This window comes from Melospiza melodia, chromosome 22 (genome assembly GCF_035770615.1).
Source record: "Melospiza melodia melodia isolate bMelMel2 chromosome 22, bMelMel2.pri, whole genome shotgun sequence".
Taxonomy (NCBI): Eukaryota; Metazoa; Chordata; class Aves; order Passeriformes; family Passerellidae; genus Melospiza; species Melospiza melodia.
The window spans coordinates 12,478,242-12,618,773 of record NC_086215.1 but is presented as its reverse complement, the minus strand read 5'-3'; the positions used below and the strand labels follow the sequence as shown (position 1 = coordinate 12,618,773).

At 50.8% G+C, this 140,532-nt stretch overlaps 4 protein-coding genes across 9 annotated transcripts; 2 read left to right on the top strand and 2 right to left on the bottom strand.

The window, feature by feature from the left end:
* Positions 1–1,280: 1,280 nt before the first annotated feature.
* On the top strand, positions 1,281–17,321 carry NR5A1 (nuclear receptor subfamily 5 group A member 1). Its single transcript, XM_063174676.1, has 6 exons — positions 1,281–1,382; positions 1,754–1,895; positions 5,303–5,943; positions 13,022–13,141; positions 13,644–13,791; positions 17,074–17,321. Exons 1-6 carry the CDS (start codon positions 1,281–1,283, stop codon positions 17,319–17,321), a joined length of 1,401 nt encoding a protein of 466 aa, XP_063030746.1.
* A 2,085-nt stretch (positions 17,322–19,406) lies between these two features.
* Positions 19,407–40,986, bottom strand: ADGRD2 (adhesion G protein-coupled receptor D2). 5 transcript variants are annotated; one of them, XM_063174673.1, is made up of 26 exons: positions 40,625–40,980; positions 38,876–38,953; positions 38,728–38,788; positions 37,896–38,126; positions 37,102–37,755; positions 36,869–36,967; positions 36,312–36,397; positions 35,670–35,951; positions 35,351–35,462; positions 34,836–34,970; positions 34,468–34,579; positions 33,954–34,059; positions 33,569–33,624; positions 32,587–32,713; positions 32,391–32,494; positions 31,671–31,773; positions 31,315–31,468; positions 30,414–30,547; positions 29,722–29,837; positions 28,717–28,837; positions 26,567–26,608; positions 26,350–26,403; positions 25,900–26,041; positions 25,517–25,575; positions 23,178–23,208; positions 20,301–20,439 (listed from the first exon to the last, which is right to left on the bottom strand). In XM_063174673.1, the coding sequence occupies exons 2-26, from the start codon at positions 38,921–38,923 to the stop codon at positions 20,432–20,434; spliced, it is 3,177 nt and encodes a 1,058-aa protein (XP_063030743.1). In that variant the 5' UTR covers positions 38,924–38,953; positions 40,625–40,980; the 3' UTR covers positions 20,301–20,431. The 5 variants fall into 5 exon arrangements, with proteins under 5 accessions (XP_063030742.1, XP_063030740.1, XP_063030741.1 ...); XM_063174672.1 differs by lacking the exon at positions 23,178–23,208 and having other exon boundaries at positions 19,407–20,439; positions 31,351–31,468; positions 40,625–40,986; XM_063174670.1 differs by lacking the exon at positions 23,178–23,208 and having other exon boundaries at positions 19,407–20,439; positions 40,625–40,984.
* Positions 40,987–48,625: 7,639 nt separating this feature from the next.
* Positions 48,626–67,371, top strand: PSMB7 (proteasome 20S subunit beta 7). The gene is made up of 8 exons (XM_063174341.1): positions 48,626–48,733; positions 48,943–49,036; positions 49,204–49,301; positions 49,611–49,751; positions 50,272–50,387; positions 56,205–56,263; positions 66,571–66,722; positions 67,203–67,371. Exons 1-8 carry the CDS (start codon positions 48,672–48,674, stop codon positions 67,312–67,314), a joined length of 834 nt encoding a protein of 277 aa, XP_063030411.1. The 5' UTR covers positions 48,626–48,671; the 3' UTR covers positions 67,315–67,371.
* Positions 67,372–68,844: 1,473 nt separating this feature from the next.
* Positions 68,845–111,673, bottom strand: NEK6 (NIMA related kinase 6). 2 transcript variants are annotated; one of them, XM_063174340.1, is made up of 10 exons: positions 111,610–111,673; positions 95,660–95,781; positions 89,259–89,399; positions 88,286–88,348; positions 87,090–87,200; positions 83,772–83,880; positions 82,423–82,530; positions 76,004–76,098; positions 72,494–72,607; positions 68,845–69,855 (listed from the first exon to the last, which is right to left on the bottom strand). In XM_063174340.1, the coding sequence occupies exons 2-10, from the start codon at positions 95,750–95,752 to the stop codon at positions 69,745–69,747; spliced, it is 945 nt and encodes a 314-aa protein (XP_063030410.1). In that variant the 5' UTR covers positions 95,753–95,781; positions 111,610–111,673; the 3' UTR covers positions 68,845–69,744. The 2 variants fall into 2 exon arrangements, with proteins under 2 accessions (XP_063030410.1, XP_063030408.1); XM_063174338.1 differs by lacking the exon at positions 111,610–111,673 and adding an exon at positions 95,876–96,023.
* Between the last annotated feature and the right edge of the window lie 28,859 nt (positions 111,674–140,532).

The following is a 140,532-nucleotide window of genomic DNA, read 5'->3' as shown; positions in this document are numbered from 1 at the left end:
GCCCTCCCTGCCAGTGCTGCTTCCTACCCGCTGCACCCGTGGGCAGCTGTGTGTGGGGTGAGCTGGGTGGGATGAGATCTGTGGGATGAGCCCCTAAAGACAAACCATGCAGGGTCAGTCTGGCAGGATCAGCCATGGGGCCATCAGCCATGCCCTTCCTCTGTGGGGCACTGCCAGCAGCTCAGTCCCCAGCTGTGCCCCTCAGGCACCCAGAGCCTCGGCCCCGGTGCTGCTGTGCTGCCAGCAGGCTCCCACCATGCTGGGACAGGCCCTGCACCAGCCACAAAGGGTCCCTGCCTCTGTGGGAGCCCTGCAGGACGGGCTCAGCACCAGTGCCCAACTCAGAGCTGGAGCCTCGAGCTCCCCACAGCCAAGCCCCAGGCGAGGTGTGTGGCCCGGGGGCATCCTGATAAACAGGACATGCTGGGAGCCAGGGTGCTCCTGTGCTGGCCTGCTGCCATCATGAACATTTCATCAAGAAACCCTAATTGTGAAGCATGGATTCAGTACCTGCTGTCTGACAGGCAGACCAGGACACCATTGGGTGCTCTTGGTCGGTGGCCAGTGCTAGGTCCAAACTCATCTCCTCAGTGGTGGCCCCAGAGGAGATTCCAGGAGCTGCTGCACACCTCAGTGTTCCTCACACAGCTCTCCCTGGGCTGGCAGGGGCTGCTGGTGGGGGGTGATTTCTTTCTCAGAAAGCTGGTGGTCCAGGTCTGTGCACCAAGCAGAGCAGGCTCTTGCCCAGACATGGTGAATTTTGCTCCAGCCCTGAGACTCCTGGTTCTCAGCAGGTCCTGCCTCTCTCAGGCCAGACCCTCCAGAGAGGCTGGGGGACTTGTTGTTGCCCACAGACGGTGTGGGGGAGCAGGGAGGGTCTCACCCCCTTCCCGCAGAGCGGTGCCCCTTGCCTGTCCCTGGGGGAGTCCCGGGGGGATCCCCGATGCTGCCGAGGCCTGGCCGAGCCGCTCCCCAGCCCGGCCGCGGTGTCCCCGCTGCCCGGTCCCTCCGCCCCCGCCCCGTCCGTGCCGCCGCGAGCCGCCCGCTCTCCCAGAGGAGGTTCCCCAGCCCCGGGGGGCTGGCCGTGAGCCCGCACCAACATGGAGATGCTCTTCCAGGCGCTATAAAGAGCTCCGGCTCCCGCACCTGCCGCTCGGTCTCCACCGCGCCCACTCCCGGTCCGCACCCAGCGCCGGGGCTGGGGCCGCCGTCCGTCCCCTTGCCCGTCCCATCCCGTCCCGCTGACCGCGGCTCGTCCCGCAGCAGGGCCGCTGGAGGGGATGGACTATTCCTATGATGAGGACCTGGACGAGCTGTGTCCGGTCTGCGGGGACAAGGTCTCCGGGTACCACTACGGGCTGCTCACCTGCGAGAGCTGCAAGGTAGGACCGGCCGGGGCCGTGCGGGGCCGGGGCTGCGGGGCCGGGGCCGTGCGGGGCTGGGGAAACGCAGCCGGGGCCGTGCGGGGCCGGGGCTGCGGGGGGAGCGCTGCACGGGGACGGGGGCACCGGGGCTGTGCAGGGAGCGGGGAGGGGGCTCTGCAGGGCCCGGGGCAGCGGGACCGCCCGCGGGGCTTCTCTCGCCCGATTTCGTTAGCGGCGCATTCGCGCCCGGCGGCGGGAGGGGAGCGCGGCCGCGACGGGAGCCCCGAGCGCGGCGGGAGCCTGTGCCGAGCGCGGCTGGCGGGGACGGGGTGCCGGTGCCGGGATGCCGGTGTCGGTGACCGCCGCATCGCCGCCGCCCGCCGCCGCAGGGCTTCTTCAAGCGCACGGTGCAGAACAACAAGCACTACACCTGCACCGAGAGCCAGAGCTGCAAGATCGACAAGACCCAGCGCAAGCGCTGCCCCTACTGCCGCTTCCAGAAGTGCCTGACCGTGGGGATGCGCCTGGAAGGTAGGCATGGCATGGCACGGCACGGCACGGCACGGCACGGGGGGCGGCGGGGCCGGGGACTGGGTCGGGACTGTGCGGGGACTGTGCGGGGACTGTGCGGTTGCCGGGACCGGTCGCGCCGTCCCCGCCGCTGCCACCTCCCCGGGCCGGTCAGTCCCGCCGCCGCTTCGATTCCGTTTTTCCCTCCCAAGCTAAGGGAAAAATCGTTTTTTCGCGTCGTCTCCTTCTTTTCCTTGTTTCATTTTGTTTGTTTCATCGGGGTTCTTGCTGCTACGGCTTCAACTTTCCAGGATTTTTTTTTTTTTGCTGGCAGGAAGGTTGGGAAATAGCAAATAAATTACTGTTTTCCTTAAGGACATAATTCCAGAAGCTGAGACTTAAGAAAAAACGTTAAAAATTATGGGGATCGCAGTAAAACTGCCGCAGACCCATCACGAATTATATTTTTCCTCTCGGTGACATTTACTATAACGGATTTCTGACCCCCGGGGGGACGATCCCAGCCCCACAGCCGCCGCCTCTCTGTGATGTCGGCGCAGAGGATCCCGACATCAGAGTCGGGCCCCGACAGCCCGTGCCGCGGGCTCTGCAGCGCTGGGCATCCAGGAACGAAATGTATTTGAGGGGCCAGGTGGCTGGCACGGGATGGCAGAGCAAAGGCAGGGGCAGAGGGGCCCCCCAGCCCTGAGCCGGCCGCCCCCTCCCCACATCTCCCCTGAAATCGTTTGCGTTTTGCAGCGGTGGGAGCGGGCTGAGTCCCCCGCCCGAGCCTGGGGGGCTGAGCCGGGCTCGCTGCTCGGGACACGGCGCGGTCCATCGCAAAGTCCTTCGTGTTCTGGCTCCTGGCAGGGCGGCCGCTCGCTCCGGGAGGGGTGGGAGCCTGCGAGCAGAAGCGCAGGAGTGAGACACAACATCGATTCAGCCCCTGCAAACTCCCGGCGTGGGCTGCCTTCCAAACCTCTCTCCTCCCTGGGCTGGGTGAACTGGTGCCCTAAATCCGTCGGTGCATGCTCTGGCCGTTTAGATCGATGTCGCCAGGGGATTTGGGCCCTGGGCAGGGGCTGGAGACCCCACGGCAGACGGGCAGGGACAGAGGGAAAAGGCACGATCTCAATTTGTCCCTTTCCAGCAGTTTCTGTCGTGTATGCGTGGAGGTGCTTTAGCCCCAGAGCTGTCCCAACAGCCTTTTTGTGCGTTTCTTGCTGCTGGCTCCTCATCAGAGCTGGGCAGATGAGACAATCACCCTGCGAAAGTGATATTCCATGGAACCCTCTCTTTTGTAGTAAAAAGGAGACCACCTTTTTCATCTCCGAGTATTTTTGGGCAAGGCATCTGAGGTGATGTTTTGGAGGTGAGTCTACAGATCCACACAACAAGAGCACCCCCGAGGTGATTGATTTTGGGAACACGGTGTTGACACAGGCACCCCTCAAAGTGCCTGAAGGGAGGCGGCAGCGGGAGAAGCGCAGCCCTGGCCGAAGCTGCCCACAGCCCTGGGGGCACTGCCCATGGCACCTTCCAGGCCCCTGCCCAGGCAGAGAAAGGGGAGGCAGAGCCTGGCAGCACCTGGCCCAGTCAGGGCTCTGCACCGCGGTGAGAGCAGGCAAGGCAGTGCAGGTGGGAAGGGGCTGAGGGTGCTGGGGACCCCTCCTGCCATCGTCTGGGTGGGTGCCTCTGGGATCATCTGCAGATGGTTTTGGGGTTGTTGCTGGGGGTGCAGGCGCTTCATGGGTGGCTCCACTTGAGCCCCCTTGCCCTGGAGGTAGGGATGCAGCATCTTCCTCTCGGCTGTCTGCCGGGACACAGCAAATGGCAAGTTGTTCTCAATCCCAAGTGTGGCACAAATGGCAGGAAAAGCAGAGCAGGAGGGAATTAGAAGGCCTTTTCTCCCTTTGTGTTCTTGCTGGGAGAGGGGAGGAGGTGTATGCAGTTGCCTCTGGAGGGCTTGTGAGACCAGGCTGTGAGCAGCTCTCGCTGTGTGTGGGAGCGCAGGCAGCCCTAGGAGGGTCTCTGCTGTGCCCCCTTGCCCAGGGTCACTGGGGTTTGCTTTGGGATGCCATCCCTGGGCATCACTGTGCCCGACTGGAGCAGTGGTGGGATAACTTCGAGTGGGTGTGAGATTTGGGTTTTGGTGTGCTCTGAGGTTTGCGGCCAGGGCTACCAGACCTGCCTGTGCCAGCTCGGGCTGCCAGCCTGTGTGGGACCCCAGCAGGGGCGAGCACAGGTCTGAGTGTGGCCGGGGAGCCGGGAGCTGCCCGGACGGCTCTGCGCTGCCCAGAGGGGCATGGGCCGGCTCTGGGGAGCGGGGACGCTGCACCCCTCTCTTCAGAGGCTGCCGCTGGCAGCCCGCTCCAGCGAGATGCTGTTTTCATGAATAAAGAATGAGGGAGGAAGCCAGGGCGGCTCTCCTGGGAGCGCATTCCTGCTCGTCCTGGAAATGCTGCTGCTCCCGGCCACCCTCCGCCTTTCCAGCCTGCCCTGGGAGCGTTGGGGAGGTGCTCCAGCTCTCCGGGGGGGCTGGCCGTGAGCCCCAGGACAAGTAGGCGAAAGAAAGGCAGAGGTAACAGCTGAGAGGCAAAGCGGGACCCGCTGGCTGTCAGCAGGAACACGAGATAGCGGAGGGGCTCTGCCTTTGATGCTCGCTGCGGGCTGCTCTCGCCGGCGCACTCCTCCCCTGCTCCAGCCCCCGCTCCTGCCTGCAGCGATCTGGGGCTCTTCCCAGGGATGGCCGGGCAGAGCCCCGGAGCACGGCAGGGCAGGGCAGCGGGACAGCTCCTTCTGCAGAGGAGCACCTGCTCCCCTGCACGTTGGCAGGTCCTTGGGGTTTTTGCGTTGGTGGAACATCTGCTTTGCTGCAGCGTCAGAGGGACTCTGCCAGCGGGATGCTCCAGCAGAGCCTTCGCCACGGCTGGGATCCCAGGGCCGGGGGGTGAAGTGCATCCCAGCCGTGCTGCCCGAAAAAGGGGCAGGGATCTGCTGGGAAGTAGCACGTGCAGCCTGAACGGAGGGAACCAGGCTCCTGAGGGGACTGTGGGGTCCCAGGCTCTGTAGGGACAATGCCAGAGCTGGTCTGGTGACACGGGTTGTTAAAATTAGAGTGTGAAATCCCCTTCTCTGCCCAGGCTTTAAGGGCTGTCCCCTCAACCCACGGGGAATGAAAGCTGCTTTTTCCCCCAGCTCGTTTCGTAGTGAAAGCCCGAAGTCTCTTCCTTTCCTGCAATCCCCAGAGGCTCTGAGGGTGGCATTGGCTCAGCTGGGAGTGACACAATCTTTCTGCAAAGGTTTCCCCAGTGCTCCCCAAACTCTTTTTGCCACTATGTCCCCCAGCACTTTCCCTGTGCCCTGTGGAAGCCCTGATCTCTGTCCATGTGGGTTCACTGCAGTGTCTGCCCTCTCTCTGTCTGCAGCTGTCCGTGCAGACCGGATGCGTGGAGGGAGGAACAAGTTTGGACCCATGTACAAGCGGGACCGTGCCTTAAAGCAGCAGAAGAAAGCTCTGATCCGAGCCAACGGCTTCAAGCTGGAGAGCGTGCCTCAGATCATGTCCCCGGTGCAGAGTGACTACAGCCTGTCCTCCAGCATCCACAGCATCCACGCCATGTCCAAGCCCCTGCCGCCCAACCCGGCCGCCCTGACGCCCGTGGACTACGAGCGCAGCCCCTACGGGACCCCATCCCTGGGCATGGCTGTGCCCGGGCACGCGCCCCTGCCCGCCTACCACTACCCCTCCTTCCCCAACCGCACCATCAAGTCCGAGTACCCCGACCACTACACAGCCGCCCACGAGGCCGTGCCTGCCTACGTGTACCCAGAGACCTACCCCAGCAGCTCGCCCCCCGACATCCCCGAGCTCATCCTGAAGCTGCTGCAGCTGGAGCCCGACGAGGCCCAGGTGAAGGCACGGATACTGTCCTGCCTGCAGCAGGAGCAGGGCAAGGGTCGGCACGAGAAGCTCAGTACCTTCGGCCTCATGTGCAAGATGGCCGACCAGACCCTCTTCTCCATCGTGGAGTGGGCACGGAGCTGCATCTTCTTCAAGGAGCTGGAGGTAGGAGCTGTCAGCAGGACGGGCGCTGCTCTGGGGGGACGATGGGGCAGGGTTGAGGCTGCCCATCCCCGACGATGGGATGTGGCTATGGGCAGGATTGAGGTGAAATGTTGTGAGGACGGGGAAACACCCGTGGGCACAGGCCTGGGGCCATCACTGCAGATCTGCTGGCACGTGCCAGTCCTGCTCCCAGCTCCTGCAGGGCTGGAGGTGCCAGGGCCAGGCTGTGGTGCCGGAGCGATTCCCACTCTGTGTGGGGCTGATGATTTCAGATTCATCACAGCAGGGGCAGCTGTTGAGGCAATTGCCGGCAGAGTGACTGTGGTGTCAAGCTCAAGACATAATTGAAAAATGTAACGTTGAGGAATTATAGTTGAGACAATTCTCTCCCCTGCCTTTAGGAGGAAAATCGATGTGGTCAGGTGGGCGCTATTAGCACCAGGCAGCAGGGGCAGCCCGAGCCTGCTCCAGAGCTGTGACTGCTGCCAGCAGCCCACGAGTGTGCCCAGCTGGGGGACATGGAGCTGAGCTCCATCCTGCCAAGGCATCCCCTCTAGCAAATGTCCCTGAACATTTACTGCAGCCAGGGAAGGGTTAGCAGGGCTGGAGCAGCTTCTGCCATCCTGCACACCTTGACAAGCTTACAGAAATTTTCCATTCATGTTCTGGGCTGACTTAAGATCCCAAACTAGTGCAAAAATAGGAGAGAAAATTTTGCAACATGGCCAAAACCCAGAGCAACATACTGGGGCAGCTGTGATGAGACTCAGGTGCTTTCTTGTGTTTCCAGCATGAGATTGTACTACCCGGCTCTGGCCAAAATCACCTTCTTCCAGTGGGACTGTGCTGTAGGACAGAACCAGGCTCTTCCCTGTGCCCAACAATGGGTGCCATGGGGCTGAGTGTGGCCAAGCCTCGTGGCTCAAAATAGCCCCCATCGTTCAGAACAGTGTCAGGAAATGGCATTGTGGGGGTGGGTTGGGCTTGTTTCAATCATATCAGTGTCCAGCCTGGATTTTGGGAACAGGGTGGTTGTTGTTTTGCAGGAGATATTGTAAACAGTGTAAATTCAGTTCCCAGCTGTATAGCTGTGTAGCCTTGTAGCCCCATTGTCAGCGTGATTGTGCCACCAAAATAGGCTGTTCCTGTGTGAATCGGTGTTGGCGGGTGCTCCTCCTGCCGTGGGACTCTGGGGGGGTGGCAGTGCCTCAGGCCTCACCTGGGCACAGCTACCAGTGTCCTGCTGGGAGCAGGGCATGTGCCCTGCCATGCTCAGGACAGGGGGTTTGGTGCTCAGCGGGTGCCCACATCCATCACTGCCATCCTGGGGGCTCAAGTTTTTGCCTTATCCACATGGTGATTATGGGGTGCATTCCCAGCACCTCCCAGGGCTGGGGACTGCACAGGGCCCACAGCCCACCCTGGCTCCAGCGGCAGAGGGGGAATGAGGCTTGGCTGTCCTTGGCTCCCTCCTGTGCACAGAGCCCCGGGCAGCGCCGAGCCCAGCACAGAGCAGCCCTGGTATCCTCAGTGCCCCCACCTGGGGCTGCCCCTGCCCACCCCACACGGCTCATCCTCCCTGGCCAGGGCAGAGGCTTTTCCAGGCATGGGAGAGCAGCCAGTGGGAAGCAGGAGCAGTTCTGAGAACCTGAATCCCCATTCCTGCTCCTGCCTGGCACATAAAGCCGGCGGCGCCGGGGCGGTAAATGAACTCCTGCTAGCGCAGGGTTTATGGCTCTGCCCTAAAACCAGCACGGAGCAACATCGCAATCTCCGGGATCGATGGCATGGCAGTCCCTGCTGGGGGCTCGGGGCTCTCAGGGCAGGGCTGCAGCAGCCCTCTCCATGCCCTGGGAAGCTCTGTGTGAAGGTGACAGTCCCCAGCCCCAGCAGGGAAGGGCTGTTGGCCGAGGCCAGAGCAGGGATCCAGGCTGGAAAGGCACCGTGCTGGGACACCTCTCCAGGGCATCGTGCCAGGCTGGCACTACATGGGAGGAGGTGCAGGCAGGTGAGAAGGGGGGTGTGGGCAGATTGCTCCATCATGGATTGCCCTGCCTGAGCTGGCCCAGCACTGCTGTGCTCCTTCCACAGGGCTGTTAGCAGAGACCTGGCTTCTCCCTGGGGCCTCACAGGGAGCCTGGAGAGGATGGAGCAAATCTTCAGGGGCATGGGGAGCTGCTGGCTCACACCTGGTTAGGACGAGCCTTTGGTGCCTGCCCAGGGAGACTGGGAGCAGTTTCCCCTGGAGCTGGCTCCCCAGTCTAGCTCCCATTCCCATTCCCACCCTAGCAATCTGCCGAGGGCAGAATGGGTGCTTTGCTCTGCTGTCTCCACACTCCTGGCCTGGTGGCTGGGCCGGGAGACATCGGGAGAGCCCCCCTGGCTCCAGCGCTGCGCCCGGGGAAGGAGGGGGGCCACGGGCTAATGGCCTCTTGACATCGGCTCGCACGCCACGTCCGCCCGCAGGCGCGGGGCAGTCAGATTGAAAACAGATTTAACTTCCCAGATATATCGTTTCATTTAAGGGCCAGTAATTCTGTCAGTCTGCCACTGACAAACGAGGGTCCCCATGCCAATCCGCCGGGAGACTGATGTCGCGGCGCTCATCCCGTGTCACCAGGAGGAGAATTACGGACTGCGCTGGCCTTCGGAGGCAAGACTAATAACGCTGCTGGGCAGAGGGGATTTGGGGGCCCGCCTGCTCATCGAGGGCCGGCCAGAGCCGCGGCGCGAGGCCGCGCGGGCGGAGGGGGAAGAGGTCAGCGCTGACGCCCATAAATACGAACTTTAACTGAGTCTAGATGAGATGTGTCAGGACTGAGGGAAGATTTGCAGCATCTTTTCAGGAAGAAAAATATAGGCCGGGGGTGAAATATATTTTGTTGGGTTGTGAGTCTCAGGCAACTTTGTCCTTTCAGATGTAATTTTTTTATATGTATATGGAGAGACAGACAGAGGGATGTGCACGCACGCAGGCGCTTTTGCACGCTCACATTGTGTCTGGTTTTGGTGAGGTTTATACACACGAGTCTTGCACAGCCTGGTTTATATAGGTGTCGCTGCCATACCTACATATCAATATCGTGAGCACAGGGTTGCAGTGACCTTTAGATTGGGATGAGCAGCCAGGAATGTTAAACAAATTGCCACAGTTCCAGCCCGAAGGCCAGGCTGGGCTGGGTGTGCAGTGGGTCCCTGCAGCGCTGGAGGGGCACAGCACCGCTGCAGGGTGCTGGGATGGTGCCGACCCCTTCCTCAGCCCTTTTGTGCCAAGGGCCTGGGGCAAACCACCCTCCATGCACAGGCAAGCTCCAGGGATGGGGGCATGCTCAGGGCAGCACTGTTCCCACACACCCAGGGGTCCCTGAGGTCACTGGGTCTGTCTGCTGGGCTGCCCTCCCTCAGCTGTGCTCAGAGATCCCAGAGCCACACAAAGCCTATTTGCAGTCAATTGCTCCTCTGCCTTTAACATGTGGGTCATCTTGACCCCATCTCCTGGCCGATGGCCAGAGCGTTTTTGGCAGATTTAAAATCTCCTTCTGGTGGTGGATGCTGCAGCAATGTTTAGCATCCCGTGCACTGGGGGAAATGTGCTGTTGCCCTGCCTGCAGAGCCATGGTGCCCGTGCAGCCAGGGCTGCAGCAGCCTGGGAGCCAGCAGGGAGATGGGATCCTGGCCTAGCCACACTGGTGTGGGTGGGTATTTGTTTTAGGATGCACATCGTGGTGGTACCTGGGCAGGGCAATGGGGACCTGCACTGACCATTAACACCTTGGACGTGTGTGGGTTTGCCATTGCGGGTCGCTGGTGGACACCAATCCCCTTCCACACTTCTCAGTAGCCGAGGTGATGGCTCCTGCTTGCACTCAGGAATTGCTGGGGCTGCTTGGGGCGCTGGCATGTGCCACACACCTGCCAGAGGGCTGTGGGGCAAATCCTGGGATCTGGAAGGACGCCTGGAGGGCATCTGTGTGGTGGGGACAGGTCAGGAGTATCCAAGTGCTGCTTGGGCCCGTGGCTGGGGATGGATGTCCTGGCACCAGCTCAGGGCTTCCTGCCAGAGCAGGGCTGCTGGTGGGCCACTCTCCTTCCCAAAGCAGCGGTACCCAGGGTGGGGCTGTCCTGAACCAGCCGTGCAGGGAGCACTGAGGCGCTGCACCATCCCTGCCTGGCCTGGGCACACTCTGGGAGCCCCAACACCCGCAGGGACTCCCTCATCTTGTACCTATGAACCTACAGGGAAGGTTGCAGAGGATTTAAAACTACCTCCACATGCAGGTCCTGCATTCCCATCCCTGGGCAGCACCATCCCTGCCTCCCCCCAGCACCTTTCCCACAGAGAATTGCATTTTCTGTGGGTTGCAGCCCATCAGGGATTGCTCTTCCAGGGTGGGGAGGGTTTCACTGCGTGTTTGTGAATGGGTTAAATGCTCGCTTCAAAAAAAGATAAGGATTGCCTCTCAAAGACAGCTTGCATCAGGCCTTTGATAAAGCACTCTGAGGAAGAGCCTTGACATTAAAAGGAAGATCCTTTGCTTAACTTTTAACGGGAGCGTGCGTGCTGCCGCCTCACCTTGCTGGGAGGATTGATTGCCTCTGAGTGCCCTCCATTAGCAGCCCCTGCTCCTTCAGGCCAGGCCAGGGTGGGGGGCACCGGGGACCCCCAGCCTGAGCCCCTGCAGCAGAGCCCCAGTGCCAGAGCAGGGCCGTGGGGGCTGCCCGCTGCCACCCAGCCTGGGCATGGCACACCCTGCTGGTGCTGGGCACAGCCCCACGGAGCCCAGCCAGCCGTGACTGGCCCACAGAGCCCCCAGCCCACCCCATCGTGTCCCCAGGCCCATTCCCCTGTGCCATGGCCATGTGGCTCTGGTGCACTGCGACGTTTCCAGGAAACACCACGGCACATTGGAGCGTGCTGGCAAAGGAACTGCCCTGCAGCAGCCATGGAGGGTGAAATGTGCTGCTGAGGGGCTTCAGGCTTCAGCCAAACACCCCTCAGAGCTTGGGAGAAGCTGATTAGTAATTTTTAAAGGAAGAAAATAAGGTTTCAGAATTATTGAAGTGCTTTCTTTGGAAAAGCTAACTTTTTAAAAAGGTTTTCAAGGCAAAGCCTTCTGTCTGCCTCTTCTGGAGCTCATCCCGCTCAGGAATGAGGCACAGGAAAGAACTTCCAAAACAACTCCCTGACTGAGCCAGAGCGGAGGCTGGGACAGTGCAGCTGGGCTGGCCCCAGATCCGTGCTTGGGTTAGCCACAGATCCCAGCTTGGGTTAGCCACAGATCCCTGCTCTGGCTGGCCACAGATCCCAGCTTGGGTTAGCCACAGATCCCTGCTCCGGTTAGCCACAGATCCATGCTCTGGTTGGCCACAGATCCCAGCTTGGGTTAGCCACAGATCCCAGCTTGGGTTAGCCACAGATCCCTGCTCCGGTTAGCCACAGATCCATGCTCTGGTTAGCCACAGATCCCTGCTTGGGTTAGCCACACCTCTCTGCTCTGGTTAGCCACAGATCTCTGCTCAGGCTGGCCACTGCCACAGCTAGCCACTTGCCTTCTGGCAGGGGGCACCAGGGGTGCAGAAAATCTCTATTTTGGTTTAGAGCACAATGAGCATTTCCCCAGGGTTTTGTTGAGCAGCTGACCAGGAACCTCACACTCTGAAGTGCTGGGCCACAAACAGCAGCTGCTGCACTGGCTGGGGGACGAGGGGCAGCCCCACAGGCGGGCAGGAGCGGTGCCACAGACCTGTCACAGTGCCCACGGCCCCACAGCTGGGCAGGAGCGATGCCACAGACCTGTCACAGTGCCCACAGCCCCACAGGTGGGCAGGAGCGGTGCCACAGACCTGTCACAGTGCCCACAGCCCCACAGATGGGCAGGAGCGGTGCCACAGCCCTGTCACAGTGCCCACGGCCCCACAGCTGGGCAGGAGTCACTGCCTTCCCACTCCACCTCTTCCCTGCCCTGCCACACTCCCAGCTCTGGCCACCCACCACCCTCGAGAGACAAATCCCCACGGCTCGCGGGGAGCGCCGGCTCTGAGACCATAAAGCTCTTTCTCATCTGGCTTCTATTCCTTCTGCAATCTCCCAGCACGGGTTTATTGCAGCCTCTTCAGCAGAACGAGGGCATTATCCAGCCCTGTGATGCTGCATCTGTCTTCCCTCTATTAACGGGGGAGCACAATGGCCCTGCGGAGCTCGGCTGCGGGCACTGGATTTGCTCCTCGGGGCCGTGGTGGAGGCAGTTCTGTAATCCCAACCCTTTCCCCACACTGGCCCTCAGCAGAGGGGAGTCAGGCAGGGCAGGAGCTCAGCTGGTTGTGGGAAGGAGTTGGGGTTCAGTGGGGAGCAGTGCCGAGGCCATGGAGCCGGTGACCTGTGGTGTTTCTTGGCAGGACAGCGGGGAAGGCAGCGTGATGGCTCTGCAGCTGCTGGCTCTGGCAGCTCACCCCACCAGTCACTGCTGCTCCTGCAGCCCCAGTGCCCTGTGACACCTCTGGGGACCCTTCCAGGCAGTGTCCTGGCTCAGCCCCTCCCAGGGACAGTCCCAGGTGTTTCTCTGGGCACACACACACAGTGGCCCATGTACAGCAGGGCACGTGGTCACAAGTGCGTGTGTTGGTGCGTGGGCAGGGCCGGGCTGGCAGCTGCAGGGCACAGCGATGTCCCACACCCAGCAGCTCCCCCAGCCTGCCATCCTGGCCAGGACTCGGGATGGGCACTGCCCTCTTTCGTTTTAAAGTATCCAGAGAGGCTCTCTGGACACACAGGCCCTTTGTGCAGCCACCGCGTGCCCCTCCCGCAGTCATTTTGTTAAAATTTGTGTGCAGTTTGAGGAGGTTGTGCCTGCTGGGGGAAGACCCGTGCTGATAAGAGCCAGCCAGTGCCACTGAAACATGTTGAGCTGCTTTGAAGGCAGCTCTGCAAAGCCACCTGCCCGAGGTGCCCCTTTCTGGGGTGCAGCTCCAGCTCTCCATGCTCACCCCAGGGGATGCCCCTCCCATGGGATTCCTGCCAGGCACAGCGTGGGTGCTGTGCCCTGCAGCACAGGGGGTGTCAGCTCCTGCTCTCTTTCAGGTGGGTGACCAGATGAAGCTGCTGCAGAACTGCTGGAGTGAGCTGCTGGTGTTTGACCACATCTACCGGCAGCTGCAGCACGGCAAGGAGCACAGCGTGCTGCTGGTCACTGGCCAGGAGGTGAGGAATGGCCTCAGGACTGTGGGGGTGCTGTGGAGGGGCAGTGGGGATGGGCAGGGGCTGCAGGGGGGAATGGAGTGACTTCTTTTTTCTTTCATCCCAGTGTGGCCAACTCGGCATGGGGCAGGCAGGGGGTGTTGTTACACTCTGGGTCTGCTTGTGCAGAAGGTCCCATCCTGTCCCATCCTGTCCCATCCTGCCACACAGCTCCTGGCTCTGGAGAATAGTGTTTCTTAAGGAGAGACCAACAGCTCCACCTGCACTGTCAGCAGTGGGATGGGAGGAGATGTGGAGTGGAGTGGCTTTTGGAGATGTGGTGCCTGCAATTCCAGCACCCTGTTTAAAATGGTGTTCCCATTCCACCCATCAGTCTTTTTGTGACACCCCTACTGCTCAGTCGGTGCTCAGGGCTGGATCCAGCCCCTGCCCCGTGTGAGGAGCCCTGCAGCAGGCTGCGGGGGACGGGGGCTGCCGCAGCTGATGCCCCCTGTCCCTGTCGCAGGTGGACATGTCGGCCATCGCAGCCCAGGCCGGCTCCATCCTGAACACGCTGGTGCTGCGGGCGCAGGAGCTCGTCCTGCACCTGCACTCGCTCCAGGTGGACCGGCACGAATTCGTCTGCCTCAAGTTCCTCATCCTCTTCAGCCTCGGTGAGTGCAGCAGGGGGGCACTGGGGCAGCGCTCCGGGGTCTGGCTGTGCTGCACACACGGCCCGGGCTCCGGCGGGGTCACAAGGGGGCTTTTAACGAGGAGCCGGGAGCGAGAGCTGGCTCCTGTCCGTCCCCCTCTCCTGTCCCGGGACCCAAAGCCTCTCCCCCTGCGGGGCCGGGCTCTGCTCCAGCTGCAGGGGACGTTGTCACCGTGCCTGTTTTGGTGGCTCTCCCCTGGCAGGGGCAGGGAAACAAGCGCTGATACGGCTGCGGAAAACAGGCGTGTTGACAGAGGCGGCCGGGCCGGGCCGGCCCTATCAGCCGGGATTTGCGTCAGAGAGCCGGGCACAGCGCTGGGCTCGGCTCTGATTAGGCTCGGCCTGGAGCCTGCGGTGGGGCACGCCGGCGCGTTCACACCTCCCACCTCAGCCAGACTAAATAACCGCAGAGCCGTGGGCGTTGCTGCCCTGCTGCCACAGCCCGAAACGGGCCCGGCGTGGCACAGCCCGCTCCTGCGCCTGGCATCCGTCCCGGTGTCAGCCGAGCGCTGGTGCTGGCACGGTGAGCTTGGTGGGCTTGGTGGGCATGGTGAGCCCTCCGCCGTCCGTGGCAGACCTGTCTCCATCCCCATCCCCATCCCTGTCCCCATCCCTGTCCCCATTCCAGCGCCTTGCCTCTGTGCCTGCACTTCTGCACCCGCGGGGTCCCGGCCAGGGACCAGCGGTGGGAGCTGCGCTGCTGCCCCGTCCTGCACCTGCAGCATCTCCTCCCTCGGCTCTCCTTTCCTCTGGAGCTGTTTGGAAACCCAGAGAAGGAGAGCCGATAATTCGCTGCTCCAGCAGTGATAAGGTGTGGCACAAACAGTGCCCGGGCTGGGAAATGAACGAGCCGGGGGGCTCGGACCCCGAGCCAGGACCTGCCCCGGCTGCTGCCCGGGGGCTCAGCGCCAGCAGAGCCGGGTCCCCCATCTGCCCGGGTCCCCCGTGTCCCCTGGCACGGCACAGCCCAGCACACCACAGCACGGCACGGCACAGCACAGCTCAGCACGGCACGGCACAGCCCAGCACGGCACAGCCCAGCACGCCACAGCACGGCACGGCACAGCACAGCACAGCTCAGCACGGCACGGCACAGCTCAGCATAGCACGGCACATCACGGCACAGCTCAGCACAGCACAGCTCAGCACAGCACGGCACGGCACGGCACAGCTCAGCACAGCACACCACACCACACCACACCACAGCACGGCACAGCTCAGCACAGCACGGCACAGCACAGCGAGCAGGAGCAGTGTCCCCCCGACGGCCTCCCCCGAGCAGCGGCTTTCAGGGAGGGCGTGGAATCCAATAGCCGTGTTTTCCCTTACATCATTTTGCCCCAAATGCAACTTTTTCTCTCCATATTGCAGAGCTCACTTGGAGTAATTTGCCCTTCGTAGGCTCAGCTGTAGAGGACGGGATTGTGTATTATGTGCAGGATGTAATTGCCTTTAACAAGAGAATTTCCACATTTACCACTCTGCCACAGCACAGTCAAAGCCAAGCCCTGTTCACAAGAGCTGCCATTTGAGTTCTAAATAGATTTCTCTCCTGAGCAGGTAAAGAGATTTAATTAAAATTAGGGCTTCTCAAAATAGCAATATTTATGAGGACGGCACAGGTTAGCTTTGTTCTACAGAAGGGCTTAATAGAGCCTTAATGGATTGACCTATCATTCGATTTCATGACTTACATTCATGAAGCAGCTACTCTTGGGGAGGGGAGGAAAAGAGGCTTTTATAGCCCACATTCCCTTAAGCGTTTGCAATTTATCAGCAGCTTCTCCCAAACAAAAGGAGCTGTGAATAGGAAGAACACTTGAGGGCATAGAAATAATCCCAGGCATATCTGTATGTGTGATGGGAGGCTTTGTCACAGGACAGTCTTTGCAACTGCTGCAGTGTCTCTAAATGAAGTGAGTCAATGTTATTTGGACAACATTCTTTATTCCTTGCAGGAATGAAAAGATTATTCAAATATTCAATTAAACAGTGAATAGGGTCTTTCAGAGAACCAGGTGAGTTCATCGAGTAGAACTAGCTATTGTTGAGCCAACTCAGGGGATAGATTTGACATTTATCAATATAACTTCTTTTTTTTAATGACATGCACAATAACCTTATGCAGATAAAGAGATTTCATAACAACAACCCGGGTAGCAGGAGACAATAGGAGCAAATGTGCTGTCAGAGTGAAAAGGGAAGGGTGATCTGATCCCCTGCACCTTGGCACAACCTGTGCCCTTTGTGCCTGCCCCCGCAGTGCCCGTGGCCGTGGGCACGGCCCGGGGCAGGGGCTCCCCTCCGTGGGGCTCCTCAATCCCCCCGGCCACACCTCTGACCCCGGCAGGGCTGCAGCAGCCGTGGGTGCCACCGTCCCTTCAAGGGACCCCAAACTCCCAGCTTGGCCAGACCCAGAGCTCAGATTTCCCCGTTTGCAGCCCGTGAGTGGGGATTTGGCACATCAGGTCTGTGTGCAGCACAGCCAGGGGGCTGTGAGCGAGGCGGTGCTCCCGCGTACCTCGTCCTGCACAGTGAATCCACTGAATCCCCTTGGCCTGGATGGACCGTGCCAGGGCTCCTGGGGTCTCTGCCGGGCAGGTGTGTGGGACCTTGCCTGTGTGCAGCTGCAGGTGGTGATGGGGCAGTGCCCAGCCCTGGTTCTTAAAGCCACAGAAATCTGTGTGCAGGGACAATTGACCCTGCCTGCCCCTCGGTGCCGCAGCCTGCTGAGCTGTCACTGCCCTGCAGAGCTGTCACTGCCCTGCTGGCACCAAAGCTGGCAGCAGGATTATGGGAAGCTGCTGTGGCCCTGGCCAGGCGTGGAGGATTAGGGTTTCCAGGCTGGTGAGCCTGGTTGCCACATTGGAAAGACCAGGTTTATCAGGGAATTAATTCAGCCGCTTCCTCGACCTTCAGGAATTAAAGAGGGCTGATGGCAGCGGCTCCCGATGTGTTGGCACAGCTGGCAGCACCTTCTGGATGTGCAGCTTCCCGGGCAGCGAGGGCAGGGAGACAGCAGTCCTACTGCCAGGGGGTTTGGAATCTGTCTCCAGCATCAGGGAACACCTGGGCAGCGGGGCAGGGATGGAGAGCCCTGGCTGGGTAGGGATGGGGTGTGGGACCCTCCTGCACTGTTTTCACGCAGAGTGTGGGTCCCTCCTGGCACACCCAGCACGGTGTGGCGCAGAGGGGGCAGAGCCGTGAGTTTGGCACCATTTCACACCCACGCTCCCCCCTGCAGACGTGAAGTACCTGGAGAACCACACGCTGGCCAAGGACGCGCAGGAGAAGGCCAACGCGGTGCTGCTGGAGTACACGGTGTGCCACTACCCGCACTCGGCCGACAAGTTCCGCCAGCTGCTGCTCTGGCTGGCCGAGGTGCGGGCGCTGAGCCTGCAGGCCGAGGAGTACCTGTACCACAAGCACCTCAGCGGGGAGGTGCCCTGCAACAACCTCCTCATCGAGATGCTGCACGCCAAGCGGACTTGAGCGGCCAGGCAGGAGCCGGCAGCACCGCAGTGCCTCCAGCAGGGGCAGGGGCACGGGCAGGGGCAGGGCAGGGCAGGGGCAGGGGCAGGGCAGGGCAGGGGCAGGGGCAGGGGCAGGGGCAGGGGCAGGGGCAGGGCAGGGGCAGGGGCAGGGGCAGGGGCAGGGCAGGGGCAGGGGCAGGGCAGGGGCAGGGGCAGGGCAGGGCTGGCACGGGGCTGCAGGAGCCTCCCCCTGCCTGCCCTCCTCTGCCATGCTATGTAACCTCTGCCCTTGGAAGCGCCCAGCAGGTCCGTGCACAGCAGGGACAGGTGAGGCTGCAGGGCCGTGCCTTGGCACTGCCCCGTTGGCAGCGCTGACCTCAGCTCCACGCACACCTGGTGCCCAAACCTGTCCCCTGCCAGCCCGGCCCAGCAGCACCAAGGAAGGGGAAAGCCTGTGCCGGCTTTTCTCCTGTTTCTGCTCCTGCTGCCCCCACCAGCTGTTCCTTGACTGTCACCATCCCTCCCCGACCCTGCCCACGTCTCAGGGCCCTCGTGCGCAGGGCAGGAGAGAGGGGAGGTGAAACCCCCCAGGCTGGGGTTTTCTGGTGGCTGAGGTGTCTCCAGGCACCGGGGAACACACAGAGGTGCTGGATTTCTGCAGGAATCCACACAGAATGTGGGGGCCGTGCTGGAGGTGTCGGCCCCATGCAGCAGGGCCAGGACCTCAAGGTGCAGATGCCAGGTCCCAATTGCTGCCAGCTCTGTCCTGAAGCTGCCCTGGCAAGGACAGGGCAGGCAGGGCTGGGCAGTGCTGAACCCTCAGCTGAGGAGCATTTTCCCAGTGCCTGCTGGTGCTGGAGGCAGCAGCTCTGTGCCAGCCACAGGCACCACAGCTCAGTCCTGCCCACAGCTGTGGGGGCAGAGCAGTCAGGCTGGAGGGACGTGCAAGCTCCAGCATGTGCTCAGGATATTGGGGACACTTGGGGAGCTCTGCAGTGCCCCCCTGCATTTATGTGCTGAGTGAGTGGGTGAGGAGGAATCAGGATTGACCTGCACTTCATGCTGGGCCCCCTGGCCCCCTCCTTTGCTCTGCCATGAACCCAGGGGACAGCAAATGCTGTGCCAAAGCCACAGGCAAAGAACTCTCTGTTCCTGCCCCACCGTGGGACTGGGGCTCACAGACAGGACTGGGAGCACTGGGGGTCTCAACCCCCCAAACTGGGCTCTGCTGGACTCTCACTGTTGCTTTCTCTCAGTCTCAGCCCCAGCCCTGGGGCTGGCCCAGCCCCTGCCCCACAGCCCCCCAGCCCCTGCCCCCCAGCCCCACAGCCCTGCAGCATGGCCAGGGCTGTCCAGGGCTGTTCCAGGGCTGTCCTGTGCCCAGGGGCCACTGCAGCTCTGCAGAGCCGGTGCCTTGAGGAGCCGTTTGTGGAGTTTGTTAGACACAGCAGAAAGAGCATGTTTGTCTCTGCTTTAACACGTTTGTGCATTTTCCTCCTGAAGTCTGTGGTTTGGTTTCACCTTCTTCTTTTTGTGGACTTAACTGGAGAAAATGTTTTGGGAGGTAAAAGATATTTTATTTTCAGAAAATGAAAAGTGTCCTTAAGTGTCTCTCTCTGTCTCTTACATCCTTTCCTCCCTCTCATCCCTGCCCTTCCCCACTCCCCCCCTTCCTTCCCAGGCAGAAGGTTACCAACTTCCTTGTCAGGAGCAAACCACTGTAATAAATTTTGCAGTTCATTTAAAATGGCAAAGTTTGTATTTTTTGGCTGTCTTTCTGACCCTTGTGGTTGGTGCTTGGCATGGGGAGGGCTGGGTGTCTGTGGGGGCACTCCTGGGGTGTCACCTGCCTTTGTGGGACTGGGACAGCGTGGTTGGGGCAGGGTCTGCTGCTGCCTTTGCTTCTGGGCACTGGGGACCCCAGACTGGTTCAAAGTGCTCCTGGGAATTGTCACAGTGACTCTTAAAGTGTTTTGCAAGTGAGTGCAGGAACAGCAACATTTGTGGGCAATTAGTGGGCAGTGCCCTGGTCCTTGCACCATGGCCAAACCCCATCTCTGGGCTCAGCCGCTTCCCTTGGACACAGTGCAACAAGGAGAGGAGGTTGTCTTTAAAATCAGCATTTATTGTTGTCATAATCAGCAAAACCCACCACATTTTCTGTGTCCTAAACACTACAGAAGTAATAGGAGGAGAGGGAAGGAAAGCAGTGCCCAGCTGGAGAGGGGCCAGGCCAGCTGGGCAGGAACCCAAGCAGAGGCAGGGAGAGGATTTCTGTCCTAAGCAGCAGAAGATGCTGTTGATGTCAGCTGGCTCAGAAAGGGCTTGGAGCCAGCTGCTGGCTTCCCTAGAGCATGTGCTTCCTACCCAGCCTGTCCCAGCTCAGGGTGCTCCCATCCCCATCACCACGGGAGCGTGGGCACTGCCTGGGCACAGCTGCCCTGGGCAAAGCTGGGCTCTCCCCATCCCTCTGCTCCAGCTCCTCCAGCAATGAGAGCCACAACCCTGCAGTGCCAGTGCTGCCAGCAGGGACAGGGACAGGGACAGGGACAGCAGTGACAGAGCCACAACCCTGCAGTGCCAGTGCTGCCAGCAGGAACAGGGACAGGGACAGGGACAGGGACAGTGATGGCAGAGCCACAACCCTGCAGTGCCAGTGCTGCCAGCAGGGACAGGGATGGGGACAGGGACAGGGACAGCAGTGACAGAGCCACAACCCTGCAGTGCCAGTGCTGCCAGCAGGAACAGGGACAGGGACAGGGACAGGGACAGGGACAGGGACAGTGATGGCAGAGCCACAACCCTGCAGTGCCAGTGCTGCCAGCAGAGATGGGGACAGCGGTGGCAGCGCTGTCCAGGCCAGTCCTGGCTGCCCTGGCAGGGGCTGCAGGAGCCGTGGGGAGCCCAGAACACAAATACCCACCCTGGGGAGGAGCAGGGCAGTCGTCAGGAGCAGCCCAAGCCCCATGGGACCCCACACTGCCCTGGTTTGGCACGTGGGGCTGGGAAGGAGCGCAGGGTGGCAGCTCTGCCCTGGCTGGAAGCTCTCCAAGGGAAGCCAGCTCCTCCAGCCTGCCCTCCTTCCTGCTGGAGGACCCTCTGCACTGCAGGCCCGTCACCAGAAACTTCTCAGAAACCTAAAGCAAAAGAGAGAAGGTCTCAGCTCTGCTGGCAGCAGGGGAGGGCAGGGGTCCCTCCCAGGCCTGGGGGAGAACTGGAGGGACCCCACAGCCCAAACCTGACAGGGCAGAGCTGTGGGTGCAGCTGGCATGGGCTGGCACAGCGAGCCCTGCCTGCCAGTGGTACAGCTCTGCCACCCCAGAGACCCCCTGTCCCTTTGGGGGTCCTTGTGACAGGGAGCCAGAGCAGCCTCCATGCACAGGGCCATGGCTGCAGGGAAACCCTTCTCCCCTGAGCACAGCACCCAGTGCTGGGAGCACGGGACAATGAGGTTCAAATGGCATTTAGGGACAGCACCAGCTCTGCCATGGCAGGAGCACTGGTGCCCCATGGGCTGCATCTCCTCCCCAGGGCACACAGGGGACACCCCAGGACGGGCCCTGGCACCAGGGCTGATCCCACCACGGGCACCCAGCAGGGCTGGCATGGATGGGCTCTGCATTTCTCCCCGTGACACTCAGGAGCTTTTCTGGCTTTGAATCCCAAAGACTCACAGATTCCTCATTATTTCAGTCCCAGCTCATGGAACACAATATGGTGAGAGTTGCAGAACTACTCGGTATCGATCAGTGGAAGGCTGGGCTGCGCACACAGGATCCATGTTGCTATGTGTGGCTTAGCAACATATAAATGTATTCAAACAGAATAATGAAATTATCGTGGGGAAACAAAGCAGCCATCACTTGAGGAGATGGAGGATGTGGAGGCCTCTTGGAGCCCTTGTTTGTCAAGACAAGGAAGATGGGACTTATTGTTTGTGCAAATATGTGAACGCCCCAGCCATGCCCTGCTCACAAAATGTGTGTAATGAAGGCAGGCAGGGCTGGCTGCACAGAGCAGCTCCCTACAGCTGCCTGGAGCTCATTACTGCAGAGCTGCTCCTTGGACTGAGCCCCTGTGGGGGGAGGCCCTGCCTGGCTCATGCCACAGCCACGCTGCAAAATTCCCCATTTCCCTGGCTCTGGCCTGGCACTCACCTGGATTTTATCCACCCTTATCCTCACCCATCCCACCTGCCCATGGACCCACTGCCTGTCCCTCCACTTGGGGCCACTGCAACACCCAGAGTTCTCACTGAGGCCCTGGGGTAGAGAGGGGCTGCTCCCACCCCAGACCCAGCACAGCTTTCCTGGGACACACAGGTGGAACAGGGAACAAACACCTTTCCTGGCTCTGCCACAGCTCCTGCTGGCAGCAGCAGCATTTCATCAGCTCCCTGGCAGCTTTCAATTAAAGGTATCTGGGGCTAAACACATCCCTTTTAATTAAACTATTCGGGAGAGAACAAACAGAAGGGGGGCAGTGTCTGTGCTGGGATCATCTGTCCCCATTCTGCACCCAAGGGCTCCACAGGGCTTTGCTCTGTGAGCAGAATGGGAAGGCACAGCCTGGCCCAGCCGGGTGTTCCATCGCCCTCTGTGCAAACCTGAGCTTCTAAAACCACACTGAGGGCTCACCTGAGGAAACAAAACCAAGTTAACAACCCACATCTTTGCACAGCTGGAGTTTAATGACACACGTGGGCTATAAGATGAGCAGCAGAAGGTGAGGGTGGGTGGACAGAGCACAAACACCCGTGGTGGGTGCAGGTCTTGCTGCCTCTGAGACCCCACAGCCTGAAATGCTGCTGCACAAGGTAATATCCCAATAGCTGCACAGCTACTCCTGGGTGCCACCATTCCTGCCTCTCCCAGGTGTCAGTGTGGGGAGGAAAGCTGCCCTGCTGCTGGGTGCCATCATCTCAAAACAGCCTGAGGCTGCCCTGCTTACACACTTCATGTGCAGCAAAATCAGAGACCTGCTAAGGCACTGCTTGCCTTGACAAAAGGAAATGTCACAATGCAGAAGAAATATGGTCACTGCACCCCTGGTGTGTGCTCACTGCACTGTCCACCTGAGGGTCCCCCCCAGGAGCTGCACTGGGAGTGCCCAGCAGTGATTGTTAGAGAAAATAAAGTGAAATATGCTGCATTTGTACTGTGAGGAGCTGGGGACTTGCCCAAAGCCAGGCTGGGGAGCTGAGGAGGCAGCAGGGAGCTGCCACCCAGCAGAGGGCTGGGGCTTAGAGGGATTTCTGGTTTTAATGCTACCCACCTCCACGGTGACATTGGCCTTTCTACAACCCGAAACAGAAGGAGCTCAGTGGCTGCTTTTAAGCTCCTAAATCCAGCCCTGTCTGAATAGCCACCTTCCCCAGCCTCCCTCCTCTGGGATCGTGGCACTGCCAGCACCCTCCAGTGCTTTCTGCCGCAGCTGCTGGTCTGAAGCAGCCCAGGCAGGAGCTGCTGCCCCCCAGGCCCTGCCCCAGAGCAGTGGGGCTGGGGGCCAGCAAAGGCTCAGCACAGGAGCCTCAGCCCCCTCTGCCCCGGCCCTGCCTGTGCCCCCAGGAGCTGGGGCACACAAGGAGGGGCAGCAAGAAAGGTGCAGAGACACAGGCAGAAACCAGGCAGGTGCCTTGGGGTGGGACCTTTGGCTGAGCCACAGGAGAGGCAGCGCCACTGGGGCTGCACAGCCGTCCCTCCTCTGCTCAGGGCACTCAGAATTCCCACAGCCTGGCCAGGAACCCAGCAGGGCGGTTTGGAAATAAAATAATCCTGTCCTGGAGGCTGGGCAGAGAGCAGCTGCCCTCCAGCACACAGCCACAGCAACCAGCAGCACCAACAAAAACTGCAGAACACGATGGAGGCAAATTTACCTGAGCACTTGAACGCTGTCAGCTCCACGGCCTGGAAGAGGGAGGAGGTGTTAGCACAGGCTATGGCTGTGGTGGCTTTGCTGCTGGCTGCCCCCAGCACAGCCCTGGGGCCGGGCAGGGCTGCCCAGAGCCCACCCACCCCCTGTCCCTGCCCAGGACCCAGAGCCCCCATCCCAGCCCCAGGGACGGGACCAGCAGAGGGTCCCAGACCCAGCTGCCCCTCTCAGAGCTGGCAGCTGACACCCTGGTCCTAACGCCTGCTCTGGGCACCCTGCCAGCCCCGTGGGCACCCACCAGGCTGGATGCCATGCTGGAGAGCACAGGAAGAGCCAGGAAAGGATGAGGGCACCCCTGTGCTGCAGCAGGGAGAGCCCACACAGTCTGCACTCTGTGCTCAAAGGATGGTAATGCTCTGGGAGATGTGAAATCCCTACTCCCAGTCCAACAACAACAACAAAGACCACCAAACAACATTTAAAAAAGCTGAAACACGAAGAACATCTTGTCTGTGTTTGCATCTCCATTCGCTCAGTGTTTTGTCATTTTAAGTGTTTTCAAACGCCTTTAAGTAGCATCTTCTCTTCATCCAAACCATTGTGCAGCTGCCAGTGACATTCTGAGTGTGCTGCTCACCGTGACTCAGCCAGGGAGCAGGGAAACAGCCTGGCTTACATAACTGAGGGCACTGACAGCAGCCCCTGCACAGCACAGCACAGGGCACACGGGGAGGGCACAGGCATGCCCAGCACTGCCATGCCCAGCACTTTGTGTGCTCAGCGCTGTGCCGTGCCCAAAACTGTGCCATGCCAAGAACTGTGCCATGCCCAGCCCTCTGTGTGCCCAGCACCATGCCATGCCCAGCACCGTGCCATGCCCAGCACCATGCCATGCCCAGCCCTCTGTGTGCCTAGCACCATGCCATGCCCAGCACTGTGCCATGCCAAGAACTGTGCCATGCCCAGCACTTTGTGTGCCCAGCACCATGCCATGCCCAGCACTGTGCCATGCCCAGCACTGCCATGCCCAGCACCATGCCATGCCCAGCACTGTGCCATGACCAGCACTCTGTGTGCCCAGCACCATGCCATGCCCAGCACTGTGCCATGCCCAGCACTGCCATGCCCAGCACCATGCCATGCCCAGCACCATGCCATGCCCAGCACTCTGTGTGCCCAGCACTGTCCCATGCCCAGTATTTTGTGTGCCCAGCAGTGCCATGCCCAAAGCTGTCATGTGCCCATCCCTGCCCTGCCCAGCCCTGTGCCCAGCCCTGTGCCCATCCCTGCCCTGCCCAGGGCTCAGGGCCCTGCCAGCTCTGCCCCAGGAGCTGCAGCAGCGCCGGGAGCAGCCCCAGCCCTGCAGTACCTGCCTTGGCCGAGAAGGGAAGCCCCACATTAAAATGCAATGTTTATGCACAGCAAAGCCCTCGCTGACCCTCAGGGAGGGAAGCACTTTGTGTCTGTGCTGCTGGGAAATGCCACGGCCTTGGCATTCAGGGGATCTGCTGCTCCTGCTGGATCTGGGGTCCTTGGGCTCATCCTGGGCCCACGTCTTGTACCCGTGCCAGGGGCTCACCCTGACCCTGCCCACACTGCCAGCACCTGGGCCTGGGGAAAGCATCGCCGAGAGAGCCCTGGTGCTGTGCAGGGGCCAGTGCTGCAGCATTAACCACAACATAAATCACCAGAGATGGAAATATGGATTTTACTGAGTGCCTCCAGAATGATATGCCAGCTGTAGAAGTATTATCTATTGGATAAATAAGAGCTGTCTATGTGACATAGGTTTTCAAAGGATAAATATTAGAGAGGGAAAGAGAGATCCTTCAGTGAGGGACTCATGAAAGTAGTGCTGGATTTTATTCTGAGGGAATTACAGCACTTGTATGTCAAGTACACAAGGACTGATGATCATTTCAAAAGCAGGAGATGGAAGTGGGAGCAGAGTAGTCAAATTTAAATTGTTCCCTGCTGTAGGCCGTGCCTTGCTGAGCTCTCCATCCCCATGCAGGCAGCACAGCCCCTGGCACCTGCCCCACTGCCTGATTCAATCTGCTGTCCTTGGGAAAGCCTCCTGCTTGATCCATACCCACCCCAGCCTAGGGGTTTATGGCCCGAATTCAGCATCACCTCCTGTTCCTGCAGGGCCCTGCTCTGAGCCCCCTCCTGGCTCCCCATGGGCTCAGGGCGAGCCCTTGCCTTGGAATCTGACTGGATTTGGCACAGAAGTGTTCTGGGACCACTCCTGTCCCTGCAGTGCCCCTGCCAGCTCAGGGGTGTCCCCACAGACCTGCTGAGCCCTGCCAGGGGTGCAGGTGAGGAACAGCAGCTGTTACATACCGGCCTCTCGGGGGACGTGATGGATGAGATGCCCATGGGAATTCTGGCTCCAAAATTTCCTAAAGGTGAAGCAGCACAGTGAGTTCACAGACCAGAGAACAGAAATGTTCATGCTTTCCCAAGAACCTGGTGCTTTGTGTCCCCCACTGCAGCTAAGGGACCAAACGGGTTTTCTGCATCACTGCACCCACAAACTGGTTGGAGAATGCAAAACCTTTTTGCCCCGAAGCCAAAACCCCTATTTTCAACTGTCACCTTTGCTCTTCCTCCAGAAAATTAATTTTGAGACACTGAGATGGATTTTTGCCTCAGGAGAATGCAATGCTGCCATGATGCTGATGAGAGCACCCAGCCTGGGCCAACAACAACAAAACCCCTCTCACCTCTGCTGGTGATGCTCTTCACTGGAGGGTCCCTCTGCACTGGGCTGGGCAGGGCAGCCTCAGGGGCAGGACTCAGCCTCCCTGTGTCCCAGGAGCTCGTGTTCCTCGGGCTGGATAAGTAGTTGATGGGATGAGAGCAGTTCTGGAATGACAGGCAGGAGATGCAGGACAGTGAAATTGCAACGAGCCTTGGCTACACCCAGATCGGACTTCAGAGAAGGATTTCATCATCCCTGCTTTGGCTCCCATCCCACCCTGGCAGAGCAGGCTGCTGCCTAATGGGGGCAGGCTATCTTTGGGTCTGTGGTGTCCAACAAGACCACAAAGAACGCAGACACACATTAAAAAATAATATTTCTTTCCATCATCATCTCCCCAAAGCAGACCCACAGCACAGCTGGGACCCTCCTCTGGTGGATGAAGGGGCAGCAGGGATTCCTCTCAGCTTACTGTGAATGAGAGGGCTTTCTTCTTGTCCTTCATCCTCTGGATGGCATTCCTCACCTGCAGCAGAGCAAGGACATGAGAGAGGCCACAGCAGCGCCAGCACAGCTGGAGATGCTCCAGCAAGTCACGGAGAAAGAGCAGCCAGGGCAGGAGCAGCACAGAACCCAGCTCCCCCAGTGCCAGCACAGCTGCTATGACAGGGACCGAGCCCATCTCTTACCTCGCTGTTACAGACAGCATAGACCAGGAATATGTACAGGCCCTGGAAGGGAGGGAGCAGAGGAGGGGTCAGAGATGCACGGCTGGTTTGTGCTCCTCGGCACGGAGCAAAGGGGCACCCTGGGGTGGGTGAGGCTGGCACACAGCGTGGGCACAGCCCAGCAGGGACAGGGAGAACCTCCCACGCCTGAGACCAGGCTGTGCACAGAGCTGCTCTCTTGCTGCTCTCACACACCAGGAGGGGAGCAGAGAGCAGTGGCACCTCGGGCACCTCGGGCACCTCGGGCACAGCTGTGTGAGGGACGTGCCCAGAGCGAGCCTTTCCTGGGGGCCACAGCCTGGGGCTAATTACAGCTCCAGACCCACGATGCTGGCCTTAAGGCAGCCCTATCTGGCCCACCAGATTTATGTTATATCTGTGGGTGTTTTGTTATCGCAGCTAGATAAATCAGCTGCAGCAGGAGATGCAATCCATCTTGCCTCCAGCGAGCCCTGCTCTCATCTGCGCGCTCTTGGCAGGCCGTGGCAGGCCCCTGGCACCGTGCCCTGACCTGTCCTTCAGCCAGCAACGCTGCTCCCTCCCCCAGAGCAGATTCTGGCCAGCCTTCCCAGGCAGGTCTTCCTTGAAGGAATCATTCTGGATCAGCGTGGGGAGGGCGGCGGGGAGGAGAGGAGGAAGGAGAGGGGGAAGGAGAGGAGGCCCAGCTGCAGCAGAGGGTGGGAGCAGAGAGGCAGCTCTGGGGGAGCCCCTCCTGCCCCCTCCCCTTCCAGCCTGTCCTGTCCTGTCCCTTCTCCTTCTCCTTCTCCTTCTCCTTCTCCTTCTCCTTCTCCTTCTCCTTCTCCTTCTCCTTCTCCTTCTCCTTCTCCTTCTCCTTCTCCTTCTCCTTCTCCTTCTCCTTCTCCTTCTCCTTCTCCTGCCCCTGCCCTGCCCCTGTCCCTGCCCCTTCTCCTGCCCCTGTCCCTGCTCCTGCCCCAATCCCTTCTCCTGCCCCTGCCCTGCCCCTGTCCCTGCCCCTTCTGCTGCCCCTGCTCTGCCCCACAGCACCAGGGGTTCCCTCCTGCTGCTCAGCCCCTGTCTGTGTTCCTGCCCTGCCTGCCTGCAGAAGGAGTTTTCCTCTTTGGTGCCAGCACACAGGGCAGCCCTGAGGACAGGCTTGGGCTGCTGCAGGCAAACAGAAAAGAGTCAAACAAAACCCAACCCCAACCACAGAACAACTGCGCAGGACCCACACGTGAAGGGACACACCGGCCTCAAAGGAAATTCCAAGTGGTCCATAGGAAGTAAGCAAAGGGGCTGGAACAGGATGGCTTTCTCTCAACTCTGCAGCTTCTCAGCAGCATTTATTTCTCCTCTGGGGCAGATTGTCCTGAACTTGGTAATGAAGGGACATGTGCACAGGGTGACACGGCCACCACGGGGTTCAGGGGTGTGCAGGGGTGTGCAGAGGCACGCAGGGATGTGCAGGGATGTGCAAGGGTGTGCAGGGGTGTGCAGGGGTGTGCAGAGGCACGCAGGGATGTGCAAGGGTGTTCAGGGGTGTGCAGAGGCACGCAGAGATGTGCAGGGGTGTGCAGGGGCGTTCAGTGCTTCTCTAGCTCCATCTACAGCTGCCTTCTCTCAAGGCTGGCAGGCCTCTGTTGATGCTGTGGATCGCAGGTGTCAGCACATGTTCCAGGGGGTTTTGTCACCGTGTGTCCCCGAGTTCAGACGTCCCCAGTCCTGGGAACAGCCCCAGGGCACCAGAGGCTCATTCCCCAGGTGCAAACAGCAGGAGGGATGCCTGCCCCATCTGGCTGCACAGGTACCATGTTAATTACCCATTACTGGAGCAAATAAAAACTCTAATGAGTTTGTAACTGGCAATTTGCAACCACACTGATGTGAGAAAAACTAGCACAAAAAACAAGGTCTGAACTGGAAACCCGTGGCACCAGCAGGACACTGGCAGAGACTGGTGCTGAGGGCCATGCAAGGTCTCCAGAGTTGTATTTTGTATCTTGGAAGGGTGAAATGAGTTTCCCCAGACAAATGGCCCAGTGCCTGGGGAAAGCTGGGCTGGCTTCAGGGCTGCAAGGGCAGGCAGAGTGCCCTGCAGGTGCCAGCCTGGCCATGCCCTGGTGGCCTGGGCACCCATGGGATGCAGGACTCACCTGCAGGGAGTTCAGCACAATGAACACGTAGGCCCAGACGATGCTGAGGTGCACCAGGAGCCCGCAGAGCCAGGTGAGCCCCAGCACGGGCAGCAGCACCAGCACGGGCTTGGCCGTGGCCCTGCGGGAGGGAGAGCTCAGGGTTACCCGGGCACACTTCAGGGATGAAACCCTACCAAGACAGGAGCTGTGGAACAAATTCCTCTGCAAACAAAAAAAGTTAAGACAGGAAAAACCAAATATTTCACCTCCCAGACCCCAGTGTGCCAGCCCTGCTCTTCATTTATCACTGCAAAGTTAGCGAGAAGGGAGATCTTTGACGTCATCAGCCATGAGAAAACAGCGATTTCCCCCCAATTTCTGCTGCAAGGAGGGTTTCTCTATTTGTTTTATTTGCACATGGATGTCACCCTGCCCTCCAGCAATGCCCTATCTTTGTGCTTCTGTAAATTTGGGAAAATTTATTTATGCTACAGGGGAACAATGCGTGTCTAGCAGGGGTATCCGGCGCCAGCTAACAACAATAAAAATTCACAGAGCATGATAAAGCAATGACTCAAGCAGCAGTTTTTTAGAGGTCTCTCAGTATTGACTGATTACAGAAGTCCCCACTGCCTCTCCCCCCGTGTGTGTAACCCCCACCAGCTTTACTTTCAACCCACCAAGTCCCAAGCTTGGATTTCTGCAGGCCCTGCCAAGGGTCTCCTGTCCCAAAGGGGTGAGATTGAGGAGTGTGAGTGCAGATGGAGACCAGCACAGAATGTGCTGGCTGGGCTTCTCATCTGGAGTTAGAGACCGTCTTTGGGTGGGACACAGCTGCCCTGGGGAGAGAATCCCCTCTGCCCTGCTGCTCTCACTCTCACACCTCACTGTCTTCACTTGACTGAGCTTCTCTGGCCAGCCTGTGCCAGCGCCTCAGCAGCTTCTCTGGAAAGGATTTCCTCCTCGTATCTAACACTGCCTCACAGGTTTCCCACCCATGGCAGCCCCGCTGGGAGGGCTCACCAGAGCTGTGTTCCAATCTGGCTCTCCAGGCTGCTGTTGGGGGTCAGCATCCTGGATCTCCTGCGCGCGCTGGCCACTGTCACGGTCACCACGCGGAGCAGCACCAGGCTGTTCACCTGCCAGGGACAGAGGCACAGAGCTGGGCTCATCCTGCAGCCCCAGCTCCTCAGGTGAGCCTCCTCTGCTGGAAACTGGGGTCACAGCTTGGGGACAAACATCACTGCCAGGAAAGCAGTGAAACCAAAAGGCTTCACAGAGCTATCTGCACAGGTGTGAAATCTAGGAAACATCCCAAAACTGCTCCCACACAACCTCTTCCCTGGTAAAGGTCTGTTCTGGACCCCATAAACATTGTGCTTTTTTCTGCTGCTGTGTCATGTATAACGATATTTCAAGGATGTAAATATTCCTGTATTAAAATCAGACCCTTTGCTAAGGCAATGTCACACAGCACATTCCTAACTGAACAGCCAACCAAGAACTGGTCAGCAAAATTTTCTTAAAGCACTTTTTCCTATCAAAAAGCTTTTTTGATTAAAGAGATTTACTTGTGTTGCAGAAGTCTATATAAAGCAAAACAGCACTTTTCCTCTAAAAGCAGCGGGCACAATGGGCTGCACCCCTGACCCTGCCCTGCTTTTCTGGAGCAGCCCCAAGGGAGTCCCCCCTTCCCAGCAGGGTTTGGCACTCACAGCCAGGATGAGGAGCACAGGCCCCACGAAGGCCCAGATGACGTTGGTCTGCACGTTCAGCCAGCAGTGGTTGGCCGCCACATACTTGTCAAAGGAGCTGGCAAGGGTCACCCCCACGATGAGGACTGGAAGCCCTGCAGAAAAACCCACAGGTTAAACCCTGGGAAAAGCAGAGATGCCCCATGCAGGGCACCGTGCGCCAGACAATTGCCTCAAAACCCCCCTGACCAGACAGGCTTCAGCGTGAGCCTCCAAAACCCCACGAGCAACATCAATCCTCTGCAGCTGAAATCTGTCCTGGCTCAACACAGCCAGATTTACAAGCTGTCAGCATCTTTCTCTGAGGTATAAAGCATCCCAAGTCCTGAGTCCTGACCAAAGCAATTTATTCCTCAGATTGCTTTTTTAACAAAATGGACAATCAAAGACATAAACCAATCCAAAATACTTGAAGTGGTTGCCCAGTGTCCAACGAGGTGTGTGCTCCTTGAGCAGCACATCCCTAAAGAGGATCCTCTTTGACACAAATCTCAGCTTATTCAAATAATTCTATGTCCCTAAAGGCCTCCCTCAGAATAAAAGGTGCTTAGTGAGGAACGCATTTATATTTAATTACTATCAGACAAGAGTGATGCTCTCCAAGAACGAGAAGTTACCATAAATCTCCTCCTCCATTTTTTTAATGAACTTCTGGGTTTAGAAGTATAACAGAAATGACACTCAACTTATATTTTAAGACTAGCAATTTGACAAATAATTCCAGAGAGCTCTGAAGGGCACCAGCACCCAGCTCTCATACTAAATTAAATCAAACAATTGTGCATCTCTCCTATCAAAACTTTCACTAGAAAAGAAAAATAGTATTTTCCTGAGGAGCCAAGGCAGAGGAGTGTGCAGATACCCCAGCCTGTCACGTAGTAGAACCTCATTCTCCTGCCTTCACTCATGTTGACTGCCACCACTTTGCTCCAGAGGAGAAGCCCCTCCACCAGCATCCATGAGAAGGCTGCCATGAAGAAGAGGTGCAGGAAGGCAGTGACCATGAAACACAGCACCTGGAGGGGCAGAAACCACACTGCACAACGTGTATATGTGCATCTCCAACAGAGAGACGAGTTACAGGTAATTAATAAAGGGGTAAGGTAATTAGACTTTAATTAATTTAAGGGAATTAGTAAATACTTCTGTTCTGTTGCTCTGACAGGGGCGCTGGAGCCTGGCCACGTGGGCTGAGCGGGCCATTCCTGCCGAGCTCACCTGGCTGGGCTTGGCCAGCTCGCTGACCATGAGCAGAGCCTCCCCTGCAGCCAGGGCCAGGATCAGGTTCTTGTGCACCGTCGTTCGTTCGCTCTTGGGGACGCTGGGGAAGGAGAGAGGGAGCCCTGAGCTGCAGCCACACTGGAGGGCCCTCCCTGTCCCCCTGGGCTGGGCAGGCCTGCCTGGGCCACTCGTGCCGCTCCCTGCAGAATGACAGTGAGAGGGGCAGAGGACAGCCCTGCTGTGCAAGCCCCCGGTGCTGGGGACACCTTTGGGCACAGCTGCTGAGCCCTTGGCCAGCTCCAGGCAGGGAGGCAGAGGTGGAGGGAGCCCCTGCCACGCTCACAAGGCAGAGCTCTGTGCTTGCCAAGTGACACAGAAGGGTTGGCAATCAAAGAAATAGTCCTTGCTCCATTTATTTTATAAAACTTAATTCTAGCAGAGCAGCCTTTATAGTAAACATCGTTAGCAATTGATGGAAACCTTGCCACAGACATGCAGGTGTGTGTGCACAGATCAGTGAGCATCTCCACAGAAACAGCCAGGGCTGAGCCCCTCTCCAGCCAGCAACAAGCACTCCCCTGTGCCATGGAGCAGCTCCCAGCTCTTCCCACACACCTGCCCCACCCGCGCTGGCAAAGGACACTCTGAGAAGGGCTCGGGAGGAAAATACCAAGTAGAAAATACAGAGGAGGCTGCAAGTGCCCAGGCTTTTCTTACCCAACTGCCAGGAACAAAATGAAGGTAACCATCAAGGCACAGAAGGAAACTCCACATCCAATGAAAGTCAAAGTCTGCAGGGTGAACTCTTCCTTGGTGGTCCTCTGCTCCAGACATGAAACAACAGAAGACTCAAATCCCTCCTGAGTTAACCCCACCAGCCTGGCACCCACCCAGAGGCAGGCTCCTCACGTACCTCCATCTCGTACACCTGCAGCAGGATGGCAAAATTGGTGGTGTGGTTGCAAAAACAGGCAGTGGAGTCTGGGAGAGACTTGGCCACAGAGCAGCCAGCTGTGGACCACATCCCACCAGCATCTGGGCTAACGTGCAGCAAAACCAGAGAAAACACAGGGAAATGACCCTTCACTTCCACAGAAACCAGGGCACGATGGCAATTGCATTGTCTCAGGAAAAGCAGAGTTTAAAGGAGGAAGATGAGGATATCAGAAACAGGTCTTCACCTGGACTTCCCTTTGGTTCACCCTTTGTCTCAGCAGCTTTGCCTCACCCAGCAGGCACACAGTGAGAACTGATCTGGTGTCAATGTGTGCATTAAAGAGTGGAGCTCAGCCATGGCAGCTTCAAACAGAGCCCAGCTATAGCACGGCTCTGGGCAGGGTCCCTGCACAGCCCCTGCACTGAGAGCAGCCCTGGGCTGGCTGTGCCAGCTCTGCCCCCAGCTCAGCCTGCCACAAACCCAGCATGGCACCCCTGGCTCCCCAGGACAGGCCTGTCCCAGCCCAAGGTTTTTTCACTTGAATGATTTAATTACCAATCTATAATTTATCACAGCCACAGTGTTCTCACCACAGTGACATCCAGCAAACACACATCCCAGTGCCAGGCAGGGTTTGTGAGGCTGGGGGTCCTGCATGTCTTTGGGGTGTGTATCCTGGGCTAACTCCTCTTTGACACAGGCAACAACCATCATTAACCAGGGCTTTCCATTTGGGCTGTATATACCTCATTACAGGTCACTTGCTTGTGAGTGACTTCTCCAAAGGAAATCTTCCCAGGAAAGCATTCTGCTCCAGCAGACAGGGGATGTCAGCATGCAAAGGAGGCAAAAAAATTCCAGATCTCTACTCTTACCATTACATTTATATTGAGATGTTTGGTTTTCCAGTGGAAATAAAAAGCTCATAAATCTGGGGACCTGAACTGAGACAAGGCACCTGAGGCTGAAGTTCCAGAAGGCACAGACGGGTCCCACCAGAGTACTGGGCAGGTCCTGCAGGCAGAGAGGGGAGAGAAGGGGTCACCCAGCACTCACTGCAGGACAGGGGTGCAGTCACTGCAGGACAGGGGTGCAGTCACTGCAGGACAGGGGTGCAGTCAGTGCCCTGGCTGGGAAGGGTCTGTCAGAGCAGCACAAACAAGAGCCGGGGCAGGGACAGCCCTGTCCCAAAGCTCGGGGACTGAGCCGTGCCGGGACAGCCAGGGGGGCTGAGCCGTGCCAGGACAGCCAGGTGGGCTGAGCCGTGCCGGGCGGGGCTGAGCCGTGCCGGGACAGCCAGGCGGGCTGAGCCGTGCCGCTCTCACCGGCGCAGCCCGGGGTACCTGGGCACGGTGCTGCAGGCGGTAGCGCACGGCCGCGCTGATCTCCTGCTGGTCGCTGAGCAGGGTGGCTGAGATCACCGCTGTGCCCACCGAGGTGCCCAGGAACCTGCCGGGGAAGGAGCCGCTCTCAGCGCAGGAAGCACGAACGGGATCTCCCGAAGGGCTGCGGGGTCCGGGTGCTGCCGAGGGCGGGCACGGCGGGCCCGGGGGTACCGGGCACAGCCCCAGCGCTGCCCGGCTCTGCCCGCCGTGGGCACCGGAGCATCCCCGGGGCTCCGGCGGAGCGGCTGAGCCGGGCGGGGATGCGCGGGCGGCCATCCCCACCTAGCGTCCGGAGCTCCGGGAGCGCAGCCAGCCCACAGCCACCATCCATCCATCCCGGGGACACCGGTGAGATGGATAGGCATGAAGTGACCCCAAAACCCGGGCACCAGCCCAATGCAGATTGGAAAATGAGCTCTTCCATGGTGCTGAGGGCAGCCCTGGGGTGGGGGAGGGACTCAGTTTCACTCACTTCTGTGCCCCATCAGGGGCAGCCGTGGCCTGGGACACTGCACTGCTGGACAGGCAGCGCTGCAGGGAGCCATAGCCAAACCACATGTTCTTCATTGTGACTCTGTGCAGGCCTGCAGGGACAGGGACAGGGACAGGGCAGCACTGGACACCCCTGCCCTCCCCTGGGGGTGATGCTGGGGGCCCAGAACCCCCTCAGCTCCCAGCTGTGTCTCTGCACAGATCCTCTCCCGCACAGCCCATCTCCCTTTCATCAGGAGTGTCCCCTCTCCACGCTTCCCCAGACCTCATATGGCCAAGGTAAGGAGTCTGTGGCACTCAGGAGGGCCATGCAGAGGTGCCAGGGGGAGCTCAGGTGTGGTTACAAACCTCTGGATTTCAGCCTTTGCATTTCTTCTGCAGGAACTTCAATGAGGTCATGCCTGCCCTTCTCAGAGGTCTGCACCACGTAGGCCTCACCACTCAGCTGCTGCTCGCTCAGCTCCAGCCCCCTCACCTCCACCCCTGTGCACAGGCAACATCAGGTGCTGAACCAGGGCTCAGCCTTCCTCCAGAGCTGCTGCCACAGCAAAGTGCCACAGGGACACTGCAATGCCAGCCAGGGCCAGCCAGGACCCACAGCAGCAGCAGCAGCAGGGAGGTGCTTTCTGTGCAAACCAAGAGCATCTGGGCTCAATTTCTGCCATGCCCAAAGGCTTCTTACAATGCTCCTGCAATCCACAGCCTGAGAGGTGCCCTCACACTGTGCCACTGCACAGAGGCAATGGGAGCAGGCTGCAGGGCTGGCCAGAGCTGAGCCAGAGGAGCCAGGAGTGGATTTGGGCTGGGAACCAGACAGGGTGGCTGACCTGGGGCTTGGTGAGATGCCCTCCAGTGCCACTCACCAATATTCCCATGCTGGATCGTGATCTTTGTCCTCTCTGTGGTCAGCAGTGGGACCAGGAGTGACACCATTCTGTCACAGAGCTCAACCACAGCCATGGGCCCCCTGATAACCTGCAAAGGCAGAGAGAGCGATGGAAATCAGCACCTGCACCATCAGCCCCCCTTCCCACAGCTCACAGGAGTTCCCTTAAACGTTCGGTCCTTGGCAGAAAAACAAAGAGAAGTTGAGACTGGAGGGCAGCACGAGAGCCCGTGGAGGTGCAGCAGGCCAAGGGGGAGCAGGTGAGGCACTCAGCCCCACTCTGGGGACACCAGTACCTGGCTGATCAGGGACCACGTCCCACTGTTCTGCTCTTCCAGAATTAACTCAGTGACTTCCATGTAGTACTGGCCCAACTGCTCCAGCATCTCCAGCTCATCTCCCTCCTGGATTTCCAAATCTGAAACTTGCTTTAGTAATTGAAGGACTGCAAGGAGGTCAGATGGCTCAAGCACGGGCACTTCTCCTTCTCTCAGAACAGCTGCCAAGACATCCAGAGCATCGAGAGCCACAGAGAGGTTCAGGTCTTGCACACCACCCGAGAAGACACTGTCAGGAATCTGTCATGGAAAAGAGAGTTTAGTTCAGTGCAGAGCCCTGGCTCTCCCTGATCCTCAGCTGTGCCTTGGCAATCCCTGCATGCCCCTGCTGGCACCAGGACCTGTCTGGCCAACAGGAATATCCTGGGGGAAGGCATCTCTTGTCCTCAGTGCAATGAGTCAATCTGAAGCAACGCTGCGTGTTTGATCGCAGCAGAAGTTACAGCTGTGTTGGTCACAATCTCCAACAGCAGCTCAGGAAAGGTCCCAGGCAGAACTGCTGGCAAAGGGACCTCAAGCAGCTCCAGGTGCCAACACGCCCAGCCCAGCAGCTCCTCCTCCCCAGGTGCCAGGTGGCCCTGCTGGGGCTGCAGGACTCACCACTGTCCTCACTGCCAGGGCGTTCACACGGCGGGCGAGCGCGTGGCTGGACTCCAGCTGGGCTCTCTTCAGCTGCCAGTATGCATCTGGGGACAAACCAGAGCCAGAACCACTGCTGAGCTGTGCCACAGTGTGGTTAGCACATGCCACATTCAAAGCCTGGGCCAGGGTCCTCAGATGGTGGCTAAGTCTGCAGGACAGGCAGGACAAGGAGACTTCACAGCTGCATTTTATTTTTAACAATCCCGTCTGGAGAGACAATTCCACACTCCCTTTCTGCCTTTCCCATGCTCCCCTGGTCAATGAGCCTGGGAATGCCTGGACTGGGAGGCACTGACAGCCCTGCACCATGCAGGGTGTGCCACCACTGCCATCCCAGCTGGGGAGAGCCAAACCCCTGTCACAGTGCAGGCAGCTGGAGCAAAGTGCCAGCCCCAGAGGGGTTTGCATGTGACCCCTTCAGAGCAGGGGCCTCCCCACCCCTGGCCAGCAGCCCAGGCAGGACCTCCAGGAGTGCATGCTTGAAGCAATGCATGAATAACTGACACATGCTGTACCCTTGCTGTAGTGACAGATGAAAGGCAAAGGCTGCAAACAAGATGCATAACTGAATCCACTGCTGCCAACTTCCAAAACTCTGCATTCCTCCACAGGCCCTGTGGAAACACACGGAGACAGAAGGGTCTCCCAGGGACACGCCATCCCCAGCAGGCATCGCCTTTCCTGCGAGCCCTGGCACAGCAAACGCTCTGGGCTGGGCGCTCAGAGCCACGAGGATCCTGAGACTCACCTGGGCAAAGGAGCTTCATGGCCACTGTCTGGACAGTGCTCTCCACCTCCAGGGCATTGGAGCTCCACCCAAACAGCAGGTCCTGCTCTACCACCCAGCAGGAGCGAGCTCTCTCAATGTGCTCGGTGCTGAGGACCTTGTGCCAGATGTGCAAGTCGGTGATGTTCCCACTGAAGGACTCCTTGGCCCTGAAGGTGCCCCCCAGGGAATCCTGGTCCTGCCCAATGATGAAGGTGCCCTGGCCAGAGATGGCCTGGGGGGCAGAGGGTCCCACGGAGCACAGACCACTGGCTGCTGCCCTCCTCTTCCCATCAGCGTAGATGGCCCAGGTGCCGTTGTCCTGCTGCCAGGTGACACAGAAATGATGCCACTGCCCATCAGCACGGAACACGGGCAGGTAGGGGGAATGGTGCCCGTGGACAATGAGAGCAAACCGAACAAAGCCCTCCTCATCCACGAAGCCACGCAGCTGGAACTCATTGATGAAAGCAGGCACGGCGTAGGAGAACACGGTGGCGATGTCCTGGCTCCTGGTGTCCCACTGCAGGTGGGCACAGGCTGTGACAGCAGCCAGGGCCGGGAAGTCACAGAGCACCTTCACGTATTTTGTGTCTGTTTTGTCTCTGAATACCAGGACTGGGACAGTGTGGCCACCTGGAAGGAGAAATTTCAGTCAGCAGAAAGGAAGAAGCATAGGCCAATAAAGTGACAATAAAAAAGCAAGGGACAACATCTCCAGCCATATTTTTCAGTATGAAAACATCTCTAAATATCCCATGTCCACTTATACTCACGTCTCCTCTTTGCTTTGTGCAGGACACTGTCCCTTTCCTTCAGCCACACAGAGCCTCTGATGTGGTGGGACTGCAGCAGTGTGCTGAGGGAGCCCTGCTCACTGTCCTGGGGCTCCAGGAGCAGCTGGGCAAAGTGCTGCTCACAGTACCTGCCAGCTTGCCACCAGTCCAGAGCAGTGCCCACGTATTCATACGTGTGCCTTGGGGTCTCAATTGTGACAGGAGCAAAGCCTGGAGGGAGACACACACACACAGCCTGGGGAAACAGAAACTGTCCATCCCACAGTTAAAATCACTGCCTCGTGCACCTCGGGGGAGCTGCTGGCAGGAGCCCGTGTCCCCAGGCAGCCCCTGGGCACAGGGTGACAGAGCCCAGGCCACACGGGAGCTGAACTGAGGGTGCTGTGACCCCTCTGCCCAGAGCTGGGGCTGGGAGCACTCCTGTGGGACACACAGACCGTGCTCAGCTCAGCACCAGGGAAAAGCTCACTCTGCTGTGCCTAGGGATGGCCCTCAGAAAAGCTTGTTCAGAGCAGCTATGCATAAACAACTTTACTTGCTTTATCCCCAAAAAGCTCATCCCAGCTTCTGCACTTGCAGATGCAATTTTCAGGCACAAAATAATCTGTTTGGTTTGCAGATGCAGTGGGGCACAGAGCAGCAGCTGAGCAAACAGCCTGGCAAATACCAGCTCTGCAAACAGCATTTTAGGCACAAAACAGAGTAACAGAAAAAGTTCCTTTACCTTTGTTTGCACCACCAGACACGTTTTGTTTCTCTGTGCTGGATGTTGCTTGTAAAACACATAGAAAGTGCTGATAAAAACACTAACCTTTAGAGGTCTGGTTCTTGGCAAGCGCGGCAAAGGCAAGGAGGCTCCTGGACAGACAGACCTGGTGGAGAGGACGTGTTGTAACAAGCAGAGAGACACTAATATTATCTCAAATAGCCAGAATGGAAAAAAAAATTGTAATACTCACCAGAAAGCTGAAGAAGCAAGAATCAAGACTCAAGTCTCTCCTAACCATGCTGACCAGCTGGGAAGGTTTCACCCTTTGCTAGAATAAATAAAGTGTTACTGGAGATGCATCACGGAGACAGAAGCACTCTGCAGAAATGGCATTCCCTGATAATGCTGCTTTCCTCAGAAAGCCCCAAAACAAAAAGGAGAAAATTACTCCCTCTGGAATACCTGTACCGAATAGTATCTTATCCAAAGAATTCCCAGATCTTCTTGAAGACCTTAAGGTCTCAGTTAAACATTTGTTTGCAGGATATAAAATAATTAAGCATAAAACGTAGAGATGTGCAATGTCAAGGAGCAGGCAAAACCGCAGAGCCTCTTCATCCGCATTAACTAAATAAAAAAGCCACCATAAATGGCATCATTAACGGTGTTGCATCACCGGCAGCTTTTCTCGTTGCCTTTAAAGCCTGCAGGACCAGAGCGGCAGAGCAGACCCTGCAGAGCAGCAAACCCAGCCCCTGTGAGCCCAGACACGGAGCCCAGCACACGGAGCCGTCCCAGAGCTCAGGGCTCGGCAGCGATCCCCATCTCCCCCCTCTGCCCCTGGGCAGGAAACTCTGAGTGCAGACAGTAAAAAGCCCAGTAAAATCATAGATGAGGCACGTAAAGACACAAGATGGAAACCGGCAACGCCAAAGCAAACAAGCCCCGAGCTCCGGGCACTGTGAGTGATCTCTGCTCCCCTGGCGCTGTAAAAGCGCATTTAAGCACTTTGCTGCTAAGGGGCTTGGGAGATCCGCTCTGCCGCCGGGCTCTGGGCTCACAGTCTTTCAAAGTTCAGCAGAGACTTTGGAAACACCCAGCACAGCTCTTGGCCCTCCAGGGACAAGTATAAATCTGATGGGTGAGAGGGAACCACGGCATCGCCGACCTCCCTCTCCTCAGCCTGCACCTGCAGCCTCAGGGTCCGCTTGTCCAAGGAGGGCCCTGGAGATGGTGCGGGGAGAGCTGGGACCCGCTTTGGACAGAGAAACGGGGCCGTGGGGAGAGGCCGGTGAGCCGGGGGGGAGCCCGGTGGCTCAGGGCACCCCTGTGGCTCTGGGGCCGCCCTGGGGAGCCCGGGCAGGGCCGAGCTCCGGCACGGCCACGGCGGGACAAGCGCGACAGCCGGCGGGGCGGGGAGCTGGGGGCCGGGAGCGGCGGAGAGCGGGAACCGCGGCCGGTGCGCTCCGAGGGGCCACGGCTCCGCACCCGCTCCGAGGGGCCACGGCTCCGCACCCGCTCCGAGGGGCCACGGCTCCGCACCCGCTCCCAGGGGCCACGGCTCCGCACCCGCTCCGAGGGGCCACGGCTCCGCACCCGCTCCGAGGGGCCACGGCTCCGCACCCGCTCCGAGGGGCCACGGCTCCGCACCCGCTCCGAGGGGCCACGGCTCCGCACCCGCTGCCAGGGGCCACGGCTCCGCACCCGCTGCCAGGGGCCACGGCTCCGCACCCGCTCCCAGGGGCCACGGCTCCGCACCCGCTGCGCACCCGCTCCGCATCCCTCTCCGCATCCCTCTCCGCACATCTCCCCGCTCCCCACACGCCGTCCCTCGCAGCCCCGCCTGGTCCCGCACACCGCAGGTGCCGCCGCTCCCGCACCGGGCCCGCTGGGCAGAGGGACGGTGACTCCACGCCCGCACCCCACTGCCCCCATCCTCACCCCACACGGCCCCCAGACCCCCCTCCAGCCCGCCACATCCCCGCAGCAGAGCACTCACAGCCGTCCCTGCTCCGCTGTGCCGGCAGCACCGGAATCCTCTTCCCCGGCGGTCACTGCTCCATAGAGGTGCCCAAAAAACCTCCCCAGAAAATCTGGCCCATGATCATGGCAAAGGAGTCAGGGAGTGGGGGAGTGACTCGGGATCCTCGCAGCAGAGAGAGCCCAAGAGCCCAGGAGTGCAGCTGGAGAGGGGCAGCTCTAGAGAGGTCCAGAGGGCTCCTGGTGCCATGTCCCCACCCAGCAGCTTCAGCGTCCCGGCGTTTCCTCCCGCCAGGGCCCGCAGCTGCCCCGGGGGCAATGCCAAGGCTGGGGGGTCCAGGCCACCCCCATGGCTGTGGCTCTCCCCAGCTCACCAGACAGAGCTGCTCCTTTGGGGATGCCCACTCACTTTTGCTACAGCAACTGGCACACAGCTCCTACTCCTCCCGCCCCAGAAAATGCTTGAATCACACCACGGATTCACCAGCAACTGGCTTTTGTTCTTCAGGGCCTTCACCTGGGAATGAAGGCAGTTTTCCCATCCCAACGCCTCTGCTCTTGGCAGTAAATCTCCCATAGAAGAATGGACCTTGGAGGCAGCTGCTCTGGAGCTTGGGTGCCAGTTGGAAGTGGCCTGGCACCCCTGGCAGCGTGGCACAGAGCACCAAGGGGCTGCCAGCAGCATGGCAGCCCTGCAGGAGGCTCTGCTGCCACCGAGGCTTTGCCAACGCTGGATCCTGCTTCCCTTGGGAATGGGGACAGCAAAGGGCACGAGGCAGAGCCCAGCTTTACACCAAAGAACTTCAGAGGGAAACTGCAAAATTATTTCAAATTTAGGGCTGGATTAGGTTTAATGAGTGTTAGAGTTTCCCAGCAGACAGCAAAACTGTGGTCTTTGTGCCTGTGTCTTAGAGAGAATCAATCACCTTTTGTAAGAGCACAAAGTACAGTTTCCTGGTAGCATCAGAAAAGGGATCAAGCCCTCAGCCTCACTCTTCTCTGTATATTCAAATAATCCTTCCTCTGTGCACATGCAGGGAGGTGAAGGGAAGTTTGCTGTGATCACTGAATGCCCCCCAGGTTTCCAATCTCACCTACACCAGTTACCTGGAGTTAAACATAAACTAATTTCCATAAGTATACCCTGGACTTTCAAATAAGACTTGATGCTTTGGCTGGCATCAAGGATGGCTCTGGAGACCCTGGCAAGAAAGCACCACTGGCATTTCAAAGGAAAGGTCACAGCCAGCCAGTGGGAACCAACAGTTGGCATCTCATTGGCTTCACCCAAAATCACACTGGAAAGGCCCCAGAGAGCACAGCCCAGGGAGTGTGGATCCTTTGGACCTCCTGGATCCCCAGATGAGTTCTGTGCCCACATGGGCACTGCCAGCTGTTCGATCCCTTGCCATCAGTGCTGGCAGCTCCTCCCTGTACCAGCACTGATTCCCACAAAGGCAGTCAGCTGTCTCCTTAGGGCAGCTCAGCTTCTGGAATCACCTCCATTCATACATCTGAACATAAACCAGAGATGACAGAGTTCCTGGAGCTAAGAGGTGTCTGTCCTGCACATGAAGACCTTGGCAAGCAGACATACAACCTTGGGATGGTTGGATGGCAAAATCCCAAAGCACTTTTAATGCTGGTAAATCTCTCTAACAAGCAGCTGAGCAAAGGGCAAGTTGTTTTGTGCCATTTGGGCGATGCTGTCACTCTGGGTTAGCTTGGTTTGGGAGAGGTTGCAGTTCTGTTTACACTCAGTCAATTTAAAAAATCAGCTCAGGTGCATTTTAGGGAATGTTCCTTACCAGTGAGTAAACCCTGAGCTGCCACCCTCAAGGAACATCTTTCACACAAGCCTTCCCAGCACATGGGCAAGCAACATGTTAATCTTTATAAATCAAATATTTGCCAAATGGAGTAGAAGCCATGTGTCTGAGCAAGATGCACTGAGAAATGGAACAAAGCACAGAGCGTGTCAGAGATCACTCAGTCGTGTGCAAATCTGTCCCTGGCAGAGTTATCCCTCAAAACAGCATTCCCCTGGCCCAGATGTACATGTTATTCTCCTCCAGTCTCTTTTTGTCCTGCTGTTTGCTGCTCAGAACTGACACTCTCTCTAACCCAACTCCTCCCCACTCAGTTTAGTGTCACCCAAACTTTCATCAGCACCAGTCCTGACCCCAGGCAGGGTTTCCCAAGGGCTGACTCAGGAGGCACCACTAGAAGAGATGCAGACTTACCTCCCTCCCCAGCACTGTGAGTATGTCACACCACTGCCATATCACGATTATTTTACCCTTTCACACATCTGAATGTTTCTCAAGCTGCTGCTGCGGGTTCTCCACAAAAGGAGATTCATCAGCACTCAGGGAGCAATTAACCCCGCACTGCAGTGCTCAGGCCATGGCACAGCTCCTGCTGCCAGGGAGCCCTCAGGGCAGGAGATCCCATCTCTGGCACTCCAAGCAGGCTCTTACACACGCTGCCACCCTCACACGGATCAAGCAGTGCCTGGAAAAGCCCAGCCAGCTCTCCCAGCCCCTCTGGACACAGGCACAGGTCAGCCCCTGGCCCCACACTCCCCTGCCCTGCAAACAGGTCAGTGCCTGCACAGCCACCTCTGACTGGCCACGGAGCAGCCATCAAGAGCCCAGCTGGGACCTGGCATGGCAGCTGCCATTTCCCATCCACAGCTTTCTTCAGGGACCCAAGGAGCTCCTCACCCTGCACACTGCAGGTCTGCACTGATGTGATTTTATGGCCAGACACACACATCTTTTGCAATGCCATTATTTGTCTATTTGTCTCAGTTTCCTCTCCCCTTGTCCTTTCAGGTCTGTCACATCAGGGTTGCCCAAACTCCTGATGCTACAGGCTTCCCATCCAGAGCCTGGCAGGTGATGGATGTGCCCCCAGGAAGCTGAGGGGACAGGACACAGGTCACAGGCAGAGCAATACCTACCCAGGGGGACAGAGTGGCCCATGGAGGTCTCAAGAGCCTGCTTGTAGCAGCCACCTCCTCACACAGAACATGAACAGCTCTCCTCAGTCCCAGCTTACACCCTGGGCACATGGAGCTGATAGCAAGGAAAAGGTTTTCCTAATTTCCCTCTGGCTTTCCTGATCGCTGTGTGATGGAAGAACACCTGCACCAGGAGAAAAAAATGTTTGAGACTTGCTGAGCAAATGAGTTCCTTTCTAAGAGCTGCTCCCTCCAGGCTCAGGGCTGGTCACAAGCAGCCACTGACACCACTTGTGTCACACACTGCCTGTGTCACACACCACGTGTGTCACACATTACCTGTGTCACACATTACCTGTGTCACACACCACGTGTGTCACACACTACCTGTGTCACACACTACTTGTGTCAGAGCCTTGCAGCTGCTTTGCTTTCAGGGCCCTTGTAGGGTCAGTCATTTGGGAGACCTTTAAACATTCAGAGTGCAAGGTATGGAGTCCCCAGTGTGGAGCTTGCATTAATTAGGTAAAAAATCTTGTCTGTGGAGGCTGCTGCTCATTCCTGGTCCTGGCTGAGCAATGCAGAGCTGCCAGAACTCTGCAGCCCTTGAGTGCAGAACCTGCCTTGGTTTCATCTCCTGTGGTACACTGACATCTCAGCTGAGAAGAAGGTTTCCTCTGCAACCCCAGACTCACATTTCTAGTGCAAAGGGTCCTATTCCAGTGCTATTTTGCTTTCTAACTTGTTTGTAGAGTTAGATTTAACCAGGGTTTTATTTTCCTGTTTTTGCTTCTCAAATGCCCCCAAGTCTCAGCGAGGTTTGTTTCAGCAATCTCATGTGGACATGCCAGCCTTAATCTCACTCTTGCAGGCCCTTGCCATTGTGTGGGATGAAAGCCCAGCACAGAGCCTCCCCGTTAATTGCCAGCTCTCTGTTCCCAGTGACAGGTGTATTGTCTGGAGGAACAGACCCAATTGTGTCCCTGCTCTGTGGGACATCAGCTGCTGATATTCCAGAGCCTTTCAGGGAGCTCGGGCTGCTTTTTTAGTGCCATCATTTACAAATCTGTGTAGCCCAGAAACTTAATAGAAAAAACAGGAGCTGCCTGTATTACTCATCTTTTAGGTGTTGCTTTTTTCCTCAAGCTAGCTACTCCTAAATCTCCCATCCTCCTACCAGCAAGACAGGGCATTTGGTTCTGATTCTCTTTGAAACCCTAAATCTTTCTGATACCTTTTTTCCATACTTTTCTAATGAAGGGGGTTTGCTGGTTTAACCAGACACCCACTGTGCATCTGCTTGAACCTGGAATGACAGCTAGGAAAACCTCTGTAAACAGTCATTTCTGTGAGGTGTCAATGTGCACAGGCTGAGCCATCGTGGGGAGATGTTCCTGTCCTCTGGAGGCCCTGAGGAACACCCTCAGCAGGGATCTGGACTTGGGGACAGTGGCTGTGCCCGCTTTATCGAGTAAAAAGGGGAGTCTGGTGCTCAGAGTGAGGAAAGGCAGCAGCAAGAGAGCTCCTGAGAGATGAGAGAAAACATACAAGAGCAATATCAGCCCCAGATTGCATCTGTCTTTCCCGTTTTTCACATGAAAGGCTAAAACTTTCCATCCGTGGCTGTTGCACAGCAGCAGAGCTGCAGCCACCAGAAACACAACAGAGCAGTCAGCAGATGGCCCAGCCTCCTCTGCAGGAGCCTGGCACAGAGAAACCATCTCTGCTGGCTTTCATCACGCCAGCCACCAGGCAGGAGGGTCTACAAACAACTGGCAGAAGCAGTTCCTCACCACTTTACAGGAGCACAGATGCTGAGCAAGGGGAAGCACGTTGTGTCCAGCTGAGCCCGGGGTCTCCACAGCTTTGGAGCTCAGATAACTCAGGTGTGCATTCCCAACCTGGACTGGGAATCCCCCCTCAGGTGCCTTCTGCTGACATCCTGTCCCATGGAAGGAGACAGTCTGCTCTCACATCTACACCCCTGCCAGAACCTGCTCCCATTCAGAAAATGGCTCTTCAGGAGCTCTGTGCAGGTTCCTCCACATCTCACCTCTTGTCTGCTCCAATGTCTTCTTTCCATTTCAGAGTAATGAGGGCATCCTCTTGGACTCAAATCAACACTCCATTTCCTCTAAGGAATTTAAACATGTCAAATAAGTCTGCTTTTGGGAGTTTCAGTTGCAATGAAGAGGATCCCAGTAAGCTCACCTTCTGTCCTGCCTGGGCAAACACTCGCTCCATTAGCTTTGGTTTAACCACAGGTTGGTAAAGTTTGAGTCTGTCTAGTTCTGATGCTGTCAGAATTGTATTGAAATTCTCCTGACAGATCCTTGGCTTGCAGCTCGTTAACAGATCGTTGTTGAGGCGAGATGTTTGAAATTAGAGCGGTTTGGAGCAGGGGAGACACATGGTGCATTCATTCTCCGGTTCAGCCCTTCTCTCCCTGCCTGGCTGCACTCCTGACACGAGTTCACCTTGGGACATTGCAGGAGCTGCTGTTTGGGGGTCAGGAGCACACACCAGCCAGGAGTGTGCTGGCATGGGCACCAGGCACAGCCTGGTGAGGGCCAGGAGCACCACCAGGGCTCTCCCTCCTGGCCAGCTTGCTTTGCCTCTGACCAGCTCTAATGAAAACCTGTCCTGGGCAGGGCTGGTGGTGCAGAGGCCAGCCTCACCCTGTAAGACTTGGCTTTTCCAACTCCTTCATTCTAGAGAGCAAAAAACTGCTGGTGATTTCCTGTAGTCACCCTGCAACAGCGTGTTTGCCTCTCACACTGCAAGAGCAGGTGCAAGCTTCGAGGAGGAGAACCATACTGAAGATCCTGTTCAACGTTCCAAGTTACCCAACGTGTCTTCAAAAGGTCCAAGAATTCAAGATGTCATTTGTCATTCACACTTTGAGAAAGCACTGAACACAAAAGTGGGAAAGCAGGCAGGTGTCAGTGCAGGCACCAAAATACCTGGGAGTCTGTACATGACACACAGACAGAGCTCAGCACCTGCTGAGATAGCACCAAACATTCTCCCATCCCAAGCAAGTTCTAAAAAACGTGTCTGGGGCGCTATTTAACTTCCCTGTCAGATGTCTTGTAGAATGACAAACCTGGATTGCAGCTTTGTTAAGGCTAGAAACAGATTTCAGGACTGCTTTAAAAAAATATAATGGGAAAAGTTTGCATTTTTCAGGCTTGGGTGCAGTTCACTGCAGCAAGTTGAGGTGAGCTCTGAGGTGCGCAGCCCTCTGAGTGTTCCCAGATGTATAACCAGCACTTTTTTAGAGATGGGATCAGAGCATTAACAATTAATTGGACCTGGCACTCCGTCCCAGTGTTTATTCTTCTTATGGACTTTTGAACTTGCCCAGCTTGTCAGAACAGCAGCATCCTCCAGCCCTGCACGGGGGGGTGCCCAGGGACAGAGGGGGTGCCCAGGGACGCCTCCTGTCACCCTCCATGGCCTCGGGGACACCAAGGGGCTCTGGAGGACATCAGCAGACACTGCTGTCCGCAGCCACACCAGCATTGCTGTGTACAATACTTTGCTATACAAATACAGCAGGTGTGGGAAAGCCCACGGCAGACGATCAGAGATTTTATCCTTCACACCATCAGTTGTATCTCCATCAGTGGCACTGGAAACAGGCATCCCGGGCAGCAGGGGAGAGACAGGGCTCTGTGAGACCCTGAGGCAGGCGTTTCCCTGCAGTAGATGGGGCTGGTGGAGCACAGGGCGCCTCTGGAGCAGGGAGGAGAGGCACCTGCACGTCTGCAAAGGGCCAGCCCTGCGTACCTGCAGGGTGGGAGAGGCTCTGCCTCTGGAAGGTAAAACAATAATTGTGGGACATCTGCTTGGTTGTCAAGGACCAAAAGGGAAATAAAGCTGTTGTCCCCTCTAGCTAAAACCTGCTGTTTCCTTTTCCCCAGACTCCCCACCACCAACTGCTCCACAGTTTACGTGCCAATCCAATTTTGATGCCTGTAATTCACCCCAGAGACTGTTTATTTTAACTTTATCAAGTGAAGAGAAAAACAACTGTGTTAGAATGAAAAAAGAGCATCTGGCAGCAGGATATTCTGTCTCTCAGACAGTTTCCCAGCTTTACTGGTGCACAAGAACATGGGATTTCAGTTACCCAAGGGCTGAAAGGAGGGGAGAAGAGCGTGCAGAGCACAGGTTCTCTGGGTGTTTACTTGAAGGATGGTCCTGCCTGGTCTGGTGGCTTTTTTCTGCAAGACTGGCACTGGGGTTTGGATTTCTTCCCCGTTTTTGTTCTCTCCCATTGGCAAGTGTTTTTGAGCATTGGAGGGAAAAGTAGACATTGCCCAGTAGCTTTGCCCACCCATCCCATTTTTGTTGTTCATCTGGAGAACACCCTGATGGAGAACACTAATTTTTCAATAATTAGGAGGGACAGTGCAGACATGCAGGTCTGGTTTGACACAGGGGACCCTGGGTTCATTTTCCTGCAAGAGAAAGGGTGTCAAATAATTAATATTTAATATTTTGAACAAATGGCACTTTGTTTTTTTAATCAATGAGGTTTTTAATTTCAGACACTTATAATATCTAGAAAGCAAATGTGTGTGAACTTTGGAAAAATCTCACTCTGCCTTGCTTTTTGCGCATTCTTTCTGCAGATGTTCCAGAAGTTCTGCTCTCTGTGGATACATCTGAGCATTCCTTTAATGGTTCGGGACACCGGAGGAAAGTTAAACTGGACGCTGGATGTAGTTTATTCAGAAAGCACTAAATTAATTTTAGCGACATACAGCAAAACTCCTGCAATTTTGAAAATGGTTTTTTGTTTGGTTTTTAGTTTGGCTGGTTGGTTCTTTTGCCACAGAACCATTCCATTGCCAGCACGTCGGCTTGGGGTCGACTTGGGGTCTGTTTTGGGTCGGTTTCGGGACGGTTTTGGGTCCGCTTCGTGCCCCGCCCGGCCCCGCCCATCTCTGCCCCGCCCTGTCAGGCCCCGCCCATCTCTGCCCCGCCCCTCAGCGCGCGGCCCCGCCAGGCCCCGCCCCTCAGCGCGCGGCCCCGCCGCCATTTCGCTGCCCCGGAAGCGCTCGCGCGCCGCTCCTCCCGTGCCCGGCGGAACATGGCGGCCGTGTCCGTGCTGCGCGCGCCCGCCGGCGGCTTCAGCTTCGACAACTGCGCTCGGTGAGGCCGGGAGCGGCACGGGGCCGGGAGGGGACCGCGGGGCCGGCGGGGGGGAGCGGCACGGGGCCGGCGGGGGGGAGCGGCACGGGGCCGGGAGGGGACCGCGGGGCCGGCGGGGGGGAGCGGCACGGGGCCGGGGAAGCGCGGGGCCGGGCCGGGCGGCGGAGGCGGCGCCGTTCCGCCCGGCCCCACCGCCCGCTGTGTTGCAGGAACTCGCTGCTGGAGGCCGAGCTCACCCAGAAGGGGCTGCGGGTGCCCGCGCCGCGCAAGACCGGCACCACCATCGCCGGCGTCATCTTCAAGGTAAGGCGGGCGGCGGCGAGGCCGGGCCGGGCCCGCGGCGGCGGCTCCGCGCTGCTGAGTCAGCGCCGGTGTGCCCGGCCCGTACCGACCCGGCCCGCTCCATCCCGGCCCCCATAGCTGCCCCCGGAGGAGGTCGCGGCCTGGGGAATAATTCTCCCTTCCTGCAGGATGGCGTCGTCCTCGGAGCGGATACGAGAGCAACTGAGGGGATGGTTGTTGCTGACAAGAACTGTTCCAAAATACACTTCATTTCCCCTAATATCTAGTAAGTGTTACAGTGCTTTGTTGGGTAGTAAATTGTTTATTGGGTACGTTATTGCGTATTGTTGGTACTGGGGCTTTTAGCGTTGTTCTTTACTAAGAGCAAATACTAAGCTCTGCTTCAAAATGATGTTTTATTAGCAAAGCTTCGGGGTTTATGGCATTCCATTTACACTTAAGCGGGCTCTCTTGTTTCACACTCTCTGTGTGAGAACTTAATTCCCTCAGTTTTACAATGAGAAAATTTCTGCTTGTTGCCTGAAGCATGGAGGTTTCTGTCTCCTTTTCCTCACTTGCTGATGATGTTCCTCAGCTGCTGCGGTGCGGGCACAGCTGCAGACACCGAGATGACCACTCAGCTGATCTCCTCCAACCTGGAGCTGCACTCCCTGTCCACGGGCCGGCTCCCACGAGTGGTCACTGCCAACAGAATGCTCAAGCAGATGCTCTTCAGGTAACTGGGGGGTTTCTTGTTCATCCCCTGTGCTGGTAGAACCACCAAATAATGCTTAAGGAGTGTCCTATCTCAGCCTGCTTCACCGTCATAACTTCAGGACTTCTTTCATAATTGCCCTTTGCTTCTTGGGCTTGTTAACTGAGATGGAAGAGAAATGGAGTCTGTGGTGTTTTACAGAATTACACAGCAATCACACAACAAAAGTAGAAGGGTATTAGTTTAATACATAATCCCACCCATGAAAACTGCTGTGTATCCTTGTGGTGAGAAGGCTGGACCAGTAACAGAGTAATGTGCAGGCTTATAAAGCTGGGAGTGGTTTGCAATAGAATCACTGCCTCAGAAAGTCTGCTGGACCCTGAAATAAGCCATATTTTAGTACATTTCTCACTCTATTGCTGCCAGCTGGTGAACGCAGCCTGTTCAGTGCAGGGCTGCACCCGCTGGCTGGGGAGCAGTTCCCAAGCCCTGTATGGTGTTGAGCAGCCCCAGACTCACAGACAAACCTTGCTCCCAGGTACCAGGGCTACATCGGGGCCGCGCTGGTGCTGGGGGGCGTGGACGTGACGGGCCCCCACCTGTACAGCATCCACCCCCACGGATCCACTGACAAGCTGCCCTACGTCACCATGGGTGAGTGCTGCTCCGGGGCCAGGGCACGGAATGCCTCGCGCTGGTACCTACAGGGCTTTCACTTAGAGCCCTTTGTGTGCTGGGAGCTGGGTGGGCATCAGACCACAAAGATAGAGTTGTGCCTGGGTTTATAAGGCAGGTGCACTGTTCTGTTGCCTCACATACGTGGGCTAGGGTAAAGCTCAGCTGCCAGGAAACTGATATTGGGAATGTTGCTCTGTGTGTTCCACACCTTAAAGCACAAGAATTGTGGGATTCCCAAAATCATGCTGAGAGAAAAAAAAAAATTCCTAAGAAACTTGATTTGCAGGTTGTCCCAACTCGTGGCGTGTACAAATTCACTTGGGGAACTTGTGTATTGTTTGGAAGACTTGGGTTATTTTAAAAGGAAGCTTGTGTTTGATAGAGCCATGGAAGTGTAAGGAAAAGTTCAAATAAATATATCAGAGAACTAATCTGAAAACCAACTGTGTCAGATTAGCAAATCAGCCTGTGCCTGGTGCAGCTGCTTCTGTGGTGGGGAAATACACATTTATGGATTCTCATTAATATTTTCTGTTTCTGGCTGGCATCTTTGGCTAGAAGAGCTGCTCAGGAGGCGGCGGAGGTTCCTGTTCTCGCGGGTAGCGGTGTAGCGAGGCCGGGCTGATGAACGCCCGCAGTCAGCGCCGGGCCGGGCCGGGCCGGGCTGGGCGCTGCGGCGGCCGCTGGGTGGCGCCGGCGGGCCGGGCACGGCGGGCCTGCCGCGTGACGTCACCGGGGCCCGTGAGGGCTGTGGGGCTGCGGAACCGGCCCGAGCGGGGACATGGGGCTGCAGGGAACCGGCCCGAGCGGGGCCATGGGGCTGCAGGGAACCGGCCCGAGCGGGGCCATGGGGCTGCAGGGAACCGGCCCGAGCGGGCAGAACGGGGCTATGGAACCGGCCCGAACGGGGACATGGAACCGCGGAACCGGCCCGAACGGGGACATGGAACCGCGGAACCGGCCCGAGCGGGGACATGGAACCGCGGAACCGGCCCGAGCGGGGCTGTGGGGCTGCAGGGAACCGGCCCGAGCGGGGCTATGGGGCTGCGGAACTGGCCTGAACGGGGCTGTGGGTCCATGGAACCGGCCCGAGCGGGGCTGTGGGGCTGCGGAACAGGCCCGAGCGGGGCAGAACGGGGCTGTGGGGCCGCGGAACAGGGCCGAATGGGGCCATGGGGCTGCAGGGAACCGGGCCAAACGGGGCTGTGGGTCCGCGGAGCCGGGCCGAACCGGGCTGTGGGAACCGCTCTGCTCTCCGCACATTCTGGCTTTCCTGCCTCAGTTTTAAAAGCTTTACATCGCGGCCTGTCAGGAAATGCTGGCAGCTCCTCTTTCCCTCCACAAAAATAGCACAGTAGCAGGCTTAAGTTCAAACAAGGGGGCCGTAGAATATCAGAGGGTTCAGTTCCGTGTAGCTTAAACTTCAGTTTGCTGCGGGCAGTACCAGGTGTGTGTGGTTCTTTTTGGCCACGCTGTCAGACAAAGCCCCTCTCAGCATCAGGGTCCTTCACCTTCCCACCCCTGGTGCTCTAATAAAAAATTAGGTAATGCATATAGGTGAAAGATAGAATCGAGACAGCAGAAAAACTATGAAAAGTCAAATTTAAGATAATAGTTGGAAATGTATTTCAGTCTTACTTAGACTAATCTACTGGTTTTTGGGATATTTTATCCCAAACGTTCAAAAGGCGGTTTATTAAATCAGGGAAGGTGTGTATGGCAAATTAACTTCTGGAAATTAAATAGGAAAGGTGGTTGAGAAGTTGAGTTTTATTTTGGTGTGCCAGTCTGTCTGGATGGACAGTGGTGTCCCACCTTGCAGGAGAGATTTAAAGGGTACACAGTGCTTACTCAGGAGCGAGAACATCAAATTAAACTGTTTATGCTGACAAAGGACAAAATTGGATTTCAGCAAACGATGCAAGATTGTCTGATTGCTTGGCTTGTCTAGGAAAGCTTCTGGCCAAGGCTTATAATGAAATGCATGCATAAAATTAAAGCACTTGAAGTGTGTAGTTGAGCTTTCGGAAGCAGGCGGAGTGCTCAGGAGTCTCTGGTGGCCGGAGCTGCTCCCCTGGTGCCAGTGGTGCTTCATATTCATAAATCAGCTCTTCATTGCAGTGGCAGTGTCGTGCTGCAGAGCAAGAACTCCCACTGCTGGGAGCCAGCCCCCAGCCAGGAGCCAGCTGAAAAATGATCCCAGTCCAAGGGGCTGCCGAGATCACGGAATTCTTACCTGGGATGAGCAGCAAATTGAATAACAATGAGTGCCTGTGAATAAATGCCCTGTCAGGGAGCCTTGGCAGTGATGGATGAGCAAGTGCTCAGTGTTGCTCTCCAAGCTCAGCTCATCCTCTGTTGTGGCAGCAAACAGGTCCTTGGGTGAGGAGATGGACTGTACCTGGCAATGAGAACTTGTCTTCAGTGAAGGTTCTGCTGAAAAGATCCAGTGCACCTGCTTTAGAAAAGTTCCTGCGGTTCTAATTCACAGTGAAAATTATTGTGAGCTGCAATTTGCTATGTATCAATAATTATCTTTCACTTAAAATCAGTACTGAAGTGGCACAACTGCTTGAGTGAAGACCAGATGGAATTTTTACAGTCATTTTATTAGAGTTGCATGCAGAAAATTTAACACCTTGGTTGGCAAAAATCAGGAAAGCACCAGTGTTACTTAAAAAAGAGATCAGTAAATTCTCTTATCATTTCCTAACTTACCTGGTTCATACTGAAAAGCATTTGCCTCAGAGTAGTTCAGCTTCTGTAGTTCTGTAGAATTTGTTTGCAGTCAATATTTTTATGTATGTAGGTATTAGATTAATGCTTCCTGAATATTTGGTTCTGAAGTGTAGCTTACTGCAAATATATGCAAAGTAAATTCTTTGGAATTGAGATGGCATTTTTTAGTTGATGTTAAGTGTAAGCATTCTTAGAAGATAGTGGATTTTAAAGATCTGAATGGATTTCTTCCTGAGTGCTATATAATACAAATAAATTATGACTTTGCTAATTATCCTTTACACATTATCACACAGCTTTCCTGGAGGTTTTAATGGATTTGGGGTTGAGCTGCTGCTGAATGTGACCTGGTAGTGGCTCACCGTGTGTATGAGGTGGGGAATCCATCCCAAGTTAATGGATGGTGTTTTGCTGTGTTTGGATTTTATCCTTCTCCAGACTTTATGTTTGGGAATTGTGAAGCTTGTTTCTGCATAAAGGCAAAGCATGCTTGTTAAAAATGAATTATTGGTGGCCACTGAGTGCACGGACAAGAGAGCAGCTGTTTCCCCACACACAAACAAGTTCTCCATAGACCCTTAATATCCAAGTTTTCTGTGTTTTTATAGGAGCTGCAATAAGAAAACCGTGCTTGCAATGTTTACTTAAGTTCCCAGTTTTATTGCCCGCTCTCCTGTCACAGTGCAGCTTTCAGGAGGCAGCTGGAGAGGCTGGAACATTGTGGGGCTGTTTGGAAGGCCAGCGGGGTGGGACAGGGACAGGGATGCTTGGCTGTGCTGGGAGGCTTTTGCTGAGGGAAATTTGAAATGTAAGCTTCTTCAGGATTTATAAGCACCAGAGAAAAAATGAAGCAAGTCTATTCAGCTGTTCCAGCTTCCTGTTCTGCTAGAACCTCCTTAGGATCTTGGTTTTCAGATGTAAATGTCTCCATGTAGGTTTAATTAAGTTAAGACTTTAAACAACTCTTTGAAAATTTACATTATAGGACTGTCTGGATTTATTTATTTAAGGTTGATAGTAGATTTGGCATTTATTTGTGTCTCGGTAACATAGTGAGATAAATAATTAAGTGTAATTCTTTATGTATAAAGGATTTCATGTACTGTAACACAAAATTCTGCCAGCCTTTTTCATTTTTCTGTTTTTTGTCTCTAAGTTACTGATTTCCTGCCCATAGTTCTTTTGGGAACTTCTTAAAAGGAGCTGGAGGAATTCAGCATGAGCCATGTATGCAATTGTGTTGTCAATAATTATTTATTTGTCACTAGAAGTTTTAAGAAATTAAGATCACTTTTCCCCAAGTAAATAGCTAATGTAGTAATTTTGGTCAGATATTACATTTTGAGCTTTCTTTTTTTTGCACTTTTTCTCGTCTTTGTACTCTGATTTTGTAAACCTTTCCCCGAGAACAGGGTTGTTTCCAGCTTTGAGGCTTCCCACTCAGCTCATGGTCGGCCTTCATTTGGGAATAGCAAGAATGTTTGGGCTTGGTTTGAGACCATAGCCCAGATTTTTTTTCCCTCTTATTAGAAATATTCCTGTATAATTCCAGAAGAATTATTGTTTTATTGTTCAGGTTCCTTTATTTGTTTTGGCACATGCTTTATTTTGACCTTGTTTGAAGGGTCAGTAAAATTCCTTTTTTTTGTGATTTGTTCTGTGATATCAGCTGTTTGCATCAGCAGTTCAGTTTTGCTATTAGTTGCTTTAAAATCTTCTTTATTCTCAGTTTCAGCATTTAAAAAATGGAGTTGTGTATTGCTCCAAGGTGTAAATGAATAGTCATTGCCTGCAATACAAGTGCATACTTAGAGTGTCCTACTGCTTTTAGATGTGATGTATTTGGTACTGTAAAGGTAATGATCCTCAACCACAGCAATATTCTGTAACAGGAATATCTGTCATATTCATCAGGATTACCATGTTCATTGATTTGTGTCTGTAAATCTGCTGTTTCAACCCTTTAAATTTGATCTATAATTGGACCTCCTTAAATGGTTCAGCTAAGGTAGTCTGTATTTTCTCAACAGTGTCACTGTCAGCTTCTCCTTTTTCATTATACATTCAGCAGACTTGATAAAATCAGCAGGACACCTCATTTGAAACTGTTTAATCGCTGCCTTTTGCTTTCACTAAACCATTGAGGTGGTCAAGCGATATACACAAATCATTTTAAATAGGAAATATGGCTTTCTCTGTGACCCAGCTAAACAGATAGCACTATGCAAAACAAGTTAAAAAGTAATAAATGCCAAAAAATCTTCTAATTGGAGTAAAAAATTGCAGGTAACTTTATTCACTCCCCAAAAGTAGTGCTCTCTGAAATATGGGTAGGGCCACCGACAGACAAGAAAATCTTCCTGAAGGCTCACTCTTTCTGAACAAAGCAAGTTTACAGTTTCAAATAGTACCATCCTGCTTTTTGTGTATAAATGTGACAAAAAGCACATTTATAACGCTGCAGTCACGGTGCTTTGGGCAGAGGTGGCTCCTGTTCCATCACTGCACTTGTACTTGGTCCTTTCTGGAGGGGAACGTTAAACTCTGCCTTTGTCTCTGCCACTTTGTTCAGCTGTTATTACTCATTATTGTAAAAATAATGGCACAGAGCAGGAGCACAATTAACTGTTTAACTGCAGGGGAAATGTGCTGGTGGCAGCAGCCCCTGCCCTGTCCCACTGCTGGGCTGCTCATCCCCAGCCTTGGAGCCATCTCCTCTCTCCTGCAGCCCTCCAAGAGGGGCAGGAGGGATGGAGGAGTGGGGACTGCAAACCGTGGCATTCCCCTGAGTCTCTGTTTCTAACCCCACTTTTGTACCTTATGTTGAGGATGGTGAGGAGGAAAGGCAGTCAGCATGGGCCTGTGCTGAGTCTGTGCCCAGAGCTGTACCCCAGGATTGAATCGGGTTCTCACTTGGTGTACACACTGTACCGTGCAGAGGAAGCTGTGCTGGGCTTGGTTTGTTTGTGCTGATGAGATGCAGTGTATTTTTCTCTAAAAAAGTGCCAAACCTGAATGCACTGGCTGAAGGGCTGTCCTGGTGTTGTCCCACAGGTTCTGGATCGCTCGCGGCCATGGCGGTGTTTGAAGATAAATACAAACCTGACATGGAGGTAAGTCCTGGCTTTTTGAACCTCAGCCTTTCTTCTCTCAGCAGTCCTCATCACCATAAGAATTTAGGAGGTTTGAAACTATTAAAATTAGGTAAATATGCTCTGGTGTTGCTGCACTTAAAATGTACTAATGTCAGCTTTCTGCAAAGCTGTAAAAATCAACGGGTAAAATAAATAAATTTGCAAGAAGCTGTATATATGTATGGGAGAATGTGTGATTTGAATGTAGGTGAAGGCTTTAAAAACATACAGCTTACTGGTTATAGTTTACTTAAGCAATTTACCAGCCCTTGCACAGTCAATATTTTTGTTTTTCTGTCCTTCTATCCATCTCTCTCAGTCTTGAAAAGAGAATGCATCTAAAAGTCTTCAGATGCTCCTCATTTTTGTAATGCAGCTGATGTGGGTCAGTGATGGTCCTATAAATCCTCAGTTCTTCTCTACAAAGCTGGTAAATGAAGTTTAAAATGTGAGATGATCTCCTGTACATCTCCTGACAAATCACAGTGTGCAATTCCAGCAGATGTTTAAAAAAGCAGTCAACTGCCCCACCTTGTTTTGAGAAGTTTGCCATTAGTTAATTGCTTCAGCATTAGTATAAAGCAGTTCTCCAGTTATCCCTGGCACCTCCTGTCAGTACCTAAGCAAGAGTTGTAGGTGTGCAAAGTTAGGGACAACAGTGGGATCGGGATTGCTGTGATTTGGGCAGCGTGTGAAGATGCTGGACTTCTGGCCTGCAGTGTGTTTACAATTGTTATCAGAAATACTGGAGTATGTTTAGTGGGCTCCCAGGTGGCTCTGGGAAGGATCCTCACACCAGATGGCCGACAGAGCCACGAGACAGAGAGGAAGGCTCTGTTTTTCCCTCTGCCCTCGTGCTGCTGCAGCAATGAGAGTCTCCTTGTGCAGCCTCCTGTGTGACTGTGCGCTTGGCATGTGTGCCATGCACTGCAAACACGGACTGCAGTCCCTGGGAGCAGCAGCTCCAGCACAGCACTCCTCTTTCCAAGATACAAATGGCAAAGAGCTGTGCTGTGCAACTAAAGTTTTCATTTATTCTCAGCTAGCTTTCAAGCTTAGATTTTAAGTCATTTCTTGTGCTAGAGCAACCAAAAAAGGCACCAAAAACCTGTAAATCTCTAAATTTTCCTATTTAGAAAGGTCATCCTCATTAAACTGTCTTCACACACAACCATAAGTGGCAGCAGATAGTCACTTATAACAAGCCTGTAGAAATGCAGCCTACCAATTTGTTGAAATAGATATTTAGATCTTTGAGACTTGCATGCACCTTAACCCTTCCTTTGGTTTTCCTGGGTAATCTGTTATTAGATAACAGTTCAGGAATTGTATTAACCAAACCAGCAAAGTTTTATATGGTAAAGTTCAATGGTACTCAAACACTTCCTCATATTCTGTTATGGCTGTGAGTTTGTATTTACATTCCAAGTCAGATGTGGGATTTTTTTTTCAATTAATTAATAAAATAACAAATATTTCTATTGAAATGAATCCAAATTAAATATGAAATATGCTATGCATATTTTACATAAAACTGGCTACAAAATGGCAATGAACATAAAATTGCTGGAGATTCATTTAATAAAATTGGTAGAAAATTATTATTTTTTTCTGTCAAGATCAATGCTCCTTTCTTTTGCACTAATTGTCAGAATAGCTTGCTAGGGCTACTGGAGGGTAGTGGTGTGCTTCAAGACCATCACATCACAGAAAAATGATTCAAAGGCAAACTGTCCTGCACCCTCTGGTATCAACTTGCAAATTAGCATCTGGAATGTAATTAAACAAGCTTAATGAAAGTAGCAGCTGAATACTACTGGAAAAGACAATCAGCTTTTTTGCCTCTGATATATATTCTGTACTATTGAAGCTGATCACCAAATGCATCGTGTGAGCACAGTTAAAAAAATTAGCATTTATTTGAAGAATAGGAACTGTTTTTCATTCTGTTATGCTTTTGGCATGCACTGGTGTCCCAGGAGAGCCATGCCACAGCAGATAGTGCACAATATTTATAAATCCATGACAGGCAATAATAGCAACTTGAAAAATTCTTTTGCTAGAATTTCAAGTTGAGAGCTGCCAAAAGCTGAGAGGATCAAATCTGCAGTGGCAGCTGCTGTGCCCTACAGTTAGAATCATAGACTTTGAAGATGCTCAACTAAAAAAAATAAAAAAATAATAAAATAAAAAAAGACTGCAGGCTTAGCCAATTTTTGCAGGTTTCTGGAGCCCTGGCTCTCTGCCTTTTGAAGATGAGTTGCTGAAGCTTCTCCCAGTGCCTGAGGCATGCTAACACCAGCAGGATGTGTTTTTTTCCATAGACTTAGTGTGTCTTCAGATTTCAGTAGCACATGCTTTGTCAGTGCCAGCTGTGATGGTCCTTCCCTGGCTGCAGTGCTGGGAGAGGATCTTTCCCCCCCGTCCTTCAGGGGAGCTCTGGAGATGGATGGTGACGTCCCCGAGTGCCACTCGCGAGCCTGATTTATGGAGGCAGGGTTTGTTTGTGGGGAAGGAGGGCTGGCCTCTGGAGGAACCATTATAGATCGCTGAGGATGGGAACACTTTCAGCCCTGAAGGCCTCTAGATGCTTCAAAAATGTAATGCCAAGCACCTAACTACTGTGGAACAATATTAATCTGTCATGTGGGCAGCTATAGATCTGCTTTAAAAAACGTAAGTGGAAGAACAGCACATCTAATGGAGTGTTTCCAGCTTAGATCTTTCGTTGGAGCCAATTTTTCTTCCAATAGACTCACCACTGGTTTTAAACCTTACAGTCATTTTGTAAATGCATTTGTGCCTTCTGGTGTTAAACAATAGCAAAGAAATACTTTGAGTCAGTGGATATGGAAAGCATTGTGAGCTGGGGAAAAAAGTGTACAGTATTAAATGCTGGAATTCTGCATTTGTCTATCCTGTGGTGGTTGAATTCCTCAGGAGATGGGGAGGGGGATATATTTTCTTCTGCTATTTGATTTCTGGTGTTTGAAAAGTAGAAGCATTTTGTCTGTAGAATTACTTGATGCTCAGTGGGGCTATGTTGTAGACTTCTTGTTTAAGCAAGGAAAGGTTGCTTGTAAGTTCATTTCTTTTCTGTATTTCATCAAAACAACCAGGTTTAATAAAAAGAGGGTCCAAAAGGAAGAGAATCAGAAGCCTCAGAAAACAGAACTTTTGCAAAGAAAAGAAAGTAAATCTTGGAGTAGCAAGTTAGGAGAATAACAGGTGGAAGACAGGAGATAGGAGACAGTCTGACAGATATTTATTTCTAGGATAGATCACCACAAAGGTGTGAGATTATACTTACAGTCATTTCGACCATTTCTTAAGTGTGGCAGGAAATCAAGTGGTGCTGAATAAAAACAAAAATACCCTGGAGGGTAAGAAAGATGAGTAAGAGGAGGACTGTTCTGAGGGTGTTCCACATGGAGCACAGACCTCTCGGTGCTGCAGCAGCTGTGCTGTCCCAAAAGCTGCAGCTGGCTGTCCCCTGGTGTGCCTCCGTGACCCGCCTGCAGTGGGGGCTTTGGCTCACCTGTTTGGGTGGGACCTGCATGGGCTGGGAGCCAGCTGGTGAGCAGTTTGGCAGGCACGTTTGGGAGGAGAGGTTTTTGAGGCACTTCTGAGTAGCCCCTAAGCCATAAGTGAAGTAGCTGAGGAACAGAGAGCTTTCCTCAGGATGCTCCATGTGCTCTGGGATCTTTGCAGTATCAAAATGCAAAGTAGCCTAATGCAGCTTTTGCTGTGCACCTCTAATTTCAGTAAAAAAATGCATCAGGCACAAAATATGAAAGCATGTAACTTTCTTCCATTTTTAAGCAGCTGACACACAGATCCTTCAAATGTTCCTGTGCTCACATTTCCTACATTTCCTGTCCCTCAATGTGGTAGAATTATTTTTGTTTATGAACTAGTGACAACAATGCTGAGCTATTTTTGGGCTCTGTCACAAGTCTCTGATGTGCAGCAGTAGTTGTCTCCGTGGCCCTGGTGCTGTGTGACAGGGAGGGAGCAGTGACAGGCTGCAGATGAGCCCGGTTCATTAGCGATGGTGATCAGCTCTGGGCTCAGGTGTGGCAGCCGCGCCGATCCCGCAGCTGCCACTGCTGCTTTAATGACTCTGCAGGACAGTCACCACTTGCTGCGAGGTTTGTGGGCTCCACTCTGGCAGCAGACAATGGAGATCAAGCCAGACTATGGGAGTTAGGCTGGAGAGCCTGCCTGAGATACTTGAACCCCTGTGGGTGTCAAACACGGAATTAAGTAAATGGAGGGGGGGAGATGAGACGAAATCTGACTTGGTGAGCAAAAATCAGGACTTTGTGTTTCTGTGCCTGTGTATTTCATTATCCAGTGACAGCAACTGAGGCTGTTAGTGGCATATCTTCACTCCTTGCTGCCAGAGCTTGTGGCACTGCAGTTTTCAGCTTTCCTGACATAGCTGTGTTCGTGTCTCCTGGAGACAGGGATTTCCATGGGTAAATATCAGGTCTTAGTGCATACAGTCAGCCAGAAAATAAAGGCTTATCATACCTGTTTCTTATTGTTAGGTTAGATCACAATTATCCTGTGGCAGCCTGGTTTCTGCCTGACACGTTGGACAGTTTGTACTGTTTTCATCATCTTTCACAGAACTGCGCCGTGGATCGATTTCCTTTGTGGAACTAGCGTTAAACAGGAAATCTGGGCTGATTTGGAATATGCCAGCTAGGTATGCCCTGGCATGGTGGGATTGCAGGAGAGGTGTTTTGTGGGGTGCTTTCTGAAGGAATGAAAGCCTGGTTTGTGTGCTGAAGTCAGGGGGACACTGCTGGCAGCACCAGTCTGAGATCCCAGAGATACCCAGCAGTGCTGCCTACCAGTTTGCTGATTGCAGACTGTATCAAGGGAAATAAATGTTACCTTTGTTTAAATTGGGCCTTGCTGCATGTCAAAGAGCAACAATTTCTTCACCTTTATGAAAGTAACAGTTAAACTTTGTCCGTAATAATGTAGACAAGCTGGCCAGAAGCAGGGCTCTGTGTTAAGGGATCATTTCACTGCACAGGGTAGGGGGAGGACAGGTAATTATTTTTGATGCATTTCTCAGGAGCAGGTGTTCCAGTTTAAATTGTTCCAGTTTGTATATCTCCCATAACTGCAGAACACAGGCAAAATGTCCTGGAAGATATTTCACATGGCACGCAGCCCGAGCGCTGCTCCCGCGGCGAGGCCGGTGGGGCTGAGGGCAATTGCTGGGAGGGAGCAGGGAGGAGGAGGAGGAGGGAGCCAGCCTGGCCTTTATGGAGCATTTTGGTGTGTTAGGAAGGATATATTACCAGAGGGCCCAAGGCTTCTTTTCCAAATAAAACATTGACCTTCATCCCCTTCCATCCTTTTGTCAGAGGTAAAGCAGTGGTCTGATGGGCAGAGTTTGCTTTATTTGAAGCCAGACATGTTATTGCTTGATATTATTTTTTTTATATACAGTAACATAAAGTAACTTTAACCATAGTGTTTTGCAGGGTTTGCATATCTGGGTGGCTGAGGGTTGGTGTGTTACTGCAGAGCAGCACAGAGGGGCCAGAGGAGGAGCTGCAGCCTGGCAGGATTTACAGCTCTGGTGCTGTTAAGCCAGTTCCAATTTTGAGAATCGGTTCCCTAAAATCCCATGAACTTTACTAAGTGATGGATTGAATGAGTTTTTGTAATCATTCTTAGTTCAGAGAATGGGAATAGTGTTAAAAGAAATCCCATAGTTGTGAGAAGAGCTTGTAATTTAATTCTGTGCCATCGGAAATATGGATTGTGCTAATCCCCGTGTAGGGAATGACATACAGCAACTAATGTTATTGAATAGTAGTTCCGAATCATATAAGTTTCTTGTCTTGGCAGGTAATTTGGCATAAATTGTTAATGTAAATCCAGGTTAGTGGGGAAGACATTATTTTACTAAAAAAGATAAACTGCTGATTAATTCAGTATAGAACTCAATTACAAATTGAAAGTGTCTCTGCGGGACGCCAGTACCCTAAAGACAGCAGATGTTGAATTGATACTCCAGCATATTTCACCCTGGTATGAAATATTAACGTGGTTTATTATACTGGTGGTGTATGATATCAGAGAGGGGGTGGGGATGAGCCTGCGCTCACAGGCAGCTTCCTCAGAACAGGAAAAAACTGTTATCTCTGAGAATAATTACCAGGGACCACTGAGCAGTTTATTTGAAAGTTCTTAGCAGAAGATGGTTAGAAAAATAAGCATTTACTGACACTTCAGTCACAATGAATCCAAACATAAAACACATAGGTCTAATTAAAAAAAAATTTAAAAGAGACAAGTTCCTTATTCTTGGTCATTCCTTATTCTAAGGCAGGACTGGAAATGCTCTTTTTTGGTGGGGGGAGACTTGTTAAACCTGAGTGGTTTGAAGGACACATAGCAGCCCCTTTCCTGACAGCCAAACAAAATATGTTCTTGCTGCTGGAGCCTTCCAGCCTCCCCTTACCAGAAACAGAAAGTCCTTTGCTTCTCAGGTTTGTTCTCTTTGGACTTAGAGCAGACTTCAGCATCTCTTGCAGGTACAGACTGATCTCCACCCCAGCCCCTCACTCCCCATACACTGCTGATTCTCTTCCAGACTCTAATTATACTGCTCTAGGTGCTTATGTCCTTCAAGAGGTTTTGCTTTCTACCCCCAAATTCCCAACACTCCTTTATCGATTTATTTTTTGTTGCCATTGTCCTTCCTGAAGCTTCTGATTTTTTTTCTTCGCTTCCCACATAAGTCTTGGGGATTCTCATTTTAAGTAATATCAACTTTTTATGTGATAGTATTTGAAAAAATCTCGTTGTAAAAGACTATTATGGTAAGTATTTGCATTTGTTTATTCTTACAAAAAAACTTGTTTATGTTGATATTGTACTGATTGTGCATTGCATTTCAAATCTTTCTAAGAATTGCTTTGGAAAACTGCACAATGTATTGCATCTCTAACAGCATCCTGATGACCTGCAGAAAGGATTAATTTTATTTTGGTAAGAGAAAAAAAAATTTCTAAAATTTTAAAATCTGGAAAAAACATCTCCTGTTTAACTTGCTTGTGAAGTTACAAAATGTGAGGAAATAGTGTTCACAAAGCCATTCCAGCTGCTCCCTTTGCTGCTAGAGCATAATGATAAGCTTGTTTACAGGTTATTAGTGAAGACAGTATTAATACAATGTAGAAGTAGTCTCATCTCCTGTAGGAAAGTCTCTTTTTTCCTTCAGTAGCACTTGAAATTTGGAAATTGCTCAAGTGAGCAGAGAAAGTTGATCCAAGTCATATACAAGAATAATGTGTAAAAGTTGCTCCTTGGTGCTGTTTGGGACTCGTGGCACAGCAGCTGTGAGAGGCAATCCATCAGCTCTGAGTGTCTGCAAACTGCAACTCTCCAGATAACAGGTTTAAAGTAAAGATTTAATACAGCCTCTATCTACTGTGATGTTGCAGTGACAGTTTAAAACTCATTCTCTAAATCTCAGCAGACTTTATAGCCAGCAGTGGGCCCATATAAAGCTTAATGGCATTACAACACATAAATCATCTTTTAAAGATGCTACCAGTAGCGCCAATATTAAATGCAGACAATTGTCTGCGTTATAAATAATTTATCAAACGGCGTTTCAGATGAGCCTTCTGTGCTGAGTTATTTATTTTAGCCTTTGCTGCCCTGCTCCTCAGGCAGGCCCTGCAGGGCCGTGGTCAGTGTAATGAAGCTGTCCCCAGCTCCGCGCTGACCATGGCAGCGCTGCCGTTTGTCAGGCGCGGGTAAATGGAGCTGCACATTGGAGCCAGGGGAGACATGGTGGGCTCTGGGATGGGGACAGACAGATCACCCCATAAAGTGCTGCTTGTCACCGCGGCCTCGCCGTGCACTCCATCACTCGGCTGTAATCTCATTTAAGGAGCGCTGGGGGCCCCAGAGGAGGATATTCCCAGTTAGCTTGGTCTTTGCAACCATAAAGCACGAAGTGCTCCTTTTATATACTCTGAACTTTTAGGGTTTTTTAAGATTAATTATTATAGTGACTCATTGAGGGCCCTGGACTTGAGACTGTGTCAGCACTTTCCTGCTAACCCCTTATTTTGTGACTGTAAGTAGCAGTCCTTGCTGAACTCCGTGCAGGATCTCTGTAAGGAATACTTGGGGTTTTTCTTGTGGCTCTTCTGTTCAGCTTTGTAAATTGTCAGAAGAGGAGCAGGAAGCAGCACTGAGGCAGGGTTTTCTAATGACAATTATTCCATGTTCACAGCCTGAGCTGTACTGTGTCAGTGAAGGAGCTGAGGTTACAGCCTGGGCTCTCTGTGCGGTGCCTGCCTCAGTGCAGTTACAGCTCAGCTCTTCCAACTGCACTTTATTAGGTATTTTTTGAACTATTTTGATAATATGATAGAGTTCATTTTTCAAGCAAATCAGATTTAAATTAGAGGAGTCTGTGAGGTTTGCAGTGTTGACTTAAAAGGATGCAATTAAAAGGAGGAGTGGACCAAACTCCACCTATCTGCTGTAGTTTTCCTAAGCTGCTTTTCTTACACCTAACCCTCATATAGCTTAAAATTACTCTGCTTTTGCTACCACTTAGTTCTTAGACCTACACATACTTCTTTGGTTTATTTCACTATAGTACTAAAATAACCTTTGTCTGCGACAAATTATTGACAGTCTTATGTCAGTTAAGTGAAGAATTACTTGCTTATCAGGATTTTATTGCCCAAAACACGGAAGGAAAGGTACAGGAATTATTTTTGCAGCGTGGCTGTATTGTTCTAGTCAGCTCGGTAGGAAGCATAATTCAATTTATTATTTTTTATAAAGAGTAATAGTTGTGAGACTGGGAGTGAAGTAAGAATTGCTGCTGTTTCTGTAGTTTGGTGGAGGCTGTGCCCTGCTGCCATGGCTGTTGGCACAGGAATGCTGCCATTGCCACTGTCCAGAGGGGCAGCAGGGAGTGCAGGGCAGGCAGGAGGTCTGGGCTCCTTGAGCCACACTCGGGGCTGGAGCAGCTGCAGTCAGGGCTGAGGCCCCTGGCACTGCAGCCCCTGGCACTGCAGCCCCTGGCACTGCAGCCCCTGGCACTGCAGCCCCTGGCACTGCAGCCCCTGGCACTGCTGCTGGCACACACTGGCTGTGAAAATGAGGCATTTTCACAGCTGGTGCATTTATCAAATTCAGCGTTGACCTCATCTCTTGTTCCTGGTGTCTGGTGGCAGAAGATTATTCCAAGGTGTGAAATAGCAGCAAAGCAGTGAGGGGGGAGCCTGGCAGCCTCAGCATTCCAGCAGGATCTGCTGGGTGAGCTGAGCAGCCACTGCTGCTCAACCTGGGGATGAGTCCACACCTGTGTGTCCATGGATGTGTGCCAGCCTTACTGTTTGTGTACTGGAATAGGCAGCTCTAGTTTTTAAGTAACACACCTTTGAGAGAAAGTAAGGGGTCCACATTCTGTGGTTTGTACTTTCTAGGCTACTGAAAAGATTTGTGTATGTATATGGTGTGTGCATATGTCCATATACATATTTATATGTTTTCCTTGCATTCTGACCCCTTGGCCAGGTGGCGGGCACAGGCTCAGTGGAGCTGAGGGTGCAGGATGTCCCCTTGCTGGGCAGGGCTCTCCAAGGCCTGTGGTGCCATGGGAAGGGTGCAGGGCTGGGCTGAGGGGCTCTGGCAGCGAGAACATGTCCTTTGACACAATTTAAAATGATACATCACGAAAGGTTACAGCAGGAGCTGAGGCCATGTCAGATGGTTGCTGATGGCCCTGAGCTGAGTGTGGTACTTTGCTGGTTTGGAATAGCCCCAGCCCTGCCCGGGAGCTGCAGGGGGAGCCAGTGCTGCTGGAGAGGCTGCCGGCCCCATCAGTGCTCCCCAGGCCTCCACAGCAGCACCAGGCATGTGGTACTGCTGAGGGGGGAATGTGATCTTACAGATCTGCTGTAATAGTCTAATGGATATTTTGATGACTTTGAAATGTTTCTTAGATACTCCTGACTGCTGTTGTGTAATACGGGCACTGTTGCACAGGGGTTCCTTTTAACTGGTAACTGTGTCTTAGTTAGATCCATTATGTAGCAAAAGTTCCTCTTTTGTTTCACTTCAGTGGTACAAACGTAACAATCTCAGCATTTTGACTGCAGTGCAGGTGAGTGGAGGGTTGGTGTATCATCTATTGTTCCAAGCTCAGCCTCCACAGGCACAGGGACACAGAGTCCTGGGAGAAGCCAGCACGGGGGCAGTGACAGCTTTTCCCTTCCCAGGAGGAGGAGGCCAAGCAGCTGGTGCGGGACGCCATCGCCGCCGGCATCTACAACGACCTGGGCTCGGGCAGCAACATCGACATCTGCGTCATCAGCAAGAGCAAGCTGGACTTCCTGCGGCCCTTCGACGTGGCCAACAGGAAGGGGGACAGGTGAGTGGGGCTGGAGCTCTGTGGGGTCCCTGCTCCGCCTGGCAGGGCCTGTTTGCAGTAATGCCAGTTCTGTCAGTGTTCCCTGGCTGTAGAGCTTTGAACTGCACAGTGCAAAGGAGCAGCTGTAGCAGCAGCTGAACAGAGGCAAATACATTGGTGGAATGATTCTAGAGTTGCAAAATAAGTAAATTCTTGTTCTTTGGTTTTTAGCACAAATGTCTCTCCCCACTTTGAGAGCCCACTGATTTCAATAACAACCCCTTCAGTTATGTGGCAGTGTTTTTGTGAGCAGTTTCCTGCAGTGCTGGTTTATCTGAAACTCTGTCAGTTATTGCAGTCAGTACAGATTTTGCAGTAAGCACAGCTTCTTTACTTTGGACTTTTACAGGAAATGTCTAAAGCTGATCAGTTCTAAAATTTTAAATGCAAGTTTTCCTCTGTACCATCTTCAAGACTAATTTTTCCCCATTTCTTTACTAGATTTGGTAGGTACAAGTGTGAAAAAGGAACAACTGCTGTTCTCACAGAGCATGTGGCACACCTGGAGCTCGAGGTGGTGGATGAGACCGTGCAAACCATGGACACATCCTGAGCCTGGTGGGTGCTCAGAGAGCAGCTGGTACAGAATAAAGAGGCTCTGCCCACTGTCTGTGTGTCTGTACCTGGTGCTGTTGCTGCTGCTTTTCCCTTCCTCCTTTAGAGCAGGTGAGGCTCGAGCAGCCCTGAAGGGCTCTGGGACTGACCCGAAGGGGAATGAGCAGGTGAGAGCTGTGCTCCCCTCCAGGCACCACCTGGCACTGGGGGCAGAAAAGGAGCTGCTTTGTTACCTCACTCCAGGAACAAAAACAGCAGGAGTAAAACTGCTCTGCAGAAGTCTAATTTGATAAGTTTTGATTTAATAGAATGTAAGAAAACAGTGAGCATTTGTGGTTCTGAATTGCTGCCCTTGCCCCCTCCAACAGACACTGCTCTCCTACCTCACTGCAGGGTATCTCTCACTGGTCATCAGGGGCTGGTGCTGTTACTGCTTCCCTCTTTGCTGTATATGCAGGGCACATCCAGCATCCTTTCAAGTCTGATTGTCTTGTTATTCACCTCCACTTGGACCTTAATACTGGACTTTTTTGTTTTTTAAACAAAGATGTTTATTTTGGAAATAATTTTTTTTTATTTATCTAAAAAGGCACAGTTGCAAAAAATTACCTTTTGAAATACATTTCTTTATAAGCACTACAAATTTTCATGTAGCAAGAAAGTGACCAGACTTCTCCAGATACTCGTATTTGAGCTGAGCTTCCCTGGAAGCCATGGCTCCAAGGAAAGCTGCAGTGGAACCAGAGAGGTTCAGGCTGAACTCTGGCAAGTGCTGAAAGAGCTGGTATAAATAACCAAGCTGGTTGGCATGGAAATGGTGGGAGCAATTTGGTGCCTCCATGACATTCTCCTGCTGATTTAAATTTCCCACATCTCTCCCAAAAGCAGCAGCCTCAACTTTCTGCTGAGAAGCCTCAGTAAGTGGCATCTTCCATTAATGATACCAACCATATTCACAGCAATTAATGGCTTTTCTTGGTACCCTATCCAAATATTCCCAAATTTTACAGGAAGTAGTTGAAGATGGCACTGCAGTTTTCCTTTAAGTAAAGAAAGGTAGGTTAAAAAAATCCACTAAAAGCATATATATGTATGTAACCCCCTAACCCTAATCTTAGTTCAAAAAAGTTAAAGATTGTAAGCTTTCTTTAAAAAAACAAACCAGGCACAGGCTGCATTTGAACTGCCTCACACAAATGTATAGATTGGCACGAGCCCCTGTCCCACGTGGCAGGGCACGGGAGCAGCACAGGCTCGAGGGGTTCCTCTGGAGCACAGCCCTGCTGCTCCTGACAGGCACATGGAATGGAGACACTGGAACGTGAATCCACGGCTGTTCTAAGGCAGTGAGTATTTCCATTGGCAGTAAGGAAACAAGTCATTGATTCAATGAATGAATTTAGCTGGTTGACAATTTTCATGCAGTTAAAGACGATGACTCCTTCAGATCATGTTGAGATTTTTATAAACATTCACATTCTGTAATGAGCTTTCACAGTTTGAGAGAAGGGGCTGATCCTATGCAGAATTCCATACACAAAGCATTTCATTTATTTTTTTAAAATTTTCCAAGTGTTTAAAACACTGCTGAAGTTCCACCGATAGTACCCGATGTACTATTGAACGTGTCAAAGTCTCTGCACCAAAACTGAGTTGGCTTTGATAAACACTGGTTTTAAACAGGAACCTGGAGGTGAAGAACCATTCCAAAAGGGAAAAATGAGGGAAAGGAGCAGGAGCAAGGCTGGTGTATGGGTTTGCTTGGCATGTTTATCTTCTTTTCCCCAGGCTCATGTTTAACTCATCTCTGACAGAGAAATGCATCAGCAAAATACTCTTAAGTTTTCAATTAAAAAAAAAGAAATCATGAAACAAAAGGGTTTCCCACCCCCCCAATGCTTCCCAGTTCCTAAGTCTGAAGAGGAGGAAATTAATAAAAACATAAATGGCTGCTTTAAAATATGCCAAGTAAAAACTGAGTTTGCTAGTAACCATTTGCAGAAGAGGCAAAGTAGCAGTTATACAAATTACACAAAATCTATGGTAATCCTTACATTAGTATAAAGTGATTTCGCTGAAGGAATTATTTCAATATTTCACATTACAGTTAAGATAGAAGGTCTGGCAAACGCTGAGCCCTCGGTAGTAGCTGCTATCCTAGATTACACACAACAGTTTTAAGAAAGGACCCTTAAATGATCTACATCCGTAACATTATTTGCCTTAAAAATAAAAAAAAGAATCACTTGCAATACCTCACAGAATCTTCACGTTAAAGCACAACCACCTGTAAGAGTCCTTGTCAAATAACCTGCAAATGATGGAGCCTCTGCTGCGAGTGCTCAACCTCCCACCTGTGTGACCTGGCACCAGTCGCGTTCAGCTGAGAAAAAGAATTCAAGTAAGACTGAGCTGTGCCGGCTCTGGCTCATGTGCTCGAGGTCCACACGTGCATTTGTTTGGCTATCTGGTGCACGTAGCTGATGTCGGGCCTCTGGTCTGGGTCGGGGTAGATGCACATGCTCACCAGCTCCCGCAGCTGCAAGAGAGCAGGACAGGCACATGAGTGAAGCCTCTGCATTCCTGGAAGGGCTGTGGGAAGCAGGAGAGGGGAACCTCTGCTGCTGGGCAGAGTCCAGGCATGTGTCTGTCTTGTGTCTGTGTGTCCCACCTCCAAAGAGCCAGGAAGAATCCTTCCCACCAAATCTTCACTCAAGACTTAAATCTTCCTCAACCTCAGAATATTTTACATCCCAAAGGAGGACCCAGTCTATGCACCCAGCGCTGGGGAGAGCATGGGACAGAGGGAGGCACTGTGGCACAAGCAGAACACAAAGGAAGGAAGGAAACCCGAGATCGCTTCCAAGCTGTGACTGAGGTGGGAGGTGTGGAGGGACCTGCCAGTGAAAGGGAAGTGAGGAAAGGGGGAGCCTGAGCAGAGCTGTCAGGAACTGCAGTTGTGTTGCCCTTCCTGCACCATCCCCAGCACCCAGCACTAAACTCCAGCCTTCAGCATGAAGAGTCTGACCAGCACTTGTGGATCCCAAGCTACTGGACACAGCTATGAGACCCTGGTGCTTCCTAAAAAACCTGTATGAGGAAGAGAAACTGGTCATTGATTATGTCTAATAAATAAAATGCAGAAGGGCTGGAGTGTCCCCACCTCCCAGCCCTCTTTATTGTGCACATGAAAGATTGTAGCTTTTAATTATACAGACACTGAAAGCTGCTGGTACCCCTGAGGCACCAGGAAAAACAGCCTTGAGCCTCTGATCTTCTCACATCCTCCCAGTAGCCACAGTGCCAATTATTTCACCGGTAATTAAAAGCGTGGCCATAGAGCCATCAAGCACTCGGCTTCAGCTGCATTAACGAACCCGAGGATTCCAGCTCTGGATGGAGCTGGGCCAGCCCTTGCTCCCAGCCCAGACCTGCTGCCTGGCCCTGCCCCATTCTCTGGTGACTGACCAGCTCAGGGCAGGGACACTGCAGCCTTCACAACCCTGACACTCCAAAGACTGAACACGAATCGGCCCTGACCACAAAACTCCCACCAACAGCTGAAAATGCTCCTAGAGCTCTGCCCAGGGCCTGTGCTATTTGTCCGAACAGGAGCTGTGCTCCCTGTGCCTGCAGCACTGAGACACAGCCCGGGCAGTTCTGTCCTCACAGGCATTCACCAGCCCCTACAGGAACCACAGGCTGAGCCTGGATCAGCATCTCCAGTTACCAGCAAATCTGTTCCCAATATAGCAAACCAACCCTGGCTGGATCCCAGCATCTCCTCCTGCTTCCAGCAGCATGCAGTTACTCACAGGAGGATGTGGACTGGTGAGGCACAAAAAGCCACAGAGGAGAGGAACATCCCTGAAAGGAAACTAAAGCTTAAAAAACACTGCCTTATTCCTCTTTCTTGTTCCAAGGAAGTACACGCTGGATGCTGTTGGTGCTGGAGCCCTGTTCTAATTCCCTGTTTGTGCTGTTCCAGTGAGCACCAGCAGCAGCTGAGGAGCTGCAGCCACAGGCACAGCCTCCCCAGCATCCTGTTAATAGTGCATGAACCATCTGCAGTTCTCTGGGACCCGGCGCCTTTGAGCTCTAAACCATCCTTCTCACCCCGACTGTATCACTGCACTCCACACACTCTTTAGCACTGCCAGAGGGAAGCAAACAGACAGTAATTGTAAAGACAGGAAACACATCTGTCAACTTACACTAATTCCTGCTGCCAACAGGCATATCCTGAAATGCAAGCTGCAGCAGCACAGCAAAGGGATGCATGGAGCTGGGCGCTGCTACGGAGCTTGGGGCAAAAAATGGTAAAATTCACTTCTACAGCCTCGTTCTTAAAGCACCGTTTTGCACAAGTTACTTGGCAAGCAAAAACAAAGCAAAAAGTGAAGTTGGTGCAGGTCCCTCCCAGGGCGGAGGCCAGGCCGTGCTCTCCCGGCTTCCTGCCCCCTCCTCAGGATGCTGAGGCAGAGTGAAACAAAAGAGAAACCCCATAGGATACAGTGAACATTCAGAATGCCATTAGCCATTTCCTTTCAAAGAGAAGGCACTGTAAGAAATGAGGAGGTTAAGGAAATCCAGCTGCTTTGTCTAGGTGAGGCAGAAAAAAGTCAAGCTCATCTCAAGGGGCCCTGAGGAAACCCAGCACACGTGTCTGCAGCTGGGCCAGCAGGAACTGGGACACTGGGTTTTATGCACTGCTTCAGATGCTGCTGCCCATCCCTCGTGTCCAGACACACAAACCTGGACAGCTGCTGTACAGGTCTTATTGCATTAAACTAAATGACTTTTTTTCTTAAAATTAATCCTTCCCCACTTTGACACACACTGAAGAATTCATAAACAAACATATCAGTGCTCTTTTATGAAATGTTTCATGGGAAAGGAAACAAGGAGAGGGCTTTCCTACAGGTCACTGCTGGTTTCTGCCAGCCCCATAGACTTTCAGTTTCACAATATTTCTTACATTAAGAAATCTTTTTTGTCTTGATTTACCTTGTCAGTATTCAGACACCACAAAAGTAATTTGCTCAGCCCGAGGACCCACTGGCCATCCCCTGTTCTTCCCTAGATGTGGGGGGTTCTCCTCCTGGGTTCCCTTTCCCTGTGCCTGGAGAAGCTTCACTGCACCTCCCCATTCCCCTGCAACCACACTCCCAATTTACCTTTTCAGAATAATGTTCAGCTGGAAGAGGTGGGTAGTCACATTGCTCTATTTTTTGGCAAAGAGAAAACAGGTTCATTTTATCTCCATAGAAGGGACTTTGCAGAGCTGCCATCTGGAGAGAAAAAAACAGAAAATGTTTCAGAAACATGAAGGATTTGAGAGTCCTTGGTGCTGCCAGTTTGCAAGAGCCAATTCTGTTCTGTGCCAGTGAGCAGAGCAAGGGATGCTGCTGCTCCCCAGCCCAGGCTGCTCTGAGACCCCAACAGCTCTGCAGCCCTGTAGGGCTGATGCCAGGCTCTGCCAGAGTTCCCAAGAAAAAACCCCAAGAAAGAGGATGCTCAGACCACCAGCCCATCAGCAAGAACTCAGCTGGCTCTAAGACAACTCTGAAACCCTCTCAGATACAATCCTCTCTCTCTATCTTTGAACATTTAGCTGCTTAGAAGATGAAGAATCTTGAAAGCATGAGCATGTACTTAATCTTTTAAAAAAACCCCTAAACAACCTCAAAACAAATGTATCTCCTGCCAGAAATCTGCTATTTAAAAAAGAGTATCCCAGGCAGATATGAGAACAAAACTACTGAAAATGTTCATCAATCTGCTCCTTTTCCTCTCAGCTTCATCTCAGGCCAGCTGAAGTTGATGCTTCTCAGTGCACATTAAGGGGGTATTTGATGATTAATGGTCTGTTGCTCCTTACCTGTGCAGTGGAAGTGTCTGGAGAACTCTGGCTCTTTCTGACCCAAGAGAGCTCCCAGCAGGACTGGAGAGAGCCAAGACCAAATCCTCCAACCTCTCACCCCACAGTGAGGAACCAAGACTGATGCATTATGTTTCTTCCTCACTCCTCACCACTACTATCAGGAGTAACACTACGTTACTCCTCACAAACCCACAGACCTGAGGGTGAAGAGTCTCCTGACAGGATCCCAAAGAACCCCAGCACGGGGCAAGAGCATCTGGAAGATTTTTGAAGGCAAAAGGCGTCACTGTTACTTCATTACTGTCACGACAGTAGTAGGCAACTCAGTAGGAGAAAAATTACACAGTCCAATTAGAGACTCTGCTCCCCAAGTAGGACTGATAGCAAACTGCTCTCAATCAGCTAAAACAAACTGGAGAACCCAGCACAGACTGTTCCAGGGAGAGCACTAATGGGGACATTAGGGAAAACAGAGAAAGCAAGCAAGAGTTAAACAGGGTCTCCAGGATCTCAATACACACATCAATAATGCCAGGGGGGGTTGAGAGGGGTTTTCCAATTCCCATTAACTTTTCATTCCAGGTTTAGTTAAGTGCTCGTGTGCAAAAGGAAAGGATTGAAAAGGACACACTGTGGGGTTTGGGATGGTAAATGCAGGGAATTAAAGTGGAAAGAGAGAGCACCCAGTTGTGACCACAGCAGCCAGGGCTGCAGGGCCATGACCACAGGCACTGTGAGTATCTCACTAACTACAGTTTGTGATGCTGCACTGGGGTTTGCTCCTGACATTTTGATTAGAGCAATTACCCCAGGCCAGGCAGATCTCCATGGCAAACGCCCACCATGCAGCAGCACTGGTTCAAACATCCAGAGATGGGAATCCCTGTTAGTGCTTAAATTGATCATCTTGCCAGAACTGCTGAAGTCATTGCTTGTAGCTACATTCTGGGAATTAACAACTTATTTTTATCCCCTCCAAGTTATCTTGCTGACAGATATCTACAGGAAGTGAGGGATGAAGACAGTTACTACTATATTGATAAGATTTAATAAAAATCACTATTATTATCAATGTCAAAGTTAAGTGGTGCTATGTGGCATCATGTCCCAAAGCCCTCAATGTTCCCTAAGTGGATTCCAGTGGACACACATGTCTCTGAAGGCAATTTGTACATTAAATCTCTCTGCAGCTTATCTACACAATCTATCTGGAGAAATATCAGAAGTGACTCATACCCAAACAAGCATCCCTCCCTTACTTCTAAGCCAAATGGAAAAACATTCTCCTTACAAGACATAAAAGCAGATAAAATAATTCCTTCAAAGACACGCATATCTGATGCTTCATTTTCAAAATTCTAGAAAGTTTAAGAAGTCAAGTAGTTGTTTAACAACTAAGCATAAAATTGGTAGCTGTCCAGTCCTCCCTGGAATCTGCAGTATCTCACAGCTCCTGTTCCCTAAGTTAAGGTTTACCTACGTAGGAAGGAAATTTAAAACGCTTCACATGCCAAATTTTTCAGATGTTACTGTAGTACTGCTACTCCTACCAGAGAATTATGTTTAGTGTGCAATTAATTCAGCTTCTTGAAATACAAGGAGTACCAAGACTCCTGTGCCATAAGGGGACCATATTGCCTGCAACAAAAACATATCTTAGCACAACGCTAAATATTTCTCTCTGCATAAATCTGGAATCCCATCCCCGGGAGCTGAGCCTGCAGTGACTCAGAGCACCCTGGCACTGCAGCAGCAGTGGGCACTGCAGTCCAACTGGGCCCACTCTGGCTGCTCCCAGCAGCCCTGGGCAGGGCCACAGCCCAGCTCTGAGCCCTGCACATGTGATGGGGAAATTTACTGTTATCATGTCCTACAACGTTTGTTAAATCAGCCAGCTGAAGTGCTCACAAAATGAATTACATTTCTGTTTACTCTCTAATTTCATGGGATTACCAGAAGTTGTGTTGAGAAGCAAAATGTCATCAGTTCCCATAATTTGTTAACCAAAGAGGATGTGAGCAATATTCTTGACTATATATCCCAGAGATTTTTAATTCTCTGGGTGGGGATAAAAGCTTTCTAAATGCTGGCATGCACTGTCACTTGAATTGGAAGGAGCATCCATCTAAAAAAGATTTAGATTAGATTATAAAGAGGTACAACACTGATACCCTTTGATCCCTGCTAAAAATTAAATCATAAAACCAAAAGCACAGTTACTAAATCATAACACTTATTTTCAAAATACATGTAACAGCTTTTAAGAACAAGTTGCACACTGGGCAGTTCATCCAAATGTGTCTGCTCTTACAGCCTCAAGCTGTAAGACAATGTACAATTAGAAAAAATTCCAGCCATAATACAGTAGGTTAGAGACACTGATTTCACATCACATAAAACCTCTGTTTTTCCTTACTGGAAGCTCCCAAGATTAAAATACCACAATTGGTCAGAATTCCATCTAAGAAACCAGTACCTTGCATTCAAATGAATTTGCTATTTTCAAAACAAAGGTAGTCAGGAAAAACTCTGACTGTGCTGCCCTAGCAGAGCTGTGCTCCCAGCAGGAAGGGGCATGCAGTGAGCTGGCTGTTCATGGCTCCATCCTCCACATCTCCTGTGAGCCCAATTCACTTTGGGTGGCACAGCCCCCTCACTCCGCTCAGGAGGGGCACAATGGACACCAAATGCTTCTTCCAAGGATTCCCAACAAGTTGACTACAGGCAGTCTGACCTACTCAATCCCTGTCCCAGACTCTGTGGTTATGGAAAACCCAGGAGAAAAAAGTGAGAAGATACTTGCCTCATACAGTAAACAGCCCAAGGACCAGATATCAGATTTAAAGTTATAGCCGTTCTCGTGTATTCGCTCTGGGGACATATAGTAGGGAGTTCCCACTGCAAAACAAACAAGGCAGGGTTAGTGCCTCACAAGTGACTGTGCAACCCGTGTCACACACACAGAGACTGCATTCTAGGGTCAGCTGTAGCACAAAGAGCTTACCAGAATCAAATATATCATCATAAACAGAGCAAAGAATGGTGAACGTGGTTGAAAATATTTCCTGTATTTCTGACATTTGGGAAACGCTTTGTTTCCCTTCCAGGCTCCCAAGAACCTTTAGAGTGTCTTGGATGGACAGAGCCACTGGAAGGGATCGTGCCCTTGGACACCACTGGGTCTGGCAGGGCCGAGTGTCACAGGGGGACCTCTGACAGGTCACCAGGCACTGAAGGGACACTAAGCCCAGCACCAGCCAGGAATGCAAAACCTGTCTGAAAAAAACCAAGATAATAATTGCAAGCTTTAAAACCCTGCTCCAGCTTGCAGCTATGTCAGAAGCTAGGGGATTTCCATGTACTTCCACAAGTCTGTATTTTATCAAAAGAAATTTACTCAGTATTTTGGACAGAAGTTACAGGAAATTATTAATAAATTCCTTACCTCAAAAAGGTTCTTTTTAAAATCCTAAATAAGTTTCAGTTGTGGTACTGGAAATGCAAGACATCCTGGCAGTCTCAACTACATCAAATAATCCTCAGATACATCATTTATTAAAACATCCAAGGACTGTATATGCTCTTTTCTCCTGCTTCCCCCTTGCTTGTCCGTCCCCTGTCAATTTTTTTTTCCTTTTGGCATGCCAGTGTATCCTTCTCCTAATTAAAGACCTTTTCTCACAAGATGGCAAATGCTTAATTTGCCTGTAATATTCAGTTTACAATTTCTCTGTTTGAAATGCTGCCTGAAGACAGCTGCAGGACTAATAAGCTGAAGGATGGTGCTAGAGGTGGAAGAGCAGCCACCACCTTCCCCAGCATTCCCATGGAGGGAAACAAATGAGTTCTGGGGCACAAAGAACAACCAGAGAGGCAAAACCAGGCCCTGGCACCTGCACATGTGACCCAGCACACAGAAGGTAATTTATTTGAACCCTCAAGATGTTCAGCAATCAGCTGCCCTGTGTGATGAACTCGGCTCATGCTTCTAGGTCTTTCACTTTAGAAATTACTTCCCTTTCAATGTGAAGAGTATCCTAATGAGAAGTTATATTTTTGCAAATTCTCTAAAAACCACAACACAGGGAGATGGCTTTGTTTCCATGCTCAGGAGGTGCAGGTCAGACTGGCACAGCCCCAGGCCTGGCTGGGTTCAATTGCCTGTGAAGGGCCCCTGTGTGGGGAGCAGACCTGAGCCCTGGCAGTGGTTAAGGATTCTTACTGGGCTACCCAGAGTAACTTCCTGGGACACCAGGAGCAGACAGGACTCCTTCTGAGGCTTTCCATGGCCCTGTCCACACGATGGACAGCACAGCTCTCCAAGTAATTCCCACACATCTGCCAGGTTTCTGTACAAGAACTGACTTGGCTGGGAGAGCACTGATTCATTTTTCTGCTTAAAAATATGCAGCTGCAGAAGAAATGGTGATTCACTCCAGGAAGTTGTGGAAGACACTTCTGGAAGTCCCCACTGAGCAGCAGCATAAGACACTTCCCCAGCTGCAGCTCCTCCTCACTGCTGCTCTGCTAGCTGTGCCAGGAACTGCGGGAGCTGTGGAGCACAGGGATGGCAGGAGGGGCACGGGGATGGCAGGAGGGGCACGGGGCGGGCAGGAGGGGCACGGGGCGGGCAGGAGGGGCACGGGGCGGGCAGGAGGGGCACGGGGCGGGCAGGAGGGGCACGGGGCGGGCAGGAGGGGCACAGGGTGGGCAGGAGGGGCACAGGGTGGGCAGGAGGGTGCAGGGATGGCAGGAGGGGCACGGGGCGGGCAGGAGGGGCACGGGGATGGCAGGAGGGGCACGGGGCGGGCAGGAGGGGCACGGGGATGGCAGGAGGGGCACGGGGATGGCAGGAGGGGCACGGGGATGGCAGGAGGGGCACGGGGCGGGCAGGAGGGGCGCAGGGATGGCAGGAGGGGCACGGGGATGGCAGGAGGGGCACGGGGCGGGCAGGAGGGGCACGGGGCGGGCAGGAGGGGCACGGCAGCAGCCCCACTCGTGCCCAGGCTGGGCGGTGCCAGTGCCAGGAGCTGCTCTGGCACTCCATTATTCCAGGTCACTGCATGGGCACCAAGAGCAGCGTGTGGGCTCCAGAGGCAGGCCCCGCTGCCAGGGCAGCAGCTCTGCTGGCCCCGCTGTCGGCTCAGATCACGCCTGGCCGGCCGTGCCAGCGGTGACAGGGCTGTGACAGGGCCATGGCAGGGCTGTGACAGGGCTGTGGCACGGCTCAGTGCGTCACCAGCCCCGCTGTGGGGGCACAGGGCTGCTCCAGCCCATTAATGGCTCCGGGAGCGCTCCACGCCTGAGCTCATTTCGTGGAGCCCACCTTGCACATTTACCTATCATTACTGTGGCCTTGTCAGCAAATGTACAAACAAGCAGGGCTCTGCGTTTCCAAACTGATGCATTAATTTTTAAATAACTGCCATGATAAAAGACTGACAAGGCCAATTCTCTTTCTGGCCTGTCCAACATTACGTGGGAATCTCCTGTAATGAGCATCTTCTAGGAAGCTGCACAAGGCTTCCAGTGCAATCAGCCGGGGCTCGCCCTTGCATCCCATTAGTCAATTTGACAAGAACAGTCTAATCGGAGACTATTAATCAGAAACTTTCTTCAGCGTTTGCCCTGCTGCAAATACAAAATACTGCTCAGATTCAACATTACTCACCAGGCGGCAGAGTAATGCATTTGAAGTTATAAAGGTCGCAAAACCACAGGGAAGATTATGGTAAAGGAAGGAGCTTCCTGCTCTGTTTCTGGAACATCAGCCACTTCAGAGATGCCAGAGCATTCCTGCTCTCCCAGCACTGCCCATGGGCAGCTACAACAGCCCTGGGATAGCTGCAACATCCAAGGTAAGGAAATGCTAATTATTCCCAGTTAAGATTAGGATTGAGTCTCTTCTTTCACAAGGAAAACACAAAGGCAAAGGTGGCAAAGTTATTCCAAAAATGAAATTAAAATTCCATTCCTCTCACATCTGCAAACATGGCTCAGCAATGAGCAATGCTTCCTCAGAAACTCATCTCTAGATGAAATCTACTTATTCTTCGAGAGAAACAATAAATATTTTGTGCATAATTTTTTTTTTTTTTTTCATTCATATAATTGAATCACACAACCCTATCAAACTCCTTATAGTTCTGTGGTTGGGTTGGGTTTTTTGGTTGGCTGGCTGAGTTTTTCACATGTAAATAGCACAATCTACCTGCAGCAATTATGCGGCTCTCTTTTCTTCGTCAAATACCGAACCAGAGGCAAACCAAGAACTCCAAACACACTTGGCTGGTGAAGTTTTCAGTGGATTTCTTGTGTCCATTTTTTTCTTACCAAGTCCTGATTACCATCCCCTCCAAGCCCTGGGATTTTGTTTCAGATGGCAAACTGGCTTGGCAAGCAAAAGAAAGAAAAGAAGGCAGACAAATGGTCCATTTATTGAAGAACTCTTCAGTTCCTCCCTGCTCACCCTGACATGCAAGCAGGAACCAGAAGGAACGTGTAACAGCCCATGTACTCCAATCCAGGGCTATTGGCATGTTCTAAACTGGGAAGATTTGACTTATGTGAATCTCCCAGAAGGAAAACCTGCTCCAAGTATATTCTTGTCCAAGAATAAATAATAAATCATCTGCTCCAAAACAAGACTATTCTGTGTAAAATTGGTTTCTTTTGGGGTTTGGTTGGATGTTTTTCTTATTCCTCTTGTTTCTTCAAAATGTAAAGCCAGTCAGAAGTTCTGGATGATGCCAAGTTTATTTGGCTAAAAATGGACATTATACCAGTTCTCAAAAAAGTTATCCATTGTATCATTAATGGAAATTCTCTGTATTTATTATAGCTCCTATTAAAACAAGCTCTATCAAGATTAATGTTAAGTTTGCCAAGTCCAAAATTAGGGAAGGAAGGTGAACCACCATGTTGTAACAAGTAGTAAAATTCACCTCAGCTACACCCAGTACCTTGCAAACATGAATTTGCTGGTAAGGCTTGTACAGGAAGAGCCCTTCCCTATGGAGAAGCATCTCCTGTCTCTCCAGGGAGCAGTGGCAGTTGAGGTGTCACCCTGTGAGCTCCCACAGCCCCAGCTGGTTCCTGCTGCCTGTCCCCGCACTGTGAGAGCTGGAGGTGCCCTGCTGCCCCTGTGGCAGGTGTGCCCATGGAGGTTTCCCAGGGGCCAGGGCTCTCCCTGCCCCGTGGTGTCCCTCTGCCCCGGCGCCGCTCCCGGCTCCCGCTGGCGCTCCGAGCTCGGCGCTCGCCGGCATCTCACGAGCTGTGTACAGGCAAATCTTTCATTTTTCTTTCATTACCTCGGCATGTACTGTCACTTAATTTTTATGTATGCAATCCTCCCTGACAAATATGATCTGCTGCCTGGTAATTCATCTGACGTTCATTCTGTTCCTTGCTCTAATTACGGCTCCGTTCCCGCCGCGGCGGCGGGCGCTGCCGAGCCCCTGCTACACCTGTCAGCCGGGTCGGGGCTGCCTGATGCCCTTTCATGCCAGTCTGCTGCTAGCAAATACAAGCAAAGGGAGAAATGAGATGAATATATTTGCATAAGCCGCACGTTCAATTCATGGGTCAGCAGCCAGAGAAATGATGGCTCGGGGCGGTTGCCAGGGCAACGCAGCAGCGGGAAGTGCCCGGCCCCGCCGGCGCCCGGAGCCCTGCCCTGGTCTGGGGTGTCCGTCCCTCACAGCTCCTTCAGCAAACGTCTTCATTAAACCAAACCCAACACCAGTCCATTTCCTGCTGCTACAAAACCTCTAGCTCTGGCAAACTATTCAAAAAATAGAGAGAAGCGTCACGTCTGCGTATTTTCTGATTGTTAAAATATTCTTTTTCACTTGCATCCAAGAACCACTGGAAATGGTGATGTGTCCATCCCGCCCACAATATCTCCAGTCCCTCTCACTGCTCCCCCTGTCCTGCACCTCTCACCTGTTTGCAGGACACTGGTGATGTGAGGAAGGGCAGGGTTTGTGCACCAGGGGCTGAGCTCTTCCTACTCCAGCTTTCTCAATTAAGAGGGAGCAGCCCTGGTAAAGGTCACAAGCTTGGCTTACATGTGCAGCCGGTTTCCAAGCCCCAATTTATTCTTATTAATATAATAAGTGCAGCAGTCAAACTGGATAAGATCATATAATTAGACATGAACATATTTTGGCCTGTTCAGATGATGTGATTGTAACTTCCTGTGAAGAGGATTTATTTTCATCTATTAAATATGGTGGGGATATATCCTAGGATAGCTTTTGATACAAAGGGTAATCTGAAATCTCCTATTTTACGAGAGTAAACTACAGGAATGCTTCCTATTTTTTAAGCACACACAAAACAAGGCAGGTATTTTCCTTCCTCGTGCACTGAGAAGCCCAGTGCTACTGGCCAGGATTAGCAATGAAATTTGTTCACATCCAAGAAAGGATTCAGCAAGACACACTCAGCAGAGAAAATTGCACAAACAAAAATGTGAAACAAATATTGTGTGTTTCAAAGGCAACTGAGAGACATTAGTTTAAAAGAGCTTAAATATTACACCAAAAGCCAAAGTTCCTTCACTGCTATAATACAGAAGGACCTTTGGGACTCAAAAAATTCAGATCCCTTAATAAAAATTGAAAATCAGCCACCTCTCAAGAGGTTACAGAGACAATTATGAAATACTTTATACTGTAAGACTTGAAGAATGAACTGCATAACTATGCAATTTTCTATAGCACTAGAATTAATGTTAAAACTAAAAATGAGGAAGACAACCTTGAGATATGTGTAAGGTATGAAGAAAAGCTGGATGTTCAAAGCATAGGCCAGATTTCGAGTGAACTCCCTTTTTGGGACAGATCAGCCATGAGGGCTCACCCACCTCAGGGAGTCCCAGCCCTATCAGGGCAGAGTCCTGACCAGCAAAGGTAAAAAGGTAAAAGGTATTTGGGGGGAAACACTGAATTCCAGCAAGCACCGTGCAGCCAAAGTGCTCTTTAGAGTGGAAAAGCTGCATTTGCCATGTGTGCTGTAAAACACACACCAGGCCAGGCCTTCCAGAAAAAAATAACAGGTTTTTAAACAGAAGATACCTATGAATGCCTGCAAAGAGCATTTAAAATGCAGTCCCCATGGCCTGACTCCCACTCGTGTCACCCCAGGGGGACAGACACCCTGCATGTGAACATCAGAGCTGGGAGCGCACGCCAGGCCCCGTTAACGAGTACAGCTTACCTAAGGAATGTGCTGCAGTGGTTTTAGAACTAAAAAACCGGCCTAATCCAAGATCTCCCAGCTTCACCACCCCTGTGGCTGTTATAAACACGTTGGCTGGTTTTATGTCTGCAAGAAGAAAAAGGTAAAAGGTCAAAGCCACAAAAGGTTATTTGGTTCTAATGCTGCAATAGAAGCATCGCCTGGAGCGCTCACGGTACAAAGGGGCTCGAGCAGAACCTGCTTCTTTAGAGCTTTGATAGGCTCAGCCTTCCAAGGCTTCCAGTTCTGCACAGACACAAAAATCAGAGTGTACTTCCCAGCACACAAGAAATACCAATGAGGGAAAATGTAGGAAACAGCTCAAGAGAACAGAGGCAACCTCTTTAACTGCTGGAAATCAAAGACACGAGCCCAGTTCTCTTTGGGAATGATCACTTTGCACAGGAAACGGCACTGCCCACCACCATCCCCTCATGAAAAGGGTAATTACTGTTCCACATATACATAAATTCTGGGCTCTACACAGCCCAGCTGGTTCATGGAGGGTAGATATCACTACAACCCCAGTTTCCCAAGCAGTCATGTCAGAACTGAGTGAGAGGCTCTTTCCTCATGTTAGAGCAGACCCAATGTGAGAGACTCCCCATTTCAGCCATTACAGCCCTAATTCAGGTACAAGTGATACACTGCACCAGGGGATGTGTAATGGAGCAAAAATGATATCACATTGCTGAAAAATACAGTGAAGAATTCCTCCTTCAAAGGAGAAGGAACTAACAAGCAGCCAAGATGGGTGCTGGTACCTTTTGGGAAATTTGCATTTCCTGAGTCCAATCCTTCCCAAAGCACCTCACTGACACTGAAAGCAATAGTGTAATTTTTGGATAGAGCTCAAAGTTATAAGATGTTCTGAGACAAGAGACTCAAAAATAATTAATGAAAATAGAGAACAGTTTATGAGAGTGTGGGACATATTTGTATTAATATTTCAGAAAAGCCCGCTAGACAGGAAAACTCTTCTCAACTCTCTAAGGTCACAGCTAATATAATGAAGACTATTTCTTAGAGTTCACTGTATCCAGGAGTCTCAGCATTTTATTTCTGACACTTTTCTAATGGCAAGTTTGACACTTCTACTTAATATCAGTGTCTGGAATACAAAGCAGCTCATCTTCCTAATACCACCCTCACTTCGGCCTGAATGCTTTAACGATGAGGCAGAGACAGAAGGAGAAATCCATCTCGCAGGCTCCAGCCTCTCTAAACATGCATTGGCTGAACATCAGCATAATTGTTTTTGAATGTAGGCGCTTACTAATTGGAACATTATATTATTATTCAGTGAAAAGAGACTGAATTAATGTTACCTCTGTGCATCACCCTGCGGGAGTGCATGTGTTCCACTGCACTGCATAACTGCACAAAATATTTCCACACCGTCCTTTCCGGGATTAACCGTTTCTGCTTTTTAAAATACTGTGGGAGGAAATAAATAAAAGATCAGTGAAAAAGCAACATATTTGACTCGTTCCTGGAATTGTGTTAGTCAGCTGCAGGTTGCTCACGTCTTCCAGATCTGCAGCTGCATGACTTTTCTTCTGATTAGCTCTTAACTCCTCCTCTCTGTGTGGAAACTTCGATGCAGTTCGCTAATTAACAACTATTATGAAAAATATGCTTAAATAGGTTTGACATTTTTGAATGGACACAATTATGATTAGCATTAATCTCCTTAATTACCTTGCAAAACATATTTAATGCCTCAAAACAACAAATGTCTCAAATATTTTGCCTTAAGAAACAAAAGGCCATTAAACACCCCCCTTGTAAACATTCGTTATTGCATTGTCTACTAACATGAATAAGGAAATCTGCTTTCCTTTTTTAAAAGATGGCCAGAGCATCAATAAAGCATCCATGTTCTTTCTGTGATCAGGTAGAATAATATATTCCATTTCATGCATAACAGGAATACTAAATGCCCTGCACTCTGCAGTGACAGAGGCTCTCCTGATCAGCTGGGTGTGCTCGGGCAGCGCCGAGCGCAGCCGGGCCCGTTCCAGGGACCTCGGGTGCCTCAAAGCTCTCAGAATAACGGGCAGCACAAAGCAGCACCACCGAGGGCAGCGTGGCCCTGGCTCCTTGCAATACTGGAGTCTTCTTCAAGCCACTACAGGAATAAAGAGCCAGCTGCACACTTCAGGGAAGGCCAAACATTGCAGACCTTCAGCTGCTCTCCCTCCTTTGCAGGGGGGCACCCCAGCCGTGTCTGGCACCGCACCCAGGCATCCCAACACTGCAGGGTTTGGATCATAGGTCCCTGGCTTCTCACTGAGCCAGCTCTACAGCCAGAGCATTAACAGAATACCCTTCAACACTTGCGGAGGTTTCCTGCTGCTCCTCGAGCCCTGCCACACAGGGTGGCACTGGGAGCACCACGCACCCTCCTGCCTCAGCACAGCTGCACTTCCTCTGCATGGCACCCGTGAGGATTCCCCCCTACAGCAGGAATAAAGGAAGGCAATGGCTTGCTGCCCCTTTCTGCATCTCATGCTTTTCCCCTCAGCACTGACATCTGATGTCCGTTGTCACATTCCCTATTTTATGTGAAACGCTGTTACCAGTTCGTGTTTGACTCAAGCAATGGCAAATTTTCTTTTGCAGATCAGCTGTGAAGGGGCACGACTGTGCAATTCCCCAGGCAGCAAATCTGACAGATTGCAACAGTCTCAACCCAAAACTGGAGAGAGAGCACAGAGGAATTACAGAGGGTGAGGGAGAAAGTGTTATATACACAATAAAATTATTTCATTCTCATTAAAATATTTAAGAGTGGATATGCAAGACCACAAGTGATAATTTTCTAAATGTCATGTCCAATAAGGTTCACCTGACATTTACAAGGAAGTCCCAACTCTCCAGTGGGTTTTCCTGCAGCTCTACATCCCTCATAAATAATGCAGGCACCGGGGCATGACAGAGACAGGCCCTGGGTTTATCACCCTCACACCTTGCCTGGGTTGTCACTGCTGCTCCACCAAAAACCCACACAGGAGCTTCAGCTCCCAGGGAGGGAGGGAGTGACACAGAGGAGCTGGTGAGGAAACTCCCCTGCTGCAGTGCAGCTGCATTTAACAGGCAGCTTTTGTTCCCTCTTGCCTTTAGGGCTTGGTTTTGGGTTTTTTACCTCTGTTAGAAATTGTAAAAATTTAATTCCTAGATTTGTACCAGTTGAAAAACTTCATTTATATGACCTTGAAAAAAGAAATGCATCTTCTTCATGTCTGAAATACAGAGGGAACACAGAGCTGTGGACACTGGAAGCCAGCATAGTCCAGAACTGGGCAAGGCACCAATCCGAGACTCTACCAGTTATGTTTTGGAAAATGTAACTCTTATTATAATGACACAGAAAGTTATTTTTAAAATTTAAATAGCCAACCCTGATAAGCAAATGAATGTATTTGTCAGTATTTTTGAACTAAAAACTACAGATGACTAAAAAATACAAATATTTCATATAATGAGATCTTACAATTCTGTAGGTAAAACTTTTGTAAGTCAAGATTGCAAAGTCAAGCAGAACCCTTGCACAGCCCAGGGAGGCCTCACACAGCCCTGACTTCTGCTCCTACAGTCCCTGGGCTTTTTCCATCTTTGACCACAAGCACAAAGGGCCTGAGATGAGCTGCAAGTCTCCCAGGAAGTGGTGGGAAAAGGGCAGAAGGCAGCAGGAGCCCCAAGGGAAGAGGGAGGCCAAAGGCAGAGCTGCTGTGCCCCCCCAGCTCCCCTTCCCCCTCGGGGGAGGCTGCACTGGAGCTCCAGGGCTGTCCCAGGGTGACTCTGCCAACTGCTGCTCCCAGCACTCGCCCAGGGCTCTCCTCTCACACCCAGCAGATTTTCCTGGATCCTGGAAATTTAGCCACTGACTATGGACTGAATGGGGAACTTGTTTGACAGCCTTTGGCCTAGTGCCTCATGGCTCTGCTGGCAAAGAAAACAAATCTGTTAATAAGATATTTTAACTGTGACAACAAGGAGGAGGAGAACTTTCCAAACATTCATTTATGATAATTACAGAATAATGATGGCTAAAACCAGGTAAAACATAGAGAGAAGGTTGAGAGTGCTAACAAACATGATATAACACATCTGTTCTCACAAGGGATGTATGTCTAAAGATTAACATGTCAAAGAAAATATAAAAGCAGGTGGTAACAGCTTAACTAAAGCTGGTTTGCAGCAATACAAGTATTCCTAAGAGCAACATAAAAGAAGAACAAGTACTTGAAACATTTTCTCAAACCCAAATCCCCATTGCAAAGGAAGTCAATAGACTTCCTTGAATGTCTTCAGAGTGGCAGACAGGCGATGTGAATAGTGAACCCAACAGTAATTAAATGTCCCCATCAATCATGGGCTGGGTGAATCAACCTTGCAAATAACACACGTGTCCCACCAGATCACAGACACTTCCCTCTGCAGCAGTGACCAGAAACTCAGGGCATGGCTGGGGTATTTAAAATGCCACCAGCCACTTGGGCTCAGGTCTGGAAGCAACCCATGGGTGTGCAAAACTGCAAGGGGAGTAAAAAAGTGTTTCTAACCCAGCTGTGCTCACCCACTGCCTCAGGCCTGCCTAATCCTGGAAGTCTGCAGCACCTCCAGGACAGACACATCCTTACCTTAATCATCTGAGAGAGATCCCCAGCATCAGCCAGCTCCAGGACAATGTTGAGTTCATTGTCTTCAATGAAAGAATCCAAATACTTAATTATGTTGGGGTGGTTCAGTTGCTGCAGAGGGAGGGAATGCAAGAGAAGCAGTTACAAGGTGGTCAGGACAACTCCAGGCACAGCACCTGCACCTCCTGTGAGCCACAAGGGCACCCACAGCCTGGGCCAAACTGCTCCAGACAAAACCCTGGGACAAACAGCATCTCCCACAGGCACAGCACCCTGGAGGTGTCCTTGGCAAAGAGCAATTCCACCCAAACAGAGTGAAACAACCTCTTCTATTGCAAACTTACAAAACATTTGAAAGCAATGTCCTGAAGGATGCCTTCTTAAGCAATAACCAATTTCCCCCCCCCCCATTAAATGGAAACAAAGCCCCAGATGTTGGTTACAGTACTCAAGGTCTTTTGCCCCTTAAAAGAACAGCTCAAACTAAAACTTTGAAGGAGGACAAAATCACACAAATTGCACATGTCAGTATCTGATTATTTATGCTGGCTTTTTCACTAATTCCCCTCTTTCATTTCAGTATAGCTCATTCCTACATTCACAAGTAATGCTTGAATTTATTTTTTTCCTAGAACCCAAAAATACCACAGATCCTCTTTCTGAACGTAAACCTCAGCATTATTTTCCTCCTTAATATTGAGCAATTGGCTCATGTTTATCCTTCCCTACAGCCTACAGACTCAGGCTACAACTGCATGAATTTGAACAGAAATCCCCAAAATCACAGGCAAAGTAATTATTTAATACTTTTAGAATGAAATTTGACTTGCTAAACTAAATTTTTAGCCCTTTGCAGTCTGTTACATTTACTAAAAATAGGTATTTGAAGTGCAACACATCCATGTTTTTAACCAACAATTTAAAATAAGCTACTAAGGCATCAAAATCACTACTTGTTTTAATCACTTAAACACACTCTGGTTTCAGAGCCTTTATCTAAATTATCATTTTTCATATGTGATATTTATACACACACATATATGATATGCACAGCCAAAACTGCTTTCTCCTTTACTATGTAAGCTTTATTTGCCAACCTGAAAACAATTTTTTCCACAAAACAAAACAAACAAAAAACAAAACCCCAAGAAAAGAAAAATAAAAAAAAAGAAAAAAGTTATTATAAAAATTCTTACCTTCAAGAGGTCAATTTCTTTAATGCAATCTTGCCTTGCCTTGGCATCCATCATTTCAAAAATCTTCAAACACAAAAGCATAGAAGATAAAAATGAAACAACAAAAAAAAAAGTACTTTATACTTTAACAAGCAGTTGGTGTTTCCTTCCCCAGTTTGTACATCCTCTGCTGTAATGAGTATTCACACAATCCCCAGATCAAAGAAAGATCAATGTTTTCTTTATTTTGAAACCACCACAGGGATAACATTGGGGTAAAAACTAATTTTAAAACCCATAGGCAATATTCTAACCAGCACAAAAAAAGAAAGATACAAGTTTGTGAATTTGCTGCTGTGATTTTCATTGGTTTAATTATTATCAATTCCATATAGTAAATAAAAGACAAAATGTTTACTTTTCTCTTTTAAACAGATACAGCTTCCACTGATTTCTCTGTAATAATTAACAATAACTTTGAGCATTAATATGCATTCTGCAATGATCACTAAATCACTGGAAATGGGAGTTTCGAGGATTTGTTGAAGGATTAAAGGGAAATTTCTTCAAACAAAATGCTGTTCTCAATACTGTCCAATAATTTCAGCCAAGTTTAAAAAAATCTACACTTCTGACATCCAAGTTCTCACAAATTCTTCTCCAACTCCACCAGCAAGCCCCAGCCTTTTTTCCTTCCATGTTCCTGTGGCTCAGCTGTGTTGGGATGGCAGCTCCTCATGGCACCAGCACAGCCACAGGCCCTCGCCGTCTCATACATTAATAACTATTTGGTGAGCCCTCTTCCCAAAGTAAAAGGTGAAATTTGAAATAAATATGAAATAGCAGCAGTGCTGTGCAATCCTGACGTGGACACAGGAACCCCCTGAGGGGTGATGAGGGACCAGACCCTGCAGGGCAGAGCTGGCAGCCCTGGGTCACCAGCCCTGGATGGTTCCCATCCCACCCCAAAGCAGGGGCTGCAGGAAATGCTCACCTGCACCTTCTTCAGAGCCACAGGTTTCCTGTCCAGCAGACAAGTAGCTCTGTAAACCTCGCTGAACTGGCCTCGGCCGATCTTTTTCTCAATCTGAAAATCTGCCAAGGTGCAGCGATACGGGTACGACGTTAAATGTCTCTGTCAAAGGAAAGGCAGTCAGGGACCCCAGAGAGCCACTCGGCCCCTCCTGCTCCCCTGCTCGTGGCCAAGGGCTCAGCCTTGGCCCTGGAGTGGAGAACATCCCACCACAAACACACCAACTCCTGGCACATGTAGCAGCAACACGGGCTGGAGGAAGCCAAAGGACTCCTGTACAAAGGGAGTTAGAGTCTTGCCTTCCGTGTAAGTAACTAATTAATCCCCAACTGCTCTGGCTCGTTCCACAGCCTCTCATCAGCTCTGCCTGCCTGTGTCAGCGGGGAGATGCAGCCCAGCAGTCCCAGGTAAACAGGCAGGCAGGCAGGGAGGCCCAGCCTGACGAGGAGCGGGGACCCCACGGACCCCAGGGCTCCTGGGAGCCCCGCTCGGCTCCTCTGGCACAGCACGGCTGCCAAACAGTCCTTAAAAAAGAAATTATCAAAATTAATTACTCCAAGTTAGCACACGTGCCAAGTAGAACACTTTGAGTTTCAGCATCTTGAGCCACTTCAGAGTTTGCACCAAAACCCCCAAAAAGAGAAGTTCCCAGCACAGGGGGTGGGGAAGGGCTGCCCAGGGATGAGGCAGGCTGCAGCCCAGCCATGCCCAGCACAGGTGTCCTGGGAGGGCTGCAGGCATAAGGAATGACCATTGCTAGCACTGCCATTTCCTAATGCAGCAGGACAGGGCTGGAACTGGCATCTGAAATGCAGGAAAACCTTTCAGCCCAGTGTTAGGACCTGCAGCTATTTCTGAAGGCAAGTCCCACAGAAAGAGGAAGGTCATTTCTCCACATGCTCCTTTCAAGCAGTTCAGGCCATGGTTCACTTTAGGAACCCTCCTGTCTCCCCTGCACTCTGGAACAAGTCACCAGCTATTAACTGCAGTCAAAGCAAAAGCTTTTCTAACTTGCAGTCACCATTCACAATAGAAGCAGCACTTCTAACAGCGTTTTATGAGGCAACTACTACAAAACTTTATTTTTCAGAAAGAAATTCACACCGAAATCAAGGACAGTTTCCACTCACCTTTCCTAAATCATTAAAGTGTGCGTTTACACCAAGAGTGCTTACATGCAAATTAATATTTCAAGCACGAGCCTAGAAATATCTACCAACTCCTGAACTTGAAAGCATAAACAAATGTTAGGCAAGTGTGAGGGGAATGTGCCCCAGCCCCTTGGCCACGGAGAGCCCCAGAGCCTGCTGGTGCTGGGGGTGATGCTGCCCATGCCTGAACACCTCTGCTGATGTGTTCTGGCACCTCCAGGACTGCAGCTGCACATTTACATATGCAATGACCTAGATTTGCATGGGCTATCACAACCTATCAGACCTAATTAAAGTAACGGAGCTTTCAGAGAGGGCAGGAGATGTTTGATTGTGGAACAAACCAGGAATCGTCCTCAGGTGAGCCCAAAGAGCACCAGAAAGCTCCCTCTGATCTCCGGCCACGTTCCCTTCTTGCTGTAGCTGAAGGCTGGCAGGAAACTCTGCTGAGCAGCACTGCAAGGACACCCAGAGCACTGGGACCAGCTGCCTCCCCAGGCACACACTGCATCTATTCAGGACTCCTCACATGGGGCTCTCCACTGCTTTCTAGTTCTTCCACAACTCACCACCATCATTTTTCAGAAAGCTGGCAAAGAACCAATCCCTATTCATTCAAACCCATGATCTTTATTTCTGCAAACGTCAGAGTTTTCATGTACTGATATCAATTGTGTGCAGTAAGACACCACCATCATCTTCTAACTTGTCCATTAAAAATACATTTTCTCATTCTTAGGACAGATTTAGGCTCAGGTTTCCATAACTGCAGTAAAATCAAGCTCCTGCCTCTACAGATCAGGTGTCAAGGTCAACAATGGAGCTTGAATTTAAAAAAAAAACAAACCCAAGCCTAAATGAGCCAAGAAAAGGGAAGAAAAAAACCAACCAAGCAGAAGGAACCCCAACCCTGGACAGTACAAAAACTGGGCTGTTTGCACAGTTCTGTTCCCAGGGCAGCTGTAGGAAGGGCACAGTCTGGGAAGAACTTGTTTTCAGACAAAGGCTGTTCTCTTCATGCACACAAGGAAGTCTCATTCTTCTCCTACTCCATGAAAAAAAAAGCGCCAAAGAATTCCTCATGCAAATAAAAAACTCATTCATTTTGAAGAAATGCAGAGATCATTCCAAGAACAAGCTCTTCTGGACATCTCCTCTGGCACACATGTGCTCTGTGAGATGGAACCAGTGGTGCCAGAGCAGAAATTCCAAAGCTGGCAAAAGCAGGCAAGGGCAGCCCTTGTCAGAACGTCAGGAGGAATCCTGCCAGGGCTTTCAGCCTCCAATTTTGAGGCGTTACAAGATTGTCTGCAGAACAGAATTTGTAAGGTTTCTAAGGACAGGCAGGTAGGATGCCTATACACCCTGAACACATTTGTTGTGTTTTATTTTTCTTCAGGAGTAGTTGTCCAGAATTTGTGTTTTGGGATGGGGAATAAGAAAAAACTCTTCTGTAGAAAGACTTTCCATCTCCAGAACAATTACTGCTTGGCCAATACATTTGCCTCTTTGTAATGACTTAAGATCCAGGGCAAACCTGACCAGCCCCAAGAGAACTGTGGGAGCAGCTGTGCCTGCAGCCTCTGAGCCCTTGTTTTGGGCCAAGGAGCACCCTGAGAGTGAAAGCAAAATATCCCAAATACTGCAGAGCCAGGCCTGTCCCCTGCTCCCCCAGAGGCACAGGGAGCCCAAGGGCTGAGAAAGGGGATTGCTCACTGCTAATTGGCACAATACAGAAACCCAGAGTGCTAATGTTAATTAATAATCAAGTCAGTTGTTTTACTGCTGATTGGCATGAGGAAAACAGGCACCAGTCAGCCCTGCACAAAGGGCTGCAGGCATTTAGAGTATTTGTAATCAACCTAAAAACTGTTAGGATTAGTTAACCAACAGTTAAAAAGTCAGACAGTCCAATCTTCAGATGCCAATAAAAGCATCTTTCCTGTAGAGCCATGAAATGAAATATTCTTTAGAAGAGTAAAAACATACTCGCCCAATTAATTTTCTGAAATCTCATTAAAAAATTTAGCCCGACTAAGTCATACACTTCTGACCTGAATTTTAATTATCTTTACGCTGGATATAAGGTTTTTTCTGATATTTGCAATGCATCATTAATTTTAAAGGAATGGTTTCCTTGCTTCTAAAGTGCATACTTCATCTGAGTGACATTTACTGTAACTAATTTCACCTTTAAAAGACATCTGCAGTGGTACTGGGGGAGCTCCAGCCCCTCCTGCAGAACGTGCACACACCATAAGCAATGATTTACTATCAACATCAGTATTTCAAACCCTTTTAGGATGTCCAAAATTATACACCTGCCTCCATTCAATAATGCCTACCTGAAAAGAATTTTGCATACTTTAAGGCTGAAATTCCAGTGTGAATTTATGAGAACACATTAGAACAGATTGATTAAAGAAGGAACTTCTAAGCTTGCAAGAGATGAGGAAACTTTTAAAATATGGATTATCCTTCAAACAGGTAGCCAAGTAATTATTGAAGAATACATCAGGTTTTTCAATTTGAACTTCAAAATTAGACTACACAGTCATAAAATATCCTTCACCTGACATGTTACCTGGAATTAAAGTTTGCTGAAGAACTTGGCTTAAGTTTCAAAGTTTCAGCATCCCTGTCAGCATGATTGGGATCTATCCTGATATCCAGATATTCTGGGCCTATCTAGACATTTGTTCTACTACACCACAAGGGAAGAGAAAAATACCAGCTTGGAAATAGTAGGACAAGGTGACATTCACAAAGAAATTAAAATTACCATAGAAATAATCTCTTAACAGCTCTGCTGCTAAAATGTGAGTATATAAAAGAGCTATTTAAAAGTGAGTTACTGTGTTTATTTAGTATGAAAACTAAGTGAAAAATTACAACTCTATATTTTTATATCACTGATTTACTCCTAAATAATTTTTATTGCTTACTGCTACTTAGTGTTTACACACTAAGTAATCTGGAGACTTAAATAATTAACACCTTCATTCTGGAACATTACTAGAAAATGTTCTCCCTCTTGCTAATGAACTTCCTTGGGGTATTTCTGGGCAGGTATGAGAGCCAAAAGCCAAAACTGTCATTTTATTGGACATTTTAAAAAAATGTTTTTATTACAGATAACTTCTAAGTATCCAGCAATACTCAAAGGTTTCATCTTATTAGCTAAACTACAGCAGTTAAAGACAGAAAAGCCTGACTCATATTCTGTACTGATGAGCTATAAAGCAGAAACAACACCTCTGTCAGAACTGACAAAAAAAGCAGCTTTAGGAAGCAGCATAATTATAAGAGAAGCTTCTGGGAGAGGAGTTGCTGCTCGGGACTTTTGGGGGCTGGCACAGTAGTTTGTAATGAAGGGGCTGCAAGGAAGAGAAGGCTGTTCCATACAAAGCTCCCTCCTCATCCAAGGCTCTAAGAACTCATGTTCTGGTTTTTTCCTGCTTAAGTTTTTATCTCTGCCATAAAGGACATTTCTCATAAGACCTGTTTGGTTAATTTTATCTTCCCAAACCTCCCCCCCACAAGCCATTACAGAGCATGTCTGCATTACTCAGATTTTTCAAAAGAAAGAAAGGATCTAAGTTCAGATTCTCTGGGTAAAAAGTATCAGAGATTTGAAAAAATGTGTATAAATATATTCCTGAAAAATGGAAAAACAGAAATATGTCATCAGCAACCCTATCATGCCACCAATGGAAGGCTTCTAAACACTGCCTTTTCTATATGCATTTTTCCAGTTCCTTGGTAGACTGTATATTTTTGTTATTCAAGTCTTTTTATGTTATTTTGACAGCAAAACCAAAGGCAGTCTTCCTGCAATTCTAATTCCAAATTAGACCGTTCTCAGAACAGTTTACTAGAGCCCTCCATTAACAGGACTTGGGTATTACCAGAGTTGAGGGGAGGTTTCACTGAACAATGACCATACAGCAAAATGAGCCCACTCAGCATCAGCATCACAGCAGAACACAGATTATTAGCTACTAATTACACTTAACTATGTCATTACAAATTCTAACATGTGCTCCAAGATGCCATGAATGTATCTGCTGCACAGGAACACTTCCTAATCTTGTTCATGAAATAATTACAGGGGCACTATCCTGCCAAATGAGGCAGTAATTAACCCTAATTGCTCAAAATGCAACTGGCTAATTCTAGGAGATTAATCAAGGGGATTCAATTATTATTAAATGACTTAATATGACAAATTGCTACATTAGGAGAGGGGGCTTTGCTCCACACCATGGTACTTTCCCAGCAGTGCATTCAGTGTGTGCACAGAACTCCCCTTCAGCAGAGGCTGTGCTGGGCACTGGCAGAGCTTTCCCAAGGAAAGTGGGATTGATCTCCAGCTTGGGGACCCTGCTCACCCCTGCTTGGGGACCCTGCTCAGCCCTGCTCTGCTCAGGGACCCTGCTCACCTCTGCAGTGGGAACAACAAAGGCTCACCAGCTCTCCCCATGGTCACATCCCACCACTGCTGCAATTCTCTTCTTTCTGACAGCTTTCCATGCTGCTTTTGGTTCATTCCTTAATACAACACAGGGGCAAAACTGAATTGCTCTGATCAACAGAAAACAGGCTGAAAAGTCAAGCAGCCAGAATTCACAAAATCCAAGTTTCATGATTACACAGACTGTGGGTTAATCCTGGTTTTAGCTCCCTTCTGCAGAAAGGCAGGAAGAGAGAGGAGCTGCTACAGTGAAACTTCATTATAGTGTGGACAAAACACATTGCAGGATGAGTTCCAGAGACTCGCAGGGAGCCTACAGCTCCATGGAGAATGAGCTTTTTCTTTTATCTGGTAATTACTTCTCTGGCACTTACTATAAAAAGAGATAAAATACATTTATTCACTTACACAATAATCTATTTTACTTTGGCCTTTTCTTCAAAGAGTCAAAGACATGAGAAAGCCAACTCAGTATGTTTTCATAAGATGATTTAAAAACACTAGCTTTAAGTAAAATTCAAACTATTTCCTCTTTCTTTTATTATAATCAAAAAGTGGGTTCAGGAAACTGTCTGTCTGGTAGAATCCCAAACTGGATACTCCCTAAAACTGCTACAACTGCACTAAAAGCAAAAGGAGGGGCACAAAAGCAGCTAAATGCTAAGAAATCAGGAGACCTTTATGGAACGAAGATAAGAAAAGACAGAGGGAGAGGGATCAGAGACACCCGCACTTACCTGAGGATCATGCTGGAATTCCTGCCCTGGCAGCTTGCACAGAGGGTTGTTCTGGTCCCCTAGATGATGAGGATGGTTGTGCTGCCCTTCCATGGTATCATACCAAACTCTGCCTCTCGGCTCTGCTGAGGCAAAAGAAAGGGGAGAGGTTTCAGACCAGCCCAACACAGCAATGGGAAATGAGAGTCTGATCCCCTTCAAAAATGGTACCAGAACCTGCAGAAGCTGTAAAGAGCTGCCCAAGAGGCAGCTGAGGCATTCCAGTGCTGGAGCCACACTGTGATCCCAGCTTAACTGATCCTCAGGGACAGGGCTGTGCACACACTTCAGGAACACCGTGGGCAACAGTGATGGGGCAGCTGTGGGACACCTCCCCTGCCTGCAGAGAAAGAATGAATCTACCCAGATTTTCCAGCCCTTCTGGGAAATAAAACCCCTACTTGAACCATTTGTGTTCAAGCCTGACTCGGGGACAAACTCTGCTAATTCTGTCAGCTGCTCAGGGAAGCAGGACTGGATCACAGCACTCCCTGCTCCACACCAGCTCTGGGGCCAGGCTCTGGCCCCGAGCAAAGTCAGGCCCCAAAACACAGTCACAGCACTTAGAGAACACGCACAATAAATACACCCAGAAAAGGCCATTCACAGATTTTGGCCATCCCTTACCCACACCCTGCCATTCCCAGTTGCATCTTTCCTGTCCTTGGCACTGACTGAAGTCTAATGGAGAAAAGGGAAGATTTAGTGGCCAACACAAGCATTTGCAGAAACTTATTTCAAGAGTTTTGGCAAGTATTCACTCAGTGAAAGAACACAACCTGACCTCATTAGTGTATTAATAGTGCATGCCTGGCACTTGGTCAATGACTAAGTCTTAGTTTAAAATACAAAGGTATTTTAAATATTTGTGGGAGTGGGGGAGAAAATATGATGAAGAATTTCTGCAGCAAGTAGTGCTCAATTCTTTTAAAAGTTGTCTGTGAAATAAACCCTTAGCTCTGGCAGATCTTTCCCAACACCAGCTACCATAACACAGGGGGAAAGCAGAGAGAGGCACTTCTCATGTCTCAAGCAAACGAACCTTCACTCTGACAAAACAGCTGCAGCTCCTGCTACATTACACAGGTAAACACACGGATTGCTCTCAATAAAAACTGTTTTTCAAAGTCAGTACCATGAACTCCAGTGGGGGAAGGAGAATCACTGCTAGTATGAAGAAATTTGATTTTAAGATCTTTTCAGTCTCAAGCATCTGTAGGTTTATTAGTAACCAGGTGAAGATACCTAGATAAAACTGTCTCAATACTGACACTAAAGTGCCCTATGAAATTCCTACCTTATGTTATACTGCTGGAACTATCTTAATTATTTTATTATTCAAGATCTGGAGAAAGGTTTACTTGAAGGGAGAGCCACATGTTCTCGCTCTTCCAAGCCCACACACACAGAGCAAAGCCTGGTTCCAACACAGGAACCTGGACAGGGCACATTCCCAGCACAGACACATCCAGGCAGTGCCACTGAAGTGTCTGCAGCCTGACACTGATCAAACTGGGCATCCACTGTGTCCTGCCTTCTGAAGGACTAACACTCAAAAACAGGGGAGGCATTTACTGATTTATCTCTGGACATGGGAACCCGAACGCCCTGACCACAGCCCAGTCTGGGCAGTCCCCAGGGACTCTGAGGAAACTCGAGGAGCAATCTTTGCTGTGAGGCAGCACCAGGGCAGGGACTCACAGCCCAGGAGAGCCCACGAGCAGGGACGGGCCAGGGCAGGACTGCACTCGGGCACTGCTCGTTTGAAGTGCTGCAGCTGGGAGCAGAGGAAGGAGTAAGAACAAAATAGCAGCTTTGAAAAGAGATCCAGCAGAGCTCACATGACAGCACGGAGCCCGCTGACACCTCGGGACAGCGTGTCCTGCCCAGGCTGTCAGCTTGGCTATTCCAGGCTTTGGCACTGCACAGGGACAGGGAAGGGGAATCCCCGGGAAGGGGCTGCACAGAGGATCTTCAAATAGCTGCCAACAACACACAGGCACTGCACTGCAGCAGCAAAGGTACAAGGCACACTCTGAACACTGGCCCATTTTTACTTGGCACTGTCTTAGCTCTGCACTTTCCCTTTTATTCCCGCTTCCAAATTTCCTACAGAGTTCTGCAGTATCACACATTTTAACACTGAGTCTTGACTATGAATGTAAACCAAAGCATCTTTAAATTGTGTGAAGCATCACATGGCTTTCCAGAAAGTGAATAAAAGAACAGGATCATCATTAACATCACAGGAAAGATGGCCACAACCCACATGGGATGAACAGCTCCTTCTCCCACACTACTGTCACCTTACTCTGTACAGTTATTGCTCCATGCAGCAGCACTCACAGGTAACCTGGGGTTTTTCCGAATACAGGGAAAACAAAAACTCTCTTGTGCAGTCAGCTCCCCTGTCACATCCCCAGCTGCAATTCCTCTCTGCATACCATCAAACCCCTGATACCTTGCAGGTACCTGACAGGTGGGATTCTCAGGGCAGAACAGCCCAGGGCACTTGGTAGCAAAGGCCAGGATCATTAGTTACAAGACACTCATTAAGGAGCAGAACCTCATCAGCATCCTGGCACTCGGTCCCAGCCGCCCCGGTGCCCCGGGTGCTCCTGGTGAAGCAGCTGTGCCCAGTCTGATCGGGTATCACCATGTGTCTCAGGATGCCTCCAACTCAACTGCAGGCCAAATTATTTGCTCCCAGATGTATAATCAACATGACAGGACCGTGCACCTCTTGAGCAGGCAGCAAAGCAGCAGCTTGTGCTCAGCGTTACAACTGCTTTCTGTACCAGCACTTTTCACCTTCCTGCAAGACACAGCAGCTGCTCTGTGTGCCCTGTGCTCAGCCCTGCTGCTGCCCACCACAGACACACACAGATACACACACAGAACTGAGAGTTAAAGCACAGGTATGTCACACACACAAATCTGCTTCCCCCTCAGTCACTGTATGCCTCTCTTCTCCTCCTACACAGGGACCTGTGGGGAAGCCAAGCAGGTCTGTTTGGGCACCTTGCGTAAAACAAACAGAAACAAACAGCAAGTCATATATGGTTCCAGAAATCCACAAGCTGATTAAAACCAGTCAAGTACACGACTTAACCTAATGCACAAATGTCCATCTTTTACCACACATGGGGAGTGTGAGACTGAAATGCAGCAGGGCACACCCACCAGGCCCCCAGGCAGCTGTGATACCCACAGGGACGGGAGTGCCATCCCTGGGTTTCCACTGCCATGGCAGCCAGGCTGGGATACCCACAGGGATGCACTGCCATGGCAGCCAGGCTGTGACACCCACAGGGATGTGCTGCCCTGGGAGCCAGGCTCTGATACCCACAGGGATGCACTGCCATGGCAGCCAGGCTGGGATACCCACAGGGATGCACTGCCATGGCAGCCAGGCTGTGACACCCACAGGGATGCACTGCCATGGCAGCCAGGCTGCCACTCCTCCTGGAGCCACTGTGCTGCTCACTGCAGGCTCCCCAAAGGCTGCAGCAATGCAAACTGTTTTACAGAATAAACACAACCACATCAGCACCACTTTCTTCCTCTCTACTGCCCAATAATATTCTTCCTCTTCCTTGCTCATAAAATAAATCTGCCAGGATACTCTATGAGATTACCTATATATTTAAATGATGATCTGGCCTTATGATTACATTATCGCTGTGGTTCAGGGTAGGTGCTCTGGGGAAGGCAGCCCAATCCTAGGAAAGTATTATTTTCGAGTGACTTTTATTGTCCATTACTTTACACCATTTCTGCCACAGCTATGATGCCTGGTAGGAATAGTTCACAACAGAAATATCTTTGTCGTTAGTATTCTCATTGCAATTTAGTCAGATCAACCTTTAAATCTCATCCATCATACTGAAGAGCTTTGGCAAAGCGAGCACAGTAATATATGCTTCCATGCAAAACCTAATTACAGGCTAGGTTAAAAAGCCTACCCTGTTCCTTCTGCAGTGCAAGGTGACAGGAAATCCTGAGCATCCCTTGGTTTCTCACTCTCCCTTTTTGCCGGTGAAGTGCGTAACCCGTTCATTACAGCAGACTGATTCTGTCTGGCACATGACAAACTTACTTGAACCTAACAATTAAACTTCTGACAGCGTTTCCAAAAGCAGAGAGTATTTACTGTAAATGCCTGACAATTTTTTTCCTCTCTGCTCATCTCTCTCAACAGTCACCTTATGATGACTGGAAATTACCATAAGCAAATAGCAGTCTAACATCCAAAAACCCCTCATGTAAATGTGAAATACACACCTGCCAACACTGAAAAAAAAAATGAATATGAATGTTAAACGAAACAAGACGAGGAATGGCACTGAAACGCTTGAGGAGAGAACACTGCAAGAGCACAGTTAGAGAATGTGATTCAGTAAAAAAGTGCCCAGCAAGAGCTGCCTGTGGAGGCTGGTGGTCATGCACGGCCACCCTGCCCTGTGAGAGGGACTGGAGCCCTCTCACCAACAGCTCTGGCTGCACTGAGGGAGTTCAAGCAAAAACTGTTAAACAGAGTCCAGTAAATCACCCAGAAACAGCTTCTGAATTTCAGGCCTAGCATCATGATGAAACTGCATCTCTAGAGTCACACACACAAACATTACAGTGTGAGTTACCTGCAATCTGTAACCCCCTGGGAAGGATGAGGGTCCTTGTAACAAACTGACCACTGAAGAGAAGATGGTGGTTTAGTCACACCTCACATTTCAGAGGGTTGGATTTACCCTGAGAGCAGATGCAGATGGGTTTCTGCTAAGACTTTGTGCAAACCAGATTTTCAACAGCCAGTAAGGGATGGGCTCCTCAAAGACCCCAAATCCCCTAACTGAGAATGTTTTCGTGAAATGGCTGAAAAGCCCTGGAGCTTTTTCATACCCTGTCAACAACTGATACTCATTAAACAAATGCTGTGACAGACACCATAATTCACTGTTCCATACCTAGAAGCAAAATGACATTAAGTCAACTATTTAAAGCTACGCAGAGTCATCTCTCTGTGGATGTCAATAAAACAAATGCTTCCTGCCAATAATTAACTGCATGAAACATCCCACTCTGTTTCAAATCACTACCTACACCCAGCTCAGGTCTGTATTCCCATTCTAAGCAAGCAACATTATAACTTCAAATACTCTGTCTTCTGGTTTGGGGGAAAATCTAGTACAGTGGCTGGAAAATAGCGAGGTTGGGCAGAGTGTGCTTGGCTTGATCACTGTGTTTGAGGATGCCACTTGAGCTAATACAACACTTTTGAGAGAACATTTCAAGTGCCCATCTCTCACCAGGTAGGCAGGCAGCTGACTTCTAATTTTAGTTTTAAGTTTTAAAAGTTTTAGCAGAGTTACGGGTTGGGTTTGTTTGGTCAGTTTTTTCCTGTGTTGTAGTACCAGCTCCCTAGAACTTGGTCCTGAACCAAAAACCATAATTGTCTAAGTCTTCTGGACACATTTCAGATGCTCTGCAGATCCATCCATTCCAAGGGATGGTTTCACAGGGCTCCTATTAAACAGCTCCAGGATCAGTGCCAAGAGCACTTGGTGATTCATATTTTAAGGTAAATGTTCCTTCTCACCAGCTTAACTGGACTATTCCCACCCCTTCTTCCACTGCACTCAATTTCTTAGTAAACACTACATGTAAATATTTATGTGTGATGTTTGTGTAGGATGTAAACATCAAATACATATTCACATCCAAAAGTCAGGATGGATAGCAATCAGCAGCATTTAAAGGGACAATACTTCCTCTGAAGAGAGGTGATACTGTGACCATGGTACAGCAACAGCAGGTTGCATTCTTCCCCTAGCAGTTTTCACTTAGGTGTGTTTCAGTAAAGTAACAAGCCAACTTTAATTTATATTCTTGCAGTTGGAATTCTGAGCCCTCCAGAAAATTCACTGTATTCATTTTTATCACCTTTGAACCATTAGAGCCAGATCTCTCAGGCCACTGCTGGTAATGACACACATGTCAAAAATAAACACATACCAAATCTACCTGGAATTTTACTGTACTGCTTACCAAGCATGTGACAACATGCTCACGTTTTAATTTATAATGCAATAAAGCTTTCAAACACGAAGCCAAATTATTTAAGAACACTTCTGTTATCCTTCTTGGAATTCATTCATTTCTGATGAAGGGAAGATTAAATATAGGCTGGAAATATATTCATAACGTAAATGTTCACACAAACTGCCAGACGTTTTCGCATCATTAAATGCTAACTGAAATGAGTCCCATCCCGTGGAACACACACTGTCTGTACCAGCAGCACCACCCCCGTTCCAGGCTGGCTCCTGGCACAGGAGGGAACATCTCTCTGAGCCCCCAGCCAGGTGACAATGACACTGAAACACAGCTCCGCTCTCCTGCTGCACCCACAGAACCCTTGTCAAGGAGAAGAGTCAAAACTCAAGCACTTGGGCAGATGGACTGTTCTGAGGCTATGGTGAAACCCCTCAACCCAAACCACCCCCTAAAACAAGTTTCTATAAGACACAGCAAAGAATGCAAACTGCTTCCACAGCTGGATCCTGTCAGACACCTTTAGTGACCACCCATCCCACACAGGAGCACAAGTGAACAGACCATCTTAAGCCAGTAAGACAAAACCAGAACCAAGATCCAAAGTTAAAAAAAAAATTTGAATCAGCTCTGCTGCTAAAGGGGCAAACCCTGAACGTGGCATCCATTCAGCCCAGCCCGTCCTCAGAAAGTTTAACAAAGTTTTCTATAAATCTTTATGTACATATATGATTGGAAACACCACCACTTAGCACTTACAAATATCTTTTAATTAGAACACTTCCAAGCACTCAAGAAGTGTTAAGCAAACCTCACAAAAATATTTCTGAAATACTGCAGAAATTTCTGAAATGTTTGAGAAAGGTAGATCAAAGTACAAGAGCAAGTCCATGTCAGATGGGCTCAAAATCCACTAAACCTGCTGGAACCAACTCTGCTCATGCAGCTTCTCTCTACAGCCATGCTGTTGGCTATTAAAGACTCAAATTATATCTTTAATCCAGGGAAAAGGAATGGAGGAAAATAGAGATATATGTTCCCCCAGCTTCAAAACATCAGAACAACAGCTTGAAGTATTTACATTTCCCATAATCAGAAGGAAAAGGAAATGATGCTGAGAATTGTGCAGCCCAGCCAATCCAAAGATTCATGTGATTCAAATCCAAAAGCAACTTCAAAGCCACCTCATAAAACTCTACCCAAAATGCGCAGGCAGCCAGATGTTGGCATTGCAGGAAGTGCTTCACAGCATCTGGATCCTGCAAGCAACAGCCAAACGGAAGCAGAAACTCTTCTCCACGTAAAAATATTTAACATTTCTCTACTTACAAAAATAGCTATGCTAGAAATAGCATCTGTGGGTTTTCCACCCCAGCATAACCGGGGCGGAAAAGTGAGTGAGTGAGACTGCATTATCAATATTGCTACTAAATAAAAGTCAGCTTCCCTGCACATTCCTGAGTACCTGCAACTGATGGCACAAGTTTTCCAAAAACAAATGCAGCTCTTTGGTTCATCTCCCCGCTTCTGTATCCCTGCATGCAGCACATCTCCATCTCCCGTCCCACACGGGCACAGCTGTCCCTAAAGAACAAGATTCATTCACCAGTACCTTGCAGACCAAGGCCACAGGGTAAAACAAAGAAGATCTGTTCTTTACAATGTCTGCAGAGCTACTTTTATTACTTATTTTGATGACAGACAGGGTTAATGAAGTTCTTGCAGAGAACTCTCCCTTTCCTGGGCTAAATGCCCAAATTCTTTCAGGATTCACAAGACTTGTCTATTTAAATTGGGTCCAATTTTTTTTCCCTACAGAAAGGCCTGCACAGAATGTTCTGAAGAGAAGCTGGGAATTAACCTTTCAAGAAAATTATAACTAAATGTGCAAGCTCTGTATAAGAGACAAATCACATTTCCCACTATATTCTGCCCTCTGCAACCATTTTCTATTGGTCTAATAAGCTTCAGTGTTGAAGCATAAACTCAGTAGTATCAGATTATTAAAAACCATGAGCTTACTCATGGAAACAAGAGTCCTGCCCAGCCTGCATTTCTTTCCTAATCTCCCCAATGCTGACACCTTATTAATACCTGTGAATAACACACTACAACTCATCAAAAGAAATTTTTCAAGTCCAGCAAAATCCAGGTGCAGCTATGCCTGACCAGGGAAGTTGGAAGCCACGTGGCAAGGCAAGTGCAAAAGCAGAACAGTCCCTCTTCCTGCATTAGTGATGAAGCAGAAAAGTTAAAATAAGACATTACAGTCACTTCAAAGCACAAACCACGGGAACTAAAAGAAATCCCAGTAAGTCAGTCACAGAATAAGTTATTGCATACCTTAATACACAAAGAACTAAGTGCAAACACAGGTAGAGTACCATCCCCAACACTGTTTACTCTTGGATGGTAAAGTTCTTACATCTGACACAATGTTATAAATTGAGTGATTGACCCACAAGGAAGTAAAGAGCTCAAGAGAGTTAAAAATTACCCTATAAATACCATAAAGATTAACAGGTTTGTAATACCCACCCAAGAAGCGCTTACTCTAAGTAGAATGATTATGAACACACAGCAAGAATATTTACTCCATGGCCCTGAGTTCAGTATATACAGACTCCACAAAAGGCAGCACTGCTTCTTAATACACTGACAGCTGAGAGTCACTCCTTGGGTTTCCCAGCTGATCACAGGGTGGCACACAGACACATGGTTGTGACTTACTTGGTTCCTTAAAATACAGTCATGTTTTTTAAAACCTTTTAATTGTTTCTAGGGGGGGTTTGTTACAATTTAATATTTCTGAGGCTCTAATTTTTTTTACAACTCTGATAGAAGAGCTAATGAAACACCAGCAGCACAAAGAATTAATCAGAATCTCCATGAAAGAGGAAGGAATTTTTGTGTTCATGTTTAGTATCTGTGTACCCTGAAACCCTGCTCTTGGGGAAAGAAACTTAAAATACCTACAGCTTTTCTCCCCCTCTCCTCACTGCAATGACAGAGATTTGCCTCAAGAAGCAGAGCCCACCACAAACCCTCCAAGAAAGGCTTCACATTCAGAGGAAAGGAAACAGGAAACACTGTTCCAACAAGGAGAAAACTCATGCCTTTACAGGATGGCAGCAACAAGACACTGAAATTCCTGAAGGGATCGTATCGAATGTACTTTGAAGCTGTCATCTGTGCTGTAGGTGGGCATTCCCCAACTACTGCACCCTCTGCAGGGACTTTCCCCTCCGACTCCACAGTTTAAAAATCACCAAGTTAAGAAAAAAAGTCACTCTCCCAAGTCAAAGGGGACAGTTGGCTCTAAGGAAAGAAGAAAAATCGGAACTTACATTATCATGGACCACTTGAGGCAGGAGACAGTGGTGGTGTGGGAAGTGAGCACCACCAAGCAGGGATGAAAGAGCTCGGGCTGTGCCACCCCCAGCCCTCAGAGGCAGCAGTCCCAACCACCCAGCATCTGCTTTTCCTCTCAGCAGGGACTTAAAACTCCATGCACTCCAAAAACCATGAGTTTTTAACAGGCTGGTGGATACTTCCCACCTCACAGCAAGAGGGCTTCCCAAAGACCCAACGACAAAAGTAACTGGAGAACAGGATCTGTCACTGAGCTCTGCAAATCCTCCCCAGGGTGTGGAGCAACACCTGCTCTGTCAGCAGGCTGAGCTGGGACCGGGTCACAGCCCTTATCAGAGCGGTTTCTGGCCCTGCAATCCCACCCACGTGCTGAGGAGACCGTGATTCATCTGGAGACACTGCGTGGAGGAGCACGATGGCAACAGCCTCCCCCAAAGGGACAGCACAACCAGTCCCAGAGTCCCACCACATCAAACAGGGAAGGGTGTTTGGGCTGAAAGGTGGGAGGATGCACTGAAACAAGACACTGAAAGCTCCCCTGGAAGGTCCCTCAGGTCTGCCGGCAGTGCTGCCCTGGCTGGAGGGAACACTCTGACAGCCACTCGTTTTGGAAGGTGCTGTGCAGTGCCAAATGTTATCACCCTGCTCTGAGGGGAATCTCTGCCCTTTTCTCCAGCACTGCCACACTCAAGTTTGTCACCCTTGGCTCCTCCAGCTTGGCTGGTTTGGGATGGTTTGAGTTCATACACCCCCATATGTCCTCCTGCCACCACCAACAGCACATCAGGAGCAGCCCCTGCCTGCTAAGAGGGCTCACTTCCAAGAGGGAAGCAGCATCTCCACGCTTGGGAAATCAGCATTTCAACACCATTTCCAACTGATGTTATACAAATAATCTATCCATCCATCTGCTGAATTCAGAAAAAAGCCTTTTACACCCTGGACTGGGATGAGCCCACCCAGAGGTGCAGCCTTGGGGAGCTGAGGCGAGCAGGGACCGCTGCTCCCAACAGGGAAAGCTCAACAGCTTCACAGAGAGAACTGCCTCACACTACAGCCCAAACCAGGCAGCACTTGGATAAAGCAAAAAAATTAATTGCCTTCCTAAACATTGCATTGATCTGTCCAGACTGGTGCCCAAGGTCTGGGGATGGACTGGAACATACTTTGATTCATCATGTGAAGCACAATTCAAAGGTTGGAGTCCAGAACTGGAGACCAAAGTCACTCAAAACAAATAAACACAAAAACTTTAAGAAGTGATTAAGAACTGTAAAATGCCTATAAATAGTCCAGAGGGGTTAAACCAAGAAAGACAACAAGGAAATCACTATAAAGGAGACACTGGATGCCAACAGCAGCAACAACTTTGTCATTTAAAAAGAATAATCCTACCATCTTCTGCACTTTGTGATTTGACATGTTTTAGCTGTTTTAATAAGTTTATAATTGCCATGGTGAACTAGCTCATAGAACAATGAACTAGCACATCCAATTTATAATCCCAAACTTCATGCAGTTTTGTGCAAAACTCCATTTCTGCCATCTCAAGATCTCAGCAGAAAACACTCTACCTTAAACCTGAAATTTTTTTCAGACTTACTTATACCTGGACTTGACTAAAAATGTGGATTTGCTGACAGTCTCTAAACTACCTGATTTTCTCGGGTGAAACACAGTGCAAGCACAGGACAGACAGCACCACCTGATCTCACCAAAACACAGCAGACTATGGAAGGCATGAACTACCTGCAAGGCCTTTTTTTTTTTTTTAAAGATGCAATAAATAATACATCTGACAGCTCAACAAGCATCTCTGAGGTTTCAAGAATGCTTTGGAGTACAAAATTCCCAAGGTTGCATTCACTTACACCACTTGGTTTCAAACAGATCCGAGTCTGCTGTCGGTTCACTTAAACGTGTAACAGGAAACTCAAATTTGACTAAAAGGTTGTATTACATTTCTACAGGGTTTATATGGAAACCTTTTTAGAAGGAAGAAGCTAAGGGTTTTTTTCCTCTCCCATCTGCGACAGACAGCTGTTCACTGCCTGGAATCTCTGATAGCAGACGCTTAAAGTAGCACCACGCTGAAGTAAATAATTTAGAAATTTAATTTCTTTAATTGTACTGACACTGTACAATTATTTGCAATTTATTGTATCATGCCATGTTATAAGCCATGTCACAAGATTTAACACTGGAAACTACATATACTGTTTTAACAGAATAGAAAATGCAGCTTTTTGCTGAAATATTTTAAAATGTTAAAAAACAATCCAAGAGCCTTCTCATGTCTGGACAGCAATGGCGCTTACAGTGAGTCCAGATGTTTAAATACTTAGAACAGGTTGGAACTTGAAGTAATCTTGATTAAATTCAAGGTGCATATAAAAAATATGTCAAGATAGAAAAATACTTATCTACCTGTAAAAATATCTGACACTTTCACAGGTTTCTGCATTTGAACCACTATTAAAAATAACTCCTTGTGCTTTTCTGGTTTTAAACAAAACTTTACTGCCAGGCTCTAGCACTGGCACTTGGTCTCACACTCAGAACCTCAGCTCTACCCGTCCTGCATTGCAGCCAGCTCCAGACAGCAGCTCCCAGCCTGGCTTTAGAAACACACACCTCCTCAGCACCCCCAAAACCTGGGAGAAAAGAATTAGAAGTACTTTGTGCAGTTTAATTTTCTATGTAATTTAGACACACTGCAGCAATTCCAAAAAGCACTATGACTTTCCAGTCAGACCTAAATCCAGATTTTGCATGCAAATGTTTTGGCTTCTGGGTTTTTTTCTTCAAAAAGAAAAACACTGACTGGGCCACCATCACCTCTCAGCTTGAACACTTTGAACTCTTCTTTCACCTCCTAGGTACTACATGTTCCTCCATTTAACTTTAGAGACACAGCTCTGCAGTGAAACATGGAATTCACAAGTGGAGAGACCCAGGGTCCAGCCTGTTCCCAGGGCACCCATCCCAGTCCCCAAAAGCAGGCTTGGATCCCTCAGTCCCACCAGGGGAAAAGGCAAGGACACAGCTTGGGAAAGCACCACCTGCCCTTCCCAGCCACAAAGAGCCAGGCCCTGAGCTCTCTGATTTAATCCAGCCCCTTTGGGCTCCTTGGTTCTACAGCAGTTCACAGAGAGCTGAGGCAGCCCACAGGATGGGGAATGCCAGCTGGGAACACCAGGGAACCCTCCAGGCCAGCAGCAGTGAGTGACATGAGCCCACAGAGACTGCCTGGTGCTGACACACGGAATCCTCCCCACTGCTCCCATCAGCTGGAGATAAGGTGCTCTTATCTCCCAGAGCGCTCCCTGACCTGCCAGGAGAGCAGCAGGGCCTGCCTGAGTACTGGCGTGTGCTTGTGCTGAAAGCTTTACAGAGGGTGAATACAATAAACACAGCTTAACAGCGTTTGGTAACAGAAAAAAACTATTTTCAAGGCCTCTGCCTTTAAGAGGACAGTGTTCACTTTGCCCATTTTAGACAACCTTTAACTTCCACGTGATTGTGTCCTGGGAAAGGCCACTCTGCCCAGTCCATGGAGTGTGGCACGGGCACAGAGCCTCCTCTGCCTCCGTGCCTGTCCCGCAGCCAGGAGCAGAGCAGCTCACCATTCTCTTGCTACATTGTCAGCATCTTCAGTGACAAGTGGTATCAAGGTCATCATCAGAAACTATATTTCAGCTGCATGGCTATGAAGTTTTTGCCTTCAATGTTACAAGATTTTTTCCTGCAGCTTGTATTTATACTGGCTACAAGGACACACATCACATAATTTCCTACAAACACCCCAGTCAAGCACCTGGGGAGGTGTACACTGGGTTAGTCACCAGCTGCCCATAAAAGGTAAAACAGACTGGTTCAGTGACTTTCCAAGGCAAATGCAGGAGTGTGTGTCATGGGCAGAACGGCCATTCACGACTTCCAGAACCATAATTCTGTCCTCAAACCACACAAAGCGTCACAACCACTGTCTGTCTATACAAGTGCTGAGCTGTAGTAAAACTGTGGAAGTTGCAATTAGAAACAGGTTTGTTCAGTGGTGAAGGTGAGCCCAGCTTCTAAAATGAGGTTCCGTGTACTTAGTGTTCTCATTGCTGAAGATCACCATGAACAACCTCCTTTGCAACAAGAACCTCTAAGAAAAGCAAGTCAGAATGACGAACACTAAAGCAGAAGTTAGGCTATTAAACTCATTTTCCCTAAGGACCCATCTAAGCTTTCATTTAGGACAAAGCAAATGTCCTACAAGGCCCAGATTTCCACTTTCGTCATTTCATTTTTGAAATCTTCCTGCAAGTCCTTCCTCTGCTCCTCCAGCCACAGTTCCTTTTTCTTCTTGCTTTAAATTCAGACTGAATACATTTGATTTCTCCCACCTGCCCCAGCTGTTGGCTGCTGCAGCCACACGGGTTGGTCTGTTCTGCCAGGTTGGTTGTTATTATACATTTTTCATAGCCTTGAGGTCAAATATATTTTGCATCACATAAAGGAAGAAAAGATGCTAAAATACATCCACTAATTAATCCTTTACACTTCTAGAAAGCTGCAGGTGTTCAGGAAGGGGACTTGTTGGTAACCACCCCCATTTTACAGCCAAGAGAGCAGAGGCAGAGCAGGAGAAAAGACCACACGGCATTTCTGCCTCCTACCCCCATTCAAACAAAAATACTCATTTTACTCTGAGTAAACAACAGCTCATTCAATATGTAAAAACCTCTTTCAAGCCATTGCAAGAGCCCCTCAGACCAACAGGTAGGTGTGAATAAAGCCCAAAAATACATTGCATGAGAAGCATCAGAATCTCTATTTTCTCCAGTACAGCCTCGGTAACTGCAAGAAATAAGAAAAAGCCAGTGTAGGCTCAATATTTTCAATGTATAAGTCAGTGTTATAGACTGACATAAATTTTTTCAGGCAGGATCATAGAGGGCAAGTGTTACAAAAAAACCTGTTTCCCAATATGGGCTTGGGGTTCAAGTTATTCATCTTTATCTGGTTTTCTCCCAACAAAATGAACAGTGAAGAATTTGAAAAGGTATATAAAAACATTCCAATTATGCATCCATCCTCTCTGACAAAATACCTATTTGTCAAAAAACAGAATTCCAGAGGAAGGAGGGGAAAATTAAACAAGCAGAAACATTTTATACATCACAGGTGTTAAGAAAGCAAAAGTTTGGTTCTGCTCTGACAACTCCTTTGGGGTGACAGCAGTCACTCACATTCCATCTACAATCTCACTTCCCACAGAAGATGCTCTTTTTCCATCATAATAAAAGTTTCTCACAGCTCCCATTTTTTTAGGTCTCCAAGACTCAGAGCCAGAGGAAACAGGCAGCAACAGTCTTATCTAAAAGCAGTTCCTTCTTTTTTTCTGTTGTTGCTTAACAGAACATGACTGTCACAAAGAATGTCTACAGGAAAAAAATAACAGTGGAAAGAGTTTGACTCAATGTCAAGAGATGTCTCAAATGTGAAAGCTGTAGAAATGCTGCAGAAGTTAAACGGTTGCTTACAGTGATTCACCAAAAAAATGAACTTTTAAAGGAGATACAGAACTGACAGCAAGACAGCCTCAATGTGTCAGGAACTTGCATCACTGGACTTCTAATTGCTACAATATTTCCTATCAAACTACTTCTCCTGCAATAATGCCATAGGCAATCACCATGGGCAGAGCTATTCCATGTGTGCGAACAGGCAGACAAACAGATGGGCTCAGAAATTCACCGTTATTCGAACCAAGCATAAATCACACTTTGGAGAGAAAAGATGGTATTTGATAGTTCAGCTGCACCATGTGCTCTCCCCATGCCGTGGGTAATCCTCCTCCGGCAGCGGGGTTACCGCGGGCTCCCACCTTCGGAGCGAGCGCGGCAGAGGGAGCGGGGAACGGCCGGGACGGCTCTCAGGAGACCCCAGCGTGCAGCACCGGGCAGGGTCTGGGGCCGCCCGCACAGCCCGGGGCTCCCTGCGCCAGCCCCGGGCACCGCCGAGGGCACAGCCGAGCACATCCCGGCCCCGGGGGCAGCGGCGCTCGGAGGGGCGCGGGGCAGGAACGGGGAGCGTGGGCTCGGAGCAGAGCTGCTGCTGAAATGGAAACCCCCCAAACCTCCCCAAGCCTCCGAGCGACGCCGGAGCGCGCAAACGCTCGTGTTGGTGCCACGGTCTCAACTTTGCTCGAGTCGCAAGGCCGCCGCTCGGCCCGTCCGGCGGCGCCGGGCTGACCCGCCCGGTGCCGCTCCCGGCCGCTTCCCGCTCCCGGCCGGGCACGTGCGGGCCCCGCGGCCCGGACCCCCCGCTCCCGCACGGCCCCGCCGCTCGATCCCCCCCGCCGCCCCTCGCTCGGTGCCGCGGCCCAGCCGGGGCTGCCCGGAGGCGCCGCGCGGGGCCGGGGCCCGCGGCGGGCGGGCACACACCCCCGGCGCGGGGCGGCGCGGCCCGGCGGAGCGCAGGGCCCCGAGTCTCACCTGCGGCGCGGCGGAGGCGCGGCGGTGCCGGCGCGGGGGCGCGGGAGCCCCGCAGGACCGAGCGAGCGGCGCCGCGTCCCGCACGGAACTTCGCCGCGCGCGCGCCCGCCCCGCGCTCCCGCGCACGCGCCGCCGCTGGGGCGCGCGCGCCGCCGCTGCCACGCAGGCCGGGCGGGGGCCGCGCGCGGGGGGCGGCGCGTGCGCGCTCGGCGCCACCTGCGGCCCCGCACCTGGAGCGGCCCCGGCCCCACGGCCCCACGGCCACACGGCCCCACGGCCCCACGGCCCCACGGCCACACGGCCACACGGCCCCACGGCCACACGGCCCCACGGCCACACGGCCCCACGGCCACACGGCCACACGGCCACACGGCCCCACGGCCACACGGCCCCACGGCCACACGGCCACACGGCCCCACGGCCACACGGCCACACGGCGCTGCCCCGCGGGACCCAAGGGCCGCCCGCCGCTCCCCCCGCCCCGGCTCCCCGGGCCCGGCATCCCCTCTCGCCGCGGCTGCGGAAGGGCGGCAGGGGCCGCTCGGCTCGGAGCGGGACCCATCGCAGGTCCGGCCCAGGCGTTTCGGAGCCCCGGGCCTCAAGTGCGGCGCAGCCGAGTTCCTGCACGAACCGGCCTGAACGGGTTTGGCTCCAGAATCTATCCAGCTTTTGGGATAGAAAATCCTCAGTCTGCAAATTAAGGCATGAGTACTCGGCATAGATTGAATTTGAACCTCAAATTCAACAGGTTTTTTTCACAAGTGAGCACGAACGTGGCAATAAACACAAACCAAACGAGCGAGGCTCAGCAGTGGTCCCTGTGCAGCGGCGGGGCTCGGGACCAGGGCAATTGCTCCTATTTTGTCAAGTGCTGTCACCTTTGTCAAACTTCCGTGGAGATGTTCGCTGGTACGGCTGGAAGCTCCCAGCGCTGGCACGGCTCAGTGCTAACAGCAGCCCTAGAGCAGCTCACAAATGAAACATGCTGTGCCAGCAAAAGCACCTTTGCCACTCTAACCATTACCATGCAGCCCTTTGCTAGTGAAAATACTACTTTAAAGTGCTTTTTCTTCTTTCCGATCGCTCCTGTACGGCAGACGAGTTGAAGCGCCCTAGCAGCGAGCAGGGAGCCAGTCCCGCAGGACAGGACGGGGAAGGTCAGCCCAGTCCCCCGGCCTGAGGCCGGGCCCGCGGTGGGTGAGCCCCGTCCTTCGGGACAGGACCGAGCTCTCCCCGCGCTGCCCGTGCCCCGGCCCCGCCGTTTGCCAGTCCCCCAGGTGCGCTGCAGCTGTCCGCAGCAGGCAGTGGCACACGGAGCCGCCCTGCCCCGCAGCGCCGGGGATTTGCTGCGCGCGTTCCCGGGAGCAGCGGGAAAGGCCCCACTCTGCATCTCTGCCCGTGTTCCAAGGAAGTGCCTGCAGCCCTCGTGGCGTGTTGCTGCTCTGTCCCCTCTCTCTCGACTGATTGCATCACCTCCACCTACACCAGAGCTGTGGGGAACCTGCTGCCCAAGACATTTCAGTTCAAATAAGTCACTTTTTCCAGTAGGCTCCACTTACAGACTTCAAAATAATTCTGTGTTTTACAGAACCTGAAACATGATGGTAGATCTTTGCTCAAATGGCTTTTATCCATAGAAACTCATATTTTAGGAAAACCTTCTTGCTAAAGCAGTGCCACCTCCAGCATCCAGAGAGACCCAAAACTGCCGTGGTTGTTTGGGAAGATTTTAACTGTTTCTTCTGGAAACATCACTCAGTTTTGGTTTTGTTATAAAGCTGCTTACACCTAGCTATAGAAATTCACTATCAGTTTGGGTGAATATAAACAAGATCCAGGGCCTGAGTTTCTGATACATTTAAGAGACAGAGAAAGTCGATTCTCTCTCCTGGAGCATTTCTGATGGCACAGAGTTTCTCTCCGGGGTGCAGATGCCTGCACAGCTCTGCAATGCTTCTCACTAGAGACAGAGCAATAGACACAACAGATGGAAACTAAGAGGCCACCTGGTTTTAAAGCAAATCATATCATCAATCTATCAGTACAAAATCTGAAACATGGGAAAATGCTTAGAGAAACAAAATTAATTCAATTTTTTTTCTCCAAACTCAATTTTCCCAAAGTCTGTTGATGTACCATTTGCAAAAATTCATTTCTTTCTCTTAAAATGAGAATGTCAGTGGATTGAGGTGGAAGAACTTAAGTGCTTTACATCAAAACAACAAAGAAATATCTATTGTTAGGCTGCCATAAGTTACCGTCTTTCTATTCAGTAAAGCTGGTTTTTAAAATCTGCTACATTCTTGTGCACAGCTCCAAGATCCAGGTTTTTCATGGCTAAATTAGACAGACCAGACAGAATTAATTTAAATTATCAACAGCAATTCAGTTAAGAAAGAAAATTAAATTTCCTCAATTAAGTCTTGACAGAAATAGACTTTTGTTCATATCTGTGTTACAGTTCTGTGTGAAATTCTCTTTCAAACAACCCCTGAAGTGAGAACTTTCAGATGTTTACGTTACTACTTATGTGTTTCAGGGTCTGTAGGATCAGCCACAGATCAAGTCTCCCGAAGTGTAAAAAATATATTTTATACACATGCATCTAAATGAGGGTTGCATCATTCACAGATCCCAGCTAATAATTTCATTTAATCAGTTAATTATCTTATACAGTTCAAGGATGGGTTCATGTACATCTTAATCTGCACTTCTTAAAATCACACTGATTCAACTGTCCAAAGGAATTCTTAGTAGTTACTGTGAGTCTGTAAGGAATGGAGAATTACCTAAATAAAAGTATTTAAATAACTTATTTTTTAACCTAAAACACAAAGAAATCATTTTTTATGCCTCTAATGCATTTATAGCCAATACTCACAGGGTTGTAGAGCACCCTCGGCCTCCTCACTATTTACAGCCCAATGTTGTAGCACTGACCCACTGGGAGTGAGGCCACTTCATGATAATTGATCCAACAGAGCCAAGCACAGCAAGGGAGCACTGTAATATCAGGGGCTGAGAACATTAAACCAGGAACATTCCTGTGTTACTTGTGGGTATGGAGATTCACAAATCCGTTTTGGGAAAATTACAATGATCTTGACCCAAATCTTTAAGGATTTTAAATCAACATATAGTCAATTCGATTGATTTACTTTATCCTGAGAGCTAAATGCAACTGTCACTGTATCCTTCATTCTCAGTCCATTATCGATAAATTCCTGGCCTTACTGACTTAATATATGCCTATTGACTTATTTATTTTCCATTCCTAATAGCACACAGAGAGCAGACTGCTGGAAGTTCTTTTTCAGGGGAGGAAAAGCAACACAAAAAACAAACAAACAAACAAGCAAAAATAAAGACAATCCCAAAATAACCTTCTTCTTCAAATGTAAATTGTAGAGTTTTAGGAGAGCCAGCCTTCCAGCAGTAGCTGGAGAAGCCAGGCTGTGGATTGCCCCTTGCACAGGCAGGGCTGCAGCTCCCTCCACGCAGGCTGAGCTGCACAGAGCGGCTGCAGCCTGCACGCTCCGGCTCAGATTTCCATAAGGTTGGGTCCCAGAGGAAGCATTAATGCTGAAGGAATGCATACCAGCGTGGAACGAGGCAAAAAGGCAGCACAAAATCTCTCCAACAGATTGCTCACAGAAACACCTCTTTTGTACCATATTTAAGATCTGTAGATTGATCTCATGAGCATTTGTGCAGCAGTTTAGTCTCAAACTGATAAGCGTGCTCCGAAAGGAGAGAAACAGAATCAAGGCAGATTAGAAAGCATTGGTGTTGGGGCAGATAAGGAACCGAGAGCCACCACGTGACTCAGAACGCTCCAGCCCGGCCGCCTGCAGATCTCATCAGGGAACCAGATGTGACCAGTGGCAGAATATCCTTCTCAGCGTGAGATCTGGAGGATGTGATTGCCATCCAGGAAAGGGGAGATGGGAAAGTATGATGGGGAAAATGGCCTTTTTTATAGAGTTTAATTGCTTAGAAGAAAGAAAGTTTTCCTTTAAAGAAGAAGGGATGCTCAAAAACAGGCTCAGGAAGGTGTCTGGAGGAAGGAGCAGAAGGATTTTTCACATGGACAGAAAACTGAAAATCGCTTCCTCTTTTCTGGTGGTTGTGTGTTTGAAATGATGAAGTGACAGCAAACAGTTCTCATTCATTTCTCTGGTCAGTTGAAACCAGGGTGCGGCAGTGCAGAAAAAGTGGAAGAGGCCTGTTGTCCTCTTCTCATAGAGCAGGAAATTGCGCATTTTCATTCATGAATTTGTTCATTGTCCTGCATGGAGAGGACAGCTGGGAGAGATGCTCCATCCCAGTGGAGGGAACACCTCAGCCTTTGCACACTCTCGCTGGTACCTACACCACCCCAACTGCAGACAGTTACAGCATGAGCTCCACTCTGCCTCACAGGGGCTATGGGGCAGCTGCTACTGTTGCTTTTGTGGAAGGACAAGTGGAAGATGGAGTTTTTCAAGCACCCAGTCTTGTGGTTGCAGCTCATTTTGGGGCGAGGAGGAGGAGGAGGAGGAGGAGGAGGAGAAGGAGGAGGAGGAGGAAGTTTGCTGTATGGAGTTGGAGCTGAGACACAGAGTAAGCTATGTGTCCTGCACACACAGGTAGCACTCACTGTGCTCCTGAGAGAGAAAGGGTTGTGGATGCCTTGTCTCAGCCCCAGCAAAAGGTTTGGAGATGAAGCCTGTGCCCTCAATCTGTATGCCAGCAGAGCAGAGAAGCAGTGCAGGGAGCAGCGTGCTGGGGTGAGGCCCCCAGCAGCCCGGGCTGCCAAGCAGATGGGCTGCCGTGTTCTCAATCAAGTGCAGTTTTTAAGGTCATGCCTAGATAATGAGCATCACAGCACCCCAGCCTACAGATCATGAATATATGGATGAATATTGACTCGCACGCTCCCCTTTCTGCAGCTCTGTTCCTGGAGCTGTCCCTCTGCTCCAGCTGTGCGAGTCTGGAGCTGCCACTAAGGCCTGGTGTTAGAGCTCACCCTGCCCTTGCTGCTGGGCTCTGGAGCACCTTCATTCGGGTGCCTCCCTCTCACTTCTCTGGGCAGGGTGTGAATGTGGCTCACTGAGGCTGCAGAGCAGCAGGGTAACTGCAGAGCCTGGGCCCAGGTGTGAACTCAAACCATATGTTAAGCTGATAGTGAAGATAAACCCTTCTAAGTACTTCATTATTGTGTAAGCAAGATACAAGCTTTATTGCTCTGTCTCCCTGTTTTCTTAATGAACTGCCTTAAGTTGATCCCTGTTTATACAGTTTATATAGTTTATATAGTGTCCCTGGTCATTAGTGAGGCTCAAATGCCCCTCCTTGAGCAGGCAGAGAAGAGGAGAGAAGAAAGAAACAGAGAAAAGAGAAGGAGAAAGGCAATTGAAGCCAGATTGAGCAGCTCTGGCTTTAACAGTCCTAGGCCCTGCCCCTGTTTGTGCTGACATTCCTCCTGGTGACCCTTTCCAAGTGTTCCGGGCGAGTTTCGCAGGAATGCACAGCTCTGTCTCTGTCAGCTCGCCTCGTTATTCCAAAGGAGCTGGCACAGCTCCCCAGCTTTCACAGCCAGATGTTAGCAGGGTGACCCTGCCAGACACTGCAGGTATGCACCTTCCCACTCCCAGCCCCTTGCACGGGGAATCGTTTCTGAGGAATCTATTCTGGGTAATACTTTTCTTTTGTGACTTGTTCTCTTCCTTTGCTCTGAAGATTGATTCATAGCACCAAAGCTGCATCATTTCACAGCTAAGGAAAGTGGGATGAATTTTGCTATAAACTTTAATGGCAGCAGGACAGATTGGTAACTGAAGGATTTTTGGTCCTACTCATGAGTCAGGACCCAAGCTGTGCTTGTTGTTATGACAAAAAAAAAAAAAAACAGGACAAAAGGAGACTCCTGCCCAGAGAAAGCTGTGGGTGGTTTTACATTTCAGACTAATCATATGGATCCACAGAGACAAAAGAATGCAAATGAAAAATGAGGCACTATTGGTAGCAGAACACACAGGGATCATACAACATCAACAGCTCTTCTTCCATCTTTTCTTTGCCTGTCCCAGGTGTTCCTGTAGCTTGTGGACAGCTCTGGGGATGCCCACACCGAGGTGCAGAGCCAGGGCCCATCCTCTGGCAGAGCAGCCACACGTCACTGCACGCTGACTGACAGCACAACAACTTTGCAATCATAACTTCGTGTTCTGTGTGCTGTGGGACAGCCCACGACCATTTCAACCTCCAACCTTCTTTCTCTTCTACTGCTGCTCGTAGTTTTGAACTAAACTATAAATTCTGTGGGACTTTGTGCAAAAACTTTGTGCATTGTAGGAGCACACTGGATTCCTGACCACTGTTGTGCTTTCCAAGAGCTACTGCGCTGCAAATACTTAAAGTACGTCTCAGAACTAATGACTTGTAACTTCACTTAATTCATCAAGATGTCAAATGGAGATTGCACTTTAGCTCAAAATGAGCTGGGGTGGAGGTGGAAATAATGTCATTTAAATTTAATACCATCTTATGATGGTAACATTCAAACATTCAAACAAATTACAAATTTAACCTTTAAAATAGTATTTTGAAAGGAAGTTAAAATAATTGCAGAGTGTAGCTCTTAAGGTTGAAGGGCTTTCTGTTCCTGCACTGAAAGGTGCTGCAGAAATGCAGAGCATTATGTTTATTTATTAATAATCCCACAAAGAAATTTTCATGATCGCCACTGGGGACTGTCTGACAGGTGACACAGGTGACCTTCTGCCAGGAGTGACATCTCTCCCCTACAATTTACATTCTCCAAATGATTTGCGATCAAATTACTTACAGCACAAATTAGTTTCTCTCCCCACTGTTCACTCCCACAGCACCATATTCAACTGTTTGTTCCACAGGGCCATAAAAATAATAATATGGAAAGTCAGTGCCTCTGCTTCCAACATGGAAACAGTGCATTGGCCAAGAGATCGATTCCTGCACTCATTTTCTCCGGCACTGGGATTTGCATCTGGGGGAGACGCAGGTCATTGGCTGGAAAAGAGCATCCTGGGTTCACATTTTGATTGCACAACCAGATAAACAAACCAAGCGTCCCAATTAGAGGGAAGAAAATAATCAGCATTTGGCGGTAAAGGAATGGAGCAGACTAAGGAACAGCTTTGGAACAGCCAAAGAACAAATCCCAGCCATTTACTGGGTGTTAGGGAGACTGTAACAATCAGCAGCAGGGAAATGGTTAAATAATGGTTAATATATTAAAGGTGCAAAGGGTCTCCTGACCTCTGCCACTGTCAGTTCTGTCAATGGGCCAAAAGACGCCAGCAGAATAATTATGGCCTATATTTAGATTATGGATGCATCGGACAGGGTGAAGGTTGAACATGGGGAACATGGTTGTTTGCAGTTCATTAGTGATAGGAGCAGCCAAGGGTGGGAGGAGGGCACTGAACTGGATTCATCCCACCTGGAGTACTTGTGCTGAGCTGCATAATGTCAGGGAAAGAGATCTGATTAGATGGGGAACCGAAGGCAATAAACAACTCTGTTCAGCCTGTCACACCCAGCAGGGCCAAGGAAGGAAGGAGGGAAGGAGGGAAGGAAAGAGTGGAGAAAGCAAGAGCAGGCTCTGGCTCTCAGCTATGCTGTTCCTGCAGCAAGGAATGCACCTGAGACCTGGGGTGGGAATGCAGAGCTGGGAGCCTGTGCATGTGATTGTGAGGTGCATTTGCACACGCGTGTGTCACGCAGAAGAGCATCAGGAGTGCTCTGCAGCTGCACCTGTGCATCCTGTGCCCGCTCCCAGCCCGTGTCCCTGGGAGCAGGGAGGGGGCTGTGGGCTGGCATGGGCTGTTCTCCACGGTGCACAGCACATGCACAGCAGTGAGATGTGCAAGGACTGTGATGGCCCTGCTGACAAAGGCCTGGGGGCTGCAGCACAGCTCTCCACCTACTGATCAGTCAACACAACTATTAGTAAATGGCAAGTCAGGTAAAGAAGAGGCTGCAGGGAATGTAAAATGGAAACCAGATGCCACAGCACCACATTAATTCTTCAATGCAGACTATAAATGACTGACAGTTTCCTATCATACTGACTACACAGGGCCCCAGTCAAATGGCTTGCAAAGTTTCTTTCGAGACACTGGGGATAATGAATTCAGAAGTTTCTGAACAGCTGCCTTTCATGGATCATTTGGAATTTGCGATGCAAATATGAAAAATCCATGTTAAACGCCCTCAACTAATTGAGTGGAGAACAGCAAATACAAAAGAATAGATCGCTGACCTTGGTAAAAACAGCACAAAAGCCTTAATCTGCCCAGAGAGACCAAGAAGGGAACTGAGGAGCAGGAAAGCAGAAGCCTGTATACTCTCCCTCAGGTTCCTAATTTTGCTTGCCAAGAGATAAATACAGACTTTCCTTTTGGGTCTATCCAACAGCACCTACCTCCCTTCCTACAACCCACAGCAGTGGAGAAGGAGCGGCTGGGGAGTTCTGACAAACTGCCAGTGTCAAACTTGATAATTCAAGGCAGAATCTGACACTGAGGGAGAAGAGACAACTGTTAAAGGGTAGCTGTTAGCAAAGGTGTGGAGGTGGGTTTTAACAGTTGAGAAGGCACAAGATAAAAGGAGAAGAAAGGCAGGGCTGGGTGGGAGTGGGGCGGGTGAGAAGCAGGACAGCTCAGACCCCTGGGGTTACAACAGTGCTGCTCACAGGCAAGGATGACACTGAAAATGCAACACTGGCAAAACTGAAAACAAGTGACAATTGTGGTTTTCTAGGACGGCATGGTAGAGCTGTTCACCTTGGAAAAACAAATTCATGTTGCCTGCCTGTACCTTGCAAATCCCTAACACTATTCACTAGCTAGGTGTATGCTCCAAAGGTATTAATTGTTGACCATCAGCTGCCTGGATGAGGGGCTGTTTCTGCTGAGCAGGCTGGACAGATAAGGCATTGCTCTCCCAAGGCTCCCTGTATGGAAAACAGCAGCAAGGTCCAGTGAGCTAGCAAGTCTCCCCAGTTGCAGTTTTCCAAAATTGGAACGTCATGTCCGCTGGGCTGCACATACCAGCTCTGGTCCTGTCAGCTGTTTCTCACTTTATCATCGTGCTTCTTCCAGGGAGACCAGATAACTGCTCTTGTGCTGCTGCAGGCACCGCCACACCTTTCCCAGGTTGCGTCTGTGAGGAGCAGCAGAACAGAAACACTGGAGACAGAAGAGGCCAATCTATTATTTATACTCAGCTACTCCCCTTGGGCCTGAACAAGCAAAAAGCTCTCTTTAAAGGCTTACAGTTCTTGGTCAGGTTCCAAGAGAGACAAAGGGATGTTGTAAAAAGAGTTTCATATGAGCTTGGTAAAACACTCTCCTAGGGAAGAGGCAGCAGGTTTCCTTTGTGTGGGAAGGCAGGAGGTAGACGATTTTGTTTAAATTTACATTCACAATGAAAGATTTTCCTGTGTGTTTCAATGGCTCTCATTCAAATTTACATTTCTTTGAGCAGTTTTCTGCATTTGTAGGGTTTCTGTGCCATTTCTAAAGCAGCAGCCCTATTTTCATGCCCTCTTAAGTCTGTACCACTCAGGAAGTTGAAAGTGCTGACTCAGCTCTCTGGAGAGCCTGTGAAGCATCGCTGTCCTCACTGTTTGCGGTTCTCAGATGTGAATAACCACAGAACAAAAATGTTTTGGTGTCCTGGCCTAAATGCTGGGCAGATAAGGGCTTTCTTTTAAACCGGAAGGAAACAGGGAGGTACCACAGGGGTGCCACTGCTGCTGAAAGAAGAGCAAAGACAACCGAAGCAATAGAGTATTGAGAATAAAGCAGCGTTGCAGTCAGGTGTTGTGCTAGAGGCCTGGGAAAATACTTGGAACGTGCTTTTGCTCCACTAGTTTCAGCCAAGATTTAAATGCCAGAAAGGATCTGGAAGGTTACCAAGACAACAGCATTTTTGAAAACCACAATGTTCAGGTTTGGGTGGGGATGAGGAACATGTTCAAGTCATTCCACACTATCTGGAGTCACAAGGCAGCAAGAGAGCACATGCGGTCAGTAATGCCCAGCAGGAACCGACGCAGCCGGCACAAAGTTCTATTATTCCTTTTACTCTGCACAAACCACATGTTTTTCATTAGGTCCAAATTGTAAAAGAAAATATATACATATTAAACCAAATACCAGAGTTGTGTGAACGTGTGTTTGGCAGTTTGTGTTCAGGTTACAAATGCTCACAGTGTATTTCACAAAAATGCTGTTTTACAAGGTTGCGATCCGCAGTCAATAATGCGAGACGTGCCATACTCTCAACCATCATTTTGGCCCACACTTCCTCAAAAAGCAAATAAACAAAGTAAACTAAATCACCCTGCACTTCAACAGCTTGCTTGGTTGGGTAGATTAGTACCTGGGAACAAAAGAGTTCATGGATCAGAGACCTCTTCGGTTTCCTGAATGTTTTAAGCCTGGCTTCCTAAGGACGCAAGACTCCTGCATTCACACCATCCATCTGTCTTCTCCCCCCAGCTCCCCCCTCCCCCATCTTTTTAGCTCACTGGCCAATTTTAAATAATTTTATGTAATTTGGCAGGCAGCTGAAAGAGGCTCCAACACCGAATTCAGTTTGCCAAAGTTTGTAGAAGATCAGTGGGCTAGAAAGCGATGAGGTAGATGAGTGTCCATGCTGAGCCTCGCGGCCGGGAGGGCACGGCCCGGAGGGCACGGCCCGGCCCCAGGGCACAGGGGACCCGTCGTGCCCAGCAGGGCGGTGTCACACGCACACAGCAGGGCACTTGTCACCGGAACGGCGGCTCCCGCCGCTGCCTTTGGATGTGGACGCTGCCGGCCCTTCCTCTCAGCATGCTGCTCCCTGGCATTGTGCACGGCCTGGATTTCACTGTTGAGAAATCGCTGAGAACATGCAGTAACTGTTGAGCAGCAATATAAGCGAAGGTGGTGTTTATGCCATAAAAGCATGCTGTGCTGGTGAGACATGTATAGAAGGAAGCAGGATCTGGGAAGTGATTGTTTTATGAGGGACCGACTTTAAAATGACTCATTCAGCACAGAGCAGCAATTGTGACTTTATTAAAAATCACCATGTTCTGGAGTGAACTCCTTGGCTTGGTTACATGTGCTGCCAACTTCAGCTTCATCAGAAAATAGGTCTTGCTGAATTCCCATGGAAAAGTCCTGGAGTGGCTCCCAAGTCTGTCTCCCTCTGCGGAGATGGTGCTGGCACCCCTACTGCAGGGCAGCAGGGCCGGAGCCTGATCCTGCCCTGGTGCAATCACATCTCCTGCTGCTTTTATAACAGCCTCCTGTTGTTATTTTTGTTCCTCTGCATTCTTTAGGTACATTTGATGCAGTGCTCAGACACTTCAAAGTGCTGGTATTAAATAAAGATATTTAAAAAAACACTTACTTGAGATAAAAAATCAGACTTCTCAGAGTTTCAGGATTTCAAGCTGCAGCCCCTTCCCTGCCACTGCCAGCGGCTGCAGCGCACACCAGGGCAGGATGCTCAGAGAACACAGAATCCAGGGAAAGCAAGTGTGGGAGAAAGGGGCTTCTTGTAGTTAAGTTTCCACAGCCTTTAAGAGAAACCAACAAATTCCAATATCAAACAGACTACTTCACAGTTTAAGTGTATGGACTTTACACGGCCGATTTAGAACTCTGCGTCAAACTGTTTCTTCTCTCCCTTCCCCCCAAAACGGGTTTTGGGGATGGAAATCCTGATCTAAACTAAATCCCAGGAGCCTGACAATCTTTCTGCAGAACTTCCCTGAGACTCTGGGATGTTGCCAGCTTCAAGAGATGTAAAGGAAGATTGCCAGGTCACAGGGCATGCCACAGATGGGATTTGACTTCTGAGCAGTCTTTTAATTTAGGCCTGGAACAAGATTTATTTCTATCTGAAATCACAGAGAAAGAAAAAGATAGAGGGCTGTGGGGATGAAGCAGGGAGATGTGAATTCAGATAAGACAAATTTCATCTGAAGTGTGTAGAATATTCCTGTGAGGCTTCTAGTTTCCATCTCTGTTTTACAGATTGAGAAACTAATGCTTCAAGTTAAAAATCCGTGCTAGCAGAGAGAATATTAACTAAAGACACGCGAGTCCAGCCGCCCAGCTTTATGGTCTGAGCCTCCCCCTCCTCCACACAGTCCCCGTGCAGGGAGGATGGGACAAAAAGGAAGAAATTTTGTGTTATTTCCTGCTTGTACCAAACAAGGCCTCCACAACTGGAGATGCACCATGGGTTGGCCTTGTGCACGCATTAGGCAGGAGAGGTCCAAGCAGCAGCCACAGAGAAGCTTGCCCAGCACAATCCCTCTGTGCAAATGAGGCCTCAGCTCAGTGAGAGGGACGGGTATGTCAGTCCTGCCCCCTGGAACAGTTTCACCAGCTGCCTCTGAGGCATTGCTGCTCCTACTGGGCAGCACCTCACCCAGAACAAGCTGGTCTTCCCAAGTGCTTGTCATTTTCTCTCTTTGGTCTCCTCCCCTCTCAAACCAAACCAAACCAAACCAAACCAAACCAAACCAAACCAAACCAAACCAAACCAAACCAAACCAAACCAAACCAAACCAAACCAAACCAAGAAAGAAAATTGTTTCTCCATAGGCCGCAGACATAAGTTCAGGCTGCAGGCTGCACAAAGCTAACGAGTTCAAATCCCAGCTCCCCACATACCTGCCCAGGAGATGCCCAGCCCTGTGAAGAGTGGAAATAAAAAGAGAAGGAGCACAAGTTGGTGCACCTCTAGGAGCTGGTGGCCACTCCTGTTCCAGTGTTGCTGGTGGCAGGACCCTGCTCCAGGATGCCACACTCACTTCACAGTAATGTCTTACCCTGAAGCACTTTAAAGCACAAGTTAAACAACAGCCTTTGTAGCACTGCAGTGCAGATGGTCATTGCTGTCCCCAAACCACAGCTGTACAAACCAGGGTGCTGGGAACAACTGGGAACTTGTCTGTGCAGACCATGAGGTTTGTCAGGGCAAAGACACAGGTGGCTGTGCCCACCCTGCTTTGATGCTCCCTTCCCTGTCAGCTGTGGCCCCTCACTTCAGCCAAGGAACTCAGCTCTCTCCTTCTGTTAGTGGCAGTGACTGGTCACCATGGCAAATTTAATGTAGAGGGAGGAAATTAAAATGGCTCCTTTCCATTTTGGAATAGCAGGAGCCACGTGAGACTCAAATTAGGCCAGGGGTAGCAACATGCCACCACCTGCCCTGTGAACAGCACAGCTCACTGGTGCTTTCCACACCAGGACCCACAGAGCTTCCCACAGGAGAGACACCTGAGCCAGGACCAGCCATGGATGGAGCCAGGGATCAACACCTCATCTCCTATCTCACCTCAGATCCCTGTGAAGTCCTGTACCTCACCCTGTCCCACAGGGAAACCACCTAAGAGCAGCTTTACAGAGGAGTCCTGGCAGTGATGTGTCTTAATCATTGCAAAGCCCTGAAAGTCAGTGGGAGGAGAAACATGTTCCTACAGCTTTAGATGGTGCTTTCCAGAAGTGTCTCTCACTCTTCTGCTGCCAGCTTATATTCCTATTATTTTGCCTGTTTGGCACATCTGGAGAGGAGGGGAAGCCGCCTCCTTCGCCTGCCCTTGACCGGCCAAGCAGCTGCCAAGCCCTGCAGGCCACTGGAGTGACCAGAGGAACGAGGGGCTCACACTGCCCTTGCAGAGACCCAGCTCCACGTCCGAGCTGTTCAGTTGCCCTCCCTGCCCTCCCAAGGGTCACCTTTCCCCACTTCTCAGCCACAAGCCCAACACGTGTCATACTGCAACTTGGCAAACTTTATAGAACACTGGAGCACCTCTCCCACACCCCAGGCTGACAGGGACATTTTTCTGCTCCACAACATTCCCAGTCATGTCCCGCTGAGCTCTGCTGTTGTGATGCTCGTATTCATCAGAGACCGTGAATATGCAAACCCCAGGAACAAAGACACAACACCCACGCCCACATGCCAGTGCCTGGATTAAGATAGAATCCATTCTATCCTGCAGCCAAGAGTGGATGGGCGCTGAAATTCCCCGGAGTGCCGCACATGAACCACTTAACAGGAACAGAGCAGCTCCCAGTGCCCTCGAGACACAGGGCTGGGAGATCCAGTTACCCATTGGACAGATTCCCCTCTGCTGGTCTGCCCAGAGGGCAGGACACGCTCCTGGGTTCTTGCTGGGAGCAGCTGGTACTGGTGGGAGTTAACCCTTTCCTCCACATGCCACCAGTGCCACCTCTGCAGCTGGTGGAGCGCCTCAGGAGCACCTCAGGCTGGGGCTGTCCGGGTGCCACCGGCTGGGGCTCTCCGGGAGCCCTGGGGCTGTCCGGGTGCCACCGGCTGGGGCTCTCCGTGCCTGCGGGCTGGGGAAGCCCCTGTGCCGTGCCAGCCAAGCGGTGCCTCCCCGCAGCGTTCCTGCCCGGGCAGCGTTCCCCAGCTTGGCTGCTCTGCATTTACTCACCAGGAAATGTTTGAGGTTCACGGAGCTGCAGAGCTCTTTCTGCTGCCGGTTGTTACCCAGGGCAGGGCTGCGAGGGGGTGTTCACCCAGGACCTGTGCACATTCAGCCCACTGCTGACAAGGGGCTAAAAAATTCCCGATGCAAACAAGTGGGACTCACGGCCCAGCCCCAAAAGCCAGCACAAAGCCTGGCAGGAGCTGGACCCCGTGGGGCAGCAGGATGCAGAGCCCAGAGCTCAGAGCAGCTGCCTGTTTCCTCAGGGAGCCGAGCCGGAGCTCTGGCCAATGCGCCTGATTTCCCTCTCATTTATTGTAGATTTTCAGCAAGACATTTCCACAGCTACTCCCGATTTACACCAGTGGGAATAAACGATGGTCCAGGCCCCTCCTCCCAGAAGCCTGCCCGGGGTTCCTTAGATTTCTTCCTTACAGAAAGCATTGAGGGTCCATTTTTTCCCTGTTAAATCATCCGATTTTTTTTGGCTTCCCTTTTGAGAGGAATTCTTTCTTTCTTTTGAATTAATTTTGCTCAGTTCCAGCACTGACCCATGTTTATGAAAGGGGCTTATGAGCTGTAATGTTAACTAGCCTCAGTTTGCTGATTCAGCAGCAGAGTAAATAGGTAATTACACTCTGCCATATGTGTCTCTAATTCCAAATAGGTGGTGTCCAAAAGGCACTGTGCATTACCAGTGGATGACTGGAGTTGGGACTGTAAAAATGAGTAAATTGGTCCCCAAGGCCAGAAAAAGCTCTGTCAAATCCCACTGTTTATATCATACTGAGTGGCTGACTTGTGGTTATTTTGTAATTTAATACTGCTAAATGTCAACGGGAAATCCTTTCAACTGCAGTTTGATACCTAGTGACAGAAAATCATTCAAGACTTAGACAAAGCAGCAAGCTCAGAGAGGAGCACTTTTTTCTTTTAATCTATGCATAAAGAGTGATCCTGCAGCAGCTGCCCTGCCCCAGGGGGGACAGGGCAAACACACTGCTGCCCCCAGAGATGCCCTGTCCTCTGCTGTGTCCGTGGCAGTGAGTGCCAGGCGCTGGGCAGGGCTGCCTGTGCCTCCACCCGGAGCAGCAGTCAGCTGGGCTCTGTGTTCTCAGTGCCTCCCCAGTCAAGCCCAGCCAGACAAGTTTCTTTAGTCCTTGTCTTGCAAAGCTCAGTGTATGAGCCCAACACTTCCGGCTGCATGTTAGTTTTTAAAAAACAGAAAACCCAAATTGCTGCATTGTAAAAATACTTTCTGTAAACAAATCCAAACATTCAAGCAAAGGCTGCTCAAGCTCTGCTGGTGAAGAAGCTGCAGAGGAGATTGCAAATGACTTGCAGTGTGTCTCCTTCAAACACTGAACTGAGTCTCATAGGCTGTGTTATATAAAAGTCTGAACTCTCCCAAAGCAGCCTACTGCACTGATTCACGGTGCTGTCCTGCCCCAGAGAGCTCTCTGAAGTCAGACAGTAAACTGGAGTCACCTACTCTGGTGCTCCTGGCTGCTGGTCAAGGCCTCAGTCAGGGACAGTCACCTCCTGTTCCCTGGGATCAGGGCACACAGTGGCACACTGGCAAGGAGGAGGGGACTGGGCTCAGGCTGGCTGGGCACAGCCCAGGGGCACCTGCCACAGCTCTGCGCTTCAACAGGACTTGGGGCCATGGGGGAGCACCGGCTGGTGGCACACACGGCCTGGGGGACTCTGACACAGCCCAGACATGCAAGTAAAGAGTTTTCTTCTTCCCAACGTGCAAGCACAGAGCTCTGCTCGGCCCAGGCTCGGGCTGTGTCCCTGCTGCTCTTTGCGCTGGGCAGCAGCACTGTGGTTCCCAGGGCTGCTGTCCAAGCAGGGTCTGTCGCACCTGATCTGCTCTGCTCAGTCTGCCTGCTGCAGATCCCTCATCTCTGGGGGCTGAGCAGAGTAATTAGAGGGCTGAGAGCTGGACAAAGCCTGTCTGGTGGATGGCTAATTTACAAATGCTCAGACTGTCCACAGTCCTAAGCCAAAGAGGAAGCTTAATTAGAGGCACAGGAGAAATTCATCTGGGAGGAAATTAAGGCAGAGAGAAGCCCCACCCCATCAGAGGCAGAAGCGCACCCTCAGTGCAGCCTGATCCTTCAGGGAATCCTGCTGGCATGGGGCAGGGACCAGGGCTTTGCTTGGAAGCAAAGGGCAAGTGGTGGCCCTGTGCCTAAAAGCAAAAAGGGCACTGCCGTTTCTCATTGAGTCTCACTCCCTCCTGCTTTGGGAAGCTCTGACAGGATGCACTGTTCAGCTCAAGCATCTCTCCAGGGCTGGGGGCCCGGCCTTATGTTGGCAATTCCAGCTCAGGCTAATGGGGTCTGCGGGGAAGCTGTTTCACACTCAATTCTGCTGTTCAACACTGCTGGCTGCAAAGTGGGGGGAGCTGCACAAGCTGCTCTGGCAATATGTTAGTATAGATCCCACAGGATCCTCAGTGACCCCTTAGGATCCAGTCTGCTTCTTCAGCTCCAGAAAACAAGTGAGTGAACAGCTCAAACCATTCTGTGCCAGGCTGGGGTACAGCAGTGTCACACGGCAGGAGCTGCCTGGCTCTGTGTAACATCAGGGCAGTGGACACAATTCAGGCCAGACTAGAGCCTGTCACAGCACCAGGAGTGCCAGCAGCTTGTGCCACAGTTCCCCAAAACTGGGGCTGTGCCACTAGTTCCCCAAAAGTCTAGAGAAGTCTTGTGACCTAGGAAACCATATTCTCCCACTTTCTCCTGTCCTAGTAATGGGATGGAGCTATTTTGTGGCTGTGATCTGCTCCAGCCATTTGCTCTGGGGCTTTAAGCAGATACTTTTTGGCCCAGCTTCTTGCATGCACCTGACAGAGACAGAAGCCAATGCTGAATGCATTCCTGCTTTCCACTTCCCGCTTTGTGAGCCAGGCTGATGCTATCCCAGCCCTGCCCAGGACAGTGTCTGCAATAGTGCATGTGATGCACGGCGAGATCTGCAGGTAAAAGAAACAGGAAAATGCAATGAAACAATCTCTGCGCAAGTCCAGCCTGCAGAAGCTTAAGGATGATTTGAGTGCTATAACATCATTTCCATGTGCTAAGCACCGTCTCTCCCAGACTCCCCACTGAAAACCAGTTCTTGGTGAGGCTTGAGGCACCTCCCAGGTAGATCAGACGCTCAGGGCAGGATTGGCTACAGCACAACCCACCCCCAGCTTCTGCTGCTGCTACATGAAGCCAGAGAGGCACAGGAGAAGCAGGGGATGTCTCTAGCCTCTAGGAATTACAATTCATGCGATCCTTCTTTCCCCATGGCCTCATTTGGCCCCAACCCCAAATTCCACAGCACCCACACTGTGCTGCATCTTCACCCTTTGCCCTGCCCGAGGCTGTTGTGCATTGCATGCCCACACTCTCTGTGAGCAGAGATAAGGCTGGGAGAGCTGAGATTGGATGTGCAGAGGATTTCCCAACTTGTTCCATATCACAGATTTCTACTTTTGGGATGAGCATGGAAGGGAAAGTCTGGTTTGCACACCAGTCTGTAAGGCAAGGCAGCTGCTCTGCACAGTGGAACAGCTTTGCCCTGATGCTCCCAAAGCCACGGTAACTCCAGAGCTGCTCACCCCTAAGGCTTCCCACAGCCAGATCCAGCCCTCTGGGGTGCTGAGGGGACACGTGACACCTGGGTGTGGCTTCCCTCTGTTCTAAAAGCTTACAAGTAAAGACACCCAGTCCTAGTTTGTTTGATGAGGGCTCTAGAATGGTTGTATCTCCAAGTGAAGTCCGTTTTTCCTTTCATCCTTGGCCTTTCACAAGGGACTGCTGACTCATACATTTGGGGCTGCCTGGGCACACAGAGTGGCACTGGGTCCTTCACACTGAGCATGGCTACAAAAGGGAAGAGGGAACAGGGGAAGAGGAACAGAGTGTGTTTGACAGAGTGTGACTGACCAAGACAGTCATTTGAGAGAAACTGGGATACCTGCCCTGGCGAGGGAACAGCTCCTAGCTCCAGGGACAAGGAGAGATGAACTCCAGAGCTGCAGGGCCCATGGAAACAGGGACATTCTCTCTGCCCTGGGGTAAGTGGTGTCTTAGGGAGAAGGCCCCAGGGAGGGGACAGGGACCATGTGGCTGCGCTTCGGCAGGCCACATCTGCCCTGTCACCCCAGCCTGAAGTGACACCTGCCAAGCCCTTCCACTGCCTGGGAGAGATTAAAGGATGAAGTGGCTGGCAGTTAAGGCTCAGTTCATTAGAAAGAGTCCTGTTAATTGGGTATTAACTGGCCTCTGGTGGGGATCAGGGACACATGGGCTGGGAATACAGGAGTTGCAGTGTGATGCTTGTCAGACATTTGAACTTTGGCAGGCTGGTGTAGCTGGCATGGGGAGGGCAGCCCAGCCCTCAGCTGGCACGTCAGGCCATGCCCCTCGGAGATTCACGGCTCCTATTGTCTTGGCCAGACTAATCCCTCTTACTGGGATGCTGGTCTGGTGTTTCCTCCCCATCCCAGATTGTCTATCACACCTCTTGGGCTTTTCTCAGTTTAAAAATGCATTTTTAGGGCTTAATCTGTGCTGCTTTAGGGCACAAAGACCAGGCTGGCCCTGAGATCACCTGACATTAAGTCCTGAAACAAAGCCCTTAGGGCAGAGTCCTCATACTCTGGCACTAAAGTCTCAATTCCTGTCGCCTGGAAACATAACAGGATTGTCTCCGTTTAGTGGGATTATGTCTGAAAAAGCCTTTTGTTACTGCCACTCTCTGCTCCAGGGTTGACAGCTGAATCAAACCAGATGGGAGTCCCACGGTCAGAAGGAGGAAATGGCGCAGGGCTCCCGGCCCTGACACGGGCTGACCTTGGACAAGCCCCTCCACTGCCCTACACGCAGCCTCTCCTCCCCGGGGCAGGGGCGAGGAAAGGCCCTCAGGGATCAAAGCCTTTTGCTGCAGCCATGGCAGGAAGCTGTGAGCAGCTCGAGTAGGGCAGGGGTTCCTGTCACTCGTGTCCCTCCTTGACCCCAGAGCAGTGTGTGCTCCCGGGGGACAAGCGGGGACTGCTGGCAGTGCAGCAGGTCACAGTCACAGGGCGCTGAGGGAACCTGGGGAGTGCTGGGGGCAGAGGGGAACACGAGGCTTCCCAGCCACGGCTGCTGCCTCCCCGCTGTGTCACACCCCAGCAGCGCCCCGTGCTACAGCCAGGCCTCTGCGGTCTCAGAGCTGCTGCCATGAAACTGCCCAGCCCCAGCTCACCCTGAGCAGTACCCGGGGAGGAGGAGGAGGAGGGTGCTGAGAGGCCTCTGAACACCAAGCTGCACCCAGCCCGTTCCCCCTGACGCTTCCAGAGCCGCAGCATTGACGGAAGCCTCTCTACCTCTAAGGCATGAGGTATGCTACATACAGCAAGAAGGTTTGCCTAATTAACTCCGATTGTATATGACATTGTCATGTTGATTTACTAAATATACGCGGGAAATCTCTTTATTTCACCAGCTGATTGGTGACATAATCTGGGTCTGTAAGGAGCAGCCTTGACACCAATTCCCTCTGGTTATGTTACCTGTCTTTTCCACCTGCAATCGCATCAATGAAGCCCACAAGGAACTTCAATAACTAATTTATTCATTTTGCTTCTGATTTATAGTAAAAAAGAAAGGATGTCAGGATACACTTGTCTAGAATGACAATCAAGCCCAGAACCCTTCCAAGCTCACGCCTTCTCAAGAGGTAGAAGGCTTCACCTTAGCAGCATGTGCAGCGTGCTGATCGCAATTACCAACACTTCTGTGTTACTGCAGACTCTCCCCACCTGGGAGAAAGTTTCCAGGTAACACAAGCCTGGAAAAGTCAATTACCTTGTTCCCTTATCTGCTAAAGGTATGGCATTGCTGACTGACACATGGCATGTTCAACCATGCTCATCATGTCCCCACTTGCCCCAGAACAATTCTCCATGTTTACCAGGCTGTGTTGAGAGCCTGCTTTTGTACAGTGCTGTCCACAGAGCCCTGGGACAACTTGTGTGAGCAGCAGGAACAGGGAGAAGACTCAGGGTGATGCAAAAGAATCCACATCTGTCTGTGGATGAGTCCCAGCAAACTGTAGTATGGCTCAAGGACTTCCTCCTTATTCAGCCTTATTTATACCAGAGTACAGATATTCCATCAGTATTTGCTGTCTGAAGAAAACGGGCTCCAAAACAGCTCTGTAATCTCATACTAAAGCCTCCCCTCTCATGCGACATGGGAAATTTTCAGAAGTTTGTATTGGCAGGAAACAGTTTCCAGTGTCTGACCATGTGCCAGGAGGTCAAGGCTTTCCTCCCCAGATGGAGAGCAGAGGCATAATTACTGCTCTCCTCTTTGGAGGCCCCAATGAAATCTCTTTCCAAAAGAGAATACAGTTGCTGGTGATGTTCTGAGAAGCAGCAGTTGTTAGTGAGTGGTGCCTGCAGAGCACTGCTGGGACTGCCAAATGCCCACGTTTGCCCTAACAGGGCTGGTCTGTGCACTGTGCAGACTGCAGAACCTGATGTGAACTTTTCCAGGCTAAGAGGGACCAGAAGCCACATTGCCTGCTCTCAACATAGCAGTGGAAAGAGCACTGCTGTGCACCATTCATCCCACCCTGGCTCAGCACATCCCAGGCTTCTACAGTGGCATTTCCCATTTCCCACAACTCTGCTTTGATTTGTTTCCCACACTGGGAGATGTTTTAAGGCTTAGTCCACAATGAAGCAGTAGTTCTCAGGGGCTGGCAATGTCAGTGGCCTTACACTGGCAGAGATACCCTGGGAGACTAAGAATGCCTCCTTCAGCAGTTCTCTGAGCTGCTCCAATTTCTGCCTGGAACAACTAAAGTTACAGACCAAACCCACTTCCTCCCGCACACAGACTGTCCTCATCAATGCAGCACTCCTGATCACAGTGAAACCAGAGCCTCATTTGGCAGAGCAATCAGGGGAGCAGGGTTAGCTGCTCCAGGGGATGTGCAGACACTCTGCGTCAGGCTTGGAGCCCAGCTCAGCAGCAGGGAAAGCGGGGGACAGGAACACGCAACTCCATTGGAGGAGAGCCTAGTTAGGACCCGTGTGTGTCAGCCCAAAGCTTAATCTGGATTGATGCAAACTGCAGAAAGTATCATTAGAGACTGTCTGGGAAACTCACGGAGCTTCTCTGCTCCCTTCTTGTCTTCCGCAATAATAGAGATATTTCTGTTTACAAAGGTGGACTTGATCCTCAGCATTTCCTCTGTAGATCTCTAGTATTTGCATGTGTCACCCTGTTTTCCCTGGCTCATTAATCACTCCCTGTGCTTGTCAGAGTGGAGCAGCGCCTGCTGTGCTCCCACAACCTGCTACAGGGGCCCCAGGCTGAGTGTTTGTGCTGCTGCAGCAGCGCCGTTGTGGCACTTGGGCCAGCCCCTGGTGTGCCCAACATGCCCCCACAGCCCCCGGGCAGCTCAGGGCACAGCCCTGGCACAGCACATGGCACATGGCTGCTTTCCTGGCTGTGGAACTAAAACCTTTCCCTAAACTCCGTAGAAACACCTTCCTCCACCCCAGGGACCAGTCTGCTGTCCAACCTTCCCCGTGCCTCCCCTGACCCTGGACAGGGCAGCCACCCCGGGAGTGTGAGCTCTGTGGGCAGAGAAGGAGAACGTGTCAGCAACATGCCAGGATTGCTGCTGAGCCAGGACAGACAGGCCCAGGTCCAGCCCCAGCAAGGTCTGTGGCTCTGTGTTGAGCACAGTGAGGTTTGTCTCTGCAGTGTGCAGCGTCTCTGGCTGATTAGGAGCAAAGCCCATCTCCTCCTTCCTGCCTTTCCCATCAGCTGCAGCACACGGCTTACAGGAACAGTTCCTTGTTTTCTTGTCTCCCATTTTTAATGACCAATCTCTGTGATTGGCATGAGGAGCTGAGTCCTGGTAGTGCTGGGGAAATTCAATATTGCTAAGACCAGGACAGGAAACAGCAATGTGTTCCTGCAGTTACAACTCCACATTAAGTAATTTGTGTATTAAACTGAAGATGACACTATGAAATGCTGAAATTATCTGGGTCTATTCCAGCTTACAGGGCAAAATAACAAAAAGGGGTTCAGTTTGGTAATTCTAGGACACCTATCACCTTTTTATCAAGCTTTGAAGCATGTATTTAGGCATTTTGCAGAGCTGATCTATTGGGGTGGAGGCAGCACCAAGGGAGGTTCAGTCACAAAACCTTGTGCAGAGCAAGGAACATGCTGACAGCCCCCCTGGTGAGCCCCAGGGCCATGGGACAGTCAGGTCCCTGATCCACAGGACAGTGGGATCCCTGGTCTAATGCTCATCTGCTATGCTGCCTTCACAACTGAAGCTGCAGGAGCTGCCATGTGCTCCCAGATAAGGAAGCTCTGCAAGATCCCCATTGTACCGAGCACGGCAGGGATGACCAGGGCAGGAGATGTTTCTCTGGGCACTGAGGGGGAAAATCCCACAGGCTAAGGTAGTTCTTTCTATTTGAAGATTTTTAACAGAAATGTTTGTGTGCTTGCTGCTCTGCAGAGCTCGGTGAGAGACTTGTGCAAAGCCAGGGCTCTCAGGAGGTGTCCAGAGTGCCTATTTTTAGTCAAGTCAGAAGAACTCCAAGATAGCACCAGTCAGGGCTGAGTGACACCCAGGAGGGCAGCTGGGCTGTGACCCAGGCATGGAAAAAGTGAACTCTGCCTCATCTCCAGTGTCAGAGTCGTGGAGCTGAGAGCTCCTGCAGCCAAGACTGACACATGCTGCCCTTCCTCACTTTGTCCTGCTTTGCTCTGCACCCCACTCCGAGACCAGGCTGGGACTGGGCACTTGCTCGGAGTGTGCCCGTGTCCATGTGGGGCTGTGAGACTCACTGAGGTTTCTGTTCTACCTCCTCTCATTTAAACTATTCCCCAGTAAAAATCAGAATTTGAAGGACAGTCTGAAATTTAAGCTTAATGTAAAGGTACTTCTGAAGTTCTGCTGAAAGTTAAAATGAAACCCTACAAAACTCTCATTGAGTCCCATGAACAGTTATCAAATTTACCAAAGGAGTCAAGAACAAGTTTAATGATTTGTATGCTCAGCAGCAGAACACTGAAAAGCAAAAACCAAGACCACAGAAATCTGGGAGGGCATTGCCAGAATCACACTTTAGCACAAACAACCACTGGAAGATATTTCATTTCAGGTTGTCAAATGTGAAGTTAAAAGAGGAAATACAAAATATCTCTTGTCTTCAGACTGAAGATTTGCAGAGCTGAACTGCAACTGAACTGCCATAATACTATGGATTGTTCCAGGTAGAAACACCTGAAATGCCTTTTGCACAGCATTTGATTATTTCTTTCCCACTGTTCATTAGGAAATTGCAACAAAAGCCTTACAAATACCCACCCATGCATGTCTGTGAAAGGGAGGAGCAGGTTGGTGGAGCAACTCTGCCCTCCTCACTAACCCACTTAACGATGTGCTTAAATATAAGCGGCTGCTTAGTCACATACCCACAGATACACACACACTTCCAATCATATTTCGTTCATCCCAAACTTAGTATTTCTATTAAAAACCTCTGCAAATGCAGAAAGCCAAGACCTACCCCCGGTATTGAACGGCAATTAAGCAATTTGCTTTCCCCTAAAACTTGTCTTCTGTAATCTTCATCAAGAAAACCAAGCACACCCAAAGCAAATTAATATAGATATGCCTGCTCAAAGTAAATAATTGTTAAAGCAATCTGCCTACTGGGGAGAACTTAATTCTCTTCTTTTCTTACTGTTTACAGAGCCATTGCCAAAGAAAGGACACGTTTCATTTTCTCCAGTTCAGTGGGGTGATCTAATGGACCGGAGTGGACTCACTAAAGCTCCAGAGCATGGTATAAAGGGGCAACAGCCATTAGACTATGCAAGAACAAGACAAATCAACCCTTTCTAGCTTCAGGTCCTCTACATGGCCCATGGGATTGAGCTAATGCAGGACCTAGGCAAACAGAAAAGCAAGGATGCAGTCCCTTAATGACAGGAGCTGCCTTCCCTCAGGGACAGAATGCTCCCTGCAAGCAAGACAGAGGGACACGGTGAGGGGACATGGTGGCAGGGAGCCACAACTAGGGGGGCTCTGTGGTGAACGTAGCAAGGGAAGGGGACTTTCCACATTGCATTTCTTAGGGAAGGAGTTTGAGGAGCGTGTGGCAGAGTTTCCCTGGCCCAGGGAAGGGACAGGACTGTTTTCAGCTGAGGCTGTGGGGGGTCAGGACAGAGACAGCCCCACAGCCCAGCCCCAGGTTGCTCTGTGCTGTCCCCCACAATACAGTCACCAGTCAGGGCACTTCAAATTCCCTTTGACTCGCTCCTCTGGGGCAGTTCTGCATTTATTGGACTGACTCCAGGGAGCAGTCCTTGGCATAAGTGATCAGGAAAAGAAATTTTCAAAGTCACCTGAGTCAGCATCACTCACTCACCAGCCCAACCTGTCCCTCCCACACAAGGCACTCAGCCTCCCCAGTCTAGGCACCACGAACAAGCCTATGGCCAATGTCACCCTCAGGCCAAAAGGGCAGAGCTGCAGTCTGGAATATCTGTGATCAATATATGGAATCAGAGAGTCTGAAATAGTTGCAGAACAGAAGTGCAAGCTCTGCTCCGACTCTGCAACATGTTCCAGGAACAGGCACAGAACAGGAGGGGATCAGTCACTGCTGCACTCTCATGCTCTGGCCAGCACAGAGTCACAGGGCTGAAACAGTGCCACTTCCTGGGAAAAATAATTCACTGTGCACACCCCACTTCCCAGCCCAGTGCAGTTTCTCCCAATTCCTCTCTATTTCTACCACTGCTCCAATGATATGTCCTTTTAAAACCCTGTGAACACACCTGTCCAGAGGGTTCCATTCACCTTTTTGCCCCACATCTCTTTCCATAGCCTTGCTTGGTTTCTCTGCTGTGAAAATGACCCCACCAGCCTTGCCACAAGGTACATGAAGAGGAGCTGCTCCACTAAATGAGAGAAAAAACGCTGGATGAAGATCCAAGGAAAAGGCAGGCAGCACATCCTGCATTCCCAGGGTATGTTGGAAGATGAGTATGAAGACCTGCAGTGCACTTGTTGCTGTTGGGGGTGTGTGTCTGCGCCTCTGGGTCTGACATTCAGCCAGGACAAGAGAGCTGTGCTGTTCCCATGTTTGCTCCATTTGGGCTCAGCCCTCTGGGTGGACCAGGTCCATGCTGGGTGCCCGTCTCCTACTGCTGTTCAGTGTCCCAGTGCAGCACCGTGCACAGCTTCAGAAACACAAGTGCACTTGAGTGTGTGACCCACTGAAAGGCATTTACAGCTAATGGGGAATGGCAGAGAATAAATATGCATTTTTCAAAAGCCAGTATAAAAAAGTGTAGAATTAAGCTAGTGAAACAGAAATTACAGCTGGAGCCCATGATCCAGGCAGAATAACTGAACAGCTGGAGGCCTTGTCCTCGAGGTGCTGGGGGGGTTTGTTCTTCAGACAGGTATTTACCACTTGCACTTCCCCAGATCTATTTCAACGTCTTGTTACAATCTTGTTACAGACTTGTTTCAAAACAGTGTTCTCCTCTCCTTACACCAACATAAAATTTTTTTTAAAAAGAGTCATAAAATACAGAGTAGCCACACAAGGAACTGGAAGCATGGCAGCTCCTACCCACTGGGTCTAATTTTTAACAACCTAAACCAGCTCCAGAATAAAGCACAGAAAATGTCACCCCTTTGTATGAAAGGGCTTTTGAAAAAGCCAAGCTGATTCCAATTTGCCAGAGGCATTAAGACAGCATATGTCACCGTGCCTGGGAACTGAGAGGAGCAGAGTTGGCTCCAGTGCGCCGGGTAACGGAGCCACTGCTGCAGGTCCAGCGAGCTCCGGCTGCCACCCTGCTCCTGGGAGCAGTTTCCAGCATGCTGGCACTCGGTGCAGGCCACCTGCAAGCCAGATCTGCTCTGTCGGAGCAAACTGGGACCTCTTTTGGTTGCCCAGCTGCAGCTCAGCTCATTTGCACGAGGCAGGCTGCCACATGAGAGCTGCTCGAGGAAGCACCAGGAGGGAAACCAATCTGCTGCCTCCACACACAAGATGGGGAGGAGGGGGCGGCCCTGCCCCTGCTTCCACAGGGGCACAGGGGGTCGCTGTGGCAGGCACGACAAGGCAGGGGTTGTCTCCTCACCCAACACCCTCTCTATTGCCATCTCTTCCCACGCCTGGCCTTTTATTAGATACAACTTCCTTCTCTTTAGTCACACATTCCTGCTCTCCTGCCAGAACTCAATCTCAGACCTAACAGCAGAGATGGCTGAGCTGCCCATGCTCATACATAACCCCGTATCCTCCTTCCTACTCCACCTGCAAGGTGTCTGCTCAACTACCTGCAGAGAAACAATAACATTGTCCCTCTACAGTCAGTTGTCAGCTTCCAGGAGAGCAGAGCTGTTCAAGGCTATTTACGTTTCAATAAAAAGCAGTGAAAATACAACCACAACAAAGAACAAGAGATCTCTGTCCTCTGGAGAGAAAAATTGGCCATTCTCATCTCTATTAGCCTGTTTTCTTACCAGTAACCAGTGGCCAGGTGGGATGGACAGGAATGAGTCAGACCCAGGACTGGTCATAAAGTGAGTAGGAAATGAGAAGTACTGTTTGTGCAAAATGTGCTTATCAGAGGACTGGAATGAAAATGTTCTTTTCTTAGGGAATGTTTTTAATGGAAATGTTCCAAGTATTTTTGTTAAGAAAAGGGCCTAATGCTTCAATTTTTTCACTGTTACTTTTTTCATTACAGAAAAAAGTTTTTTAAACTATGTAGAGGCTGTTATTTGAGGGATAAAATGTTCTTCTGACATCAGCCTGCAGCGAACATCCCAGGAACGCCAGTTTACTGGTAGGAATGATCACAGCCCAGCAAGTCCTAAACCACCCTGAAAGAATGTTCCACAAAGGGAATTATGGGCTCATAAACCAGCTTTTGCACCTGATACCATGAGTTATGCTCCCCTGGTTTGGGAAGGGAAATGCTACCACGTGCACTGCATGCCAAACCAGAGCAATGCAAACTTCAATTGTACCGGCTGGCAGTTTCCTGTCACAAACAAACTGCAGACCAAGAGCTCCTCATTACTACCTCAGTCATTTCAAAGCGTAAATGTAATTATCATGATCTGATCAGGGACAACAGAGAAAGAGGCATAATTTGCTGACAACAGTATCTGCAATAATTAATCTCCCAGATCTTGTCTTACAGGGTCATGGACGTCTTGAAATGGGAAATGGGATGTTTAAATCATTTGAGTCCCTTTAATCATCTGCACCAGCCAGGGCGACTCAGGGACTCCTGCTCCAAGTCTGGTGTATCCAGAGGGGACAGGCAGGGCTCAGCAGGGTCCTCTTTCCTTTCCCTTTCCAGGGACCAGGACTCAGCAAATCAGAAGGAAAAGCTCTGCTTTCAGTTAAGAAGAAGCTGTAAAGCCTTTACAGACATCAGCCCAACCAGTATTTATCATCTGGAGCAGTTCAGCATGAAGGCTGCAGCCCTGAACTGCAATGCCATCTAATTCAGTTCCCAGCTCAGGATTTACAATGGGTGGGCATGGGGAAGTTTCAGCTCTACTGACGACTAAGGAGACACCCAGAAAAGGTGTAAGAAAGATCAGTAACCAGACAGTGTGTCACGAGCAGGCTTGTAGGCAGGGAGGAGTCAGGCACAACAGACAGGGCACCAGCAGGGTTTAGAGAAGCCAAGCCAGGCATTAACCCTGCCCTGCAATGTGCTGGAGGAGCTCAACACCCAAAGCCTCTCTAGCCCATGGACTTGCTGACACTGCCCACAACAAAGCAGTGACGGTCTGTGGGAATAGCTGGATGCTGTGCTGAAGACGCCTTCACTCCCTCACAAAAATTAAGGATGTGTCTCACATCCTCCCTGTGCTCTGTCTGACAGCAAAGGGCTTCGTGTCAGCCACCCAGCTTGCCTCAGGAGGGAAGGGATGGCACGAACAGGGACACGTGTGCTCCCAGGTCTGCCCACGTGCTGCTGGTCCTCACGGCATCCAGGCAGGTGGGTGGTGCAGCAGGATGGGAATGGTGCTGCTCTAGCAGCAACACACTGTAAAAAGGAGCCTCAGAGAGTAGGATTTCTTTCATGGGGAAAAAAAAATCCCTGCTCACTTGAAAGGCAGCTGAAGCAGAGATTAAAAAGGGAGCCTTAAAGAGGCAAATGGAGCTGGAATGCAGCTGCATTTGGAGGCACCATTTCCAGTGCTGAGCTTTGGCCCCTGGGCTGAGATTGCCTCACTTTGCTCCCTGGAATGAGGCCTGTCAAAACTCTCCTACCTTTGATCACCTTTTGCAGGAAAATTATGTACACATTAGATGCTCATTAACATTTATGTAAGTCATCTGCTGCAGTAGCAGC

Bases quoted from the DNA above. Each gene is read 5' to 3' on its own strand.
- NR5A1 (XM_063174676.1), top strand. From the start codon at position 1,281: ATGGACTATTCCTATGATGAGGACCTGGACGAGCTGTGTCCGGTCTGC. The intron at 1,896-5,302 runs GTAGGCATGGCA...CTCTGTCTGCAG, and splicing joins CGTGGGGATGCGCCTGGAAG to CTGTCCGTGCAGACCGGATG. The intron at 5,944-13,021 runs GTAGGAGCTGTC...GCTCTCTTTCAG, and splicing joins TCTTCTTCAAGGAGCTGGAG to GTGGGTGACCAGATGAAGCT.
- ADGRD2 (XM_063174670.1), bottom strand. From the start codon at position 38,923: ATGGTTAGGAGAGACTTGAGTCTTGATTCTTGCTTCTTCAGCTTTCTG. The intron at 31,774-32,390 runs GTAAGAAAAGCC...CTCCTTCCCCAG, and splicing joins ATTTTGTTCCTGGCAGTTGG to CGTCCCCAAGAGCGAACGAA. The intron at 26,609-28,716 runs GTGAGTCCTGCA...CCTCCCTTCCAG, and splicing joins TTGTGCTGAACTCCCTGCAG to GGCCTGTACATATTCCTGGT.
- PSMB7 (XM_063174341.1), top strand. From the start codon at position 48,672: ATGGCGGCCGTGTCCGTGCTGCGCGCGCCCGCCGGCGGCTTCAGCTTC. The intron at 49,037-49,203 runs GTAAGGCGGGCG...CCCTTCCTGCAG, and splicing joins TCGCCGGCGTCATCTTCAAG to GATGGCGTCGTCCTCGGAGC. The intron at 49,302-49,610 runs GTAAGTGTTACA...GATGTTCCTCAG, and splicing joins TTCATTTCCCCTAATATCTA to CTGCTGCGGTGCGGGCACAG.
- NEK6 (XM_063174338.1), bottom strand. From the start codon at position 95,918: ATGCCTCAGCTGCCTCTTGGGCAGCTCTTTACAGCTTCTGCAG. The intron at 95,782-95,875 runs GTTCTGGTACCA...TTGCCTCAGCAG, and splicing joins GCTCTTTACAGCTTCTGCAG to AGCCGAGAGGCAGAGTTTGG. The intron at 87,201-88,285 runs GTAAGAATTTTT...CTCCCTCTGCAG, and splicing joins AAGAAATTGACCTCTTGAAG to CAACTGAACCACCCCAACAT.